Below are 144,179 nucleotides of genomic sequence, written 5' to 3'. Positions count from 1 at the left end.
TGATATGTAAGTATCATTTCATTAATTCCATTTTATGCCATTTTATCCATCATCCTATGAATAAAAAAACTAATTCACAGACTAAATAATATACAAATGTTCATATCGTCAAGACAAAAAAAAAGTTAATTTATTTCTTAAATCATGTGTATAATTCAAATAATATGTTTTGACAAACCAAAAGGAAAAGCACACAAATGAACTTTTAAAAGTAGACTTTGTTATTTTTAAATAATATACATAGCGTGAGTGAGAATCGAACTGAGCATTATGCCAGGACAGCAGAGTCTTGGTTTTATTCTGTCGTGAAAGCTTCACAGCTTCCGTCCCTGCACTAAATAGCCTAATAACATGTCTGGCTTGTTGGATTAAGGCTTTAAAGGAAACACAAAGAACTGAGGTGAATAACAGGTAGAGTCAAGGGCTACTGTGAACAGGCTGGTGAGGGAAGTCCTCTTGCTGAAAAGATGCAACTGAACACAAAATCTTAGGAATGAGGTGCTGGTTGCTCAGGCCCTGGGGAGAGGGAAACTTAGGGACTGAGAAAATACCACTGCAAAGGCACTGGGAATGGAAAGAAGTTTGTGTCCATGAAAGATGGAAAACAGTCCCTTGTAACTGAAGCAGACTAAAAAGGAGAGAGTTTAGAGATATAGAATAGAATGGGACATGACCAAGAATCTAGAATTTATTCTGGGACCAATGAGAAATACTAAAATTAAAAAGCAAACTGCTGTGATCAGATACACAGGTTTTATTGAGAGAATTACTATTTTGAAGGCTAGGAAAGTTAATGACTGGAGAAGGGTAAATAAGTGGCCCCAGTTAGGAAGGTGTTGATGTAATAGAGGTGAGAGACTCCAGTTAAGGGAGGATGCTGGCAGTAGAGATGAAGAGAGTTTGTGTCACTGCACCTAGGAGATGAGATTGACAAGGGCAGTCGAGTGACTGCTAAGAAGTGGGAATGCAAAATTATGGATGATTCCCAGGTTCCAAGTGGACTCTGCTGTTCTTTACTGAGATAGGAAAAATTAAATTGGAGGAGTGATGTAGTGAGGAAACAAAACGCAATTTTGGACAAATAGATTTTGAAAGATAGTTTAGGCATTCATATGGAAATGTCAGAACAAAGTTGGATGTGTGAGCTGAGCTGAGAAGAAGGTTCTGTCCTGGGTCTGTATTTTGAGAAAGAATTGTCATTACATAAGATAATAATACTTCAATCTATAGAAAATGATGGCATCACTTAGGAAAAAAAAAGAAATCTAGAAATAAAAGAGGACAAAATACTAATTCTGGTATGTAGACCACAGATAGGTTAAAAAAAGGACTAAATGTTTAAATCACAGCATATAGAGTTGACTTAACAACAGTCAAAATGCACAGAAAAGAGAAAAATATGGCAAGCACTTGACATTAAATAAAAATTTGTAATTATTACCTCATTTAATTCTTCCCAATCCTCTTTCTGCAATGTATTGTATGACTCAACAGATAATAATAGCTATAAACTACATTTATATAGTTCTTCCTGCTTAAAAATGTATTTCTGGACACTGTGCAATTGATGCATTCGGAAATTAAGAAAAGTAATACCAAAAGCTGATCATAAATGCAATGGATATGTTCTTCATATTTGATAGCTCTAGTGAAAAAGAATTTGCAAAATGAAATGGTTATTTCATTAAGATGGATTCCTAGAAGTGTCTCCATAATGGGATATGTCTTTGGATGCAGGTAGGCCCATTTTGGGATATCAGAATAACAGATCCCCAATAGGGTGGCTTCTAGGTGGAAAAAAAAAAAAAGAATAAAGGAGAAAAATATGACAAATAGTACTCTTGAATGCAATAACATTTATGAGTTTATGAAGTGAATTATGTAGGCCAGACAATGATGTATACACTTATTCACTTGACATATATTAGTAAATAAAAAGAACAAGGTCTATTCTTTCTGGGATTGACATTTTAGAAGGTCCTAAAAAGTATCCCTAATATAAAAGTTCATTATGTACCATGAAAACATGAAATAAAAGGTAGAATGAGAGGCAAGAGAGATGTGAAATACTGAGAGTGGCAGAGGGCTAAGGTGCAGAGTTAAGTCGCGTGGTTGGAGTGGGCTTCATTAAAATTACAAGATTCGAGCAGAGAATGGAAAGATGTCTCTAGTTAGCAAAGAAAAGACTTGTCAGAAGGTTGTTCAATGTCATGAGAATGGCTCATGCAAATAGGCAAGTGTCCCAAGGTATAAGAAGGCACGCAGCAAGTTTAATATGAACAGGAAGCCATTGTTGATTTAGGTGGAGCAGAGTGAGAAAAAAGGGAAACTGACTAAGTTTTATAGGGAGATTTACCCGGAGCCTCTTAAATAAGGTGTGAGATGGTCTGACCTAAATTTTAAAAGGATAATTTTAGCTATTGTGTTGAATATAGACTACAGAGGAGCAAGGGGAAAAATGTTTTAAAGGCTACTACTAGTATTTGAGCTCTCTTCAAAGAATTACACAGAGATCTTATGTTCTAGATAGGTTCTTTGAGAACAGACATGGTTTGACCTGTGTCTTCAATTTTTGTTCCCTTCTACCACATACTTACATAAAATCTATCTGTACTTCCCTCTTCTCATTTTCGGAATCACTATTTCAGATTTTCTCCTCTCACCTCCAAGAGCTCTTTGTTTTTGTCTCAGTCCATCTTTTTCACTATTTTATTTAGTTATCAAAATAAATGTAAAGATATTTTCCACTTGATTACACAGTTGCACATACCCATCTGTAAATATACTTGTATAATCTTTTTGGTTTTCTGTAATTTTAGGATTAATGATGCTTTAAGCTATTTCTTAGCTGTGCTACAGATCTCATACTCTCTCTTATATTCAAAGACATCACTGTAGCAATTCTCCCTTTCTTATCTGACACTTATCCTGCTTCCCTTATTCCATTATAAGGACACTTGATTACATAAGCCCCACAATATCTCCCCATCTCTAGAGCATTAAATGAATTAAATCTGAAAGGTCTTTCAACATATAAGGTAATGTATTCACAGACTGCTCAGAATACGACATTTTGGATACACCGTTTTTCTGCCTACCACAATATACTAAGCCATCTCATTGAAGGAAGAATGGATATAGGGTATAGTTTTTAAATGCTGCCACCTCTACCTGCTGTCTACAGCACCAGTGGAGTGCCTGATGGACAGGAATTTAATAAATTAAATATTGATATTTATTCATCCTTTCATTCATATTCAACTGTGACCAAATTCAGCTGTGACATTTCAGTGCTATGACAAAAATACCTGACAAAAGCAAATTAGACTAATTCTCTAAGAAGTTGGTAGCATGCAGCCTTTTACCAAGAGTGTTAGAGAGTTAATATTCTAGATAGGACAGAGGTAAAGGACCATCCTGGCCGAGTTCCAGCTGTGCTTTTTATTCTGTTCTCAAATAAAGCCCAATGTCACTAATTTTTCCAAAAAGAGCAAATTGGAAGAGGAAAAATATATTTTGACTCATAGTTTCAGAGATTCAGTTCATGATCAACTGGCTTCGTTTGTGGGTCTGAGATGAAGTAGAACAGCTCAGTAGAAGGGTAATGGTAGAGGAAAATTGCTCAATTCATGGTACTCAGGAAGCAGCGAGAGTGTAAGGAGCTAGAGACAAAATACATAATCTTCAAGGCAATGTCCCCCACAGGGATCTATTTCCTCCAGTCATGTCCTCCCGCCTACAGTTACCACCCAGTAATACATTGGGATTATTAATCCATCAAATGGATTAACCCACCTGTTAGCTGATAGCTCATAATCTAATTCTTTCATCTCCTCCATTAACACAGGAGCTTATAGGGGCCACCTCATATCCAAACCACAACAATTCATTTCAGAGTATTTTTACATGGTTATTCAAGTGATTTAAATTTTAAAATTTATAGAAAGTATAGACTTTCAAAGGAAATTACTCTTATTATGATAATAAAATACATCATGGTTGATTAGAAGGCTCTTGGGGAAATAAACTCCCCCACTGTAATGAATGAAAAGCAAATATTCAGAGAAATAAATGGCATGCCTATGATGACACAAGTGATCAGAGACTGAATAGAAATGAGAACCAGGAGAACTTATTTAAAAGAACTTTCAAGAAAGTTGCATGATCCTTATTGTTCAATATAATATAATGATGAAATTAACTGCATTTCAAACAATAGGTTTAACCTTGTTAAAAAATTAAAAGATTACTTTATGTCAAATGTTTTCTATTTAAGAAGTTTATTTCAAATAATTATTCAGAAAGAGAAAATTAATGATCTTATTTTTTAATTGGTATTGTGCTTCTGGCTTTGCATGCTCAAATGAGGCACAGCACAAAGATAAACAATTTGGGCTACACAGAATTGACTTGTGATGTTTTTAGATGGCAAAACACTTTTAAGTCCCATTTCATTCATGTTTATGATCTCTGAATGTGTTTGATGTTCTATTTTTATTTTTGATAAACCTATCCATTTAAATTGAGAAAGATGCAACAGTCATATAATTTAGGTTTTTGTAGTTATTGGATTTGTTCCTCTTCTATATGAAGGCATGACTCAAAGAACTCTGTGATGGCAAAAGAACTTAGCACAGAAAGACAACCAGTTATTCTGTCACTTCATAATGGCAGCTTTTTATCCTCTGACCCAAGGTCAATTGCATTGTCTTTGCTGAAAGATAGAGAACTATTGCTAAGACAGATTTTACTGGGCAGCAATTCTGAATCTATTTCCTCTGATGAAATGTCAATAGCATTCTAGGACAAAATGTAGTTTTTCTAGAAACAAAGGTGAAATTGGTTTGAAAATGTACTTCACAAATCAATCCCCTTCAATATAAAACATTTGAGAAAGAAAAATTAACAAGTAATCCAATATGCTGTTATGCTTCCATCTTTTTATTTTAATTCATCAAACATATTACATTTTCTCCAGAAAAGCAATTTAGAGTAGCATTGATGTTCTTCTAATGGTTTGAAAGTCATAAAATTTATAGTAAAAAGTCAGTCCCTATGAACCTGGAAATCCTTGAAAACTAACAAGAGATACGATCCTTTGAAAGAACAGACTCAAAAAACAGTGCAAGTTACCTAGTATGATGAAAACAAACCAGAATGTGAAAGGGGCTTATTATGTATTCAAAATAGTATGCCACTACAGATGAAATTTTAGGATTATAGTCAAAATGGATATTTATCATATATAGGATATCAAATTCTATCTTCCAAAAATTTTAACAATATTGTTGAATTTTATAAGTACATTTATGTTCACTTTTTAAAAATATTTCTTAATAATAGATGATAAAGCAAAACTGAAGATATAAATCTTAATTTCTTCCAAAAGTATTAACCTCCTTATATACTTTTTATAACTAGAATTTATAACTAGTCAGTTTCCTGAAAACTGTGTGCATTGTAGATAGCTTTATGCTCTAAGATATAAAACAACAGGTTCTTATATGAATAGCGGTACTTAAATGCATATGTGAAAGGGTCTTCAAATGAAAATATGGTGGTGACAGAAGGAAAGGAAGGAAATAAAGAAAAGTGAGAAAAAGAAAAATTCAAAACAAGCCTAGGTCATCCCTGGCAGGAAGAGAGGTGCCAGGCACCATGAAGAGTTCAGGTGATCTCTATCCATTGGCCATAGAAGTGGGAAAGTCACTTGGAGATGGGCAGATAATCATCAGGTTCTCTCTCGTGGACACACAGAGTCACCATGATAACCTACTGAAATAATAGGAGGTTTTGGAGGATCATTTCAAGTTCTAACAGCTGGTAAGGATGATGATGGGTTTTCTGAGCCCTGAGATTGGAGAGGGACAGAGCCTTTTGGCATGCCCAGATATTACTTTCTGTGAAAATGCCTAGAAATGACAGGTTCTGATTCCAGGACCAGATGTGAGTTAAATGATGAGAACCAAAGTGTTGACCTTTTGGACTGGAACAGAAGAGTCCTAGTGTCTGTCCCACCTGCAGAACCACTTGGATCCCCAGTAAATTCAATACAGACATACAGTAGGAGGAGGATGCTCTCTAGTTTGAGGTTGAAGAGAAGGCATCACAATCATACACAAAGTTCACCCGACCCTTACTCGAAGGAAGAACAATCTTCAAGGTCATCACCAGAGAGAATGACAATATCATTAGAAGAATTTGTTTCTCCAAAATGGGATAGGACAATGAAAATCTACCCAGGGTTTTTGCTTCAGTATAACACAGCTACTTCAGACTCTTGTGAATGAACAGGCTAATATAACTCATCTACATGTGTCTCTAGAAAGTCTTTTTCTCTTTCATCCTTTCTACCAGGATCAGCTGAGTTCTGTAGTGCAACATATGACTCTGGTTTCATGCTATCTTTGAGAAGCTGTTTCTACATATCTGTTTTGAAAATAAGAACTGTATGGACCTTTTTCAGAATCCGAAACCATCACAAGTCTCATGTGGCTGATTCTAGTAACTCTCACTGCCTGGAAACTTCCATGTCCACTCTAGGTAAATGATTTCCTCCCGTTCTTCTACTCCAGTCAACTGAATCACTAATTATACTTCATCCCACCAGGTAGTGTTTTATGTTAGTCTCTAGTCTTAATATTTGTCTCTGTGAAGTGAGAGTCAAAGTTACACAACTGTCCAGGGAGCTGAAGTCATATGAGACTTTTTCATAAATATCTGTGACATTATCAAAGCTAATGTCTAGGAAGACCAAATAAATGTTGGCAATTCAACCCTCAAATTCCAAATCTGAAAGGGATAAAATTGATTCATCAGCATGAATCAAGCAGTTGTTGGATGTGAGTTTCTGCCATAGTTTTAGTGACTATTTTTTGGTATCCTGAGTAGAAATTCTCATCCACCACATTTATCTAAATAATTCAGGTTGAGGAAGAGACACTGGCCTGAGTAAAAAGAAATATAGCAAGAACTCAGCAACTCTCATCATTCCAGTGGCAATGTGTTATTTTTTTCTCCTTCAGGGAGTAGCCCACCATCTCTCTGGAAGTACCCAGATTTGTCTCAACTCATCCAACCCAAGGGAACAAAGCATTGTGATGTCAAAATTTATGCCCATCTCATAATGAGAAACCCATTTACAGGACTTAGAAAGAACTCTAACTATTCTTGGGTACTACTGGGGTTCCTGTCACTTTTATTCCTAGTGATCCAATAACATGGAACAAAGTATCTATTTTCTGTCCCCATTTGTTAGGCTTCATTGATCTAGGGGGCTTTGTTGTAAAAGAAAAGAATCTACCACTAGGGAATATAAATGTTTCTTTTGAAATACAAGTTGAAACTCCCACCTGCCTCATACCAATGAATTAACAGGCAAAGAAGGGAGTCACTTACTTGATGAGGAAATTGACCCTGACTAGCAAGAAGTTTGTTGCTACTATACAACAGAAAAACAAAAAGCGACTATATCTGGAAAATAGGAGATACTGCAGGATGTGACTTATAATAAAGCTATTCTAAAAGCTCATTGGAATATTGAACATAACCTGTCAAAAAACCTCTGGTGTGATCTTGAGCCTATACTTCGCTAATTCGCACTTAATATTATAGAACTGATTTTTATCCCCACAGTCAAGAGGACATTTAAATTTCTAAATAATCAATACTCCATTTACTGTCTTCCACTAATACTTCTAATTGGTTGAGGAGAAGTGTTTAGGGCATTTGGAATTTTCTTACAGTAATTGGGAGTATATCTGATTATGACATTCTATAGAATAATTTGAATTTATTATTGATAATATTTTGATGATAGTGCACACCAATCTTCTTGATACCTGGCTATCACAATGAGAAGAGTATGACATATATAACATGATATCTTATAAAGAAAGTAGGCTGAAAAAACTGATTAAACACTCTAATGCCTATACTCCATTATGTGGGTCATTAAAAGCTACACGTTTGTGATTTATGAAATAATGAGATGAGCACAAGCTGAAAAAAGACCAAAGAATATTGGTGAAGTTTCATACACTGCTAAAAATAAAGCAAAAGAGGCAGAGTTGAGCTGTCCTTTATATACACAAGGACAAAATCACTGAGGTAGCTTTTACTTTCATTACAGTGAAATGTCCACACACAGAGAGATGAGTAATGATGACACGTGTCCCAGCCATTCCTGGGACCCTGCTAACTCAGTTCATTAAGTGTATTCAACTAATGAAGCAGAGGTCACAAGATCAATCCCCCTGTGGTCTTTATATTTTCCTAACTGCCAGCACATGAAATCATTTTGAGAATTCAGACTGGAAATATATAGTCACTCAATCTAGTTAGGCATCTTAATTAGGTCAGTCCCCTGCCATCAGAAACTAGCATCCCGTTGAAAGCATTTTGCACAAAAGCTTTTTTACAAACGGTTTGTTTCATAAGCTACCATTCAAATAACTACATTCTTCTAATTTATATTTCAGTATGCTAATCTGAATACAAAATTTTTTCATTAACAGAAATGATAAGGTCACATGATCTCATAATTGAAGCACCAGATTCATTCCTCTTTCTTTCTCTCTCTTTTATTTTTTTTTTTTTTTTTGCCTTTTGGTTAAATTTCCATTTGTCCTCCAGACAATGAAAAATGAGGTAAGTTAAATGATACTTAGGATCTCAAAGTAGGCAGAATACTTTCCCAATTATTAATATTTCTACCTGTGTTTTCACAGAAATCTTAAGGATTTGTATGTGCTTAAAAACTATATATGATAACTAGATAGCTATATTTTGGTTGCTAGCTAGGTAACAATGTTCATGTATTTTAAAAATTGTGGATATATGTTAATAAGTAACTACTTCACATAATGGATACAAGGTTATTAATCATATTCTGAACATTCAAACTTATATATCTTAAAAATTTTCTGTTTTAAAAGTATTGCGATGCTGATAATTACAATCGCACATTAAGCTAATTTCACTAAAATGATTCAACATAAATTGGTTTGGTTCCTAAGTATTTATTGATGAAAATGCCCTTATCTCTGGAAAATAATTGCAAGTTGAATGTAAAAGTACAAATTGTATTTGTGCTATGTAGATTAATAATGCATGAGTGATAATCATGTAATTTTGATTATAATAATTATAATTTGCATTATTTCCTCACTAAGGGCATATTAAAAATAAATCAATTATAAATTTTTATTTATGCTGTACAACTTTAGAAATATTAAATTTTCTGTAATATTATTTCACATCTATTTCATATGTACACACACACATATATTTGCATATTTACATCCCATTAGATTTAATAATAAAAAATTCAATCCTAAAATATATAAAATGTTGATATACATAGTGTGTTAATTTATAGTCAAACCTCGCCAAGTGGTGTAGGTTTTACATACTGTATACAGTATTTCAGTAATGGCACAATAGTGTAGGGATTGACGCCATGTAATAATAATATGTAATAAAGGACAAAGCAAGAAGGACTTAAGTCCAAGGATTATGGAACAAGTTTGCTTGGGTTTGGTTCCTTATTCTGTTACTTATGAGATGCATAATGCCTAAGTTTTGTTGTGATATTTAAATGAATCATTATGAAAAAAGCTATAGCAGTGTCGGCCACTTGGTGGCGCTATGCGTGCTTTTTGTACGTATTTGCTTCTCATGATTATCACCATTCTGCATCTTCGTGTTAAAAAACGTGGCTGCCACTCTTGATGAAGAGTTTGAACTGGACAGCTTTTTAAAGTTATTGGCTCTAACTGCATATATAAAATTAAAGAAGTTTGTATGGTGAAAATTTGCTTTTAAAAATTATTCCAGTACGTTACTGGTCTTGACTAAGAAGTTAAATTAGTCCAAGAAGTCCAGATTTTTGCCAGAAAGTGATTCATTTCTGTAAAAAGGATCTTAAAAAGGGATGCTAAAATAAGAAAATAGCAGGGGTTATTCATGGAGATTTGAAGAAAGTGATCATATTTTGGGAACAGAGCTTTTAATAAATATAAGCAGTCCTAACTCATGACCTACTATGAAAAGAGCTAGGCTAAAAAATGTTTCTGATCAGAGGAGAATCTACCTGTGATATTTTCTAAGATGAAATTTTTCTCAGGCATTACTTGTTAAAAACTCAAAAAACACTATAACCAGAAGGAACAGAATGTAGTAGAGTGATGTTGATGAAGTAAGTGAGAAAAAGGACCTCTGAGACAAATGTGAGGTGTTTTAGTTCTCAAACACTCACATACCTGTTTACATACATACTTCACTTATAGAACACACAAATACATATATGTGTATTTGATGATAAATATAGAAGGCACATATATGTTCTTATTTAATAACAAAACAATACCTATTTAACCACACATATAGTTTAATATGTAAAAAGATATGTATTCATATTTTTTGAAGGAATAGTGAGAACAATTTGGTTATGATAAACTTTAAATTCTAAAGTCAAAATTAAACTTAATTTTTAAGATTTAAAATTGAAAAAAGAAACTTTCCATTTTACAGAAGAGGATTGTTTACTGTTTGCTTGTAGAAGAAGAGAAGGGAAAGGAACAGAATGTTTTTAACACTGATATCTTAACGCAGACAGTAAATTTAAAATGGTCCAAAGTAGCCCTAGAAGTTTTCAAGCATACATTTATGCATAACACAATGATCTACTTATTTTTTGTAGTAACTTCTTGGAGAGAATTTGTTATCCAGCACAACTCTACAAAACTGTCCATTTTTGTGCTGAAATCGCACTCTTAAATTCATCTGCTTTCATTTTCATAATCATTACAATGAGTGAAAGTATGGGATAATTTGGCAACTAGAAGGTGATTCTAGAAGGATAAATCTAATGCTACTGGATTTCCTTCAAAATTTTGCAAAGAGTCAAGACATTACCGTTATTTTCTCTTCTATACACTAAGCAATATTAAACTGGCCAATTGGTTTGTTTTTTGTTTCTGCTGCCCTTATGAACTTGGTTTTGTTTTCAGAGCTGTTTGTTTAGTTCAATAGATAATTGTGGATATTTAGTTTTAAAAACACTATTAGAACTTGAACATCTTAGTATATTTTATGGCCAGTTTTATTTCTCCTTTTAGTCCTAAAATCATCTACAGATTTTCCCCAAATAGATTTTAGATCTACCACATGTGGCTACATTTCTATGTGCTATTTACGTCATTTGCAAATGACTTTTCTCTTTATATTGTCAATGCATGGGGTGCAAACTCATTACCAGTGCAAACGGAAGCTATAACTGCACAATGAAGTCTCTTATAGAACTTTAAGTCAAATTATATAAATGCTAGATCCATGACCACCTTCTCTTACTTTTTACACTCAGGAAAAATGGTCAACAATTCTGTCAGACAGATAGATGGATGAAAGCTAGATTAACCTCCACAAGATTTTCCTGAGCAACATATATTCTGTAAAATACTAATTTTGCATTTTAAAAATTTGAATATACGTTTCTCTTTCTTTAGACAAATATATAAGGCAGAAGTCCCTAATGGTTTAATCCTGCTCATTTTCAAAACCATAAATGTGAGAGATAACTAAGTATTATTTAGTATTCTATGAATCAACTTAGGTTCCAACATTAAGTTATAGCTTTCAAAAGGACAAGAGACTTTGAAAAAAAATAAATAAATAAAAACTTGAGCCAGTCAAGCAGAAGACAACATGGTTATTAGAAAACAAAAAGGTGGAAGAAACAAATATTTTCACTAAATACAATAAATGCAAAGGTTTAAAATAATTGGTTAAAAGTGAAGAATAAATCCATATTTTGATTTAAAATAGCTTGTCATTATGTAATTTCTGTAGACACATTTAAAAATAAAAGGCAGAAATCTTGGTAATGAAATTAGGAACAAAATCAGTTCAAATAATGAAAAGAATAAAATATAAATGTTTTAATGTGATCATTATTTGAGTAGAACATACATTCAGAAAAATATGAAAATCAAAAGTAAGCAATTTTATACATTTTCACATGTTAAAGCAAGGGACCTTTCATGGTAACTAGTAGACAGTCTATTTCTCCAAGTTTACCATTATTTTAATTTCCATTGTCATAGATCAGTTTTATAGATGGAATCAAATAGCACGTACATTTGTGTCTGTACTTATTGCTTCGATTTTTGTTTGTAATATTTACTCAAGTTCTTTCATGTAATTTTCACTTATTTATTCTCATAGTTCTCTCTCTCCCTCATATTCCACTATTTCATTGCTGTAAATTATCACAAAACATTGAGACCTAACCAACAAACATTTATCCTCTCATGGTTTCTGAGGGTCAGGGATCCAGGCAGAATTCAGGTGAGTGACTAGGGCTCAGGCCTCCTTTAGGCTATAATCCAGGGTGGTCATCATTTCAAAACTTTAAAGATGGACTTAAATATATGTATGCGTGTATATTTATATATATATATATATACATACACATATATATACATATATACACGTATATAAAATGTATATGTATATATTATTTATATATATTTTAGTTATTGATGAATCCTTAATTTATCTATTTATATGTGGTTCTGAGAAGTGAACCCAGTGCCTCACACATGCTAGGCAAGCACTCTACCACTGAGCTACAACTGCAGCCCCTAAAGAGGGACTTCTGATTTCATCACATCTCACATGTCCATGGATAGCCAGAGACACTGGTTACTTACCTTGTGGGGCTCTTCAGAGAGCAACTCACATTAGTGCTGGTTTCCCTTAGAGCAAGAGAGGAAATGAGAGAAAACACTCAAGACAAAACCACAATCTCTTTATTACTTAATCTCAGAAGTAAAATCCTATCACTTTTAAATATTCTAGGAATTAGAAATGAGTCATGAGATCCAGTCCACTGAAAGGGAGGTTACTACGCAGGATGTAAATACAAGGAGTCAAGAATCTTCTAGGCCATGGCAGATGCTGACTTCCACATCCGATGGATGAATATATCACTGCATCATGTAATCCTTCTGAAGGAAATGCAACACTGCACTGTTTGGTTTTTCGGTTATTATAAAAGGAACTCCAAAGGATATTATCACACATGCTTTGGGGAAATATGTACATATTTCTTAGAATTCATACCCCTAATGGAATGACTGTTTTTTATAGTATTTATTTATCTGGTTTCTACAGACTCTTTGTTATCAAAAGTGGCTCCAAAACTTAAATTCCAATCAGGAGTGAGTGAAATGTTAATAATTTTATTACATTATAGGATCTCATCTGTTTTCTTTCTATTATGCATCACTACAAATTTATATAATCGATATATTAAAGATATTTCCCTTTGTTATAACTTATATTTTATTTTATTTATTTTTAATGATTTTAGGAGATTAGAACTAAAATTTATTTTGTGCAAATTATGTGTATAAGTGTATATATATATATATATATATATATATATATATACATATATATATAATTTTTTTTTTCCAGTTGGCCCAGTGACATCTAGGATAAGAAATAACCTTCCTCTCCAGGTTGCATTACAGTGCAAGGATTATAAAAGATATTACTGTTAAATTCTTTTCCATTCTATTTAACTACTTTTCTATCCTATTCTAAAATCATATTGTTTTAGTTATTATAATTTCTAGATAATTATTCCTATCGAAAAATACACATACACTCTGGGTTTTTCTTTTTTAGAGATGTTACAGATTATTAATCTTCCCAGTGTTTACTGCTTTTATATTTCTTTTGGCTATTAAAAAATAAAATTAGCTTATCAATTAACCTCAAATGTCATTCTTTAATCAGTTATCCTCGTAATTCCCTCAGTAGTTCTAAAGTTGCCTTTTATTTTTGTGACTCTTTGTTATAGTTTTTCATTTTGGTGACTTTTAACCTTTTCATTTCTCAGTCTTCCTGATTCAAGTTATTGCATTTTTCTCACTTTGCTGGCACACTTTACTATAGATCACTGTTATTATGGAATTGATCATTTTTCACTTCTGTACCATTTTGTCATGTTATTGATACCAGTCTTGAAGATCAGGAACCCTGTTCCCTGGTGTTGAAGATTAAATACCCAAGAAATGCCAAGGCAAGCACACAAATCAAGTTTTATTTAGGAAAGTGATAGCGACACATTTCTCCGAAGAGAAGAGGCCCCGGAACTGGGTGTGGCAGGAGGGAGTGTGTCTTGCCCTTTTATAGACCCCAGAACCCTTCTTTTATTATTACCTTCTCTTCCTTCTTTGTGCATGTGCCTAAGAGCAGGAACAAAGAGTTTAACTGTTAGCAAGCCAGATTGCACAGAAGCAAGATAACAGAGTTTAACAATCCGTTGTCCTCTCTGTTTGATAATCCCTGATGACTGGTCATCATCCTCTCTGAACCCCCATCATGCATTACCTACCCTGACTGCCTGACCTTCACTCCCTGCCTCAGTTTGTGGAGGTATGTGGCATATCCTGTCCACTCAGGCCTGGTGGAGGTGCAGGCACATTGTTTTTTCTGCAAAGAAAGAATGTGGGGGATCAATATGATGGGCTCATTTATAATTATTCTCTTAACTTTGTACTTCCACAAACCTCATCTATCTGTCCACATGTGTTATATGTAAGAGAGAAAAAAGTCATGAATGGTCACTTTCCATCTTTAAGTCAAAAGAAAAGAAATACTCACAAGCTAACCTGATGTTATCAGCAAGGCTTGGCATTGCTAGAAGCTGGTCTGGCTGACAGCTAAATTTTGGTGGCCTCTTGTTGACCACAGGAATTTAACAAAACATCAACATCATATACTCTGACCACAATGGGACAAGGGAAATACAGAACTACTTCCTAATCATGTCTAAAGCCAGATCAACCGTGCTCATGCCACAAAATACCAAACTGTCCCATTCTCCCTTTCTCATATGAGTGAGTGTTAATCCTTTGCCCATTATAATCAGTACTTGGCTTGGTTTTCCTTCCTTCTAAAGATATTAAAATTCTCATTCATAGAATTACACTTACTACTGCCAATATCCAACCCAAGATCTTTCAGTATGCTAAACCATCCCCACAATCACCAACCTACCACAAGCCCACGTCCGGTAAGAACTCTTTTCTAAAACTCACCTACTGAAGTATTCCACAGTATCTCATGGTGTGTGTTTTCCTTCAATGCCACAGAAAACTTAAGTTTTTAACTAGAGGTGTATTCCTGGCCACCTTTGTGTACACTGTAATGTTAGTCAATATAAAAGTCATTTATAAACACCAGTTCCATGTTGGATTCTTTCACAAATGTAAGAGAAATGTTTATCAGAATTCATTAGCTTTCTAATTGACAATTTACTTGTAATTTTCTAGATTAATAATACAACTTAGGCTCTTCATATTTTATACACTTAATATTTGCATAAATATTTTGATTTTTCAGATATTTAATTGAATCAACTTTTAATGAGAAAATATTTTTCTGAACAATAGTGATACTAAAAGCATTAATACATTGAGTAAATAAAGGAACAAATATTTTGTCTGGTGTTGCTTACTTAATAAGTCTACTTATCTCTAACATGTTCACATTTCTAATCAGATGCAATATTCACCTTCAAGTATCTGCCAATTCATGTCCCTGGAATGCATTATTTTATAACAAACTCAGAAAATGTAAGCATTAAGTGACAAATAAAATGCAATATCTCCATAAAGCTGCTTTATAGGCATTACCTAATATATGCATGTTCTCATATTAATTCACTTTATTTTCTCTGCACAAACAGTTTTCATGGGATTTATGTGCATTATACTATTTATGAAGTTTAATGTGATTCAACATAATAAAGTCATTTGCATTTCAACAGGGTCCTTTGGAAGGTTTTGTGCCAAGAAACTCACATTGCTATGTAAATCATTTGCTTCTTAGTCATCTCTGGACGGGAAATTTCATGACCTGGACTTATTGCTTGATGGCACTTAACTCTTGCAGACACTTCACATTTAAAAAATAAAAAGCTGACTGTCTTTAGGATAGATAAGATCTCTCACTTTGCTGAATTATCATATACTTTTATTGACACTCTTTTATCACATAATGAACACAAAATTGAGTCCTCCTTTTGTTTTTATAACCAGTAAATTATTGTCCTAGTTTCTGCCTAATTTTGCCTCATAGGTAAAAATCCCAGAGAAGGTTATTATAATATAAATTCACTCTTATTTCTTGTTTACTTTTGTATTGGGTATAAACTACGTCAGTTGAATTTCAATTTACAAAACCACTATTTTTTTCTTCCTTATTTATCCTCTCTAAAAATTCTGATATTATAGACAATCCTCCTCCTTATTACAAACTCTCTTCTGATTCCTGTGACCAAGCTTTTGCCTTCCTCTTTTCTTTGGAGGTGATTTCCTTAATTCTACTCCGTGGGAAAATTTCCTTTTATTTTCTTGCTAATGGTAACTGGGGGAAATCCTAAAATCAACCCTCTAGCTTCACTTTATTTTAGTTGACTTTAAAAATCACAAATTTTGAGCATCATTCATGAATGTTAGTAGTTGCCCATTAACTTGACTATGATGTCTCTGACCAACGCCACTGATAGGTTAAAACTGTTCTGAGAAAGTTGCCTTTTTGTTCTTTTCCCCTGTTCTATAGCTTAATGAATAACTGTAAGGTTGGCTGCTCCTAAGGAAAAAACATTTCTGATCAGTAATTTTTCTGTATAGTTGGAGAACCCAGAAGATCAGGTGACCTTCAAATAACAGCGGCATGTTTGTCAGAAAGCAAGTGACTACAGAATTTATGACCACCCCTTTACCTTGCCCAAGACACCCCTCAAACCTCTACATTAACCTTGTACTAGTGACCTCTAGGAAGGCAAGATTTTTTTTTGTTTTTGTTTTTGTTTTTGTTTTTTTTAGGATGAAATACCCAATCTTCCAATTTGCCATCTTGTTGCCAATAAAGCTCCTTCTCTTGCTGTCACTGTCTCTAGTTATTCTAGTTATTTGTTTCATCAGATAGCAACTGGACCTTTTTTACTTAACAACAGAAGTCTCCAATATCTTCTCATCCTTCTTCACATCTCTTCATGTGATCCCCTAAGTGAAATTTACTATTTTGTCACTTTAAAGTCATCTCTATTTTAAGGAGAGTGAATGGGCAAGGTACATACCGAACTTTTAATAGTTAACTAAGAGCAAAACCATATTTTGATGAGCCCTGAATACTTCACTGCACATTTCTGGAAATTTTACAAAGATATTAAATTTTCTCATTGACTATTCAATCTAAGTGCATTATAAACTTTAGTTATCTAACATCCCCCAGTAAACTCTTGAATTCTTCCTGAAATATGCTCTTTTCCAGTGTTCTCCAGCTCTATAGAACTTTAAAGATTCTCCTATCTTCACTTACCACGTTTATTATGGCAAGTTCCAAAGAATTTGCATCAAAACTATATCACACATATGGCTTCAATCAAATCTCCTTGACTACAATCCCGGTAAAACCATCAATGTATGTTTAAGGTTGACTGCTATAACAAATTCCTAACAAACTCATCCTTTGCTCCTCCACAGACTATAGAGGATATTTTTTTCATCTAGGCTCAGGATTCATGTGTCTCTTTCCTCTTTCTAAAATACATTCTGGAATTTCAAGTTGTGCAATTTTAGTAAGCTTAATGCTAAATTCATTTAAAGAGGAAAGTACATTTGTCTTAATAAAAGCTAAGTATATCACATCCCACAAGAGTGATTTCTTACATAGGTGAATGAGCCGTAATTATCTTCCAAAGCTTCATCTCCAGATACTATCTCTTAGGAATGAAGCCTTTTGAGTGTAGTGAGAAATAAATGTACAATTTCTAATACTTTTGCTCTCTGATGAAGTGGCATGGGAATGACACAACACATAACAGATGAATAATTCCATAGCAATGTGGCCTGCTACTAGGAAAGATGCCATTATAGACTACAAACATTCAAACATTTCTGGAAGGTATAAAATGGATGACATTGATTGATGAGAAAACATAATAAAATTGAGGGAATTAGAACTCAGTATAGTAACTCAGTAACATTGAAAAACGTATGTTTTAAGAAGCACAGAATTTCCAATTATCAGAGGCGGGAAGATTTGTAGTTCAGGATCAATTAGTAGGAATTAGAGAAATGATTAGCAATGCCAATATAGAATAAGTATCTATCCCAAGCTATCAAGTTAAATGACTGCAGCATTTTCTCTAAAATAAAATCCATTTAGATGAAAGAGCTGTTTTATAAACAAAGCTATAGAGACATTATGTTGAAGGGAGATTACACTCTAGGCATTTTATCATGAGAGAAACAAGTAGAACAATACCACATAAGAATGAAATTCCATAATGGACAGAGATCTTGTGTACCTGCCAAACAACTTCTCTACAGATGCAGAATAGATAGCTTAGCTGTGAATTACCATGACCAGGAAGTTTTTAATCATTATCTACATTGTCTATGGACAGTGGTTATATATTTGAGAAAGAAATTAATTCATTTCAAAATTATTAAACAATATTGGATACATTTTGTAAGTGTAAAGATGCAGTTGAAATCCATCTATTATTTGATAATTGCTGAGGTGTTAGGCATCAAACTGAAATGAAATATTCAAAACAAACGGGATCCAATATTAAGGAAATAGTGTTTAAAATGAAAGGGAAGATATGAATAGAGGAATGAAAATCTGATTTCACAAACATATTTTGGGATACAAACTATATCCCATGAGAAGACCACAGTATATTATATTAGATTAAGAAATAGGAAACAAGTATTTTTAGCAATTAAAAACAGGATTGCTAAAACATACAAATAAATCAACCACGATGATATGCTGAAGATTAGTTTGGTGATACTCAAAAAAAGTGAATTAAGTTTCTTCCACACATGCAAAAGTGAACTACCTGTACTTATTTCAACTCCTAGCCTGGAATTTATTCTATGAAGCCATACATTTTCATTTTGTATAGATAAAGAAATCCCTAATTCTGTTTCAGATTTTTTTTAAACTTATGGTTATTTCTAAATGATTTGTTCTCTAAATTCATTAGGAACTAGCCCTGAAACATAACCATTGAATTGTACTAAATATCAGAAATGATTCTTTCAGCAAAGGGTTTAGAGCCGGTTGAATGGCATCTAGCGATAGGTTTGGTTGGCAGGTTAAGAACATCATCATTAGCGACTCAGAATCCTGCCACGCCTTCTGTTGTCTTTAGTGTGCTGGCTCTTCATCCACCTGTTCATTGCTTTTGACCAAGACGATGGCTGCTATATAGCCCTTTATGTCTTTTCATGTGTACATAGGGTAACATCCGCAGAGAGAAATATTCTTTGTTTAAAAATAATTTTTTGAGTTCTTAATCCTATCTGATGCAAAACCCAGAATACATTTTGTGACCACATTTCATCCACTTCACATAGCCAGAAGTGTCTCCATTATTAAAAAGTAGTCTTTAATACAGATGGCATATAATCCTGTTCATATGAATCATTTTTCGGTATACAAATACTCACAGAAATTTTATGTTTAAAAATTGTTTTTATACATTATAATTATATACAATAGTGGTTTTATTTTGACATAATCTTACATGCTTGGAATATAATTTGCTTATTTCTGTCCCCAATTATTTCTCTTTTCTTGCTCCTCCCTCCTTTTATTCCCTTTCTCTACTCTATTGATCTTGCATTTATTTTGTATTTATTTATTTTTTGTGATTGATGCCTTACAGATATGCATAAAGGTGCAAATCACTCTAGTATATTCATATATGTGCAAAATATAATTTTGTCAATTCCATTCTGCATTTCCTTCTTTTTCTTGACTCTTACTTTCTCCCCACCAATTCCCTTCTTCTACTCCACCAGTCAGCCCTTTATTTTCATAGGATCTATCCCTATACCAGTTTTCCCTTACTCTGCTCTAGCTTCTACATATGAGAGAAAATGTTCAATCCTTGACTTTGTGAATCTAACTTGTTTCACTTAGCATGATGTTCTTCAGTTTTATCCATTTACCAGCAAATGACATAATTTCATTCTTCTTTATAGCTCAGTAAAACTCGTTCGTGCATACATATTATGTTTCCTTTGTCCATTAATCTCTTGACAGGTAGTTGGCTGGTTTCATAACTTGGCCATTGTGAATTGTACTGCTATAAACATTGATGTGCCTGTATTACAATAGTATGCTGATTTTAAATCTTTTGGATAAATACCAAGGGATGGGACACCAGGATCATATGATGGTTCCATTCCTAGCCTTTTCAAGAATCTCCATACTGCTTTCCAAAGTAAATATACTAGTTTGTAGTCCTATCAACAATGTATAAGTGTACTTCCCCCATATCTTCACCAGCATTTATTATTATTTGTATTCTTGATGACTGCCATTCTAGCTAGAGTGAGAAGTAATCTCTATGGAATTGTGATTTGCATATCCCTCATTGTCAGAGATAAAGAGTCATGAACTAGATCTAACATTAAACAGCAGGGTAAGCTATATCATTCACTTACTGATAACCACATCCATATGAATAGTGGAGGATAGGAATTATATAAACTAAATACTTCTAACAGATAATGAATTTATAGTTCCTTAAACAAAAAGAAAATTATGTAGAATGGCAAGAGAAAGTTTGAGATATTTAGAAAGTGAACATAGGGGAAGCAGGAGCTAGGTAGCAGGTAGAGGTAATGGCAATAAAGAATGAGGTGTAGAAATTAACTTAAAGTAATACAATAGATAAAGAGAGGAAAAGGAAACAGCAGATTTTGGTTACTAGATGTTAAAGAAAGTGAAGAAGGAATAACAAGAGGAACAACACCACAGGTAAGACAAAGAAATTAAAAAAAAAAAAACTAAAACCCAATGAAAATGATTCCTGTTCATAGTCAATAAAAGGCTCAATACCAAATGGGCAAAGAATATAAAGCAAAATATAAAGCAAATCAAGTGAAAGAAAAATTTATATTTAACACACATCACAATTTTATTTTATATAATTATGTATATACATACATTATATATACATTAAAATATTTATATATTATATATATATTCTCACACTTAGTTCAGTGTGAACACACATGCACACACACACACAGAAACACACAACATGGAAAAAGTTTAAAAAAACCGAATGGAAGAAAATAAGAAAGGGATTCTTAATGAAAAATGAAGGACTTTTTCCCAATGAGGTGGTTGAAACTATTGGCAAAGATGAATACTTTTGTTCATGCTCTTGTTCCATTCTGAGTTTCTTTTTGGTCTATGTACCCCTTGAATCAAGGGTCGGGGTGTGTTAAATTTGACCTCTTTGTGTTTCTCACCAAGATGCCAACAAGTGTGGCCTGGAACTGAAGCTGCCTGTAGTAGCCCTGAGCTTCCCATCTCAGATTATAAGGTAGGATAGACTGTGGAGCAGTGATGATTGGAGTTATCTCTGGACTGACTACATCAATCGGCTCTGGACAGGACTGATATGGGGCTCTTAATGGGAAGTTTCTGAAGCTGGAGTATAGTTCTGGTTGAACTTTGGAACTTTGTGGAAAGGTGTCTGTGATTAGATCCATATCTCTTGCTGCTGGGCAGGTGCTGGAACTCTGAGTCTTAGGGGCCTCCCCCAAATTTCACATTTAGAGTATGGTATCTAACCCTCCATAAGTCTCATATATTCCACTACCATGTATATGCATTTCCCAAGATCATATCTGGAGTGCAGCTGCACCTCTCTGACAAGTTTCTGGTCTCTTCCCAGCTACCCAGAAGGGCCACCACAGCAATAAAGAGCTTGAGTCTCTCTCCTCTCAGTATCCCCAGAATGGAACACCCTGGTCATTATCCTCTGTTTCTGTTTTAGTCACACTGGTCTACGCACATGTTGGACCTCATGACAGGCAACTTTAGGGATAGACTGGCAACAGCCTTTAAGAATTCCCGGTCTCCTGACTTGGCAAGATGATATACAACACTTGCATATGGTTTCTGACAAGACTGAGAGATTCTGACCACTTTTCAATCATCAACTTGCCCCACTGTCTCTGGGTTAGTTAAGATTAGACTAACTCTATTCCACAGGCTCTCCCAAGTCAAATTTATTCAAGGTGCTTTTCTCTCTTTCTGTCTGCCTGTTTTAGTCAGCTTTTTCATCGCTATGATGAAAGAACCTGACCAGAACAACTGTAGAGGAGCAAGAGTTTATTTGGGGGCTCACGGATTCAGAGGTCTCAGTCCATGGAGAGCAAACTCCATTCTTCCGGGCTTAAGGTGAGACTGAACATCATGGTGTAAGAGTGTGGTGGACAGAAGCAGCTCACGTGATTATCAGAAAACAGAGAGACTCCACTTGCCAGATATAAATATATACACCCCCAATGCCCCATATCCTCCAGCCACACATACTCCCTGCCTTCAATTATCACTTAATTAACCCCATCAAGTGATTAGTTAACTGATTGGGTTTAGGTTCTCACAACCCAATGCTTTCTCCTCTGAATACTTTCTCATTGTCTCATGCATGAGATTTTGAGGGACACCTCACATCCATACCACAACACTGTGTTACCCATTCAAAAAGGAGGGTATGGGGCCTTGGGGGTGTATATATTTATATCTGGCAAGTGGAGTCTCTCTGTTTTCTGATAATCACGTGAGCTGCTTCTGTCCACCACACTCTTACACCATGATGTTCAGTCTCACCTTAAGCCCGGAAGAATGGAGTTTGCTCTCCATGGACTGAGACCTCTGAATCCGTGAGCCCCCAAATAAACTCTTGCTCCTCTACAGTTGTTCTGGTCAGGTTCTTTCATCATAGCGATGAAAAAGCTGACTAAAACAGGCAGACAGAAAGAGAGAAAAGCACCTTGAATAAATTTGACTTGGGAGAGCCTGTGGAATAGAGTTAGTCTAATCTTAACTAACCCAGAGACAGTGGGGCAAGTTGATGATTGAAAAGTGGTCAGAATCTCTCAGTCTTGTCAGAAACCATATGCAAGTGTTGTATATCATCTTGCCAAGTCAGGAGACCGGGAATTCTTAAAGGCTGTTGCCAGTCTATCCCTAAAGTTGCCTAAAACTAACCTGGAGTGTCTCTGACATTTCTTATTTTATGCTCAAAGCTTCTGAATTTTTGTGTCTCTATGATTAGTTTGTATCCAATGTTGAATTTCAGTGGATTCCCTCAGTTGTGCCCCCTCCCTGAGAAGTAATACACCTGCTGTTTAAATCTCAAGCTGAGGAGCAACTGAAGAAACACCCTTTCTTTAATCTGTCACCTTCCCTCCCTGAACATTTCTCTTTTTTTTTAAATAAGTTTATTTGTTTATTTTTTTTAATGTGGTGCTGAGGATTGAACCCAGTGCCTCACATTTGCTAGGCAAGTGCTCTACCACTGAGTCACAACACCAGTCCCTGAATATTTCTCATTAAGGACACAAAGTAAGAATTGTGACACTTAAATTTCTTTCCATTAAGAAATTGTGAGAGTTCCTGCTGTGACTGGTCTCCCTGACGCGTCTGATTGTCCTCCGCCCGGAGGGCTGGGAGCGGGCGGTCAGCCGGCCCTACCTATCCTGGTCTGACCTTGTTGGGGAGTGTCCCCTTCCCTTGTCACTTGTTGAGAAGAGCAAGGGGGCTTAAGACCCTGACATCTGGTGCCCAACATGGGGCCCCTCAAGGCTGATCCGCAGCCAAAACAAAGAGGCAGCTTCGAAACCAAAAGTACCGGCAGATCGGGTCAAGCGAGTTCCAAGGTAAGGGCATCCCTGAAAAGATGGGGCAAACACACACCACACATGGTGACCCTGCACTCTCAGCTCTTAGACTCATGCTGAAGAGTAGCTGCCTTGAGTGGTCTGATACACAGGTGGAAAAAGCCTGGGACACCTTTACATGGGTGGCCCCTTGGCTTCCCGCCGCTAATCTTTTTGACTGGTCCACATGGGATCGTGTAGAACAACTTGTTAGGAAGAGGGAAATCAGTTTAGGGGAGAGTCCCCCATTAGGAGTCTGCCCTACATTATCTGCCCTTAAGGCCTGCTTCTCTCCAGGACCACCCAAATGGGACTCCAAGTTTCTCCCCAAAGAGTCGCTGTCTAAAGAACCGCCAACTCCTCCCATTGCATCTCCTTCCAGAAACTTGCCACATAGTAAACAACCTTGGGAGACCTTTAATGAGGAACCCAATCCATCTCCATCCACTCCTCCCAAGGTTGAGGAACCACGAGGGCAACCAGCCTCTACACATAGAGAGGGCCCACTACCGCCCCAGGGAGGCTCATTGCTGCCATTTTGTATTCTAGGGCCACATCAGACTCCAATGAAAGCCCTCACCCTCCTCCTTCTGGATGGCGGGAAATCTTCCCAGTGACCATTTTATGATACTGGGCAAGAACTCACAGACTCTAACCTCCCCACTCCCTGTATGACCTTCCTGGTAAATGTTAAAATGTTAGTTTGGGAAGGAATAACTTCAGATCACAAATTGGCCTGTGCAGGGATGAAAAATCGCTCCATGGGAAGGTGGATTGTGGCTACCAAAGATATTGGCACACAGCTTCCGCAAGCGAGCGGGCAGATGGAAAGGGATTCCTTATCTTCAAGTCTCTTCTTTCTTGCGCTTCTCTGCTCTTCCTGCAAACTCCTTCTCCCCCTCTTAATTCCTCCTCCTCCTCCAACTTTGCCCCACCCAGCCCACCTAGTCCTCCTGCCATGAGGTCCCACATACACCAGTGTGGAGGGAGTAACCAGCCCAACCATCAGTGGCATGTCCTAGTAAGGAGTATGATATAGTAGCCCCATTCCCCACAAGTATTGGGAGATAATTGATTACTAACCAGGAATAAGGGTTAAAATGCCCTAGGCATCAAGTTTCTGCTAGAACATTTTAGTCCCTTTCAGATCCTGATCTCAGTCAAGGTATACATTGAAATGTAAATGGAGGAAGCTAGAAGACTCAGTAGGAGACCGGTCTCAAATGCAAGAAAAAAAAAAAAAAAGAGAGCAAAAAGAGTCTTACCTGAACTCCAGCAAAAGTGAATTTTATGGTACTTTACTAAAGTACTTAACAGCCATATCATTTTTCCAGGACTCTTGTTTTTTTTTAATTCTACATTTTTTTTTGAACTCATAACTTTTTTGATCAGTTCTATTTTTTTTATTTAACTAGAGTTTTTGAACATCTGTTACATTGCAATGGAGATTCACCTATAAAGTTTCAAGGTCTTTGATTTTGTGTTATGTGTATGTCATGCTGTCTGATGTCATGTTTTGTCTGTGTCAAAACTAAGCGCTCCTAAAATTAAAATTTAGAAATGGATCCAAATACTTTTAATTCACGTGATTTAAAAAGGTTCAATTTATATTGGATAAAATAATAGAAGTAAAATGTCTTGAAAATAACTCGCAAGTCTCTAGGTGGTCAAACTAATAAAATGTTGATGTTAATAAAATATCTAACATCAATTTTTCTAGGACTTTCCTTTAACAAGAAAAAGATGGCAAATACTGTTTAGGACACTTGTCTGATATTTTGTTTTTTATAAAATAAGTGAATTAGAGTTGACATGCATGGTATTACTCAAATGTGTAGAGAAAATTGTTTTGTGTCATCACTAAACTAAAAACAAGGTTACTAAGAGTTATGTCGTAACAGGTACAATTCTATACACAAAGGGTTCTAAAAGTTTCAACTGTGTTTCAATTAGAGTACTATAAATAACAGAATATTTAATCTTGTTAAAATAGAGTAATTTATCTAAATTCAGAAATTTCATAAGAGTTGTTTCAGAATGTGAACAAAAAGGGGTCAACAGGAAAGAGAAAATAAAAGGTTCTGGGTATGGAAATATATTTAGTAAAAGGGAAAAGGAAATGTTTCTTGATAAGAAAGTGCTTGTGTGATGAAATACATGAAGGTCTAAGTAAGTGCTAAGAAAGTCTATGTAAGTAAAGGGCAAATTTCAACAAGTTTGCATATAACTAAGTAGGTTGTATGTATGTGAAACAGTTAAAGCTATTTAAGGTTTTTCCTAAGGTGAAATACTAATGTTCTAATATAAACCAAAGTTTAATCTATATGGTAAAATGACATGGTAAAATAACAAGGATTTCTTAGAAACACTAATTTACTCTTAACTTTGTGTCTATTAAGTTTTATTCTTTAGAACAATTAGTCTTAAAAATTGGGGTATACAATTATGGTTAAACAACTGTTAGAGTATTGCACTATGTTACAGAGTCTAAATTTTTCTTTAAAAAACTAAATTTGGTAAGATAAAAATGTCAAGGTAATTGTGAAATGGTCACTCTTTGTATATTAAATGTGTTCATATTTTCCAGGTATACAAGTTTTTAAAGCAGGGAATTTAACAAGCTGCTATTCTCCAGATTAAACTTGTCTGTAATGGTAATTTTAAACTTATAAAGGGTAAATTTTATTGGGGATTTATTTCTATCATTTAATGTCCTATTATAGGACCTGTTATCAATAGGGTATATATAAAATTTGTTACTTTTTACACTGAGAAAATTTTAAGTGTAAATATATTTCTAAAGGTTAGAGCCTGATTTGTTTAAAGGTTAATATTGTGAAACATAAAAACATTTTGCCACACAAAAGGAAAGTTAAAAGCTCTCTCAGCCTTTCTTTAATTCATGTTTTAGATATATTAAATTGTGTTAACTAATGTTCATGTAGACTCAGGGGTCTACATGTAAACTGCTTAAAATGACATTTAAGAAAGAGTGTAATGCGCAATAGCAAAAATGGGACAACAGTGATTAAGTTTAGGGTCTCTGACCTCATGACTATGGACAGTGGTCTTCCTTGAGAGCTACACAGAGCTCCTAACATTGCACTTTGCAGCTCTACCATCTTAGATCTACAGGCTCAACTTGATTCCTTGGCTGCTGTAGTCCTGCAAAATCATCATGGTTTGGATCTTCTAATGGTGAAGGAAGGAGGGCATTGCCTGTTCCTTGGTGAAGAGTGCTGTTTCTACTCCAACCACTCTGGCATTGTACAAGATAAAATCAAAAACCTACAGGAAGATTGGAACATCGTAGGAGCGAACTGCACTCGATTTCCTCTGGACTGGGTTACATGGGTGGCTCCCCTACCTCCTCCCGCTTATAGGACTGCTAATCACCATTATCCTTGTGTTCACCTTTGGGTCTTGCATAATCAATAAGCTTATCCATTTACTGAAAAGCCAGGCTAAGTCTGTACAGCTCATGGTGGTCCGACAGCATTATACCGCCATTCATGATGATGATTGGGAGCCCTATGGGATCATGGATCACTCATATCAAGACACTGGAATCTAAGTGTCTCTCCTTAAGCCCTGCTCCTCCTGAGGGGCCCACCTGAAGTGCTAAGGTGGTAATCAATGACGGGTAAGATCCTCAGATCCTCAGAGGAGGACAACCTAAGATAGGCACACCTTCGAGTAAGGCGGACCCCCAAACTGCTAGGGTGATGGTCCATGACAGGTAAGACCCTCCCAGGGGCAACCTAAGACAGACACACCCTTAATATAAAACAAAAAAAGGGTGATATGTTGGGACTAATGACATGTAAACTAACTCAGGCTGACACCTTACTTCCTGGTGGGTGAGCAGGATCAGGGCCTCAAAGGCAGTTTCAAGGATTGGTGACGATGAATTGGACCACCATCAGGGATTGGTTAAGAACACATCCGCCAACGTGATCAGCTCGTGCTTGCCATATAGTCCTATGGAACTCTCACCTGCATGAACCTCCCATGCCTTGCTGACCTTTAAGCTGAATGGTTCCCGCCTAGCCCCCACCCTACATAAAAGCTGTGTGACTTCCTCAATAAACGAGTTCCTGCTGTGACTGGTATAAAAAAAAATTGTGAAAAATTTGGAAGATTAAAACTAAAATAAATCTCTATAGTGACCTATTCCTCTTTTATTTTGTATCTGGATATGGTCTGTGATGTGGTAGAGATTTCATGTGTCACCCCTTGTTTCAAATTTTTGGGCTTGTGATCAAGTTTGTCACATATTTGTTAAATATTCTAAAGCATTTCTTAATGTATATAGTTTTGGTTTACAACTCCTTCTTGATTGTGAAATCTTTGAAAGCAAGTGATGTTTTATTTATTTGAGTTCCCTCAACAAAGACTTTTATGTCTGGTATTAAAGGCATTCATACTTCAAAACATTAAAAGAAAAAGTATGTACTGTTCATGTTTTACATGTTTCAGCTAGACTTCCTACACTGCCATTATTTTAACTCCCTAATGGAAATTCATCTTAAGATGGAAATATTAAAGCTTTAAGATTCTAAAAATCTTGGCTTTCTAGGAAGAAAGGATATTTACATTTTCAATTAACTCTCTATAAAAAATAGATCCTGGCTTACATTTTTTTTGTTGTTGTTTAGAAGAGACGTACTTTTAAACAGAATGATATTATTTATGTTTTTTCTTTTGCTCAGAGATACTGTATCTTATGGATGAATTCTCCTAACTAAAATTGAGAGTTTTTTTAATAGTATTTACAAATTTTAATAATTTAACTGGTTCATTTGTAAATTATACCCATCAAAAATGAAAAGCAAATTCACACTTACTAGTGCTAAAAAGGGTTAATTTCTGAAAGGTTTAGAGAATATTATATGAAGAATAAAGACATATATCAATGAAAATGTATTACATTTTCAATCATACATTTATTTCAAAATGCCTATACACATATTACACATGCATATGAAGAAAAAAATTATAATGAGCTGTTTCATTTTAGTTTAAAATCTCAGTCTATTTTCTTTAACTCTATAACAAACGTGGACACAGCCTAATTGATTTGGTTTCTTTATGTTTTTATGTATCACATTTGATTTTTATCTCAATCATTTGGGATTGCTGTAATACACAAAAAGAATTGCTTAGTTGACAGCTAAGGAATAGATTCAAAGGAAAATTATATGCATAAATGTAACTGTAAATGGAAGAAAATCAGTACTCAAAAACAGAATCTGTCAAAAATTTTTCTGTTACAATTCTAATCAAGTTCAGCCCCTCAAATATTCCTTTTAAAGTGTACTTTGCTATCATAAAACACTCACATGAAATATGAGGTAGAATTCCAAGTATAGTTCATGACATTTTTTATTCATGATAATCCTATCATTTCTTTATGCTATTCCAAATGTCATTACCATAATCTCTTAAATATTTTTGCTTTTAGCTTCCTATAATATCTTGGTATACCAAGTGAAGAACATTTCAAACAAAAGGACATTTTCCACTTTATGATTAGAGGAGAAATTGAGTTTCAAATTGATTCTCCTGATGTATTCATATATTTTTGTAGGTTTGAATTATATAAAGTATTAAACTTTCCTCTCTTTTAAAAATATATTTTGAATGGCAGTATTTTTAACCTATCTCAACATGAATTCTCTTCTAAACTAGCTGACATTATTATTTCTGCATTTCAAGCTTTGATTTATCACTCTTTTATTTGCTAAAAGGGTTTTATATGCTTTGATCTGGTTTTGCCTATTAAATGGAGAACTTAGTCTTTTAATTTACCATTTTTCACTTGATTCCTCCACTTCATTATTATTCCACTTTCTGTCATCTCTTTATCTCTCAATAAGCTGTATTTCCTCTCTTATGTTTTCAGGAGGACAGAGGAGCATACATTTTTTGTGTCAATAAAATTTTTGTGTCTGAAAAAATTAATTCTTAAGGGGTAATTTCTATTATCATTAAATTAGTTAGCAACTGGCCTTGAATAATTGGTCATTTCAGTTTTAAGAACATACCAGAGAAACATAATTTATTCTGTTCCTTTTATATTTGAAAGACTTTTCCTAATTTATTCTGTTCCTTTTTTTAGAAGATTTTTTTACTGAGTCAGCTAAATTAGTATGTAATAGAGTTGAAAAGTTTTTCCTAGCTATATGAGAGATAGGAAATACACAAACAAAATGAGGGTAATATAAGTAGAAATATATTTATACAGTCTATGTTAAGCTATATACCACTAATATGTAATATATAAAATAGTAACATTTGAAAAAGATTAATATATTTCAATACTAAGATAGTTTGATGGAATATTTATAGGTCCATATCAGTATAGTTGGGCCCTATACCTCCCAATATATTTATAAAATAGATATAGTTTTACTATTATTTTGTTTTTACCAAATCTATGCTTATTTATAAGTTACACAGAACAGTAGATAATTTTATTGGGGTAATCACCTGATATGCCAATTTAATAAATACAGATGTGAGAAATAGAAAAACATCAAACTTTATTATTAAAAACTTTCTTTGGTAAATATCAATAATATGACGAATCTTAGCAAGACTATTAAAGGGCTATTTAAGTATTGCACAAATTAGCCTATTCACAATTAAAAATAATTGTATATACTGAGTGGTTTTAATTCATTTGTGCACACATACATACAACAATATATTTAAAATATCAGGTAAACAATGATTTTGAAGAAAAATAAAATTTGATGAAATTGACTCAATAAGTAACAAAAATTTTCAATTATTCAAAATTGTATCACAGGAATTAAAAGATACTTAAATTTACATCTCTTTTAAAAGTCATTGGTTCCCTCTATTATATGTATAGTTTTACCATATACTCAGTGATAGGACACTTCCCCAACCTTTATGTAACACTGTATAATTATGAAGACAAAAAAAAAAAGATAAGACATGATTGTCACCTTTGATTCTGCCTATGAATAGAAGTGGAAAGGTCTACATAAAGAATCAGAAAATCATATCCCACTGAGTACTTAGTTTCTTACAGCTCTTCATTTTTCATCTCCACATATTATTTTCAGTACATGACAAAATCATTGATTAAATTTCAAAGTCTTTCCTACATAAAGACTTAGAAACCTAAAAATAGAAGAAATACTTCATAGAAATTTATTGTTAGAAATAAAATAAATTCAAAGATGCATTATGGAAATAAAAATTTCTATTAATGTCAAAAACATGAACCACTACTGTTCACCATGCTTGCTAAGTTTGGCTATTCATCTTAGACTAGGCTTTAAGTGGAAAATAGAAAATGCAAATAAATAAATAAAAGACCTAAAATCTAAAAAAAGCAAAACATAATAGAATTTTAAAACAAGATAACATAATATAGCTTGAACATACAAGAAAACAAGTTTCAAAATATGACATATTAACAGCATTCGGTACTTTACATTCCTATCAACGTAAGAAGTCCATTTTCTGTATAATATTACTTAAATTTGAAGATTTCAGATGAAAGAGAGCAAATCACACCTCACAAGAAAGTTGCCTTATGGAGAGTCATCAGAAAATCTTACAATCTCTTAAACTTGAATTTCATTTTAGGATTTTTTAGAAAATGAAGCAACTTATTCTCAAAAAGAGAAAAGAACAAGAAAATATTCATGGAATGAAAAATTACAGAAATGAATGTGGTAAAATATGGAATCCCACTTCCACTGAAACTGATTCTGCTCCCATTAAGTAACTGGTAAATATTCTCCAGCATGAATGGATTAAACTATAAATTCCAAAAATATATGTAAAAAATGACAAAATAACAAATCTCAGAGAAATTGTAGCTCATAAATTTTACATCAAAATCTCTTTAATTTAAAGAAAAAGAGCAATAGGATAAATTTGAAATGCTGGTTGCTGTCCTCCAACCCCAGTGTGTTTGCTAGGTAGGTGGGTAGAGAGATGCAAAGAATGACAGACATTCTCCTACTTGCTTCCTCGCTTTTTATTTCTCTCAAAACAAATATTGGGGAGGAAAACAGGGTTATATCAGTGCATATTGTCATGTTTCAATTCATATTTGATCATTTAATATTTTTGCACCAAATTATTATCATGGTAGCGAGAAAGTGTTTTTATGAAAGTATTACTAGTAGTAATGAGAGTTAAATACAAATATTAAAAAGTTTTTGGCTTAAGGTAGCAGAAAACTTGCATTTTGTTTCTTTATTCAAGCAGATCAAAAGCACTTTGCTAAAATATTCTTACCTTTTAGGCATGGTAGACAAAAAGTGTTTTATAGTTCTTTACTTTTATGTGTTTGATCTCTAAATATTCTGCTTCATTTTCTAAATTTTCCCTGAATCAGGATCTAGAGAGAACCAGATGTTCTTTCTGCCTTATTGGTGATTTAATATTTTTTTTTTCTTTTACCATAACTATATGCTCAGATCACATGGGTGATTGCTAAAAAAAAAAATTAGATATTGACCCAGACTGCCAGATTATTTTATTTCAGCTTTGCTGGTGCTCTTGGGGGAAGGTGGCACCTAAGTGGACAGCCAACAGCCCCTAGTCGAGAACTCAGAGTTTACTTTCTACTGTTGGTGGAGGAAGAAGAGGCAATCTGGACCTATTGGAACTGGGATTTGGTCTTATCAGTTCTGTGTTTACCAGAGGTGTTGAGTGATAGATGAGTCATTCTGTGGCATTCACTGGTGCTGTTCCTGCCACTGGGTATAGGTGGTGGTAGATGGGTCCCCTGGTTAGGTCTCTATTGACCTTATTCCTAGTTGCTTGTCCAGAGGCAGACTCCTGTGTGTGTGTGTGTGTGTGTGTGTGTGTGTGTGTGTGTGTGTTTCCAATGCTCAGATGCTGGTTGGCAGGTCTGAGTGGCAGATCTGTCTAGTGTCCAGATTGGGGTTGCAGGGAATAAAAGTAAACATCAAAAAATTTAGGCTTTGGGCTTTGGTCAGGGCATGGTCGAGAGACAGTCCTGCCAGAAGCAAATCAGTCTCCAGGGGTGATACTTTCTTTTAAATATTACAGTGGGCAGTAGTAAAGCTAGACTATTAACAGTCATAGGCAATAATATTTGTCATTGTTTCATAAAAATAGGAATATATTAAATATAAATTTCTGACCAGTACTAATTTTTTTAACTAGTTCCTTAATAAAAATTCTCATGAAATGCACAGTTCTTATTCTTCCGTCTTTTGGCTGCTTAAAGACAAATTAACTAAAACTATATTGTATATCACACTAAGAGGAAAGTTTATTGCATTGAGCTCCTTCGTTAAAAGAATAAAACAGCAACAAATAAATAACCTAACATTACATCTCAAAGCTCTAGAAAAAGAACAAAGCAACACCAAAAGCAGAAGATAGGAAACAATTAAAATGAAAAAAAGAAAGAATTCAAAAAACTGACAAAACAAAAAGTTGACTCTTTGGAAACATAAATAAAACTGATAAACCACTAGCCATGCTAATGAAGAGAGAGAGAGAGAGAACTCAAATTACTAAAATACATGATAAAAAAAGGAAATATCAGAGTGAATACTAATAAAATACAGAAGAAAATTAGAAACTATTTTGAATATTTATACTCCAATAAAATAAAAAATCTTACAGACATCGATGAATTTATAGAGACATATGACCAATCCAAACTGAATCAAGAAGTACATAATTTATACAAATAAATTTTAAGCAATGAAATAGAAGATGCAATCAAAAACATACCAATCAAGAAAAGCCCAGAACCAGACAGATTTTTAGCCAAATTCTACATGAAATTTAAAGAAGAATTAACACCAACACTCCTCAAAGTATTGTATGAAATAGAAAAGGAGGGGACCCTTCAAACTCATTCTATGAGGCTAATATCACCCTGATACAAAAACCAAAGACACATCCAAGAAAGAAAACTTCAGAACAATATCCCTGATGAACATAGATGCAAATTTCTTAATAAAATCCTGTGAAATCACATACTAAAACTTATTAAAAAGATAGTGCTCCATGATCAAGTTGAGTTCATCCCAGAGATGCAAGGTTGGTTCAACATATGGAAGTCAATAAATGTAATTCATCATATCAATAGACTTAAAGACAAGAATCATATGATCATCTAAATACATGCAGAAAAAGCATTTGACAAAATACTGCACCCCTTCATGTTCAAAACACTAGAAAAATTTGTCTTAGTAGGAACATATGTCAACATTTTAAAAGCTATAACATGCTAAATCTAAGCCCAACACCATTCTAAATGGAGGAAAATTGAAAGCATTTCCTCAAAACTTCAGTCCTCTATCACTATTCCTATTCAACACCATCCTTGAAACTCTAACAGGAGAAATTAGACAGGAGAATGAAATTAAAGGGATACAAATAGGAAAATAAGCACTCAAACTATCACTATTTGCTGATATGATTGTATATGTAGAAGATCTAAAAAATTCCACCAGAATACTTCTACAACTGATAAATGAATTCAGCGAAGTAGCAGGATATAAAATCAACACCCATAAATCAAATGCTTTCCTACATATCAGTGATGAATCTACTGCAAGAGAAATTAGGAAAACTATCCCAGTTGCAATAGCCTCAAAAAATAATAAAATAAAATACTTGGGAATAAATCTAAGTAAAGAGGTGAAAGAACTCTACAATGAAAACTACAGACCAGTAAAGAAAAGAATTGGGGCTGGGGAGATAGCTCAGTTGGTAGAGTGCTTACCTTGCAAGCACAAGGCCCTGGGTTTGATCCCTAGCACCGCCAAAAAAAAAAAAAAAAAAAAAAAAGAATTGAAGAAGACTTTAGAAGATAGAAAGACTTCCTATGCTCCTGGATAGGCAGAATTAATATTGTCAAAAAGGCCATACTACCAGAAGCATTAGAAGATTTAATGCATTTCCTATGAAAATACCAATGACATTCTTAATAGAACTAGAAAAAGCAATCATAAAATTCATTTGGAAAAATAAGATACTGGAATAGCCAAAGCAGTCTTAGCAAGAAAAGTGAAGCAGGAGGCATCATAATACCAGACCTCAAACCATACTACTGAGCCATAATAACAAAAATGGCATGGTATTGGCACCAAAACAGACAAATAGACCAATGGTTCAGTATAGAAGACACAGAGAAAAATCTACATAAATTCAGTTATCTTATACTTGACAAATGCACCAAAAATATTCACTGGAGAAAAGAAAGCCTATTCAACAAATGGTACTGGGAGAATTGAAAATCCATCTGTAAGAAAATAAAATTAAATCCTTATCTCTCACCCTGGGCAAAACTCAACTCAAAGTGGATCAAAGACCTAGGCACTAGAAAAAAGACTCTACACTAATAGAAGAAAAAGTAGAGTCAAATCTTCACCAAGTTGGCCTTGGATCTGACTTCCTTAATAAGATTCCTAAAGCACAAGAAGTAAAATCAAGAATCAATAAATGGGATGGCATCAAACTGAAAGGCTGCTTCTCTGCAGAGGAAACAATCAATAACATAAAGAAAGAGCCTACGAAATGGGAGAAACATTTTATCACATGTATCTCAGAGTATTAATCTCCAGAATATGTAAACAAATAAAAAAAACTTACCACCACAAAAACCCAAATAACCCAATCAATAAATGGTCTAAGGAATGGAACAGACACTTCATAGAAAAAATATAATTGATCAACAATTATATGAAAATAATGTTCAACATCTCTAGCAATTAGAGAAATGCAAATCAAAATTATACTGAGATTCCATCTCACTCCAGTCAGAATGGCAATTACCAAGAATATAAGCAACAATAAATGTTGGTAAGGATGTGTGGAAAAAGGTCCACTCATACACTGCTGGTGGGACTGCAAATTGGTGCAACCATTATGGAAAACACTATGGAGATTCCTCAGAAAACTTGGAATGGAACAACAATTTGACCCAGCCAACCCACTCCTCAGTTATACCCAAAGAAATTAAAATCCGCATACTACAATGAAGCAGCCACTTCAATGTTTATAGCAGCTCAACTCAAAATTGCTGACTTGTGGAACCAACTTAGGTGTCCTTCAGTAGATGAATGGATAAAGAAAATGTGGTACATATACAAAATGGAATATTAATCAGCCTTAAAGAAGAAAGAAATTATGGCATTGACCAGTAAATGGATGGAACTGGTGAATATCATACTAAGTGAAATAAGCCAATCCCCAAAAGCCAAAGGCTAAATATTTTCTCTGATATGTTAATGCTAATTCATAATAAGGGGGAGGGGGCACAGCTAGGGAAGAATGGGAATTGCTTTAGATTAGGTAGATGGAAGTGAAGGGAGAAAAAGAGATATAGGGGAAGGAAGGATCTTAGAATAGATCAGGCATTATTACCCTATGTATATACATATGACTGCATGATCGAAATGATTCTATATCATGTACAACCAGAAGAATGAGAAATTATACTTCATATTTTAAAAAAAAAAACTATATTCTTGGACTTATAAAATATGGAAATGGAACATTTGCAAATAAAATCACAGAGAACCCAGTTGAGAGCAAAACTATTTTGGAGTAAGGAAATGATACTAGGTAGTAGAGTGAATACACTAAAATAGGTGAAAAGACCAGAAATACCCCCCTACAAGACATACACAGACACACATGTATACACAGAATATAAATATACAAACACATAAAGATCTACATACCTGTAGGTATGTAAATATAGTTACATAGCAAGTACTTTGACAGTCTGGAAGCAAAATAAGTCTTAAGGCTGCAGTTGTAGCTCAGTGGTAGAGCACTTGCCTAGCACTGGGTTCAATCCTCAGCACCACATAAAATAAGTGAATAAAAAAAAAAGGTTAAAAAAAGTCTATAATAACTTCAGATTTTAGTGGCATGTGGATGTATTAAGTTATGTGCATGCGTATACACACACACACACACACACACACACACACACACAAAGAGCCACCACTTGAGAAGACATTTAATAGTAATGTTTAGAGCAAGAAAGTATAGACAGTTTTGAAGAAGAGCTTGAAATATGTGGTTTTCTCCAATTACAGACCCCAAATTCCAGAGATCATATGGGGGCAATTCTGAGTATAGAGCTTCAGGGAAGGAAGTGTCTTAGTTTCAGGATAAGAGATGTGCAAATCCATTTGATGCAAAGGTTCCGAATAAAATGTGTTGTATGGTGAGAACAAAAATTCTTTAGTGATTGAAGAAGCAAGAATGTTGAGGGTATAATGATATATTTCCTGGTGACTTTTTAGAAAAAATCTGATGATTAGACTTATTCCTGAGATGGCCTTTCAGCAGATAATTGTGAAGGGAGAGTTTTGAGCAGAGGATGATTGAGAGACAGTCCTGCCAGAAGCAAATCAACTCCAGGGGTGAGACCTTCTTTTAAATATTGCAGTGGGCAGGATTAAAGCTAGACTATTAACAGTCATAGGCAGCAATTTTTGTCATTGTTTTATAAAAATAGGAATGTATTAAATAAAAAGTTCTGACCATCACTTATTTCTTTAACTAGTTTCTTAATGGAAATCCTCCCCGTTCTATGTAGTGATTAATCTCAGATTTAAATTACATTAATGTCCCTGCAATTAATTCAGTAGATTTGGTAATAATAAATATTCACTCTTTCATATGATATTTTACTTTTATTCGATTTCTTGGTACTGGAGATAGCTTTTTATATTTGCCACTTTAGGTTGTGCTTTTCTTTTTGAGGTGAAATCCTGGAAGTGGAATTATTGCACTTTCTGGGTCAAGGTTATCTTCAAGTTCATGTTAACACCTAACAACAGGTTGCTTTCTAAGTTGTATTGAATACTCTGTAGAAAATAGATGACTGCCAATACATCCCTCTTTCTAATCCCTACTGTTTATATATTAACATGCATTTTATTTTATTGTTTTCCCACTCAATTTTGATAAGTGAAAAGTTAATAACTACTTCACATTGACATTTTTGAATCCCATAAAGGTTGATACTCCCTGCATTTAATCAGTTACCTTCTAGATGTGCTCTTCTGTGAATTATGTTTTCTTTTTGGTACCTAAAATTGAGCCCAGGGGTGCTAAACCACTGAGCCACAACCCCAGCCCTTTTTATTTATTTATTTATTTTTTTATTTTGAGACAGGGTTTCCCTAAGTTGCTTAGGGTCTTGCCTAGTTGCTGTGGCTGGCTTTGAATTTGTGATCCTTCTGCCACAGCCTCCTGAGCGGCTGTGATTACAGACATGTGCTGCTATGCTTGGCTGTGAATTATGTTTTCAAGTAATTTGCATTTACAATATTTTGTTATAAAATTAGTTACCAATTTAAATGAGCATTTATTGATTCTAGATGAATAACATGCCATTTTTTTTATTAATATACTGTTATCATCCTCATAAGGGTATTTTCCAAGAAAGAAGCCATTTGCCAGATTTGATATTTCAGTCAGATTGTCAATTCAAGTACTTAACATGTGGCTATTGGTTATCATAGTGAGATCAGATGTAGAACATTTCCTGTACTCAGAGAATTCTAATGGATGACACTGGGCTATAAAATATGTATTTTTTGTGGTCTCTAATTGACTATATTATTATAAACTGGATTTTCTGGCTTGCTTATAAAACATTCTATTATCTGTATAATGTATGCATGATCTCCTAAATCTGATAAGTGCTACACTGTTTCATGTTTTTTTTTTTTTTGGTTTTGGTTTTGGTTTTTTGGTACCGGGGATTGAACTTAGGGGCACTCAACTACTAAGCCACATTTGCATTCAAATTTTTAACTCCTGGAATGGATGAAGTATGAAGAGTAGTCACATTTTAAAATTTCTTCTTCATATGGGAAAAACAATAAAATACTTCAGATAGAAAGGGACTATATATTAGTAGATGTTATGAGATATTCTATTATTTTCCATTGGTTTATTTATCTGTTCCTGAGTCAGTACTGAAATCTCCTTATTGAGAGATAAGAAACCTCTTCACTGTGGGTATACAATATGTTTTCAACATTTGACCTATTTGAAATAGGCCTGCTTTTATCGTCTATGCATTTAAAAATACTCTCAGAAAATATTCTTTCATAAAATTGCTAAACTCATTGTGTCAATCCCCAAAGGATAAGTAATTGGCATTTCATTTGGGATTACATTACCTTAACATATTTAACTTTGGGAATTGATTTGGCAGTTTTTTTATCCTGTAAGTCATTCATTTCTATAACAGTTCACAAAGGGAGAAAAATATCCTTATGCTAAAACACCTTTCAGATTTCTAACTCTGAAGTTTCCCCTTCGGTCCCCTTCACACTTTAAGAAGTGTGAAGTCCCATCACACTTCTTAAAGGTAACTTCTTATGAAGCAAACCCAGGGAAGAAGGCCGTGAGGTACAATCTCCATTTGAGAATCTTTGTATAAACCTGAGATGATCACATCCAAATAAATGTGGATGCTCAGAGAGGGTAGATGTTTGAAACCTATGTAGTTATGTCTAGTGTCACTCTGGATTTTCCAGAAAGGACTTAGAAACTGCCTAAAAAACCAGCTTTAGAAGGAGCCTCTTAAAAATGTTGAAGCACGCACACAGCTGGGTGTTCTGCCCAGGGCATGGAGGGTGGGACATAACTTCAGATAATTTGTCACAACAGAGAACATCAGGAGGAATATGTGACTGTTGAAGTTGGGGAAAACTAAATCATAAATTATGTCCATCATCCATTTAAGCTTTTGGAAGATAGAGTGTGATGGGCTGACAGATTTGGCTCCATAGAAATATTAGAGGCCAGGCTGTATGGGCAATGACTAAACAGACTCCATTTTGCTCTGAGACTCCATGTAATGTAGGAAATGAGCTTCCTCCATGGGAAAGCCCTGCCTCTGAATCCATCATCATTTACTTAGCGTGGCATGTTTAGCAATACAGAATGACAATTCTTATGTGATGAAAAATTGTTCTTTTGTGATTTCTATTTCTCCTAAACAATGCACCACATGAACGGTGACGTCAGCCACGATTGTGTGGATGTTAGTAACCATTCTTTAGTTTGTACCTAGGTAGGGTCATTTTGACCCACTTCTGCCTCTGCTGATGATTTCATGATGTTAGTCCGTAATTTCGAATTATAGCAACAGACACTTATGATCGATGTGAATTTTGGTATAAGAACACCTCCAACACTGTGGTCGGGGCTGCTCTCCCAATAGCCATTTTTGGGGCATTGTGTGAGACAGTCAGCCAACCAACTTGATAAAGACTCTCAAATTTGGACTTCTCAGTGGTCATCGGTCTCTTCTTAAATTGTGCCCCATTACAAGAGTACCCCAGAATCAAAAAACCACAGAGGACAGAGCTATGCATCATAAAAATCTGGAAGTCCTTTATAACACAGTCATAGGAAATTAGCACTATCATTTGAGAATAACAAGGTGGAAGGAAGGCAGGGAAATAGCACAGACTGACAGTTTTGAATTGGATAGGCATTGGATAGGAATAAAATAAGTTTCTTTCCCTTTGACAGATGGGTGGAGACTTAGGATAGTAATTCATTTAAAAATAAACGTTGTCTTTACCCATGCTGGTATAGTGCAAATAGTTATACTGATTGCATTGTCCTTGACATGTCAAATATAACACTAGTGAAAATTTACAAATAACAAAAAAAGAAAATTCCTGGTTGTTAGAAAAATTTTAAAGATCATGTGAATCAACATCAATTATATTGATTGTCTTGGTTGGTTCAAGAGATTCCAGACTTATGCCTCTTGTCTTAGAATACTTATTAATAGAAAAAATTTTAATATTAAAATATCCTGGATTGGTTGGATATCTATAAATAACTTGTATGAGAAAGTAAGGGAGCTATCTAAGAACAAGGATCACTAACAAAAGGTTCAGAAGGTAAAAGAAGTTTCTATAGGTTAACAAAGGAACAATTTGAGTATAAAGAAGAGTAACAGTGCAATTAATTGAAATGTTGAAATGCATAAATATTTTAGATTTATGTGTCTTTTATGGACTATTTTTTTCTTATGAATGAATGAATTTGGAATGTAATGTTTTTGCAATTCCCTAATAAAATGGACAACTAAATACTATGTATCTCTTGATTTAAAAAAGAATACTTTGGAAACACTCTTGCCTTGGGGGGTGGGGCTGGGTAGAGGACAGAGGGTTGGGGAAGCCCAAGAGCAAGCTGGAGGGAGTGAGCAACATTGTGATGTGAATATGGCCCCTAGAGTTTATGTTTTGGAAACATAATCCCCAACACAACAAGGTTAACAGGTGAGTTCTTTAAGAAGTGAACTGGTCATTGGTCTTATGAATGGATTAAGGCCATTAATCAGGGGAGTAAGTTTGTTCTTGCAGGATTCGTTCCTGATAAAGAGGGTGAGTTTGATTAAATTTCCTTTCTTCATCTCTTGTGTGTTCACTTGTCCTTCCAAATAGTTACAAGGCAGCATGAAGACCCTCACCAAATGCTGGTGTTATGCTTTAAAATTTACCAGCCTCCAGAAATGAGTCAAATACATTTCTGTTGTTTGCAATTCAGTCTGTCATATTCTGCAGAAAATGGATTAAAAGGAAAGGTCTAATCAGGTCTATGGGTAGAGTTGAAATTTTGAAGTAACATAATGACAAAGCTACTTATTTAACAATTCTACAAGGATGCAATCAGAAAATGTCTAGAGCATGGATAACTCTACACAGTGTTTTCATTGAACAAACTGATGGGTGTAAGTATAGTGGATATTAATAATATTAAGAAACTATGCTTTTATTTCAGGTTGTTAATAGTTTTTGGATATGTTTTTATGAATCTTCACTTTCATAGATAATTGCTAGAATGAATTAAATTCTAGTAGTCCTGTTCTATCCATAAAAGGTGCACTTCAAGACACACAATGGATGCCTGAAACCTCGATAGTACTTGAAGTCTAATATACTGTTTCTTCCTATTCATTCATACATATTATAAAGTTTAATTTATAAATTAGAGTGATTAAGAACAAAATGAATAAAATAAAACAATTATAATGCTATAATGTGAAAACACTTCACATTTATAAATTGCTTATACCTAGAATTTCCATTTATTATGTCTGGACCACAATTGACTACATGTAATTCAAACTGTGGAAAGAAACCATAGCTAAGAGGGACTACTGTTTATGATTTAAAAAAAAAAAAAAGAAAAACAAGAACATTGGGATGATAGGAAAAGCATTTGGAATGTAAGCACAGCACAAGCGATCAAGCATGACATCTGGAGAAAATACTAAGTTGTTGCATGAACACCAAATATATTTTCTCCTTTGCTTTTTTAACTCATTATGTCACAGTGTCCCATATATAAGACACCTAACCTAGGTGGGACATTGGAACATCCCATCTATGGGATACTGGGACACAATGGGATTTAAACTTTATTTTTTTTAAGCACAAGGGTATTTTTATTTTTTACATCCAGTTCTGTTTTCTTTTCATTTGGTTCTAGGATTTGAGGTTTGCAGAAGTAATTATTCTCATTAAATAAAAGTAATGGTTGACTGAATTGAAATTCATTGCTAAAGGCAGCAATTGATGTCAGAACTAATATTATGGTGTTTTTGTCATTAATTCTAAGATAAGAACTTCACTGACTTTCTTTGATATATGAATTGCAGAGGAGATTTTTAAAATGCAGATTGTGTTTCACAAAAGAAAATGAGGTGGATCTTTGATTAGATCACTGACTTTTATTAGGATATTTGTTTGATATTTATTTAAATATATACCAATAGATAAAAGGAGGAAGATTCACGTTTGCCATTTTAGAATAAAGAAAAATTGGCCTTGTTAGAACAGTATAGGTGTGAATAAATTTAAAAAATGTAAGAACATTATAGGCATGAATAAATCATTTATAGTTAAAATAAAACACAGAACTAGTGTTCCAAGTCTTAAACACTTTTATTTTGATGTCTGTTATGCTATTTGCTTCACTTCCAAGTAACAAAGATATCCCTAGGATATGTACTCAATGGATATTTGACTCCTATTTTTACAAATATTATGGTATGTCAGGAGCAGCGACTGAACTATAGGTTTCGAACTGTCCTGGGACAGAGGCCCATGCCCCTCTGGAGAACTTTTGGGGCAAAGGTGCCAAAGAGATAGTCCAGTTGCTATGGTGACGCCTTGTTCAATAGGGGGTTCTGTGCCAGTCACAGACCTGTTCAGTTCTTAACCTTGAGGTTCAGGAGCCAGCTGCTCAGGGATGGAAAGATATGGGTGCAAGCTGGTAGTTGTAATCCAGCTGCTCATACTCATGTCCTCAGCTCTGCTTGCTTTGAAGAAACTTTCCCACAAAAAACCTTTTAATGGTAAAACTTATGTAAAGGTGCTGAGCTTCCTCATGGCCAGTCTTCCTCCATCAGAGGTTGGCTGAACCACCGAGTTCTGGCTTTTTCTCTATTTGTGGGTCTTTCTTTTCTCCATATTCTTATTCACAGGTTCAGTTACAACTGAATAAATTGCGTACAGGTTGCGACAATGGTAGCTTCTCAAATTTCCTGTGACTTTATGTGTTGTACTTTGCATAAAATATCACTAAATAAGTACCAATTTTTCAGGAGGAGGATGAATATTAATATAGTGGTCTCTTCAATGTTTAATTTTATTCATCTTAGAGCAGTCAATATATCTAAACACAAACAATGATATAATTAGGTTGAATGTTTTCAACATAAGCACAGGATATGCGTGTGTGTGTTTATATATACGTACATACTACTATTACAATTAGCAAAAATGAGGTGATGATTATATAAATAAATAGATAATGAAGGAAATCATGCTAGGTAATGAAGAGGAAGATAATATGGAGAGCTTTTGCATTAAGCAAAAGTCTTTGGGTAGATATTTGAACCAGCTATAATTCCAAGTTACAGCTAAAATGAGTTAGATGCAACTTATTTTTAAAGCCCTTTCTTGTCAATAAAATAGAAATTGAAGTATAAGAGGTAAGATCCTACTTTTTCTTCTAACAAATATATATCATATTTAATATGAGTGTTGCCTTAATAGTAAGTATACATTCATCATAAATGTGGTCATTTTCTTAGATTATTTTTAAATTGGAAATCATATTATTGCCTATATTTCATTTTAAAAAATCAATTTAAATATATATTTAAAATATTTATGCTAGCAAAAAAAATTTTACACATCAGCCTTTCTAAACTTGTGTTCTTCATATGAACATGTTTATTTAAAACTAAATTATTTTTCACTTAATTTCATTGATAGGGAATAAAAGTGAAATTTCTTTAGTAAACATTGTTAAGATATTCAAAATTTCGGAATTTCTATTATCAGTTGGACCCATTGTGGTTAGTATTCAAAACTCTAAAATTCTTTTGGAGTTAATTCATTTTTTTACAAAATAGAATTATTTGCACTCTTCTTTTAGAATTTTTAAGTTTTTGATATTAACATTTTGAGTGTGAATGCACATATACATATGAATATATAATTTGCAATTTATTTATTTTTAAAATTTATTTTTAGTGTAAACAAATGGGGTACAACTTGTTTCTCTGTACATGAAGCAGAGGCATACCATTTGTTTAATCATACATTTAATGGTGTTTGATCCATTCTGTTATTTTCTCCCCCCCCACACCCCTCCTATCCCTCTTTTCCCTCTATACAGTCCCTCCTTCCTCCATTCTTGCCCCCCTCCCACCCCCATTATGTGTCATCAACCGCTTAGCAGCGAGATCATTCGTCCTTTGGTTTTTTGAGATTGGCTTATCTCACTTAGCATGATATTCTCCAATTTCATCCATTTGCCTGCAAATGCCATAATTTTATTCTTCTTTATGGATGAGTAATATTCCATTGTATATATATGCCACAGTTTCTTTATCCATTTATCAATTGAAGGACATCTAGGTTGGTTCCACAATCTGACTATGGTGAATTGAGCAGCTATGAACATTGTTGTGGCTCTATCTCTGTAGTATGCTGATTTTAAGTCCTTTGGGTATAGGCCAAGGAGTGGGATAACTGGGTCAAATGGTGGTTCCATTCCAGGCTTTCTGAGGACTCTCCACACTGCTTTCCAGAGTGGCTGCACTACTTTGCAACCCGACCAGCAATGTATGAGTGTACCTTTTTCCCCACAGCCTCTCCAACACCTATTGTTGCTTGTATTCTTGATAATCAATATTCTAATTGGGGTGAGATGGAATCTTAGTGTAGTTTTGATTTGCATTTCTCTTATTACTAAAGATGGTGAACATTTTTTCATATGTTAGTTGATTGCTTGTAGATCTTCTTCTGTGAAGTGTCTGTTCATTTCCTTAGTCCATTTGTTGATTGGATTATTTGTATTCTTGGTATAGAGTTTTTTGAGTTCTTTATATATTCTGGAAATTAGTTCTCTATCTGAAGTATGAGTGGCAAAGATTTTCTCCCACTCTGTAGGTTCCCTCTTCGCATTGCTGATAGTTTCCTTTGCTGAGAGAAAGCTATTTAGTTTGAATCTATCCCAGTTATTGATTCTTAGTTTTATTTCTTGTGCTATGGGAGTCCTGTTAAGGAAGTCTGATCCTAAGCCAACAAGTTGAAGATTTGGACCTACCTTTTTTTGTATAAGATGAAGGGTTTCTAGTCTGATTCTGAGGCCCTTGATCCATTTTGAGTTGAGTTTTGTGCAGGGTGAGAGATAGGGGTTTAGTTTCATTCTGCTGCATATGGTTTTCCAGTTTTCCCAGCACCATTTGTTCAAGAGGCTATCTTTTCTCCATCACATATTTTTGGCACCTTTGTCTAGTATGAGAAAATTGTATTTATTTGGGTTTGTGTCCATGTCTTCTATTCTGTACCATTGATCTACCTTTCTATTTTGGTACCAATACCATGCCCTTTTTTTTACTATTGCTTTGTAGAACAGTTGAAGTTCTGGTATTGTGATACTCCCTGCTTCACTCTTCCTGCTAAGGATTGCTTTTGCTATTCTGGTTTCTTATTCTTCCAGATGAATTTCAAGATTACTTGCTCTATTTCTGTAAGGTACATCATTGGGATTTTAATTGGAATTGCATTGAATCTGTATAGCACATTTGGTAGTATGGCCATTTTGACAATATTAATTCTTCCTATCCAAGAACATGTGAGATCTTTCCATCTTCTAAGGTCTTCCTCAATTTCTTTCTTCAATATTTTGTAGTTTTCATTGTAGAGATCTTTTACCTCTTTGGTTAGATTGATTCTCAAGTATTTTATTATTTTCTTTGAGGCTATTGCAAATGGAGTTGTTTTCCTCATTTTCCTTTCAGATGTTTCATCGCTTGCATATAAAAATGCTTTGGATTTATGCGTGTTGATTTTATACCTGCTATTTTGCTGAATTCATTGATGAGGTCTATAAGTTTTCTGGAGGAGTTTTTTTGAACCCTAAATATAGAATCATGTCATCAGCAAATAGTGACAGCTTAAGTTCCTCTTTTCCTATTTGTATCCCTTTAATTTTTTTAGTCTGCCCAATTGCTCTGGCTAGAGTTTTGAGGACAATGTTGAATAGAAGTGGTGAAAGAGGACATCCCTGTCTTGTTCCATTTTTAAAGGTAATGGTTTCAGTTTTTCTCCATTAAGAATGATGTTGGCCATGGGCTTAGCATAAATAGCCTTAACAATGTTCAGGTTTGTTCCTACTATCCCTATTTTTTCTAGTGTTTTGAGTATGAAGGGATGTTGTATTTTGTCAAACCTTTTCTGTGTCAATTGAAATAACCATATGATTCTTATCCTTAAGTCTATTGACATGATGGATTACATTTATTGATTTACGGATGTTAAACCATCCTTGCATTCCAGGGATGAACCCCACTTGATCGTGGTGCACAATTTTCTTAATATGTTTTTGGATATGGTTTGCCAGTATTTTGTTAAGGATCTTTGCATCTATATTCCTCAAGGATATTGGTCTAAAATTTTCTTTCCTTGATGTGTCTTTGCCTGGTTTGGGTATGAGGGTGATATTAGCTTCATAGAATGAGTTTGGTAGAGTGCCCTCCTTTTCTATTTCCTGGAATACTTTGAGAAGTATTGGAATGAGTTCTTCTTTGAAGGTCTTGTAGAACTTGGCTGAGAATCCCTCTGGTCCTGGGTTTTTCTTGGATGGTAGGTTTTTAATGGCTTCTTCTATTTCATTGCTTGATAGTGATCTGTTTAAATTGTGTATGTCCTCCTGGTTCAGTTTGGGGGAGCATATGTCTCTAGAAATTTGTCAATGTCTTCAGTAGTTTCTATTTTGTTGGAATACAGATTTTCAAAGTACCTTCTCCTTATGTTATGTATCTCAGTGGTGTCTGTTGTGAGACTTCCTTTTTCATCATGAATTTTGGTAATTTGAGTTTTCTCTCTTCTTCTCTTTGCTAGTGTGGCTAAGGGTTTGTCTATTTTGTTTACTTTTTCAAAGAACCAACTTTTTGTTTTGTCAATTTTTTGAATTGTTTCTTTTGTTTCAATTTCATTGATTTCAGTTCTGATTTTAATTATTTTCTGTCTTCTATTACTTCTGCTGTTATTCTGTTCTTCTTTTTCTAGGACTTTGAGCTGTAATGTTAGGTCATTTAGCTGTTGGCTTTTCATTCTTTTCTTGAATGCGCTCCATGCAATGAATTTTCCTCTTAGTACCACTTTCATAGTGTCCCGGATTTTGATATGTAGTATCATTATTCTCATTGACCTCCAATTATTTTTTTTGTCTCCTCCCTGATGTTTTCTGTTATCCATGATTCATTCAATAGCATATTGTTTAGTCTCCAGGTGTTGGAGTAATTTCTGTTTTCTATTTTGTCATTGATTTATACTCTCATTCCATTATGATTTGATAGAACACAAGGCAGTATCTTTATTTTTTTGCATTTCCTAAGGGCTGCTTTGTGGCATAACATATGGTCTATTTTCAAGAAGGTTCCATGTACTGCTGAGAAAAAAGTGAATCCACTTGTTGATGGATGGAATATTGGAATATTCTACATATGTCTATTAAGTCTAGGTTATTGATTGTGTTATTGAGTTCTATGGTTTCTTTGTTTGGTTTTTTTTTTTTTGGATCATCTATCCAGTGGTGACAGAATTAATGTGTTTTGGTCTATTTGATTGCTGGCATTGAGAAGGATTTGTTTGATGTACAGGGATGCACCATTGTTTGGGGCATAAATATTTACAATCATTATGTCTTCCTGATTTATGATTCCCTTAAGCAGTATGAAATGTCCTTCTTTATCCCTTCTGACTAACTTTGGCTTGAAGTCCACTTTATCTAATATAAGGATGGAAACCCCTGCTTTTTTACTGAGTCCATGTACATGGTAGGTTTTTTCCCATCCTTTCACCTTTAGTCTGTGGATGTCTTTTTCTGTGAGATGAGTCTCTTGCAGGCAGCATATTGTTGGGTCTTTCTTTTTAATCCATTCTGCCAGTCTATGTTTTTTGATTGATGAGTTTAGGCCATTAACATTCAGGGTTATTATTGAGATATGATTTGTATTCCCAGTCATTTGGGCTTATTTTTGGTTTTTAACTTGACTTGGTTTCTCCTTTGATTGGTTTTTCCTTTAAGGTAGTTCCTCCCTTTGCTGACCTACATTATTGTTTTTCATTTCCTCTTCATGGAATATTTTGTTGAGAACATTCTGTAGCGCAGGCTTTCTATTTGTAAATTCTTTTAACTTTTGTCTATCATGGAAGGATTTTATTTCATCTTCAAATCTGAAGGTTAGTTTTGCTGGGTATAGGATTCTTGGTTGGCAACCATGTTCTTTCAGAGCTTGAAATATGTTGTTCCAGTCCCTTCTAGCTTTTAGGGTCTGGGTTGAGAAGTCGGCTGCTATCTGTATTGGTCTCCCCCTATATGTAATCTGATGTTTTCTCTCACGGCCTTCAAAATCCTATCATTATTTTGAATGTTAGGAATTTTCATTATAATGTGCCTTGGTGTGGATCTGTTGTGATTTTGTGCGTTTGGTGTTCTGTAAGCCTCTTGTATTTGATTTTCTGTTTTATTCTTCAGTTTTGGGAAATTTTCTGATATTATTTTATTGAATAGGTTGTTCATTCCTTTGGTTGTATCTCTGTGCCTTCCTCAATCCCAATAATTCTTAAATTTGGTCTTTTCATGATGTCCCATAGTTCTTGGAGATTCTGTTCATGATTTCTTACAATCTTCTCTGTTTGGGCAACTTTATTTTCAAGATTGAATATTTTGTCTTCGTTGTCTGAGGTTCTGTCTTCCAAGTGGTCTAGTCTTTTGGTGATGCTTTCCATTGAGTTTTTTATTTGGTTTATTATTTCCTTGATATCAAGGATTTCCATTTGTTTGATTTTTTTTTTTGAGAATCTCTCTTTGTTGAAATGATTTTTTGTTTCCTGCAGTTGCTCTTTCAACTGCTTATTGGTATAATCATTCATTGCCTGTATTTGCTCTCTTATCTCATCCTTTGCTTCACGAATCATCTTAATCATGTATAATCTGAGGTCCTTTTCTGACATTTCTTCTACCATACTGTCATTGGATTCTATTAATGTAGAATCTAGATTTGTTTGGATCATTTTCTTCCCTTGTTTTTTCATGTTGTTCATGTATCTTCCCCTCTAGCAGTGCAAATCTGGGGTATTGCAGATTCCCCCCTATAGGCTTATAATGGCCCTATAGGGTTCCAAAACCTTTTCTTTAAGGAGAGATCAATATTAGCAGTGCCCAATTTAGACAGTATGCAATCCTAGACCAAATAGCCCCTATGAGAACATTAACAATATTGTCATAATAGACAGAATGAGTTCAATTATTATCTTCAGTATAGCAAACAGATTTGCAATAAGGTCTGCAGTTTCTAATAGAGGACAAAGAGGATGCAGAGGGATGTAGGATGTAACTTTTAATGGGATAAGAAAAGAATATACAGAAGTTCTAGATAATAGAAAGGGTGAGAGTATAGTCAAAAGAAATTGAATGCTGGCATGCAAAAAGGAAGAAAGAGACTCTGAGGGAACAGGTAAACAAAAGGAAAAGAGAACAAGAAAAGTAAAGAAATAAAAACTTAAAATTGTTCAATAAGGAATAAAAAGAAAATCTGCAGTATAACAGTCATATAGTATTCAAACCTCCCAGTCTTCAGTAGCCTGATGCATGAGAGGTACCTGACAATGAGTTTCAAGTCTCCAGTAGGCATCTCAGAATGGAATTGCCCCACCTAAAGATCAGAGCTACCACTTCCAGGATTATCCAAGATGGCCACTCTGGCTTCCAAATGTGTTGGCAAATGGGAAACTTCAGCTTGGGGTGTGGACGTGGTCAGCTGGAGGTCCTGCAGGCAGCGTGCAGTTGGTCAGGCAGGGTTCCTGGAGGTCCAGTGTGTTTGGTGTGGTTATGGGATCCTGGAGGCGGGGTGCTATCCGCCGGTCTGGGGGTCCTGGTGATAGGACGCAGTCAGTCGGACTTGGGGTCCTGGTGGCAGGGAACAGTCAGTCAATGTGAGAGCCCTGGAGGCAGGGAGTGATCGGTTGGGCTGAGGGATCCTGGAGATGGGGCTCAGTCAGTCCGGCCAGGGTTCCTACAGGGCCTGACTGTTGTCTCAAAATGGCAGCAGCCATGTGTAATCAAATCTGCAGGTACTGTCACAGTGAACTTCCAGGCAACAGCAGGCAGCTGGTGCTCCACTGGCAGACGGCGATCAGTTTGCTGACTGTTGTCGGAGGATTGGGAGGTGAACCCAGGGCAGTGGGTGATGGATAGGTGTAAAGCAGGTGATGGACAGGCAAGCGGCAGGCAAATGGTGGATGATAGGTGCCTGACAGTGAGCAATCTGCACTCAAAACAGGCGTCAATATGCTGGCAGACTGAAGGTGATCACAGGAGACAAATGGGGTAAACAGCAGGGGATCGATGAGCAGCAAAAACTGCCTCATCAAGAAACAGATATCCTCTGCTTAAAACCAGAGTTATGGAGCGACAAGGCATGCAGCCTCCCTCTTGTCCACCATCTTGCATCTCCAGGAGGGTCTACTCTCGCAATTTATTTTTTATGCAGTGTTTGACCATAGTTTATGCACATTTTTTTTTTTCAGTTGGTCCTTCATTCTAGCTTTAAAAAGGTCTTTATGTGGGATGTGGAGGATATCTCAATGGTATAGCACTTTCCTAGCATTAAAAAAAAAAAAAAAGGTGTTAAGTGTTTAGTGTGAGCTTGGCAAACATTTCCTCTCTGTGTGGTGTGGTTTGTTCTTTTACTCTGATGTGATGATTTTTAATATAATTTAAAAGAATGTATATGATCAAGTTTGTCACTATTTTCTCATTAAACATTTAAGAGTTTGAGTAATAGCACATACTCCCTCCTTATCTATGAGTGAGTCACCCAGGTTTTCATTTTTTACTTTTGAATCTTTATTCTTACGCTTAAATCTGATACACTTGAAATATATATCCTGATATTTGAGGAACAGATCCAATTTTAACTTTCTCCACATGACTCTATAATGACACTATAGCTATTCTAGAATCACTTACGTAAAGCATCATATGTTTTATGCTTCTTTGAGAATTTAGCATTATCATATATGAAATTCCACATTCAACTTATTTATTTATTTATTTATTTTTTTTGCAATTTCCAGAATGATTTCTTAGGTAGATATTGCTGTGCAAATGACTATAAAATGTCAATAAGTTATCCCATTCTGGTGCAATTTTGACTTGGCTTTTCCGGGAAGGCAATACTTTGTATAGCTATCAGAAGTAAGTGAGAAAAGTCTTCTATTTATTTTTCCACTGATCTCCACAGTATAGCTTCCATTTTTCAAAATAGCACTGGCTTTTTTTTTTTTCCCTAGGCTTTAAAAAGTCTTGCCTTAGCAGTTCAGTAATGCAAAGAAAGTGTCTTTGATCCCAAATATCGAGTCCTTGTTCTGGGATCACTTATGGTCACTAGGTAACCAGATGACATTCTAGGCAATGGAATAATCTACAAACTTATAATTTGGGCTAAGTTCTCAAACATTCAAAATTTATTCCTAACAAATATGCTAGATCATTTATGATCCAGAACACTCATCTGGAGGCCTGGAGGCAAGCCTAACCAGACCATGTCCAGTGGCCATCTTCAATTTGTCTCTCAGTCTACATGCTGAACTTGCCTATTACAATATAATTGACTCAAAGACAAGTAGAGACAACACCAAAGTTAGGCACATTGAAGGACAGTAAAATGTCATTTCTGTAAGAAATATTATCCCAAGTTTTCCTTCTGTGCATTAATTTTCCTGCCTGATCCCTAATTTTTTTCTAGAAAACATCAGTAGAGAACAAATTTATGAAATCAGAGAACTTGAGTCATTCTTTTCCTACTAATTACACAGAAAAATCTTAAATCCATAAGAGATCATGTCAGTGTCAGTTCCAATAATGTTTGTCACATTATAATTTTTTACCTATCATGTAAAGACTTCTGTTTAAAAAATATAGTAAAAGAAATAATGCCCATAGCTAAAATTAAGAATAAAATGAGCAGGGAGTCACATGTATGAATTCATCAATTCCTTTTCTCTAAAACCCTTCTTATATTGGTGCATATTAATTGTACATATTTATTGTGCATATTTGTAATGCTATTGTACACCAAAGTTGTATACTATTTCCTTTTCCCCTGAATCTTCATCAGCATTAATTGTTGTTTGTATGCTAGATGATTACTATTCTGACCAGAGTCAAATGGGACCTCAGTATAGGTTATTTTTGCATTATCAAGATGGCAAAAGATGTTCAACTTTTCTTTTATATAATTCCTGGTGAATCGTGTGTGTGTTTCTTAAATAATTTTCTTTTTAGTTCACTTATTTACCCCCTAATTAAATGGATGATTATTATTTTTTTGATGTTGGGTTTTTTGTGTTCTTTATGTATTCAGAATATTAATCCTCTGTTGGAAGCATAGCTGAAAAAGATTTTTTCCCCCATTCTGTAAGCTCTCTCAATGTTGTTGTTTCCTTTACTATTCAGAAGTTTTTTTAAAGAGTCATACCATCCCATTAATTGATTCTTGGTATTATTTCCTGAGCTATAGGCATCTTATTTAGAAAGCCATTTCCTGTGCCTGTATTTGGGAGCATTTACCATATGTTTACTCTAGTAATCGCAATGTTTCTGGTCCTACTTTTAGGTCTTTAGCACATTTTGAATTGACTTTTGTACAGGGTGAGAGATTGGGATCTAGTTCTATGGTTCTATGTGCAGATGTGCTGTTTACCTAGCACAATTTGTTTAGAAAGCTGTCTTTTCCCCAACATATATTTTTGGTTTGAAAAGAATAAGATTATTGTATCTGTGTGATTTTGTTTCTATTATATTACATTGGGGTGTGTGTGTGTGTGTTTGTGTGTGTGTGTGTGTGTGTGTGTGTGTGTGTGTGTGTCTTTCTGGATTATGCTATTTTTATTATTATGACTCAGTATTAAACTTGAAATTGAACACATTGATGTCTCCAGTATTTCTATTTTGCTCAGGATTGCTTTGATGTTCTGTTTTTTTGGTTACTCCATCCTAATTTTAGGATGGATTTTTCTAGTTCTGTGAGAAAACATGACTGGTCTTTTGATGAAGGTTGCACTGAATCTGTAATTCACCTTTGATATCATGGACATTTTAAGAATATTAAGTATGCCTCTCATGAACACAGAAGGGCTTACATTTTCTAGTGTCTTTTATTTCTTTTGTCAGAGTTCTGTAACTCCCCATGTAGAGGTCTATCACTTCCTTGGTTAAATTTATTTTTGAGTATTTTATTTTACTTGGTTTGAAGCTCTTGTGAGTAGAACTGCTTTCCTGATTTGTTTCTCAGTAGGTTTGTTATTGTTGTATAGAAAAGCTCTTGATTCTTTTCATATTGATTTTGTATTTTGCTACTTTGTTGAATGCTTTCAATCATATCTAGAAGTCATCTGATGGGATTTTCTAAGTATAGGACTATATTCACTGCAAACAGGGATAATTTATTTGACTTCTTTTCTAACTTGTATTCTTTTTATTTCCTTTCTTGCTTAATTGTTCTGGCTAAAATTTCAAGTACTATATTGAATAAGAGTAGCAAGAGTATAGACATTTTTGTCTTGATCTTGATTTTAGAGAAAATGCTTTTAGTAGTTTTCCAGTGTGGCATAGTATTTGGTTTGAGTGTGTAATATGTTACCCTTATGTTTAGGTAAGTTCCTTATTTGTAGTTTCTTCATGTTTTTATCATGTAGTGGTGTTGAATTTTGTCAAAGGCTTTTTCTGTGTCCATTGAGATGATCATATGATTTTTGTCCTTGATTATATTTATGTGATATATTATGTTTATTGATTTCAGAATGTTGGTTTATCCTTGTGTCTCTAGGGTGAAACCAACTTGATCATGGTATGTGATCTCTTTGATGTGCTGTTAAACTTGATTTGCAAATGTTGTATTTATAGATTTTTTTACATCTGTGTTTATCGAGAATATTGATCTGTAATTTTCTAACATTGAGTACCCCCCATCTGGTTTTAGAATCAGTGTAACACTGGCTTTGTAGAATGATTTTGGAAGCATTCCCTTCTTTTTCTAATGAAATAGAAATAAGAATAATTTGAGGAGCACTTCTGTTAGTTCTTCCTCAAAGATCTGGTAAAATTCAGTTTTGAGTCCACCTGCTCCTGGAAGTTTGTTTGTTTGTTTGTTTGTTTGTTTGTTTGTTTCTTTCTTTCTTTCTTTCTTTCTTTCTTTCTTTCTTTCTTTCTTTCTTTCTTTCTTTCCCTTCCTTCCTTCCTTCCTTCCTTCCTTCCTTCCTTCCTTCCTTCCTTCCTTTCTTTTCCTTTCTCTTCTATTACTGTTTCAATTCCACTGCTTATTTGGTCTGTTTAGATATTCTGTATGCATTTGGTTCAAATTTGGTAGATCATATGTGACTAGAAATTTATCAATTTCTTCTTAACTTTCTAATTTATTTAGATATAAATTTTCATAATATTCACTAATGAGTCTCTGGATTTCAGTCATACCTGTTGTAATACCATCTTTTTCTTCTCTAATTGTATTAACTTGGATCTTTATTTTAATTAGTTTTTCTATGGGTTTGTCAATTTCTTAATCTCTTTAAGCACCTGCTCTTCATTTAATTCTTTGTATTTTTAAATTGTCCTTTAAATTAATTTCAGCTCTAAAATTAGTTATTTCTTTCCTTCTACTGGCTTTGGGGATTTTTTGTTTTCTTAAGATATTGAGATGTAGCACTAGGTTATATATTTTAGATCTTTATGATTTTTTAAATATAGGCACTCATAACAATCATTTTCCTCTTAGAGCTGCATTCACTGTACCATAGTTTCTAATATATTTTAATTTTTATTTTATTCTAACATTTTTAACTTCTCCCCTGATTTCTTTGATGAGCCACTCAGCATTCCGAGTCTATTTTAAAATCTCTGTGAGGTGGCAGACTTTCTGTAGTTTTTCTTCCAGTTGCTTTAATTATTATCTGAGAAGATGCAAGGAGCCCCCTTTTTAAATTTGCTAAGTCTTTTTTTCATGGTCTAATATATAATCTATTATGAAGAAAGTTCCATGACCTGTTGAAAATAAAATATATTCAGTAGATGTTCAGTGAAATGTTATTTATATCTTTGTATTTGTATAAATATATTTATATGATCATGAGTGTTGTTAAACTGCAGAACTTTTGCTGATTTTCTGGTTGGACAACCTGTTAATAAGAATGGTGCATTAAAATCACTAAATATTATTGTATTGGAAACTATCTCTTCCTTTACTGAAGAGTTATGAATTTTTGGCAGCACCATATTTCTTGAGTTTTTTATTTGAGATTTGTACATCTACTGGAATAGATACCTTTTGTGCTTTTGAGTGAAATATTATGTCTTTATTTTATTTTATTTTTTGCCAAGGATGGGTGTCAAAGTACCCACTCAAGGTGTTCACAGTGCTGGCATTGATTCCTACTCCCTTTTTGAGAGGATATAATGACCATAAGCAACTCTAACCACTTGAGAGCAAACCACATAGCAATGAATCATAATTAGTTAATAAAGAGGTTTTGTATTGCTAAACTTGTCCAGAAGTTGAAAAGGTGAGTGATAGCCTATAATAAGCTCGAATATTGAGCTGTAATGTAAGATTACTTTAGAGGAAGGAAAATTGACATTAAACTATATAGGACAAGATAATAAAAGAGGAAGAAGCAGTGAAAAGGGGAGGAAGAAGAGAAAGGAGACAGAAGAAAAGCAAGGAGAGAATAAACATTTTAGATTATAGGAAAGAGAATGAAAACATTGGACAAACAAATCCAATTAACACACTAAAATATTATAAAGGAGTGAGGAGGGAAGGGAGAAGAAAAGAAATTAAGGAGAAAAAAGAATGGGGTAAAAAAAAGGGAAGGAATGATGATCAGGTGAATTACTCTAACTCATTACAAAGTTATGAAAATACATAAAATTGCATTGGTTTATGCAATGTCAAATAATGGGGTAAGCTATTAAATCAACACAGAAGACAATCCAACAAAATAAAAGAAGTTAGCATTAAAGAGTCTAAAATAACTCCTTGGATAAATTTCTTACAGGACCTTTTACTAGGTATTAGGAGGTGGAGTAAAGTTCCAATCTTCTACTCTATGACCTCTCATTGACTCCAGATCAGAAGGAGAGATCATATTAGCCATCTTCATGTTGATTAGAGAGCTGTATGTTTAGTCATTTCTGTATCTTGCTCAGCCTACTGCTTCAAAAGCTGCTCAGAACTCAGGTTAATGTTCCTATTCACAGTAGCCTCAACTTACCCACCTCTGATATGAACCCAGGAAGCTCCAGCCTTTCTGTGGCATTTCCTCCACCTAAAAAATCTCTTGGTCTGCCCTGAATGCTCCAAGAGTTGTGGTCAGGTGTCAGATTTTTCCCTGACTGTAAGGGTGGCATTGTGTTCCCCGTGGGAAACTACCTGTCCCCAGGGACCATCAATAGAGACCCTATCCTGTCATTCTCGAGGGAAGCAGAAGTGACCCTGAAAGTTCTGTGATGAATCCCAGTACTTGTACCTCATTTTAGATAGATGAAACTGTGCCAGACTTTCACAGATGCATGTGTGTGCCCATGTAGTTATAGACTACAAATTCAAAAGGACCTGCCATCAACCTGCTACAGTCCTGAGTTCCTAAACGGTCTCACTCCTGAGCCCAGGTTTATTTTCAGTCTGCATACCCACCAAAGAAGTGGAAAAAAATTTCTTTTAAATAGTTTAGAAAGTGTCTTTTGTGCTGCGGGAATATGTTATGGCTTGTGTTAATGCCAGAAGTGAAATGATGCAATTATGAGATCCATAACCTGACCAATGGATTTGATGGATTAATAATGTGAAAGGTCTACGGTGCTGGTTGGTAACCGGAGGAGGTGGGGTGTGGTTGGACAAGGTGGGTCACTGAGTCATGCCCTTGGGAATTGTATCTTGTCCCTCCTGGTCACTTCTGTCTGTATGTATGCATTATGGCAGTCGTGAGTTTAGTAGCTTTTGTTTACTATGCCTTCTGCCATGAGGTTCTGCCTTATTTTGGGCCCAGAGGAGTAGAGCAGCTGATTGTGGACTGAAACATTGAAACTTTGAGTCAAAGTAAACTTTTTCTCCTCTGAGTTGTTTTTGTCAGGCATTTTGGTCACAATGCCAAAAAACACAGGGGAACAAAAAAAGCAGGAATTTCTAATCTCCCATGAATATAGGCAAAAAGAAGTTCCTTTGAAGTTGATTCATTCCTAGCTCTCAGTGAATCTGCAGCTAAGTGCAGGGAGTCAAGGTATGCTCTTATCCCATCCTTTTACCTATAAAGTATTTAAGTCTGTTTTCAGTTCAGATTGCATACCTGCCCTGGTAGCAGAGTCTGCCTTTCTTGAAATCTTTATAATTCCTTTTTCCAGCTCTCCAGAGCAGAACTTCCCCTCCCAACTAAGCAACCATTTACCCTGTGCTGATGCTTTATTTCATATATTATACATATATCCAAAGTTAAGTTATTATATATTCCTAGTCAATAAAGTATTTTAAATTAAGTATATATCATATATTATATATATAAAATATGTGAAATAAAGTTAGAAAAAGAAGAAAAAATTGTATATATAAAAGAATATATATATATAATATATATATATATATATATATATATATATATATAACCCTAAAGAAAACAGCTATTTCTGGTTTTCACCTGTTTGCTGACTCTCTGAGTTGGATCCAGTGATTTCCCACTGCTTCCTGTTGCACAACTGCTGATATGATTCAATCTCAGGGTGTAGCCAGTATGTTCCAGATGCCACGAGTCTGGCATTTTCTGCTCTATCCCTCAAGACTCCTCTTGAGGTTGGCTCTAAATGGACATGTTTCTTAGCCAGGGACAGTGGGACATGATGTAGTCTCAGTTACTCAGGATGCTGAGGTAGGATGATGGATTCAGTTCTGTAATCCGAGACCAGTCTGAGCAATGTAAAAAAACTGCATCTCAAAAAATAAATGTATTAGTAAGAGTAATAGTAATAACAATAACAACAATAAATGTTTATTTTTGTTACCTCTGAAAGTCAGGCTGTGTCTACATAAGCTGATTAAATCAGGTCTCCACAGGCAGAAGTGGTAGAAAGCTTAAGGATAGCAAAAAGCCAAGCTTAAAGCGAAGATTCCAGGAGGCACCTAGTAATTTTGTGCACACGGTCTGTGTATTCAATGATAATATGGGAACACACTATATGGGAAAGGTAATATGGGAACATCCTAGCTGTCAGGATGATTGATGTTGGAGGTCTAACAATAAGTTGTGAGTGTGGCAGAGAGGTTGTATACTCATCACTGTCTGATTTCAGACAACAGAAAGAATGAAGGGAATGATATCAACATTATGTCGATTAATTCTTAATTCTGGTTAAGAATTAAGCAATCACTGCTCAGTCAGTATGGTTCTTGACAATCTTTGCTAAAAATTATTTTATAAATTAAAAGCCCAGACATGTATGTGAGCAGTTATACTATTATTTTTATTAGTATACAGCTAATAGTCTAAGAAGTTTCAAGATTATTTTTAAAGTCCTACTTCAGAATACAAGACTGTATACACAGAAGTATAACAAAAATAATTAATTCCTCTTTCCTTCTTTAGTCCAAAATTAAGCTATTATATCTTCCCAGTCAATATAGTATTTGGAATTAAAGTATTAAAATTTAATTTTCCATAATTAGTCTTCATTAAAATGAATTATTTAAGATTAATATGTAATGATTCAGATGATAATTTTCCTTTTTGATCTTTAGTAAATGATTTAATCCCTTGAAATAGTCTGAAAATTCTACATAGGAAATAATCTTCCTTGGGAAGGGAATGAGTTATGTCAATACCAAAGAGGTTTAGTAGAAGAAGTACATTTTGGTGGAATCCAGCATTATAAATGGAATATCAGTTATTTATGTCTGCTTAACAAATACATTGTACTCAAGGATTCCATAAACACCACCCACCTTGTTTCAGTCTTTATGTCTGAAAAAATATTAAGAAAAGTAATCAACACGGCTTGTCCTCAATTTCTTTCTTTCTTTCTTTCTTTCTTTCTTTCTTTCTTTTTTTTTTTTTTTTTGTTCATTTGTTTGTGTTTTTGTTTTGTTTTGTTTGATACCAGAGATTGAACTCAGGGGCACTCAGCTACTGAGCCACATACCCAGCCCTATTTTGTATTTGATTTAGAGACAGAGTCTCACTGAGTTGCTTAGAATCTCACTTTTGCTAAGGCTGATTTTGAACTTGAGATCCTCTGCCTCAGCCTCCCAAGCCGCTGGAATTACAAACCTGCACCATCGTGCCCGGCTCTTCTCAATTTCTACCAGGCTGTGGCAGGGCAGCATGATTTGTTTTCTTGGTGTTGAGAATGGTTAGGCAGAATGTAAAGGAAAAAATTCCCATAAAAATCTGTAATTACCTATTCCAAATAATGGCCTAGAAGAGTCTAAACTTCTGTGAATACATCTCAGAACAATGCCTTCTTCCAGAGTGCAGTCAACATATGCAAGAGGCGCTGCCAGTACTTCACCTTTTAAACTGTTCGTAGCTGCCTTTGGAATCTCACGCAACTTAATATTATTGTCAGTAAGAACAAGTCTTTTGTCAACATAAGTATTTTTAATGTTGCCCTGCATTAGACACACTTTAATGATTTTAAATCTGTAACTGAATGTATTAGATTTTCTTTTAAAGGTGCCTGCACAGGAAGAAGGCTAGTAAATATCCAATATTAACTGGGTGTTTTCTATTTTTCAGTTCTACATCATTGGTTTTGAATACATTTATAGACATCAATTAATAGTTCATGCCTATGAACTATTTTATACAAATCTGAACTGCTTCTAAAAGAAGAGTTTCCATGGAAGTACTTCTCTCATCATCCTAAAGATACCCACTATTCATTTACACTTGAAAAAAATATTGTTTTCCATTTTGAGGGAGTATCTCAGGTCGACTGTCCAAGAAGTTTACATTTTGTCAATTATTTTGTTACTATGATATTAAGAAAAGTCTAAACAGTCTTAATAATTGATTTACCAAATATAAATTAAGGCAGTGTCTCTCCAAAAAATAAAAAATAAATAAAATATATTAATTTCAAAATAATTTCTTCAATCTTTAAAAGAAGAAGTAATATGTGTATAGTTATATCATGTTTGACCTTAAATCTCAAATATGACAAAAATCCACAGTATGAATAGAAATTTAGAAATTGTCACTCTTGCTAATAGCAACTTCCTTTATTTTTTTTATTATTTTTTTATTATTATTGTATACAAATGGGATACATGTTTTTTCTCCATTTGTACATGGAGTCAAGGCATACCATTTGTGTAATCATACATTTACATAGGGCAATGATGTTTGATTCATTATTTTTTTCCCTTCCCCCCACCCCTCCCACCCCTCTTTTCCCTCTATACAGTCCTTCTTTCCTTCATTCTTACCACACTCCTTATCCCTAACCCTAAACCTAACTCTAACCCTAATGCTAACCCCTTCCACCCCCCATTATATGTCCTCATCCGCTTATCAGCGAGATCATTCGTCCTTTAGTTTTTTGAGATTGGCTTATCTCACTTAGCATTATATTCTCCAATTTCATCCATTTGCCTGCAAATGCCATAATTTTATCATTCTTCATTGTGGAGTAATATTCCATTGTATATATATGCCACAGTTTCTTTATCCATTCATCAACTGAAGGGCATCTAGGTTGGTTCCACAATCTGGCTATGGTGAATTGAGCAGCAATGAACATTGATGTGGCTGTATCTCTGTAGTATGCTGATTTTAAGTCTTTTGGGTATAGGTCAAGGAGTAGGATAGCTGGGTCAAATGGTGGTTCCATTCCAAGCTTTCTGAGGAATCTCCATACTGCTTTCCAGAGTGGCTGCACTAATTTGCAACCCCACCAGCAATGTATGAGTGTTCCTTTTTCACCACATCCTCGCCAACACCTATTGTTGTTTGTGTTCTTGATAATCGCCATTCTAATTGGGGTGAGATGAAATCTTAGTGTAGTTTTGATTTGCATTTCCCTTATTACTAGAGATGTTGAACATTTTTTCATATATCTGTTGATTGCTTGTACATATTCTTCTGTGAAGTGTCTGTGCAACTTCCTTTAAAAATGGGAATGGGCAGATGTTTGAAGAATCAATAAATCTTTAGCTAAGCTTTAAAGGTGATTTTTTTTTTTTCTAGTTAGTTGGGATACTTTCCTAAAATAGAGTTATAATATCCAAATTTAACCTGGGCAAAATAACATATAATCCTGAACATGCAAATATGTCTTTTGCTCCTACATAGAGAAAAACATATCAGAAAAAGGAAGTTTAAAAATCTTATGTTGGTCTTTATGTCTCAGATAGAGTTGCTCTGACATTTAACCCAGAGGTTACCTCTTAAAGACATTTGCCAGGTGAAGTTGAGTGGAATCTGACTTTGAGTAAATTATATTTGTTTCTTCTTCTATTAATATCAATATATACTTTATTTATTCTAGATTTTGATATAATACATTTATTACTTCTCCTTTCTAGCAATCAGATGATACTTACAACGTACTGTAGTAAAAAATTATCATTCTGATATATCAGACAGACTTGAATTCAGTTCACTACTCAAATTTGCCTCCTCTAGAGATTATTAAATTCTAGCCAAACAAGTTAAAAACTCAGTTTCTGAAATTTTAAAGCCAACCAGATGTTAAAACAACATCAATATAATAGGAAAAAAATTACAATTGCACCTTGTTAGTAAGTACATTACAGATAGTTAATGAGATAAAAAAGTAGTTCTATATTCATGAGAAAAGCATTGAATTAAATAAAACTTATTTTTAAATATGATATTGGGTAGAGAAATAGAAAAGTTTAAGGGATTAATTTTGTATGAAATACATCATAATAAAATATTCACTTATTTTTTATAGTTGTTCAGAAAGTATTTATAGTTCTCAAAAATTTCTGCATTTTAACAATGTAGAAAGCAGTGCCAATATATATTTTTGCAAATAATAGATTTTGATTCAAATTTCTTAATCATATATAAAGGTGATATTCTAAAACTCATGATCAGTGTATAAAATAAGATAAAGATAGAACTGTGTTTTTTCTCTATAATAGTGCCCATTTCATTTTATCAATTCTAAGTGGATTACACACAATAATTTACAGGTGCATGAACAGATAAAAATCCTTAGCAACCCACTTCTTGGTTTACTGTTAGTATAAACTCTTGGGCAATTAACCTGTCATTCATAACTTAAAATACTAGTAAGTAAACAAAACATGAGTGCCTCAAATTCCTTTTGGAGCACGGCAGCTTTAAAAAACAAGAACATCTGAAGGCTTCTTCCCAACATTATTTTGACTTATCTGTAAGAATTACACAAACAATTTTGAGTACTTCAAATACTTCAGAGGAATAGAGTGATAAACTTAAGTCAAAACAAATATTGCCTGCATGTGCAGCTATGTTTCTGGTCATATCAATAAACTAGTTTGTAGAATCCGTCCAAGAATCACTTGTCCATTTTGGTTTTCATTTCTGTAACTACAGGTAAATTCACTTTTCTTGAATTGTTTAAACATTTCCAGCTGTGAGGCAGGAAATATAATTTATGTGCTTTGTGATTCCCACAGTGAGAGTCTAGACATCTTTCACTGCTGTTCTGCCTTTAGGACTCTCCACTGACTCAAAAGCTCTCCCTACGTGGTGTTAGAACTAAAACCACTGAAACAACTATCCTGATGCTCAGGTAAATATCAGGGTTAGCCACCATTTGTGGAATGCTTATTTTTCATTAAAATTCAGAGGTGAAACTTTCTAAGTAGAATTACATCATCTCTGCCTGCCTCTATCTGTATGGACACATTGCTACTTGCAGACTCCTTGACCAAATGAAGACTGTCACCCTTGTAGCTTGCTAAGAATGGAAGATCTGTGGGTTCAATATAGTTTGCCAGAAAAACAAATAGGAAGTCAATTTGGTGAGAATATAACAAAGAAGAACCATATTTTTCCTAACTATACTCACCCAATTGTCTGATTCCTTTACATTTGTGATATCTCTTGTCAAAATGAAGGTTTCTATTCTTTAAAACATGCTTACTATACTATTTTTAAAAATGATTTTTTTGGCCTCTAATGTTACCTATATTGCCCGAAATATAAATTAATACTATAATGTCCCCTCCTGTCTGTGTCACTTTTCATATGTGAGAGCAAATTCATGCTTTGTAGGAGATGTCATCACAGCAAGCCTGGAATCCTCAAAATTTTGCTTCAGGTACATAGATAGAATGATTCTTAACAGAAGCTCATTTTTCGAAATAATGAACACAAACCAAATTGCACAAACATAATTCCCTGGAATTTTAATTAATCATGAGCCTTATAATCATGTGATTGAATTAATAAGAATTTTCAGAACTCTACCAGGGGTAAAAGGGCTCTGGCATTCTGAAGAAAATCAAATATAGTTCTAATATTTTTTTTGGGGGGTGGTACTGGGGATTGAACTTAGGGTCACTGACCCACATCTTCAGCCCTATTTTGTATTTTATTTAGAGACAGGGTCTCATTGAGTTGCTTAAGGACCTTGATTTTGCTGAGGCTGACTTTGAACTCGTGATCTTCCTGCCGTCTCTTGAGCAGCTGGATTATAGGCATGTGCTACCATGCCAGGCTAATTTTAATATTTTCAAGTATTCTGTTCCCTTTCTTCTTCTGATGCAAACTTTAGGATTAATAAACAAAATTGGATTATCTCCTTAAGAAAAATATCACCTAAGAAAAAACACTAGGTTGCAAAATAAAATACTCGCGGTGAAAAGAGATCTCTATAAGCTTAACTTCAGTGTAATTGACACAACATTTACTTCAACTTCAATACGGTTTCACAGATTAACATTGAACTTGACAGAATATTTTAATAGGAAATTGATATATTGGTCATATAGCAATACTTGGACTAGGTCACATGCTAACAGGAAAAGTCAACTTTCCATTTTCCTCAATATGATACTCAATAAACTTACTTGAATCTTCTGTTCTGCTTGATTGTTTCTTTGGAAATTCTAATGGCTATTGCAGTCATTCGTTATTGCTGAAAGCATCTTGTTCCTTAACATAAATAAAGATTGTTTTACAACTGAATGTAGTCACAGAGAGTAAGAGGACACACTCTGGAAAATATCTGAAATTGAAAAGCAGCTATAACAGTTCCTTAAAGTAATTTTGGGCAATTTTAATTCAACCTCTATGTGCCTAGTTTCTTTAACTCTACAATTTTAGTAATAACACCACCTATGGAGTTATTGCAAAAATTAAATAAATTAATATATGGAGACTGGTTGACACATAATATACACTCAATTAACATTAGCAAATCAGTATTATTCCCTGGAGAATTTAAGTTCCAGTAATAAGAAAGGCAGATGTTATATTCTCTTCAATATTCTCCACTTGGATCTTCCACTTACCATTTAATTCCTCCCCATACTGCTAGCTATACCTGTTTCCTCCAGGAGAAAAAGGAGAATGGTCAAACTTCACTTAAATGTTGATGGTACCTAGCATTAGTACCCTACGTAATAAAAATGCTGTTTTTTTTTTTTTTCTTGAGTTATTTCTTAATGTTTCAATTGATGTTATCAATATAGATATCTAGCTGACTTCTCCAAAGTTGAACTTCTGAGAAGGTTCTTGTGTTCTGTGATTTCAGCGATATAACCAACCTGCCTCTTTTAGCTCTTAAAAGATCATTTCAGCAGTCACTTGCATTTTTTGTGGGATTCGTTTCAAAAAAACTTGAAATATTTGGTGAGAATAAATTCTGGAAGTGCAGGCTGTACTTCTTCAGCACTTTATCTTTGCTCCGGTCATAGAGAACTTCAACCAAGCTCTCTAGACTTTTTCAATGGAATGCCCCCTTAAGCTTCAAAGAACAAACATTTTTCTTTTCTTTCTTTTTTTAACAGCTGAAGTAATCATATAGAATGAGCAGCCATGATAATGGAGAGCAACGCATATCCATCCATTGCTGGGAATATTGGTTCTTTCTCCAGGCCTACCCTGAGATTCCTGTGAAGAAATCACGTGGGAATTGAGGTGCATAGGCAGCATGGGATGGGGAACATATAGGAATTTTTTTCCACTGATCAAATGATGCTCATGGTTTGAACAGGCTGGAGGGAGATCATGAATAAAGATTAACATGAATATCATAAAAACAAGATTGTCTTGTGATCCAAAAGGTGTGTTTAACACAGCATCATTTCAATGTGTAAGCCCAAGAAACAAGAGTTGTCTCTCGAACTTAACTGAAATTCTGGATTTTTTTTTTTAAATCATGAGAAAACATAAGAAAATGTAAGTTGAAAACATTTTGAGACTTCAAGAAAAATTCTTCACCATGACATCACTTCAGAAAAAGGATGTATTTCTAAATTGCTAATACAGTTATCAAGTCTTATGGAATATGAAATAATTTCTCATTATGTGCATTATCCAAAAACAACAGGTATATACCTATAGTCAAAAGAGTTAAGTTGGTGACCTGTTATAGTGAAAGAGATATCCAACTATGAAAGTATGGAGGTTTCCAAAATGGTGTGGGGGTGGGGCAAAGATGGGGAAATGGGGTCCTCCCTTCTCTAGTGATCTGCAAAGCTTTTTATGCAGTAATCCTACATTCCATACATGCAGAGTAAAGGTGTATGTGTGTGTATGATTCTGTGGGGTTTCTAATATGCTCTATTGGTCGATTGATTATCTTTCTATCAATACATTACTGACTTATTTTTTTTGAAAATTTATTAAAATCTTGGAATCTGGCAACACAATTTTTCTTTGGTCTTCTTTGTAAGGGGGATTTCATAATTGTTTTAGGCTTAAATGACAAACCTTGAAACAATTTGTGAAGAAATAGCAATATTATGGTGGAGTATTTTTGGTCATGAGTTTTCTATGCCTCTATTATATTATCTCAGTTAACTTCTTACAATTAAGGTTTATAGTATATTGCTAAAGTTGTCCATGTACTTCGTTAAATTTTTTTCTAGGTATGTCTGTGCTGTAGTCATGAATTTGAACTTATGAGTTTAAAATGACATTTTTACATTCTTGGTAGTTTTGGAGGTAAAACTATACTTAAGAAAGTATAGATCCAAGGAACAATTTCTAAATAAACTCTCTTAATAATCTTAATGAATCCCTTACATAAGATTTAAAATATTTTCTTTAAAGAAAAATGTATCATTTGTAAATATTTTCCATTTTTTTTCCTTATTTCATGAACGTATGTCTCATCTTTTCTTGGAATTCTCTCAATTTTGCACAAAAAATGAAACTAAAAGGTACTTGTGTGAACATTTGCTTTAAATTCACTAACTTCATCTTGTTTTTAAAATGAAAATTTTTCTGGGGTATATGTCCCTTGCACATATTGAATATGTATCATTTTCTCAGAGTTATATTTAATTTGCTAAGATACCTTATTTGGACTGGCCCCTGAATTTTATCACATACTCTTTCTTTTTTTAAAAAATGTTTTTCATTGTTGATGAACACAATATCTTTATTTTATTTATTTTTATGTGTTGCTGAGAATTGAACTCAGTGCTAGGCAAGTGCTTTACCTCTTAGTCACAATAGCAGCCCCAATCAAATATTCTTTCTTGAACTATGAGTTGACTGTGTAATATGTGTGCATGTGTGCATATGTAATATGTATATGTACTATTTTCTAGTGTTATATTAATATTCTATTTTTATTTCAACCCTACTTAGTAATAAATTATCTCAGACATTCCCTATATGACATATATATGTTATATAAACATGTAATGCATATGTTTGTGTAGTATAATGAGGTGAAAAACTTTTGGACTTTCTCTCTTTGAAGAAAAAATGAAATTGGAGCAATTTTTCTTGAAATTTTGAAAAAAAAAAACCTATAATGCTATCCACACTGTTCTTTACATTTTGAATTGATTTTATATTTGTTTTCTTAACTTTCATAACAGAAATGTCAAATCATTTTAGTTATCTCAGGACTATTTAGCTAAGATATAACTTTTTCTCTATGCTATTTCATCTAAATTTCCAAATGCATTAGTTTTTTTTGGTTATGTTTAATGTTTATTTTTGGAAAATATATAGCTCATTTCCCTTTTATTTTTTCCTATTATTTAGCAGTGACTTATCTTTTTTTACCTTGATCAGTATCCTGTTTTCAATATTTATTATTATTTTCAAAGTATTAAAATTAGACCTAATTTGATTCATCAAGTTGTCTTTATTTTCATTATTTTCTTTGGTTTTCAACTTTTTCATATTCACCTCTCTTAAATTTAAAGTTTCTATATTTATTTTTTCCTAATATAAATAATATTTAATAAAAACATCTCACTATCTTATTGTTTCTAGTGAATTTTGATATTATGTATTCTTAAATCATTCTCTAATTTTAAATTTCCATCCTGTTTTATGTCTCAATTCATACATTATTTCAAAGAAAATAACTACATGTTCATATGTGAGTTGATAATTTACTTTTAAATACATGGAAGATGATTTTCATAATCTCTTTGTAGTTAGCAAATGTGGTTTACAACACTGATCCTTCAGTATTCAATAGTTTTATCTATAGAACAAGGTTAATTTTCTGTATCTTTATTGACTTCTGTGCTTTCCCAATCAATCATTAAGGGAAATTTAGTATAATACTTACTTTGACTATAGATTCATAAAATTCTTCATGTGATTTTTGACAGTGTTTTTATTGAGGCTATTTTATTAAGCATGTGGAAATCTGTTAAATCTGCCTGTGAGGTAAATATTTTATCATTACTTAGAATTTTTCTATGATAAAAATGCTGCTTTTCAGGTTTCAGCAATCATAGTTGGTCTTAGGTTAATCAAATTATCTATTCCTCTAAATGATGCTATGTGGTTCCAAGACAATTAATACTAAAGATAAATGAAAAATGAATGTATCTACCAAGATGCTTCTTCAGTTGTCATTCATCCATGATCAATACTTTCAAATATCACAAAAAACAAATAGGTAAAAACAATTTCTCTTCCAACTTACTCCATCCTCTTATTATGTATATTAGTAAGGGCACTGTCACTGATCAATTTACTCAAGATTTATATGTTTTATTATTTTTCATTTTCTACCTCTTGTCCTTCCTCCCTGAACTTCCATCTTGAGTATCTCCTTCCTTCCATAAGTGATTTCTCAATTCAAATTATGATTTGGTGGAATTCTTCATACCGAACTTTCTTTGGAACACATGAGCTACTTTCTTAATTCATGAGGTTTAAGTTGAAGATACAGAATGCCTTTACTTTTCCTTTATTCTTGAAGGATGATTTCACTGTATGTGGAATTCTAGGTTTGATTGTGGCCTTTCTGTTTGTTTGGTTTGCTCCAACACTGAATATTTTAATCCTGTCTCTACATCGTTGTGTGGTCTTTGTCAAATAAACTATTCTCGTTCAAATTTTTGTTTCTCTAGGGTTAGATTTCCCCACCCTCACAAACTACTTATTCCATATTTCTATCGGTGCTTGGATTTATTTGCTTTATTATGCCACCTTGAAGTTTTAAATCCTGTATAGGTAGCTCTGTCCACACTTAGGAGTTTATATTAGCTTTTAGGAATATTTCACCCCTATATTCATTTAAACAACAAAAAAAAAAACCTGAAATCTTTGATATGTCTCAAAGTTTAAACAGAGGCAGTCAGAAAATTCAATATTATCACATATATATGCAAATTGGACAGTTTTTAATCTATATAATGATGATCTGTTGGAACTCAAATTTAGGCTAAAGATCTATATGAAGGCATCTTAACACATTGACTGAGAGACATAACAGATTTTGTCAGTCACATTTTTAATTTTAAGAGTTTACTTTTTTTTTTTACTTGCTAATTTGCCTTGAGAATATTGTGAATATGTGGGTTAATGGAGTTGTCATTGTGTGATCAACTATAGCTCATACAATGTGAAATTCTTTTGATTGAAAAGGTAACTATTGTAGGGCAGCAAATTGCTTAGATAATGATATTTTAGAAGTTAGCAGTAATTTAGACATAAGATAGGAAATTATTATGTAACTATAAGAGGTCAAATACATGTCTTTAGAAGAAACTTATTGTACTAATAACACCAGATAACTTGGACTTAAAAATAAGCAATTTGTTTTAATGTCCAGCAGTCATGACATTTTCCCACTTGTAAAAATAAACCTTCTTTCAAGTCATTATGTTGTTCATTTTACACATTGTAGCGTGAATTCTGTGTCCTCATACTATGTTCTATGATTTGAATGAGTCTCTTCCAAACTTCAGGTGTTCCAGTGCAGTGCTATTAAAAGTTGGATCTGTTATCATTGATTAGGTCATGAAAGCTCCTCCCTGGTGAATGGAATTAGACCTTTGGAGAAGATAACTCAGGAGAAGTTTGGCTACCATGCACTTCTACCTTCTGCCATTTAAGGACAAAGTAAGAATAATGTTCTTACCAGACTAAATGCAGGAAACTTAGTCTTGGACTTCTTTATCTCTTGGATTGTGAGACATAAGAGATGAATTTATTTTCTTTATAAATAACCTAGTCTGTAGCGTTCTGTTAAAATAGTACCAAATGGACCAAGACAGTATGTTGTTTGTACTCCCAGTGAGTTTCATCAGTTATCAAAAAATTTGCAAAATAAAGTTGAAATTTTTCAAAGGGAAACAAATTCAGTGTGTGTATATTTGCAGTTTTATTCCAACTCTACAAAAGTTGTGAAAAAACATATTTAGACAAATAGATAATCCTGGTGTCAAGATTTTTCTATAACTTAATTCTTCAGTTGCATATTATAAGACTTAATCTGAAGTTAATTTTTATTTTATTTACTATAAAGAAAAACAATTTCCATAAATAATGAACACCTAATGATGAAATAATAGAGAAAATAATTTTGAGAATCATTCCATAAATAAGATTTCTATTTGGCCTGAAGAAACAACAGTGAGTTTATCTATCTACCCACATTCTGAGTTAATTATTGAGGGGTAAATTGATACATTGTTTATAGACTAGACACTGCATTATAAGCAAAGGATAAAACTAAATGAAAAGAAGCCCTAATCTCTATCTGCTCACTGATCAATCATTAGGCATAGGCAAGTCTTAAAGTACAGTTTGCAATAGACAATAGTGGTATATTGAGAGAAGTACAGATGAAGTAAAGAAAATATGTTTAAGCTCAATGTTGACTTCTTGAGGGTCCACCTCATATGTTCCCAACTTTGTTCCTGATGAACCTTGTCTGTTTAGTTCTGCAATTGTGACTTCATGCACAGGTTGTAGTGAATTTTCTACGTTTTCAGAATCCTGCCTGGAATTGGAAATGGTGTCATAGAAAAAGGAGCCCAGGTATTGCGTTCAAGTTACAGGTACAAGTTCAGATACAGTAAGACAGAGCACATAAACAACTCCTAAAATAGCCTTTTGCTTTGAAAGTTAACTATTTATCTCTATAAATAAGCTCAAAGTGCAGATTTTACTAAATGAACCTAATTAAATCAATTGACCCCTTATATTACACAGCTCAATTTTAACTGACACATTAACACTTTTTTTTTCTTCTGTACAATTTTACGAGTATATAACTTTTTCAATAAAAAATCATGTATTTAATATTACATTTAATATACACAGTGAATTTGTCAGTGTTTCTCTTTTACAGCCTATTTAGAATATCTAGATGATAACTTAAAATATGTCAGAATTCTATAAGTTAGAAACGACAGATTTACAGTGATTTGAACCAATATTTAAATATGAGTTCTGTGTCTGGTGCTATTTTTAATGCTAAATTGAAAATCAGATCTAATCAATTTTATATTTTGGGTCAGGTATAATATATATATATAAATAAGTTAAATAAAATATAATGAATAGGTGCTAAAGGGAAAACCAAGTGAATTTACCTTTTTGTACCTACATATTGTCTTTTAATAATATATTTAGAAAAACTGTTAACATAAATCTATTCAGATTTACATGTATACTCTTCAATTTTATACTCTTTATAGTTATTATGCATCTAGAAACAATAATGAACATTAAATATTTTAGGTAATAAATAATAAATTGCCATTGAATTTATTAATTATTTAATAATAGACTTTAAAATAAATAAGAAAACTAAAAATTTTAGATATAATTTTATTAGTAGTATTTGAATAAATAATTTCAAATTAAACAAAACCTTTTGTAAAATAAACTCAGTAATGAGGATTATCTTGAAAGGAAAAATTTTCAATATAGCAGCATTTTTCCAGGGGATATTAAAACTAAATGTATTCTTTTATTGCAATTGGCCTTAAGCAGAAGAGACTAAAAAGGGGCCATCAAGTCAGTGACCCTGGAATAACAGGCCTGTACTAGAACTAATTAAAACCATTTTCTTGTTCAAAAGACAATGGGACTTTGTATTTAAAATATAGCCTACAGGTCTGTGAACTTATTCTCTTGAATAAACATTTGGATATTTGCTGGGTCATATGATATATGCATGATTCACTTATAAAAAAGTATAGAAACTGTTTTCCAGATTAGTCATAATATTTTACATTTCCAGGAATTTCACAGGACAAAATGTTGGCTAAAATTAGAATTATCAGTCTTTTTCAGTTTAGCCATTCTGGTAAGTATGTACTAGTATCTCATTGTGGTTTTAAAATGTATTTTATTCATAAATGAAGATATTGAATATTTTACCTCATGAATTTTTTGTCTTTCTCTCCTTTGAAAATTATATGTTAAAATTTCCTACCATTGTTTATTTAATTGTGTTATTTTATTACTAATTTTCAAATCTTTGACTACTCCAAAGGAAAATTTTTTGCTCTGTATTTTCTTTTGAATTTGAGCATTTACATTTTTCCATGGCATGTCCTAACATCTGACGCCCAAACTTCAAATCCACAGAGCAGATAGTTAGAAAGTAAAAAGTCATGTAAAGTGCAAGAATTCAATAACAAGTAGGAACTCAGGAATGTGAGCTAGCGTTAGTGAATGTGGACAGAAATCATGTCAGTTCTTATAGCTTCTGATCTATATGACACACACATATTGCAGAATATGGAATGCTTCATCATGGAGATAAACACAAATATGTAGCCCAGGACTTGAAGAAACTGAAGGAGAATTCTAGTGAGGTTGGATAGTTGAAGGCATGGCCATTACTTAAAGCAAATGAGCTGATCCAGTAGGTAAACGACAACATAAAATGGGTGCTGCAAAAATATTTTTTGTTTCACTTGTGCATTCAAAATTACACAGGAAATTTCCACTGTGGTCTGCTCTAACCAGAAACTTAAGTGGAAGAGAATTCTGGGAAATGTAGCCCAGCCTTTTAAATGGACATAAAGCAAAGACACTACATTCCACTCTTTGGGAATTTGGTGACTCTATTTATCAATACTTAATCTCCCCAAAAGGAAAATAACAATATTGTGATTTCATCTATCATAATACAAATATCTCATACACAACCAAAAATATATACTAGTCTTCATTTTCCCCATAAAATGATACAAATCCCTTTTAGAATTTGGGTAAGTTTCTTTTTCCTAGTTGCCCCTGGCTCTCCTTTTTATATGAAAGTTGCATAAGTCTTTCATCTTCTGGGAGTTCTCAGTTTGTTGGGAATCCTCAAATACTTCATTCCTGTTCACAAGTAAGCCGGTCTTATCACCTGTTTTGACATTGAAATAAATTCCTGGGCGGGCAATCATGCTTGCCTTCAGTACAAGAATGAAACATTTCTTTTCCTCATGCCCATTGTGGAATTACAACACACTTCCCTTTTATACTACAGATAAATTACCCAGAATCAGGATCATCCTTATTTTACCTCTTTACTCAGTCATATCAAAAACCCTATGTGATCATGGCAGTCTCAACTCTGGGCCCTCAGATGCTCCCTTTGTAACTAAGATCTCTACTGCACTAAAGTCTAAAGCCATGTGGAGAGGAAGCAAATTTTGCTACTGGATCTCTGTTAAACTTTCCTATTCATATCTCTTGATTTTCAGACCCAAGAAATCAGGCAAGGGGAAAGATAATACCTTGTACTGAATGCTGATTTAAAGCATATATTGTGTATTGCCTAACACTGCCCCAATGCAGCAAAATGTTGTCACCTGACTGGCACTGTTGAACTTTCAATACTATCCCTGCAATTCTATTAAGCTAAATGCTTTGGGATGACCAATAACATGACAATCTCTATGAATTTTGTGTGTGAGCCCATTGTCACAACTTATTTTCTGTCAGATGAGTTATTTGATTTAAAGTGTTGCTGTGTGTAACACCATGATGATGGATACGACATCCGTAGTTCTTAAGAAGCATTGAATGTAGGAAAGACAAATAAATATGCAGTGTTCATTCCAAAGGAAAAATAAGTGCCTTCCCTTCCATGATATTAGGTATTTAATATAATTAACCTGCCTTCAGAAACCTGACTGATGTCACTGTAGAGTAGTGGAAAATCAGGGACTAAAGATTTTTTTTCTTTATTATAGCTGGCTGGCAGTATCTTTAACTGGATTACATATGCCAAAAGTAAGCCTATGTTGTTGACTTAATGCACAATCTCTTTCTTTGCACCAGATCCATTTTATTCATCAGTCTAATGAAGGAGGAAGTTAGATGGCCATAAGATTACTCATCAGTTTAATTGATTAAGATTCTTATCTCCTGCATTTATTTTCTTGAATATTTTCAAGGTAATATTATGATTGCCCACCACCCGTGGGGACACTCACAACGCCTACACTCTTCTTGATCACAGGAGCCAAAAGCAGTTTATTCCGCAAGTCTCACACTTATATAGAGAACATCAGCCTATCAGAGAGTAGACTACCAGGAAAGTCAGCCTATCAAGGAACAGTCTCCAGGCAGATACCAGGATCGCCTCATGTACAACAGCCAACCAGAGTTACTTCCTAAAACTTGTATATGAGTGCAGCTATGTCTGGCAAGCTGCCAGGCACCATCTTAGAGATCAGGCCACGGTGCGGCTCTGGGGCCCTCAGAGCCCGCCCCTGACATAATACACTTTTTATTCCCCCAACTTCTTTGGAGATGTCTTTGTGTATACCTGTTCCCCCATCTCAGTGTTACCATATTTTCAATCATGTTCATTTCAAATTCTTGAACATTCAATCAAATCATTAGCCATCAATGATGAATCAAAGCAGACCCAAATGTCCAGCAAAATCACCTCTCAGCTAAACTCAACCCTGAACTGAACTCTATATTTTGTTTTAAATTTTGCCATCAAGTGTTTTTAATTTAATATGAAAGTGTTTGTACAAGTTCTATTTGCCGTACCTAAATATTTTTTCCAGTAAAAATTACTCTTATCATGCTTCTCTTCTTTTTCTTGTTGTATTATTTTATAATTCTGTATTATGCTTTAAAAATATTTCTCAAGTTGTTGTCTTCAGTAATCTAGATTTGGGATGAGACCTGTTGTTCATGTTACCTCTGGCAAAATTTTCTTTCTGATATAGTATAGTGTATGCAAATTTTGAATATTGGTTCTGTTATGTCTTTGGTGTTTCAAGTCTCAGATTAAATCTATGCCTATGAGTTTCTTTCGAATGGGTTTATGTTCATATATGTTTATATTATCTTGTTTTTAAAACAATTTGTTCAAATTAAGATCCACGTGAACTCTGTACTATTTAATTTCTTGTCTTTTAAAAAGTTTTTAATATAAAATTTCAAAATGGCATAGTTGTCAAAAAAATCCAAATACACAGAACAATGGAACAGAATAGAGAACTCAGAAATAATTATATGCATTTATTTCAAACTGATTTTCAACAAAGGTGACAAAAATATACACTGGAGAAAGGACAGCTCTTTAATAAATAGTGTTGGGAAAACTTGATATTCACAGTCAGAGGATTAAAAATTGACTCCTAGTTCATACCTTACAAAAAATCAAGCTCAAATAGGTCAAAGACCTAAATATAAAACCTGAAACTATGAAAAAGCATTTATGAATCATAAATAGTTGCCCTAGTATCAGGGCTACCATTTATTAAAGTTAATATTTTTCTCTCTTTGAGTTACTCCCAAAGAAAAATCTGTTCTTTCCAGTCCTAAAGATAACATTTTTGCACTTACACAGTTATTTTTAATGATATCATGTTAACTCAAATATTTCAAAGCAACTAGTAAACATTTCCAAATATTTTCAAAGTGTATCTCATATACCGAAGGATTCTAATAATATATTTCTTCCATTCAACATTAGTATTTTTGGAAACCAGAGTAAATCTTTAACAGAGCCAATTAAGTTCTGATTACAAAAGAGTGTACAGTGCTTAGAGACTCTAAAATACTTAAGCATAATGAGGAAATTTGGTGTTGGTGGAGATATTCATTCATTTATCAATTATTCTATGAGCCACACTAATCATATGGATGTACTCATTCAAAGCATAATGAAAGGAATTTATAACATCAAATCCAGTGGCACTGTGATTTCACTCTATAGTGAGCAGGCTGTCATAATAGATATGCTATTCTGTTGCTATGGAAAGTTATAGTTCAAATTATTGCTGATTGTGTATCATAACTACTATTTTCAGTTAACCTACTTATATATGCAAACATAGAAAAAGACTTATTAAACCCACCAATGTGAGTGGTTAATAAATAGTGGTATATATTTTACTGTGATTAAGTGTAATTGGCATAAGGCTCAGTATTTTGATATTTTAAAATAAGAAGTCCTGGAAATTGCGTTATTCCACTGCTTGCATGATAATATAAAATGATGCACTTCTATCAGTCTAATAAAAGTGATTCCTGTCAAGTCTAAACCCCTTTAGCCTGCTCTGTTTCCATCACCTTACAGATCTTCCTGATTCCACTCTTGCTATCCTACACCTGTCTCTCAGCAGCAAGTTCTTTTCAAAATGTAAGAGTGATCATGTCCGTCAGCTCTGAATGCCATTCACTGACCTTTGATCACATCCCAGAATTGAAAATATCTGCTTTAAATAATTTTCAAGGTTCTGCATGATTGGAATTTCTTTCTGTCACATCTTTGCCTGCATTTCCTGCTATCGTTCTAGAACATTCTCAATTTCCTTGCTCTTCCTGACTCCTGATATATAATGGCTTAACCACTGAGTGCCTTGAGGTGCCTACTTACATGTCACTATATTTCAGAGGTCTTCTTTAATCAATTTATATAAAATAGCAGTTCACTTTGCATAATCTGTATCTCTTACCTTCTCTATTTTAAGATAAAACATTATCTGAATTTACCCTATCATTTATTTCATTCATTTTACCTGTCTCAATCCATGAATTGGGGTGAACAGGTATCTCCATATATAGAATTTCTTAATGACATTCACTGGGTTTTTGATAAAAGGATGAATGATGCTTAGATTTTATTTTAAATTTATTTTTAAAGAGTAATACTACTGTAATTTATATATATATATACATTAAAATGTTATACAGATTACTAATTACTAATTTCTTGCTTAAGAATATCTAAGTTTACACAATGCAGAAAACAGTATTTAAAAAGTCAATAATGCCTGGAGTCATGATGAATATAAAATGTCTTATAAATTCAAAGTGAAATATAAATTAATCTATCATGGTGAGGTTTATTTCAAGTTGCAGACCAAAAATTTAAAAACTACACTTTAATATTTTCAATTTAACCAAAGAATGCTTATAACATTTTATATTATATGAATTATATCTATAAAGTACAAAAGAAGAAGATTTTACTATTAAGTTATATTAAACATTGACAAACATGATTGTTTTTATGCTTTCCAGAAATTAGAAATATTCAAAGAATATGGTGCTTTCATTATATTGCATTTATGGCAATGTAGACCCGACTAAATTTAATATAAAGGTACCTCAGTAAATGTATTTACTTTAATGTGATTTTGCACTGTGTTTAATTATTTTATGCATTTGATAAATGCTTACTTTTTAACAATCTTTTAAGCATTGAAAATATAACTAGGATAAAAACTGCCAATGACTTAGCTCATATTACAATTTTATACTAGAAGTGAGAGTTGAAAAGAAAGCAACGAACTCCTCATGTCAAATGTCTTAAAAATGACTTAGGTGAAGAAATTGGACATACTAGATAACAGGTTAATTCAGAAGGATTAACATTCCTTGAAAAGAATACTTTTAGGTGAAAAATATTGTTTTGAGTGAAATGGGATGCTTTTAGAGATTTCTGAAACACAAGAAAAAAATTCAAAGAAAAGAGTCACAATTGGTGTTGAATATGGTGTAATCTGTTGGAGCTTAAAGACCATTTAAAAAGTCACGGGAGTCATTATAGGATCCTAGACTGATGTGGTATTGGTGCAGGTGCTGAGAAGTTGATCATTTCTGAATGTTTTACACTTGCTGATGATCTGAGTGTGGGCTGTGAGGGAGTTCCAGTGTCAAGCAGGATACCATGTTGCTAGGCCTGACTTAAAGAAAAAATTCTAAAACACGGAGATTGGCAGACTTACAAATAAACAGGTTGAAGAGTGACAAGGTAGTTAACAGAGCCAGGCTACCGGTTACTCAAACACCAATTTGATGTTATGGGGAAGACAGATGTGATTAAAGTCTATAATCAGTTAATTTAAAGGAAGTGGAAGTATCCTAGATTGTCTGGGTGAGCCTGACTCAGTCAATGTAGTGACCTTAACTGCAAAATTCAGGTTTCCCTGATTTTGATGAAATCCTACCTATGATAAGCAACTTCAGTTCATGCTCTGGAATTCCAAATTGCCCCTCCAACTTTTCCTGATTTAGAAATTACTCAGCCTACCTTGAGATTTGTGTAAGCCCATTCTTTGCAGTTAAAAATCTGTTCATATTAATCTTTTAATTTTGCTTCCCTGTTTTTATTTATATGTATTCAATTTTTTTTTTTTTTTGTAATGATTGAACCCAGGGGTGCTCAACCACTGAGCCACATTTCCAGCCCTTTTTCATACTTTATTTAGACACAGGGTCTCACTGAGTTGCTTAGGGCATTACTAAGTTGGTGAGGCTGGCTTTGAATTCACAATCCTCCTGCCTCAGCCTCTCCAGCCGCTGGTATTACAGGCATTACTGGCTCCCTGGTATTAAATTTTTCTGGGTATAAATATAAATCTCACAAAGGGAGCTGTTATTTAGTTATATATCTGATACTAAATACCAAGGGATATGAGTGTGCTGAAAAATTGGATTTATTTCTCTTTGTGGTAGGCCAAAATGTCCCCCTAAAATATATTCATATCAAATTCCTGGAACCCAGGAATGTTACCTTATTTGGAAAAAGGTCTTTGCAGATGTAATTAAGTAAAGGTTCTTGAGATGAAAAGATAATCATCATGGATTGTTCTTATGATCTATGTTTGTGGTTCTCCAAAAATTCATGTGTTGAAACCTGTTCCAAAGGTGATAGTATCAAGCTGAGGCCTTTGAAAGGTGTTTAGATCATAGGTCAGATATTTTATTAATGGAATTGGTAACTTTATATACAAGACCACGGGAAGCTGGTTTTCTCTTTTTACTATGTGAAAAGTTGGCAATACAAAACCCAGAAGAGGACCCTCCCAAGAATCTAATCATACTGGCACCCTGATATTGAACTTTTCAACTTTCAGAACTGCACATTATAAGATACCCAGTTTATGGTACTTTGTTGTAGTAGCCTGAATGAATTGATATAATTATGGAGCTGGTCCCCAAATTCAATGACTTAAGTGTCGTTAGAAGAGACACAGAGAACAGACCCATCAGGTGGTGATGTAATCACAGAAGTAAGGAGTTGGAGTCATGTAACCACAAAGTCACAGGCCAAACGAGGAAGACAGCTGCCAAATGATCAGAGACAAGTAATGAATTCTCTCTCCTGGGGTCTGCAGATGGAGGTCAACCCTCTCTAAGCCTTCATCTCAGAACTATGGGATAAGAAACTGTTTTAAAACACCTAGGTTGAAGTAATTTGCTAAAACACTCCTAGGAAAGCAATACAATAATATTTAAAGCATTAACAACTAATAAAAGAAATTAAATGATGAGTATAGGTAGAAATTAGTTATAAAGAGTGATTGATAGAACACTCCAAAAGCAAGAAATTGGGAAAATAAAGTAAATATAATAAAGATAACAGAGAGGGTAAGAGGTAAGAGGGGACACAAAGAGGGGACCATTTCAGCAGCCAGTAAAAAGACATGTCCAGAAGGTAAATGTAGTCAATGCCATCAAATTCAGCTAGGTGGAGAGAGATGAACATGTGGATCGAAATTTTTATTTCACCAACAGTCTGTAAAATAAATAGTCTATCTTTTGTGTCAGTAGAAGGCTGATTTTAGGGTCCATCAGAGAGTAACAGAAGTGAAATAAACACATTGAGTAAAGATATTTCTTTCACGACACTTTTGCTTTAAGGGGCAAAGAGAAAGATCATGGTGGGTAGGCAGAAGAGCAAAGTCAAGGCTTTGTGTGTGTAATGAGAGACTTTGCACGGTCCTGTGTCACAGGGGTTACAGAAGTTATAAACTAAGTAACAGCAGCAAACACAATGAAAATATACCCTATATTACTAGAATTGATTTATTGAGATCCTAGGGAGAGGCGCTGCCCTATGCGAATGGGATTACCAGCAAGGAGACATTAAAAACAAGGTCTCTGGAACTTCTCTGACTCACTATGTCATAAATCAGTCCTTCTTTCTGAAAAGAGTAAATGCATTTGCTACTTTAATTTTATAATTTGACAAGCTGAGAGTTATTTTGTCTCCATTATATCTTTCCAGTTTTACTTATCAAAGAAAGAAGAAAAATAGGCAGTTTTCAGATTAGCTATGGATTATTGACTCATAAGTGAGGTTGAAACAAAGGTGTCCAGTATTGTTTGCTTTGTCTCATGGAAAGTTTTCTAAGGTTTCTAAATCACAATTCTTACTTGTGATTTGGTAATTGATCTGGCTAGACATCTTTTTTCTTTTTCTATCTTGTGTTCCAGTTGATTTCAGCATGTTCATAGATTGCTGACTGATTTTTTTGGACTAAGCTTAATTAATTTTTTAATATATGAAAAGAGTAATGAGGTAAATTTTACAGCACCGAAACAGACTGGTAACACATCTTTCTTTGTTCTTTTAGTCTTTATTTTTTAATTTAAAAAAAATTTTTTTTAGTTGTAGGTGGACACACAATACCTTTATTTTATTTATTTATCTTTATGTGGTGCTGAGGATCAAACCCAGTGTCTCACATGTGCTTGACAAGCACTCTATCACTGAGCAACAACCCCAGCTCCCCTTTTAGTCTTTATTTAATATAATCTTAAATATCTTTAATGTTTTACCCTAACTGGTTTTTGTGCTGTTGGGATGTAATTTTAAGAAGTTTTCATCTCCCTCCCTCCCTCCCTTCTCTGTTTCTCCCTTTCCTTTTTCCTTTTTCTCTCTCCTTTTCTCCCTGTTCCCATTTCTCCTTCTGATCTAATTTATTTATACATTATCTTCGTTCTTTGGGACAAAGAAAATATGCAAAAACATTTTTTCATGTTACCATATTCTTTGAAAGAATCATAGAGTGTTTTCCAAATGAGAGTTTTATTAATTTCTTCCTTTATATACTTTTTGAAAAGGGTAATGATTGAAAATGTCAATATCCAATTATCTATTTTCTCACCCTATGAAACACTGAGAAAATGTTTTTACTTTTTTACAGTAAAAAAAATAATGCAAGTTATATATGTTTCATACAGAAAGTATCAATAGACTCCTAAAAATAGTATGCACCTCTTTTCTTTCCTTGTTTTCACATCAGTTACCCCTGGTGATGATGTGGTAAGAATCTATCAGGTCAAAGTCATAGAACTCTAGTGACATTTTATCAATAATGACAAAGAAAACCTTGACATGTAGCCAATACCTGGAGAGTGTTTTGGCTTAAATCTGAACTATTTGAGTATTTCCTGGAATAGATTCGATGTGTTACAATGGTTTTACATTGGGCCAAAGGCTAGATAACCATCATGTGAACAGTAATAGCTTCTTAATTGATAGACATTTCAACTATCTTCTGTGTGAGAAAAGGTGAAACTGGGATAGGAAATAAGAACAAAGAACATGAACCATACCTGATATTAAGGGGGAAGTGGCTTCTCTGATTGTTAGGTAATCGAACACATCGATTGTGTGGCCCCTGTGGGAATGCAAAAATGAGAAGCTCTCTTTGTATTTGGAAGCACACTGGTTTTTACTACACTGGAAAAGAAAAACAGAAGACAGGAAATATTTTAATAAGACCCCTGACTTTTGTACCCTTTCATCTAAGTGGGAATTTTACTTCAAGGAAGTGGATTTTTTTCTGAAGTTTATTTCCTTATTCAAATTCCCAGTGATATGAATATACTGAACCCACATCTTGACAAGATCATTTCAGAACAGAGGAGTATTGGACAAAGAAGATATTTTGGGCTGTCATGTTATACTCATATATTCCAATATGTGAAATCTTTGTCTATTGACATTTAATTGACATTTAATTGGCATTAGATTAACCCGTAACACAGGACGGGTGATATTCTGAGTGAGAAAGAACTGAGGATAGATAAGAGAACAAATCTACAGAGAAAAAAATGAAGCACATACTCACAAAACAACGCAGGAGATAGAGAAACCTTTGCCCTAGTGAAAACAGCAATAGCAAAAATACAAGACACACATAGTATACTTTTCTTTTGTCAAAGTTTCTAACTTTATTTTTACTGTAGCCTAATTCCTTCACCCTTTATTGAATCATAATCAATACCTTTTACTAAATAATTTCTCAGGAAAAATTATTGAATGGGTTTTTTATATTTTTAATCCATTGAATCTCTAGAAGAAGTTTATAAAGGTGGCTGTTTTTTCTTGTGAAAACAGATAGATGGAACACTTTGCATATGATTGCATAATTAGGCAGGTGCATAACTAGAATTGAATTCTGTCTGAGATTAGAACTCCAGGGTTCTTGAGGGCTATACTTTATATCTGAGGGTGGATATATATATATAAAGTCTGTCTTCATTATGGATATTCCTATTTTATTTTTCATTTTCCTAACATTTTGTGCCTTGGAAAGATTTCCAGTTTTTTTATTATACCTCTCTTAGGAGGCATTATATATATCAAGCATATATATCAAGAAATAAATCAAGATTTCTGCAGAAAGTCACATAACCTTTCTCTTTCAATTTGAAGGCTTTGTCTTCCCAGAATAAAAGAGAATTTTCTAGGGTAGTGTTTTAGTCAGATTTTTCATTGTTGTGATCAAAAGATCTGACAAGAGCAATTTTAGGAAGAAAAGTTTATTTGGTGCTCACAGTTTCTGAGGCCTTCGTCCATAGATGACCAACTGCACTACTATGCCCCAAGTGAGGCAGAATCACGGCAGAAGGGTGTAGCAGAGGAAAACAGTTCAGTTCAGAGGAAAACAGTTCAGGAAACAGGAAGCAGAAAGAGACTAAGTTTGGCTCACCAGGGACAAAATATACACCCCAAGGGCATGTTGCCAGAAGCAATCTACCTTCTCCAGTCACACCCTACCTGCCTGCAGTTACCACCCAGCTAATCCATTCAAGTGGATTAATGAACAGATTAGGTTAAGGCTTTCATAACCCAATCAGTTTACCTCTAAACTTTCTTGCATTGTCTCTCACACAAGCTTTTGGGGGACACCTCATATCTAAACCATAACAGACTGTCAGTCATGAACCAATCATCATTGCATAATATCCTTTTGAAATACATCAGTGAGCTATAAGTTGTCTTTGAGTTTACCTAACTATTAATCTTGAAATCCACAACACAAATAAATATCTACACATGCAACAAGACAGATTAACAGTCCCTAATTTCCATATATTCCCTACATTATTCTGATGATTTTTTTTGTTTTCCAAGGGATTGAACCTAAGGATTTACACATGCTAGGCAAGAACTGTACCACAAATCGACACCCCTAGCCACATCCTATTGATTTTTGAAAGAAAGTTCATCCACAGAGATGATGCAATGGATTCCACTTTACTTTCCTCATAGGGATGGAGGATCAGTCTTAGAGATTCAAATAATTTTTTATTCAAATCATATGTTTGCACTACACAAAGTTTATAAATACTTTTAGTTTTGGCTATATCCACTTTATGTTATATAAACTCCTTTATTAGTTTTGAAAAAGTCACCGTAATTTCTCATAAGACTTTACAAAAACCAAAGGAAGCAGACAAAACACATATCAGATATTTCCACATTAGTTGAATTTTTGTTTACAGGTTATATTTTGGGTAAGCCAACTAACAGTTAAAGGACTGTGCATATAATGTTCTCTGTTGCTTCTTTAAGTAGTTTCCTAAAGAAAAATCTCCTTTGATGAAGAGAAATTTATTCTAGTCATAAATGTATGAAAGTAACATAAATGTTTTATTGCAAGGAGATTGTCTAAATATAACATTTCAATACTTTAGAATTAATTTCATTTCAATTAACTATATAGATTTATCTAATAAAATCAACCTCGTATGTGGCTAAACAAAATTCTAAGTATTGGGTGCATGCATTTCTGTTATCCTATTTTCTATGTTTGAAATAATTACAAAAAAAATAAAAATTTTTGAAGAAGCAGACAATGTAAATATATATATTATGATTGAAATATATGTATATACACATATACGTAAGGACAAATGTTATTGTAAGGAATCTAAGTAAAGGGTTGTAAAAGTTTTTAAATACTTTTAGGGATTAGAAAGAACAGGCAGAGTGGTCATACATTTTTTAATAGATTGCAAAATAGTAAATATGAGTCATACATATGCTAAATCACCTTGAATATTGCTAAATATGTTACGAAGAAAAAATACTAAGAAACAAAGTCATTTAATTAACACAAAATTTTATAATATGAAAGGAAATAAAATTTTTAAAAATCATAAACTTCCTAGGAATAAAATCAGAAAGTTACAACAGGCCATAATCAGAACACCATTGGGTAAAAGAGTTACTGAGTTAGTGTGCATATTTTCAACATTGACCACATGCATTTAAATTTCTAAATAGACCTACCCTTATAATCCATTCAGAAATACATTTCTTGCTGTTTTCACATCCCATAGATACTATTTTATATTGAAAGTGGTCCTTAGAATACTATGAATAATTGAAAAGAAAAGATAAGGCATACAATAAAAAAGAAAAGCAGGCCAGTATTCAGATATATTTTTTTACAGTGCTGAATAAAAAACACCAGAATGCACTTGTGATATTACATTTGTATTAATATCTTTGAGAAAGGGTTTTTCCACTTTTTATAACCTTGAAACCATTTCTTCAAACACAGTTTTATCCAGAAGCACAAACAAATAAAAAATATACAATCAAGACAATAGGGATCAAAAGACACATTGGGGGAAAGTACTGTAGAAGATCCAACTGATTCACATACACACAGACACAAACACCATGGATAGTAGCAAGAGACCTAGTTTGCTTATCACTGCCATTACACTGGTTCAAATGTTTTATATTTAATTATGATGCATCTCAGTGCTTATAAACTAAGGCCAAATGAACATTTAATGCAGTCTTATCACAGTAATAATAGAAAATATGGAAATGAAATATTTTGCAGATAGGGAATATATGCTAAGTGTTACAGATCAAATACTCTTGTCCTTGCCAAAATTTATCTTTTCAAATCTAACTTTAATGTGATGGTATTTGAAGGTAAGGTCTTTGGGAGGGAATTAGGTCTTGGGAGTGTAGCTCTTGTGAATGGTGTTAATGCCCATATGGGAAAAGAATAATACAAACTTAGTTTGTAACTCAGAAGAGGTTCCTTACCAAAACAGGACCAGGTTGGCACTCTCACCTCAGAATTCCCATCTAAAGCATTATGGACAACACATTTTTGTTGATTATAAGCCACTCAATGTATAGTACTTTATTATAGGGGCTAAAGCTGATAAGACACCACAGTGTATAATACATGCAGAAAATTAGCTTTCAGGTGAAAATATCAAATATCAGACATAAGGCATTAACCACATGATTCTCTACTCCTCCAAAAAGGTCGTATTTTAAGAATTGTTTTAAAATACTGTGTAATGCTTAGTCATAAATGTGTGCTGAGCAGCATTGGCATACATTTTTGTCAATAAGCTCATATATAATTTTGAAGAATACTGCCAATGTCTAATGTGATCTCCTAACTGGACTTACTGTCTTCAAACACTTTTAAACTCCAAATTCAGGTAAAAAATTTTAAGATGTATTTTGTATGTGTGTCACTTGTCTCAAGATTAAATCTAGTGCCTAAAAGAACATATACCAATGCACTGTTTCTCTATCCAAAGGAAAAAGGAGGTTGCTATTTATTAAGGGAATGTATTATTTAAAGTTAATTAGATACTGAATTTATAAACACAGCTACTTCCTGCAGCATTCCCATGTAATTTTTCTAGTAACTTTTATAAAAATATTTTTAGAAGCTGTGAGCATGAGACAATATTTAAAAATCACACATACCATAAAGAAAAATCTATCTTGCACAAGGAAAACGTCAACAGCAGCAAAATCTTTTTTCCAAATAATTTAACTTTTGCAAATATTTTTCACCATTGGAAACAATATAATAATGCTCAAATGAGCAATATTATTTTAAATAGCTTTTATTTTTTAAAAGTTAATATGTGCATTATCATCAAACGAACAATCTTTTTATATTCTTACATTCAAAAGTAATATATACATTTCTCCAAGAACTTTTAATTTGTAAGTTCTAGAAAAGGCATTGCAACTGCAAATTACTTCAACAAAGACCTTATCAAAGAACACAAAGAAACCCAATTATATTTCTAGAAGCACTGACTATTTACCTAAATTACAGTCATCAGGAAAACTAGCTGCAACTACGCTCCTTAGATTTTGGCTGCAGGCAACTTAAATCTTAGAACTACTTTTGGGAAAAGGATCTAGGAAAATGAAATGAGATAACTAATTATTGAATTAAACTTATTGTGGCTTGGGGAAAAATGTCATTTGGTAAGAGGGCATCTCCCACTAAAAGGCTGTATTAGCTATGTTTTAAAGAGGTCATATTCATAAATCTTCTATGTATGTTCTTATTTTATTTAATAAAGTTGCTTGTTTACTTCACTATGTTGCCCTGTGCTTATTGAGACCTAGCTAATGTATCATCTTCCATCTACAATCCCAGTGCAAAACCCCAGCTTAAGACTTTCCAAGGATCTGCAAAATTTGCTGTATATCAAGGTTACTGGTAAATGTAAAAATTGAACCAAACACCCAGGGTTCAACTCACAGCGTATGATTTGGCATCTCTCCAAGGAAGCCTAGGAAAACTATTTTAAAGGTGGTAAACAAAACTACAACAAAACCAAAACCATTTCAAGTGATTATGACAGTACAGTGATCAATCCCCAAAGTCTGTCTTGGTTTTCTCAGGGATGCCTTTTACCTTCTACAAAACCAATATGAACAGTAATGTGTTTAAAAAATCAGGTAGCAAAAAAGAGTTAATTAATAAATTTATAATTTTCTACACCCTCATTTCTACACCTGAGTTCTCTCTCCTCAAAAAAGTGACCTTAACTCTGTAGCTCTATCTTCTGTCATTTTCTGGTGGGTGCTTCTACCAACAAAATAAGGTGTCTACATTAGTTTTTCTTTTCACTCTTCTTTAAAAATAATTTTTATAAGTTCTCCTATGATTGACAAGAGTAAAGTTCACTCAGAAATATAAATTTTATTACTCTAAATAAAAATATTATTAATTTAGTCTTTTATGCCATAACACTAATTCAATAGTAAAATAGTTAAATTTGGGTCTGTATTAGAAACATGTATGCAGCTTTAGATCTCTTTCATCTATCTTTTCTATGTTTATTTACTGCTAAAGGGATTTGAAAAGCTATGCTCATTTCCATTGTTTTATTTGTTTTTGAGGTCATGACTTTCTGAACAGAGGCTGCAAGCTTTGCAAGTGAGTCTTAGCAAATGCACCTGGTGGACCTTCCCAAAGGACGTATCCTTTCCAAAGCACCATAGATATGATTGTGTACATGATTCATTAACAAAGTTGGATGAAGTAGAATAGGCCCAATATTTTATAGGTACCATGTATCCCATTTATCTGTGTTAACTGGCTGAATCTTTTGTGCCTGGATAGTACATAATTAACATGTCACTATAAAACTGTGCACTATTTGGAAGAATAAATTCACATTCCATTAAATAAGGATCATCACCACTTTAATGGCCTGCATGTTGCATTTTAATAGCCATATAAGTAACCAGAAAATTAAATAGGTCTTTTATCTAATATGTATTTTCACATTTGAGTGTACTCCTGGCATAAGATAACTGAGATTGCTGCAACTGATCAGGTTCCATTAATGTGAGATTGCTTGTGAAGTAGTACATTTTCTAATATCTCGTGTGGAAATGTTATGCAAATTATTTGTAAATGTGAAATCCTCAAGAGCAAAGCTACATTAACTGTTCCTATTGCGAAGGTATGCTCAATAATTTACAACACATCAATGGCTGAATTGGAAATAAATTGTTTCTCTAGAGTTCCAAAATGCAGTAGAAATGTAAACAGCACCATCTTCTGGATTATGTGAATTTATAATTGCTTCATAAGCTGTTCTGCTTAGGTTTTCTTATGCAGATGCCTAACAAATATTAAACATCACATGTACACACTGTTTATTTTCTTACCTTTGCTGTTAATTTTAAACTTGACAGTTTGATATAGATTCCAATTCAACAGTGTATGGATAAAATATAAGCATTTTTATATATATTTGACTATTGAATTTTAATCCAGATATAAATACTTCAGAGCATAATAAATAAGAATATATTTCTGACCTTGATTAACTCTATCTTTCCATTGCCAACTTATGATGGAATTGATGTGGGGGGAAAAATAACTCATAACTTGAACATTTCCTTGAGAAGGAAAAAGAGAAAATAGATACACATATGTACACTTGATGTTCTTTTCCGATCTCTAGTTTTAGGATAAGAATTATTTAAATAAATAATTACCAAAGATACTAAAAGGTTAAAGAAAATTATTTCAACATTTCCTTATCTCACTGATAATTAGCCTTAATTTTAAAAATATTCAGAAAGAAAATCCCCTGTTTCAACTGAAATATAACCCTAATGGTTTAATTTTATTATTTGACAAGACAAGGAATACATTTGAGAGAGTTCTCTTTCCGGTCAGAGAGAATGTGAAAAGCTGGGGACATTAGGAGAGAAAACCAAGGTGTAAGGATCAGAAAGCTCCCAAACATCAGCACATTTGAAGGAGATATTTTAATTGTAATCACTGCCATTCACACACTTTCTGGCTTTCTTCTCTCTGGTGTGGCTGGTCCCTCTATTTTTTCAAGTCACTAGTCCCCTCCTCTCGGTTTATGTTCCCCTCAGTCTAGACAGACCCGGTTTGTAAGTGTTATCTGCTCAGGGTTCTCAATGAGATGTGAATCCCTACAGATGGATTACGCTATCTGGATTAAAAGCAAACCTTAGAACAACCTAACCTCTGGGCACAGTGTTACATTCTGTAATCACAGCAACTCTGGAGGCCGAGGCAGGAGGAAGACAAGTCTGAGGTTAGACTCAGCAAATCAGCAAGACCCTGCCTCAAAATAAAATTAATAAATAAATGGGGCTGGGATGTAGCTCAGTGGTCCAGCACCTATAGATTTCAATGTCTGTGTCAAAAATAAATAAGTAAATAAACAAATAAGAAAGAAAAAGAATAAAATATCAATTTAACCTCTGACTTCTGTTTTGATAGTGCTGAACAGTGCAGGCCAGTTATTGAATAATCATGCAAAGGATCCCACAAGACCCTATATACCCCTAAATATTGTTTTTCAATCCCCCTTCCACCTTCCTTCAATATTCAATTCCTTTCCTGTTTGCATCTGTGTTTAAATCAAAAGACAGTTCATTAGATATAAAGTCCTTTACATTTTCATTTCCCTTTCACTTTCAGCAATAAATTTGTTCTAAAGGAATTTTAAAATACCAGATATAAATTCTCTCATTCTATTGATATATCAATTACAGATTACCTTCACCTGTTACTTCAACAGTTATTTCATTTCTTTCTCTTCTCAGGATGGACAGTTGCCTCCAAACATCTTGGCAAAACTCTTTATTCTATTATGGGTTGGATCCTATCACTCCTCTACAAATGTGCTCTTTTCTTACTCAGAATCTCTCTTTTGTACTCTCTCTCTCCTCTTTCTCCCACATGCATGTACTTTCAAATAATGGGTATGCTAACATTTTCAATCTCTTTCACAAGAACGAATTAACTACAGTATATTTGCCACACATCTTTCAAATTATCTGTAAAGTCAAGTTTCTTGGAAAAAATATTCTAAACCAGAGCTATGGCCCATGTCTGTAATCCAAGCTACTCAGAAGACAGAGGCAGGAGAATCACCAATTAGAGGCCACTCTAGGGGTTCTGTTCACAATTCAGTTGTACTAGGGGAGTGGGATGGGTTGTCAAGAAACAAAGGAAAGTATCCAGAGAAGGCCTGCAAGGCTTCTTTGTAAATGCCTACGGAGAAGGTTCAGTGGTGCCAAGCTGGACAAATAACACCACCGTCCTCAAAGTAGTTTATGAAGTAATACCTCTTTCTCTCTGGACATTATCCAAAAATTAGCACCTCTGTCCCTTGTTGAGTGGTAGTAGGCTGGATGAGTGGCATTTATTCTCTCCAAAGTACCCTCAATTCTGCACAAGCTACAGCAGGAAAAGGGGTTTTATAGACCAGGCTACAGAAGCACTGACATCACTAGCTTAGATTGTTTTGTCCTGCTATCTGATCAGAATCCCAAGACACTGGTTTGCATGCCAGAGAGCAGCTTTCTGCAGAGAACATTAATTTGCCTCAACTCCCAGCATATGTGAGAGGGAGCCAAGGTCTTTTGAAATCATATTTACCTGAGTATTGAGGTCCAGACTCACTCCATGGGTGCTTCGATTTTGTTAGGTTCTTGGAAACACAGATGGGCATTTAAAGGACATAGAATCTTACCGGCCTCATTTTTCCCAAGGACGACACAGTGAGCAACTTAGCATGACCTCTCTCAAAATAAAATTGAAAAAAACTGAGCTGAGGATGTAGCTCAGTGTTAAAGCAACCTTGGGTTCAATCCCCACTACTGGAAAAAAAAAAAAAAAAAAAAAAAAAAGAGAGAGAGAGAGAGAGAAAGAGAAGAGGAGAGAGAGAAAAGAGAAAAGAAGAAAAATCTAAACTTGTCATTAATTTCTCCCTATTCTGAGATCTGCTAGTAAAGACTTAACAACTTACTCTTCAAATGTAAGACCCATGTGTCAGTTGATATTTTTATTGCTATTTACAAGTAAAACAAAGTAATAATGTGAAAATAATAATTGGAAAATTCACTTATTTTTCAATCACAAAAGTAATCTTTTGCATGAAAATGTTTGGATATTGAAATAATATTTTTCTGTTATTTATAATGTATTATCTTAATGAATACATTAATGAATGTTACTAGCATTTTCTCATACACACTGTTAAATCTGGGTATTCAACAAAACCATAAGTCAAGTTTTGAAAGTTCCAATTCCCACTTCTTGCTGTTTCATATTTACATGTATTAAAAATGTTCACTGTTGTAATTTGGATATTGTTTGTCCCCACCAAAATTCATGTTGAGTCTTGGATGACAACATGTTTGTATTGAGAGGCAGTGAGACTTATAAAAGGTCATTAGATCTTTAGGAGTGATTAATGATTTTCTTGTGGGAGTGAGATACCATTTTAGTGGGAATTAGTAAGTTCTCAAGAATGTGGATTTTTTTGAGGCAGGGTTTGTGTAAAGCAAGTCTGGCACCTCTCTTCCCTCTCTCCTTGTGAACTCTCTTCTATTTGTGCCTGCTATCCTTCCACCATGACACTTTAACATAAAACATGAAGAAGCTAACATCATGTTCCATACCACCAAAATAAACCTGAGACCTCCATCACCATCAGTTTAAACTACTGATTTAATGTCACTGCATGCAAAGTGGGAAAGAGATATTCAGTATCAGTATATATATATATATATATATATATATATATATATACATATATATATTTACATATCAGTATATATATATATGTATATATATATACATATATATATATTTACATATCAGTATATATATATATATTTATATATATATATACTTACATATATATATATCTTTATTGCCACATAGATATTCTAGGAGTAAATAATTTATAAGTACAGATAATAAGAAAATACAGTAAAACAAGTAAGAAATTAAGAATTTTGCATATTTATTATATTTTCTTGTTAATTTCATATGAATTAATTATTAATAATAATTGCTTTAACAATCAGCTCTCAAAATTTCTGAAAATGTAACTATTGGATCCAGGAAGCTAGTACAAATTAGATCCAAACCATCTTGTCATTATCCCAATAGTTCTGTCTCTCCATTGTCCTCAACTGTGGGAACTTCAAGGAGACCACAATAAATACTAAATTTCTCTCCCTAAATGATGTTTGAACAAATTGAGAGAGAAAAATCTATTAACAGGGGCTCCAGATCACCCACTTGATGAGAATAACTAAATTGAAAAATCTTATTTCAGGTCTGTTAGCTAAAGTTGAAGCACTAGCATCAGGCCAAGTTACCACTGTTATGAGACAAATTTTACTCCAAAATATGTCAACATTTTAACTATCATTACTGATTAAAATGACATTATTTTGAAATAGAATCTTTATGAATTAAAATAAAAACAGTAGTGCAAGCCCTAATCCAATATAATGGATATATTTAAAAAAAAGGATATTCGAACACAGAGACAAATAAGTACAGAGGAAAGGCTGTGAAGACACAAGAAGAAGATGATTTACAAACCATGAATTCCAAAAGCTACCAAAAGCTGTAGAAAAAATTATGGAAAAATATTCACCTTTGAACTCCTCAAAAAAACAAGTTCTACTGACATACTGATTTCAAATTCTTACATGAGGAACCACAAGACAACCAATTTTTCAAGACAACCATTCAGTTTGTGGCACAATATTACAGCAGTGCTCCCAAATTTATACCACTACTCAGTCATGTTATCATTTAATTGGGGGTAGGACTCCTTCTGAAGAGGGAGTCCCAGTAAAAGAAATTGCAGAAAGATTACAGGAGGAACTCTACTTTCTTGGTGTAGATTCATTTTCAAAGTGAAAAGGGACATAGGTGAGTTAAGTATGCTCAGTTATTCATTTAAAATGTATTAATTAAACCATGCACTATAACAGCCCATGGCAAAGTCATCAAAGAAGTCAAAGAACAGCAAGAATTATAGTTATAAAATAAAAATCACCATGTAAACACTGAGACCCACCTAACATTTAAAAATCCATGGAAAGTGCTTTTACTTTTATAAAAATTGCAGTGGTAAAACTTTGACCTGATATTGCTTGACTAACTTTGTGTATTTAAAAATATTCCCTCTAATAATTTACTTCCAGACATGCCCTGGGCCACATCTATGCCCTCTCCTCTCACTGTGTGCTTGGTCTCTTATGTGGCATCTCTCTCTAGCTCTCCTGTTACCTGTGCTGATCACTTCATTTATCTAGCCAAAATATGCTCTTGGATTATCTTATTTGTTCTCTTGCATTCTGCTAGTAAGCAAAGCAAAGATAACTATTACATTAATATCTAAATTCTAAATTGTTTTGAAAAGAGCACAACCAACTTTGCTGCTGTCATGTGAAACTTCCCCTTTCTATCTGCAACAGATACCATGAATCTATTTTCAAAATTGAATTATGATATTTTCCCCTCATTATTTTCCTTTTCCTCCCTAAGTATGTTCCCTAACTCATTTTTTGGTTTCACCATCTGTATAATTGGAACCCAGATCTGAGGATCTTCCTCTTCCTCTTTCCCCTACTTCAACCATCAAGTTATAAATTACCAAAAGAAATGAAGAACTCCCCAAATAGTGTCTTCATTGGCATTAATCTGCCATACTGCTCTCTTTCAACACTTCAACATGGAAGAAATGAGCTTTCTAGAACAAAATTTTCATGAAGTGACCTTCCTGCATCATTTATGGCTCTTAATGGACTTCCAAGGAAAGTCTAAATTTAAGAGAATCTCCTTCAAAAATTCTTACTGCTTGAGTATCATTTTGTCATACATAAACAAAAAAATCATGTAAAAAAACATGTAAACAAAAAAATCACTGTTGGAAGGTCAGCATTGCATCATTCTCGTCACATGTCCAGTGTGGGTGAGGGAAAGGGTTCCTGTTGGAGGGATGGGCTGGCTGTAAATCAATCACTAAGGAACTTATTTAACAGAAAAAAAATCACAGGAGGCAATTATCTCTTTTGAATCAGGGGGCTTGAAAGATTGAGCCATGCTAAGATCTGGCTCTAACAAAGATGGAAGAGCCCACTTTTCCTTCATTTACAGTCCTACAGGTGAAAGAGGTGCTGGGAGGAGCTTTTTTCATGAGAAACAGGATGGGGGAGAGTTAAGGAAACCATTTGGCTGTAGTGGGTCTTGTGACACAACTAGGACACAAATTCTGGTGGTGAGCCACTCTGCATGGAAACCACATACTTCAGGCCATCTGAAATAATCTCTCAAAGATAACCAGTTCCTGAAAGCCAGACTTCTGTGACTGATGGGTTGCCAAGCCTGGTTTTATTTGCTGGTGACAGATGGCTTCCTACACATCAGTATTATAAAATACTAGAAAAAGATTCACATATGTGAAGAAAGGGTTTATACTGGATCATGGTTTCAGATCCATTGTCCTAGGGCCTGTGGTGGCATAGTACATCATGGTAGGAGTGCAGGCAGTGCAACTATTCACCACAAGGTGGCCAGAAAGCAAAAAAGGGAGGTTTAGGAGGGAACAGGTTTGAATTCCCTTCAAAGTCACGTCCCCAAAGACCTAATTTCTCTCCTCTAGTCCCAACCTCCCAATGGTTCAAACACTTCCCAATAGTGCCACAGGCTATAAACTAAGCCTCCAACACATGGCCTTCAGGTGACATTCAAAATCCAATCAAAGTGTAGTGTGTTTGTGTCTGAGTTTCTGTGTATACACACACATGTACATATAAACACACACATATATACATACATGTGTATGTGTTTATGTGTGTATCTATTCATATATTTTTGCATTTTTACACAGTTATTTATATGCAGTTACTATAATGTATTTTATATTTCTGTGGACCTGAACATAGGCTATCTATAGTGCCTATATTCCCAAACTTTTCTTTGTGATTCTTTGTTAATAAGTGGTAGTAGATATCACTATACCATTCTGCAAATAATTGAGAGATAAATTCATTGAGCATATTTTACTTTTTTTTACCAAAGAGGACATTCATGTAAAATATTATATTTTTAACTTTTTCTCATTAGTATATCAGTTTTTTCTCACATTTAATAACACCTTCCATTCATAAGTTTTCAATTGATATATTGTGCTTATATTCCTTTTATTTTATTTTTTACAACTTGCTAAAAGACATGGGGATGAAGTAGCATTACCTCTGTTTTGTTACAATTAAGTTTAACTCTTTTCTAAGAATAAGAATTTGTGATTTCTGGGAATACATATCATATCTTAAGACTTCCTTTTGTTTTATTTGTGGACATTTTGGACAGAAGCCATTTAGTTTCAATACAATAAGTAAAAGTTTTTAAATTGATGATGCATTTACTATAAAAGCAAAGGAATGGTTAATAAGAAACGTAATTTCTACTTTTGAAAAGGGTAAACTGTATTTGAAATATGTGAATTTTCCATTTGAAATATGAGAATTTCTTAAATGTTTGTGTGTGCATGCATATGTGTGTGTGTATATATATTTATGTATGCATATATGTATATGTATATATAGTGGTGTCACTCTGGTTATTAGTGCATTGTAGTGGAGGGATATCTTTCGTTGTCATATAGAGTGATACATGTGTTAATCATTTATAGATTTTTAACTTTCACTTTTTCAGGAAAAATTTTACTCTCAGGTATGCATTTGGGAAAACTTTAAAAACAAGCTTATTTCATATGGAATATGTCGAAAATATAGGTAATGAAATTCCTACTTTTGTATTATCTTTCTCACATGATTTTTATATGTAGAAAAAAGATAAATAAACTGTGTTCAGAATTTAATAAGTGTCCATTTTACATTACTGGGGCCATTACTAAAACAAATGAAATCAATTAATAATTAATACATAAATTTTTATATTTAGAACTTTTGAAATCCAGGTGGTCTTTACAGACTTTCCTCAAAAAAGAGCATACTGAACAGTTGATTTCCAGAATTTTTATAAAACACCTTTTATAGAATACTTACTTCACTGTTTTGTTTTTTCCAGTTACTATCTCATATGAAGAAAATCAATTTTAATGATAAGCAGGATATAATTAAGTTGAAAACACAGTAGCTATCTATAACAGTTTCTGTTACAAAAACAAATGTTTTTTTCTTTATAAATGCTGGTCTCTTATCTACTAGAAAATAGAGTACACCTAAATGATAATATTTGTTTATTATTACTCTACCAACTCATCACAGGGGCTTCTTGATAAACAGAATAATTATGCTAAAGATACTGATTTTATGTATTGAACACATTTCCTTTTCTTAATATTGGGTTTGTCTCAGAGATTGGAATCATGATAGTTTATATTCATTTCTACCTGTAGATAGCAGCAAAATACTATTAACTGAGGCCAATTATCCTTTGTCATCAGGATTCTTATTGTGAAACACATACTAAGATATGTGATTCATATATTCCTGAGAATACTGTTACTTGGTGTTAACTAGAAGTTTGTGCAAATGAACCAATAACTCAATGGATCTTCAATTGAGGTTCCCAGAGGAACAAGATCAATTTCAACTGGAAACTTCATAGACTTCAAATTCTCAAAGCTCACCTTAGCACTAGTGAGGAAGGGGACACAAATAGTGTTTGAACAAGACCTTCAAGTGATTCTAAGGCAAATTAAAACTTGAGGCCTGTTGTGTTGAGACAGGACTATGCAACAGATCCTTCTGTGATGCTGAAATTGCCTTGCAGTTATATGTTCTTTGCAGTAGCAAGTGGCCACATATTTCCACTGAGTGGTTGAAATGTGCCTACTACAGCTGAGGGAGAGAATTTTTTTGTCCATTAACTTTAATTTATTGAAAGCTAAAGAGCCACATGTGGCCAATGGTCATTACTCGGGGCAGTGAAGGACTAAGAATATATACAACTTCATAGGATTAGAAATGCAGAGCTTATATTCTAAAAGAAATAACTTGAAATAGCTTTCCACCACTATTGGAATGTTTGAAGTTATAATTTGCTGTACAAAAAAATCTGTTAGGATTTTGAACTACATAAAATGACTGTGATAATTGAGTCAATTATGTGGACCAATTTAATGATGTTAATTAAGTATTCTTTATATTTTACCAAAGAGGAAAAATTGCTATCTTTGGATGTGGATCTTAATTTACACCATAAACAAAAATCAACTAAAACTGCATTAAAAACTTACATGTAAGTCCTGAAACAGTAAAATTTTAGAAAAAATAGGAGACTTAAATTTTCATAACCTTACCTTGAAAGTGATTTCTTGACTATGATATCAAAAAATAAACAAAAAAAGGGGGAAAAACAGAGACAAATGGGACTATATCAAACTACAAAGCTTCTTACAACAAGTAAAACACTTTCCAGAATTGAAGAAACTGTTTACAGAATTGGAAAAAAATATTTGCAAATCACATATCCAAAATATGTAAGAAGCTCCCACCATTCAATAACAAAGACAGCAAGAACAAAAAATAAATGAGACAAACCCCATTAATAAATGGGTAAAGAACTTAGAAAAACACTTCTTTGAAAGCAGACATACAAAAGTTCAATAGCTATATGAAAAATTGTTCAATGCCACTAATTATGAGGGCATTGCAAATCATAACCACAAAGAGATGTTAACTTAAAAAAGTTCAGATGACTATTATCAGAAAGATAAAAGAGAACTAGTGTTGAGGATTTTGAGAAATTTGAACCAGAACCATTGTGAACTATTAGAGGAAAGGTAGATTAGTGCAATCCACTGTGGAAATGAGTATAGAGATGACTCAAAAAACCGTTAAATACAGTAAGTCATGGTGGTGCACACTTGTAATCACAGTGATTCTGGAGGCTGAGGCAGAAGGATCTCAAGATTGAGGACAACATCAGGAACTTAGTGAGACCTTAGTTTAGACCTTGTCTAAAGATAAAAAATAAACAGGGCTGCGGATGTAGCTCAGTGGTGGAGCACACCTGGATTCAATCTCAGTATGTAAAACAACAACAACAAAAAAGACAACTTCAACATTGAACTAGCTTAAGATCTAATAATTCCTATCCAGAAAACATTTAAAATTATATTCTTGAAGAAGTCTCTACATTCCCATTTTAAGTGTATCATTATTCAAAACAGTTGAGACATGTAAACATTATTTTATTTAATTATTATTTATGGATGAATGGACAAAAAAGTAAATGCATACATGCAATGAAATATTATTGTTTGCTTTTTAAAAATAAATTATGCTATACAGGACAGCATGGATGATTCTGAAAGATATTTGGCTAAATGAAATAGGCCAGTTATAGAAAGACAAATTCTGCATCATTCCATTTATGTGAATTATATGAAATAGTTAAACTTATAAAAACAGAGATTAGAATGGTGCTTTCTAGGGGCTCAGAGGTGGAAAAAAGGGGGATTTTCTCATCAGTAGGCATACCATTTCAGGTATATAAGATCTATAAATTCTAGTTAAAAATAGTTATGGTAAAAATGTTTTAATATACACTTAAAAGTTTTTCAAGAGTGTAGCTCTCACATTAAGTGTTCTTACCAAAACAAGATATAAAATGAGAGGTTAGAGAGGGGAACAGTCAAGATAGTTGTAGTGTCAGAGAAATTCTCTTGCAAGTTTGAAGAAGCAAACTACTTTACCACAGAAAGAGTGACATGGCAGGGTTTGGAAATTGGCCTCTATGAGTTTGGGGCCTCAATCCTATCATTTCAAGAAAATCAATCCTACTATCAACCAGTGAGTTTGGAAGAGAGCCACAAGATTCAAATTAGACTTCAATCCCAGTTAGTTTAAATTCAGCCTTGTAAGACCCTGAGCATAGAAACTATTAATCCATTACAAGACTCTTGATCAATAGAATTATGAGAAGATAAATTTATATTGATTAAGTTTGTGGTAACTTGTTACAGCTTAATAAAAACCTAGTATAGTGGGTGAACGTTCTTTTTTTGTAATTATTTTTATTTTTTTTTATTTTTTTTCTCTTTAGTTATAGATGACAGAAGAATGCATTTTGACACATCATACATAAATGGTATATAATTTCTCTTTTTTCTGGTTGTACATGAAGTAAATTCACACTGGTCATATAGTCATACATGCACATAGTGTGATGATGTCTGAATCATTCTGCTGTTCTTCCTAACCCCATACTCCCTCCCCTTCATTCCCCTCTGTCTAAACCCAAGTACCTTTATTCTTCCCTATCCTCACCCACTATAAGTTAGCATCTGCATATAAGGGAAAATATTCCCCCTTTGGTTTTTTGTGATTGGCTTACTTTGCTTAGCATGATATTCTCCAGCTCCATTCATTTAACAGCAAATGTCATAATTTCATTCTTATTTAAGACTGAGTAATATTCCATTGTGTATATATACCACTTTTTAAAAATCCAATCATCTGTTAAGGGGCACCTAGGTTGATTCCATAGTTTAGTTATTGTGAGTTGAGCTTCTATAAACATTGATGCAGTTGCATTACTATAGTATGCTGATTTTTAAGTTCTTTGAGTATAAACTGAAGAGTGGGTTGGCTAGGTGGAATGTTTTCTAATGAATCTCCATACTGCTTTCCAGAGTGGTTGTACCACTTCGCAGTTCCTATTAGCAATGTATGAGTGTTCCTTTCCCCCAGCATCTTCACCAACATTTATTGTTGCTTGTATTCTTGATAATTGCCATTCTGACTTGGGTGACATGAAATCTTAGAGTTGTTTTGATTTGCATTTTCTAATTGCTAAAGATGTTGAACATTTTTTCATATGTTTGTCAATGGATTGTTTTCTGCCCATGTCCTGCTTGGAGAGACAGTGGGTAACCATTAGAAGTGTAGGCCAGCCGGAAGTAAAAGCTGGAAAAGTAGTATTAAAAAATAAGGACAGGGCTGGGGAGATAGCTCAGCTCGTAGAGTGCTTGCTTCAAGGCCCTGAGTTCGATCCCCAGTAACACACACAAAAAATAAATAAACAAGGACAAAAGGCAAGAATTATACATATATATAAATATATATACTCAAATTGGGGGCATGACAGAGCAATTAGAAGAAAGAGATTAAAGGGATATGAATAGGAAAAGCAGAACTCAAAATATTACTATTTGCAGATGACATGATTCTATATTTAGAAGATGCAAAAAATTCCACCAGAAAACTTCTAGAACTAATAAACAAATTTAGTAAAGTAGGAGGATATAAAATCAACACCCATAAATCAAACATGTTCCTCTACATCAGTGATGAATCTACTGAAAGAGAAATTAGGAAAATTACCCCATTCACAATAGCCTCAAAAAAAAAAAATACTTAGAAATTAACCTAACTAAAGGGGTGAAAGACCTCTATAATTAAAACTACAGGACACTCAAGAAAGAAAGTAAAGAAGACCTTAGGAAATGGAAAGGTCTCCTATGTCTTAGATAGGCAGAATTAATACTGTCAAAATGGCCATACTACCAAAAGTGTTATATAGATTTAACACAATTCTTATTAAAAACCCAATGACATTCTTCATAGAACTAGAAAAAGCAATCATGAAATTCATTTGGAAAAATAGGAGACCCAGAATAGCCAAAGCAATCCTTAACAAGAAGAGTGACGCAGGAGGCATCACAATGCCAGAACTTAAACTATACTACAGAGCAATAGCAACAAAAATGGCATGGCCCTGAGTGTACTTTCTGTTGTAAAGTTATTTGTATAAGTGAGAGAAGCATAGGGCACACTGGTCCCTTCTTTAATGAGGTCCTCAAAATAAAGCATAAAAATAGTTTCAGTCTTCTAAAAGTGGCTGTCTTAACAGTCTTACCCAAAGCAGTCATGGAGCTTCAAGAGGAAGTTATGGCTTTTTTCACAACACATTTGCCTCCAGAACCCAGGTGTCATGAAAACCACTGCTAAATCAAAGGCAAAATGGGAAAGAAAAAGACTCATATCAACATCGTTGTTATCAGATCCGTAGATTTGGGCAGTCTACCCGTACTGGACATCTGATCTACAAATGTGTTGGGCTTGATAAAAGAATCGCTGAAAAATTTGAGAAGGAAGCTGCTGAGATGGGAAAGGGCTCCTTCAAGTATGCCTGGGTCTTGGGTTAACTGAAAGCTGAGCACGAGTATGGCATCACCATTGACATCTCCCTGTGGAAATTTGAGACCAGCAAGTATTTGTGACTATCATTGATGCCACAGAACACAGAGACTTTATGAAAAACATGATTAGAGGACATCTCAAGCTGACTGTGCTGTCCGAATTGTTGCTGCTGGTGTTGGTGAATTTGAAGCTGGTATCTCCAAGAATGGGCAGACCTGTGAGCACGCCCCTCTGGCTTACACACTGGGTGTGAAACATCTAATTGTTGGTATTAACAAAATGGATTTTGTTGAGTCACCTTATAGTCAGAAGAGATACAAGGAAATATTAATGAAGCCAGCACCTACATTAAGAAAATTGATGATAACCCTGACACAGTAGCATTTGTGCCAATTTCTGGTTGGAATGGTGATAACACATTATAACCAAGTGCTAATATGTCTTGGTTCAATAGATAGAAAGTCACCTGTAAAGATGGCAGTGCCAGTGGAACCACACTGCTTGAAGCTTTAGATTGCGTCCTGCCACCAACTTGTCCAAGTGACAAACCTTTGTGTCTGCCCCTCCAGGATGTGTACAAAATTGGTGGGACTGGTACTGTCCTGTGTGTCAAGTGGAGTCTGGTGTTGCCAAGCCTGGCATGGTGGTCACCTTTGCTCCAAAGTCACAACTGAATTAAAGTCTGTTGAAATGCACCATGAAGCTCTGAGTGAAGTTCTTCCTGGAGACAACATGGGCTTCAATGTCAAGCAGGTGTCTGTCAAAAAAGATGTGTGTCATGACAATGTTGCTGGTGACAGCAAAAATGACCCACAAATGGAAGCAGCTGATTTCACTGCCTAGGTGATTATCCTGAACCATCCAGGCCAAATCAGTTTTGGCTATGACCCTGTACTAGATTGGCACACAGCTCACATTACTTGCAAGTTTGCTGACCTGAAAGAAAAGATTGATCACTGTTCTGGTAAGAAGCTGGAAGAAGGTTTTAAATTCTTAAAATCTGCTTATGCTGCCAATCATTGATATGGTTCCAGGAAAACCCATGTGTGTTGAGAACTTCTCTGACTCTCCTCCTCTGGATAGTTTTGCTGTTTGTGATATGAGGCAGACAGTTGCTGTGGGTGTCATCAAAGCAGTGGACAAGAAGGCTGCTAGAGCTGGCAAGGTCACTAGGTCAACCCAGAAATCTCATAAGGCTAAATGAACATTACCTCTAACACATGCCACCCCAGTCTTAATCAGTGGTGGAAGAACGATCTCAGAACTGTTTTTTTCTATTGGCCATTTAAGATTAATAGTAAAAGACTGGTTAATGATAAAAATGCATCCTAAAACCTTGAGAAGGAAAGGGGAATGTTTTGTGGACCATTTGTGTTTTGTGTGTGGCAGTTTTAAGTTATTAATTTTTAAAATCAGTACTTCTTAATGGAAACATCTTGACCAAAAATCTGTCACAGAATTTTGAGACCCATTAAAGCAAAAGTTTATTGAGGAAAAAAAAGAGGAAGTTATGTGAATAATACTAGACAAGATATGATAGAGATTTCTCTTTTAGAAAAGTTGATATCATGCTTCTCTACTATCTCAGAAAAATCTTATCTCACCAGAGTGGGAGTTATTTTTACTAGAAATTTCTATCGGAGACTACTGATATTAAAAAAAAAAAAATAGGTTCGTCTTTTCAGATTCTCCATCAAAAGATATCAAGATTCAAATATCTTTGATGATCAATAAATTATTATTCAAATTTTTCAGAAGAGTACTCAATAATCTTTAATAATGGACATTTCTGATTCCAGCCGACTCTATTCCTTGGGGCTCCAGGAGAGGCAGAACATTATGGCGGGAAAGTGTGGTGGAAGGAAGTGATTCACAGGTTGATTAGGAAACTGAGAGAGACTCCACTCACTAGATCCAAAATACATACTCCAAAGGCATGCCCCTAGTGCTCACTTCCTCCAGGTATATCCTACCTGCCTTTAGGGAATTTAAGGAACCAATTGGGTTAAGTATTTCAGAACCCAGTGATCTCAATTCTGAATATTATTGCATTTTCTCACACCTAATATCTTAACCTCAGCATTTAGGAAATAGTTGTAGAACAACTTCCATGTTTTGAATAGCTTTTATGGGCTAAATCTTTTGTTGAGTAAATGAATTTGTATATTATTGTTCATTGAAACCAACGAGTGATACTCATTATTGTTAAAATTCCTGTTGAGTTTCCTGTACTATGTTGAATAAAAGTGGTCTTAAAGAACATCTTTACCTTGTTCCAGATTGTAGAGGGAATGCTTTCAATTTTTCTCCATTTAGAAGGATGTTGGCCTTGAGTTTAGCATAGATAACTTTTATAATGTTGATGTATTTTCCTACTATCCCAAGCTGTTCTAGTGTTTTGAACATAAAAGGCTGCTGTATTTTGTCAAATTCTTTTTCTGCATCTATTGACATGATCATATGATTCTAATTTTTAAGTTTATTGATATGATGAATTATGTTTATTGATTTCCACATGTTGAACCAACCTTGAATCTCTGGATGAACCCCATTTGATTGTTGTGTATTATCGTATGCAAATTGTTAGAATTTTATTGAGAATTTTTGCATCTATGTTAATAAGGGATATTGGTCTGAAGCTTTCTTTCCTTGATGTTTCTTTGTCTGGTTTTGGTATCAGGGTGATATTAGCCTCATAGAATGAGTTTGAAAGCGTTCTTCCCTTTCTATTTCATGGAATAATTTAAGGAATGTTGGTGTTATTTCTTCTTTGAAGTTCCTGTAGAACTTGGCTGAGAAACCATCTGGTCCTGGTCTTTTCTTGGTTCGTAGTCTTTTGATGGTGTCTTCTATTTCATTGTTTGAAATTGATATGTTTAAATTTTGTATGTCTTCTTGATTCAGTTTGAGTAGGTCATAGGGCTCTAGAAATTTGTTGAGGTCTGTAAGATTTTCTAATTTATAAATTTCAAAATAGTTCTAATTATCTTTTGTATTTCAATTGTGTCCATTGTGTTATTTCCTTTTTCATCATAAATTTTAGTAATTTGAGTTTTCTCTCTTTCTCTTCATTAGTATGACTAAGGGTTTATCAATTTTATTAATTTTTTTCAAAGAACCAACCTTTTATTTTGTCAAATGTAATTATTTCTTTTGTTTCAATTTCTTTGATTTCAGCTCTGATTTTAATTATTTCCTGTCTTCTATTGTTTTTGGTGTTGATTTGTTCTTTTTCCTAAGGTTTTGAGATTCAATGTTAGGTCATTTATTAGTTGAGTTTCTATTCTTTTAATGAATGGGCTCAATGCAGCGAACTTTCCTCTTAGTACTGTCTTCATAGTGTTCCAGAGATTTTGATATTTACCTCTAAGAATTTTTTAATTTCATCCCTGGTTTATTCTGCTATCCATTCATCATTCAATGGCATATCATTAAGTCTTCAAGTGTTGGAGTAGCTTCCATTTTTTTTATTTAAGTAGTATGAGATAAATCAGACAATGTTTTGTTGATTTCTAATTTCATTCCACTATGATAAGATAAAATGCAGAATGAAGGGTAGTATATCTATTTTTTATATTTGCTAAGAATTGTTGCATAAGTTACAATCTAATTTAAAGAAGGTTCCATGTGCTGTTCAGAAGAATGTGTATTTACTCATTGATTGATGAAATAGTCTACATATGCTTTTAAGTTCAATACTTTATAGTTTCTTTGTTTAGTTTTTGTTTGGAAGACTTTTTCAGTAATGAGAGAGGTGTGTTAAATTCACCCAGTGTTATTTTGTTGTGGGCTATTTGATTATTGAAATCGAGAAGCGTTTGTTTGATGTACATAGATGCTCCATTGTTTGAGATATACATATTTACAATTGCTATGTCTTATTGATATATAATTCTCTTAAGCAGTATGAGATGAATCAGGTATTATTACCCTATCTTATTACACAACTGGTGTGATTCTACATCATGTAAATCAGAAAAATGAGAAGTCATACTCCATTTATGTATGATGTGTTAAAATGCATTCTCCTATCATGTATAACTAATAAGATCAATTTTAAAAAGAAAAAAAGAAAAAAAAGTTGTGTTGAAATTGTATTGGAATACAAAAGACATTTTGAATTGGAGAACAAAACATTATTGTAGATGCTGACATTAAAGAAACTGGTAAAAACTTGCAATGATTAGAAATAAAATGAAGAGTAAGATTTATCCTTGGAGAAAGGTATACATTCAAATCAAATTAACAAATTGAGCAGTATCAAAAAATTTTGGAAAATATCTTCTAAGAAATTTTTAAAAATCTCCAAGAAATGTAGAGTGATGTCCAGGTAAGTTAGCCAACTAGAACCCTAACCAGTAATTTTGTGAAAACTAATGCAGAAAAACATTACTATATCAAGGACTGAGAGGTGAGGATCTGCTGTTGGTATAAACTTGGAAAACAGACCATTAAAACTGTATACATTTTTCAAAAAGTAAATGTCACTGTCCATTTTTATGACAATTATGTTACCAGGGTCTGTAAGCAATGTCCCTATTAAGATCCAATTTAGTTCCAAAAACTAGGGTAGTGAGGAAAAGTGATGAGGCTGACATTCTGTTTTCATCAAAGTGAAACAAAGAAGAGAATGTAGTTATAAAATTTACAGAAAAAGTGGACAAAATATTCTTATTTTAAAAAGAAATGTTCTTGAACTAAAAGGAGAAAATAAAAGTGCACAAGGAAAATATGCATCGAACGAGCATAAACCATAACAATAAAAAATAAAGAACATTAAAACAATTGTTTTTCTACCAACTGCCAATGACAATACAGAAACTTATATGAAACCAAAAGAAAAGATAAAAAGATGCTGCTATTAAATTGAAAAAAAAAAAAAAAAAACTTGTGAAGGGAAGAAGAGGAGAGGAAGGATGAAGAGAACAGAAAGGAGAAGTAGGTGAAAGTTTAAAAAAAATCATGGGCTAGAGAAAATAAAATTCTTATGAGGTAAAAGTTACATCAAAAATATCAGAATTTGTATAAACGTACTTGAAGACTTGTTACGACAATACAATATGTATTCTAACAGAATCTATTACTCTTCTGTGTCAACTTGACCAGGCCACAGGGCGACCAGGTATTGAGTCTAACATTATTCTGGGTGTTTCTGCCAGGGTGTTGTTTTATACCAACATTTTAATCCATAGAGATAAGGGGACAGATATTCATAATGTAACTGATTCTCATAAAATTATTTGAAGACCAGAATAAAAAAAGAAAATACAGGCCTTTTCCCAGGTAAGAGGGAATTCTCCAACAGAGCTTTTGTATCTCATCTGTAACCATGACACTGCTAGGTCTGTGTCTAAGAATCTTCTGACCAGAATTACAATTTTGTTCTCCTGAGTCATTTTTTTTTGAAGTTGAAGATGGACATAATAACTTCAATTTTATTTATTTTTTTATGTGGTGCTGAGGATCAAACCTAGTGCCTCACACATGCTAGGTATGTGCTCTATTACTGGGTCACAACCTCAGTTCTCTCCAGAGTTTTGCACAAACCAGTCCACTATGTAGATTAGAAGTTGTTAGTCTCCATAATGATGGGAGTCATTCCTTATTATGTATATTTTTAGTAATCAAATGGAAAAAAGAAATCTTAGGCTAGCCCTGGTTTGGAATGTAGAGAGAAAATAGACATATGATTCGCATTCCTATAAAAGCTTTACTATATTATTGAAAAAAAAAATGCAATACGTAGCTCCATCCACTGAACAAGAGAAAACAGAAGGCTAAAATCCTAGAAAGGAGACTGCATTCAAAACAGTACTCTGAGTGAGCCCTTTTCAAGGTGTAGAACAGAAAGTGGAACTTAATCACAAAGCAGTTGTATTGCTGGATGTTACGGTTTGGATGTGAGGTGTCCCCCAAAAGCTCATGTGTGAAGCAATGCAAGAACATTCAGAAGTGAAATCATAGGGTTATGAGAGCCTTAGCCTAATCCTTGAATTAATCCCCTGATATCAGTTAGCCCAGTGGTAACTTGAAGATAGATAGGGTATGGCTGGAAGAGGTGGATCACTGAAGGGTGTGTCTTTGGGATATATACTTAGTGAACTCACCTTAGTCATTCTTTTCTCTCTGAACATCCTGTGAGCCACTTTCCTTGGCCACACTCTTCCACCATGAGCCCTGAAGAAATGGAACCTTGTGTCTATGGACTGAGAAATCTGAAACCATGAGTCCCCAAATAAATCTTTCCTCCTATAAAATTGATTATGTCAGGTCTTTCAGACACAGCAGGGAAAAAGCTGACTAAAACACTGGGTAAACAAATTGAAATCAAATTGGCGTTCTGGAGATACCTAGAATTTAAAGGCGAGTTAACCACAAGAAGTGTCAGTTAGAAGATCCAGAAAATGTCTTTCTTTACCTGTGTCCCTGTATTAAGTTATGCATTTAAAGGGCAACATTCTACAAGGTCTGGCAAAGAACAATGTTAATAGTTTCAGAGTAATTAGAGATTACAAGAGTTAAACAGTTTAATGAAGCCAATGAAGATCTGATCGTATAACATGAGGTGACTTTGGTGTAGAGCACAAGTTTTTCAAGCACACATGGAACGTTCACCAAGATGGACCATAGTTTGGGACATGGAATAATGCCACAAAGCTCAAAGAATTTTAATCACCCCAAGTATGTCCTCTGATCAAATTGAAATTAAATTAGTAATATCAGCAAGGAATTTTGTCTAGAAAACACTGATAGAGTCGAAACTGAGTAATACATGTGTACGCATTGTGTGTGTGTGCATAAAGGATTTGAAAACACTGAGATCTATTCACAACAAAAAACATAAAATTTCGGTGATTTATCTGAATCAGTGCTTAATCTGATAATATAAATCGAAGTGACTTTTTGTCATTGGACCAAAAAAACCTGACAAAATCTCCTTAGAGGAGGAAAAGTTTATTTTGACAAATGATTGCAGAGGTTTAGTTGACTCCACAGTTCGGGACCAGAGAAGAGGCAGACCAGCATGGAAATGTGTGGGGAAAGTAGCTCTGGAAATGGCAACCAGGAAGCAGAGAGCTCCCCATGTACAAAATGCATGCTCCTCAAAGCATGCTTCCAGGAACTTCTCTATTCCACCCTACCGGTCCTTTGTTACCACCCAGCTAATCCGTATCAGTGGGTTAGATTACAGCTCTCATAGTCTAATTATTTCACTTCTGAACATTCTTATTTTGCCTCACACATGATCATTTGGAGTATAATGATATCTAAATTATAGTAGTGCTTAAGGAATTGCTATAGATTTAAATATTTATGTTAGTAAAGATGAAAATTTTAAATCAATAGACCAAGTTTTCATCATCAAAAGCAAACGAAGAGAATTCAACCTGAATAGGCTAGTGTATGGAACGCATAAACATAAGAGATGAAATCAATGAAACAAGAAAAGAAAAGCATGAGAAATGACAATTAAATTTAAAGCAACTTATTTAATAGATTAATCAAGCTTAAGAAATCCTAGCTAGATTGAAATCAAAGTACCACTAGGGATTCCGATTTCACTTAAGGTATGATGTCTTCCAATTTCACTAGCTGTTGGCAGAATTGCCAATACAACAAGCAAAAAGGATTACCAACACTACAGGTCTCACAGACATTAAAACATCAATAATGAGATATAATGCTACATCAAATAATGTTTACAGCTTAAAAGAAATGAGACAAATGCCATGAATGAAATAAATTATCAAGTTAGCCTGAGAAGAAATAGAAAGTCTGAAGTGCCATGCATCTATGAAAGAAAATGATCTATTAAGGAAAAAACCCTTTTGCATTTGAAGGAAATTTTGGATCTAGATATCTTTTCAATTGATTTCTTTCTCATATTTAAAAAATAAGGTCAGCATTTATAAAACAATTCCAATAACATAAGCAGAATGAATATTCACCAAATCATTAAAGGCCAGTAAAAATTGACTCATAGTACTTAAACTAAGAAAATGTAGAAAATTGGACAAATATTTGATGCTCCTGATTTAGAAGATCCAATAATTTTAAGATGTATAATCTTCTCAAATTGACCTAAACACTAAAAAAAAAAAAAAAAAAAAAAAAAAAATCCCATATCAAATTCACATTTGGTAAGTGCCAGGAAGTCATATTAAATGGCAAGATTGTACATTACATGAAAAAAAATAATTTCAGCTAAGGAGGTGTAGACATCAATTAATACATATTTGTATTATTTCAGAGTACAACAAAACTATGGAAAATAAGGCTGTTTTACAAAATGAGGTATAAAAATTGAGCACGCCAACTGGGAGACTATGGAAGGAAGATTTTGGAGGAATCAAGGAGTCTATGAATTAAAGGCAGTGAGCCTGTGCTTTCAACTCTGCTGCTATCACATACTGTTAAAAGCTGTAAATCAAAGGGTTATTATAGAACATTTAGAATTTGTGCAGCATAGAGTAACATATGTAGTAAGTAGAGTTAGAATTAAATCCAAGAATGAGGGCTTCAAAGTTGAATGAATTTTTGTAGTGTCAGAGGAGTGATCAAGATGATACTTTTAAAGATTCCGAAATTTGAATACAGATGTTAGTGTTCTATTGAAACTCGTGCTGAATTCAGATCTTGCTTTAGCTTGTTTCCCCCTAAAATGAAAAGCAGAAAATGAGACAAGGAACAAGGTCATTTGCATTCTTCCTGTCCATACCCTGTTAAATAAATATTTTCAACATATTTTTCTTATCTATAAACAAGTTTCTCATAATTTATCTGAATAAGTTTATCCAGAATTCTCCAGAAAAACAACCCAGGATTCACTTAGAAAGTTTTTTGTATGGTATTATTTGTATTACTCTATTCAATCTCACCAAAACAATTATAAATTACCAACATATGTTTTGAATTTTGATGACTTAAGTTTGAGAATAAGCCTTTATTTACTTCATCTTTCACTTTGTATAATTAAAGACTAAGAATTAACTTACTTTGGAAAAGATAATGCAAGTAAAATAACAAATTTCTCTATCAAGACACATTTTGTCTTCCACAGTTCAATGCTTGCCTATTGGAAGAAAAACCGAATGTCCTTACCTCTTTCAGTACGGCATTAATACCTGTTGTGAAAAACCTTTACGAGTGCTAATTGTTCCAGCAAGCAGTGAAAGGAGAACAGCAGGCCCAGAGATTGCATATGACTATCCACAATAAAATGAAGTTCTATGCTTCATGGGCCTCTAAGCATGCAGCTAACCCTCCAGCTTACAAAAGGTACAGAGTGCCACTAAAAGGCATCAAGATTTCCTAAAGACAATTATAAAGGCATATAACATCTGTTCCCAATCGTGGGCAACAGGAGAGAAAATGTGCGCCACATGATATGTTACATACAACAAAGACGTCCAGCTGTGGGAAGAAAAGCATGTGAAAAGGCAATGGCCAGGAAAGAACAGTGCAGAGCAAGCATTGTATAATGACAGTGACCCATGGCAATCTCTTTGAGTAGCTCTGTGGTGCCAAGATCAGTTTGTTCCCCTTCAAAAAGAGCCACCTGTGACATCCTCGATTATTGGCACTATTCATAAAAGGCTATTGTTTTCAGGGTAATTTGGATGTAACATTGCAAATAACAAACTTCTAAAAAAGCCACACAGGAAAAAGCCCTTTCTCAGTCCTTTGTTTCAATAGTCCAGGATCAAAAAGCCTTTATCTCCACAGAGAAATCCATGTCCCTCCTAATGTCTTGGCATAATTCAACCTTGAAACATAATGGTACCCTTATGAATACCTGTGTTGAAAACAATGACTAAGGACACTTACACAGCCTTTGATGCATCCGAGCCTATGTCTCCTCTTTCAGTTCCATTCTCCCTGGCTGCAGTCGCACCGCCTGCTTACTGTTGCACCCACATAATGTTGAAGCCAGAATTGAGGGAGGGCAGTTAGGGTAGAATAAGGAATCTGGTCAAATCGAGGAATGGAGGCCAACAGAGTCTGGGAAGTTGGAGACCATGCCTGGGAGATTGAAATGTCAGTGTTTCCAGAGCCCTTTTGGTCACTAAGGTTACCTGCCGAACTGCCCCTCCCAGGAAGCTGCCATCAGGGAGTTGCTAATTAATACCCTCCCTCCGGCCCCTACCTACCTGAATCCTCCCTGTGACCCTTCCGCTGCCATCTGCTTCTCACCTTCTTTGCTATGTCTCCTGCATCTCCTGGGCCTAGTCACGTGTAGGCAGGAAGGAGAGAGATAAGGGGGAGAGAACTAGGATTCTAGAACATCAGCCATCACCCCCTTCTCCCTCCTGGGAGAAGTCTGTATTCTTACCTTTAAATAAAAGCTGCTTAATATGCTTGCCTTAGTGTGCTTTTCGAATGTGCAAACTTCAACATTTGAGGCAGCAGAACTCGTCACCGGTAAAAGGCGGTATCAATGTGAACCACCAACTGGGCACATATGTACAATGTTACTATCCACTAGGATGCCCTCCACCCCACACTGCACAAGGTGTGCTTTGTCCCCATCTCCACATCTTTACTGACACACTGCCATAACAGTAAGACCCTCCAGGGAAGACCAATTTACAGAGTAACCCTTGAATATCCCTCTTATTTCTGATTCATTTTCACACAGTAATAACTATCATCTAATATAATGTTTTCTTCGTTTTAAAATTTGTATATTTACTGTCTTTTCCTGAAAATATAAGTATTATAAAGTATGAAAATTGGGGATTCTTGGTTCAGTGCTGTATTCTCAATATCTACAATAATGTATGGCATATGATAAAAATTCAAAACTATTTTCAAATGATTGGGTTGCATTATGATTTTCCTGGATCTGCATATGTGAGTTGTGTAGTAAGGATTAAGTCAGTGGGCGACTGTACTCAAATCCTGTGTGCTCCAAAGAAAGAGCTGGTACTTGAATCCTTCAAGGGAGATAACCTTTGAACCCTTAAAATATCCTGCCTGGTAAGAGTATGATCCCATAAGCAAGACTCTGGGTCACATAGTGTACCTGGGAGTTTGGGCCATTCTACATCAGTGTGACTTTTGGCTGGATCCAAGTCACTTAAGGCTTAGATGAGTTACGAAGGATCTCCATTCCCACAAGTCTGACCATTTGAAAACCCTATTAAGGCAGCACTTCCTGTATGACATCATGAATCCTCCTTGGGAGAGTTATGCAGTCCGTTTGGAGGCTCCCATCTGGCTTCTGCACTATGAAACTTCTTCCTTTGCTGATTTTAATTGGTATTCTTTCACTGAAATAAATTGTCACTGAGTGTATAATAACTTTTCTGAATTCTTTGGTTCCTCTTAGCAAGTGACCAAACCTAAGGGGGGAATTTGGTACTTCTGAGAAAATAATTAAATCCATATTTGAATAAAAATTAACTAATCACTTAGGTAACCAATGTAATCTTAAAACTGATTTTAAAACTCAAAAGATCGAGGTTCATTTTTGAAAATTTATACATTAGGTTCTATTATGATTCACTGATTTTTGGATAGATAAGTATTACAGTCATTACTAAAATTATTGTATTGGTACAATAATTTATTAATCATATTTATGTACCTAAAATTATCTGAGTACAATACAAATACGTTTCTACATACATTCAAAATTGACCTAATCTTCTCCATGATAAATATTGCATAGTGCCTGTTCTTATCTACTTTAAGTAACTTTCACAGCCAAATTATAAACAAGAATATAATGTAAAATTTATATCAACTTTGCAGATATAAATAGATAAATGATTTAGGATATTTATTTAATAATTTGGTGTATATACACAAATATAATTTTTTCTAATATTATTTTATTTATTTTTTATCCTATCACTTAAGCAAATAGTATAATGATCATATACTATAAATGCCAGACAAAACAAAAAGTTCTGCTTAACTTCAATCTGCCAGTTTTCCTAGAGGATGAAAGTCCTAGAGGTTAGAGAGCTGTTAGACCTTTCATATGTCTGAAAACTTTCTTAATAATATTTATTTTCAAATAATTTTAGGGCTTCTTAGCTTTTCATTCCCCCAAAAAAGCATACCGAAGTACTTATGATCATTAAATAATACTATTTATTTTTATGACATTGTAGATATACTTTATTTCCTAGGACACTGCAGATTTAAGAGATCATGCAAATTTAGTAAGTTAAAAATCATCCTAATATCTTTTGATTCACACTACAATTTCTAGAATGAGTATTAACATAAAATCATCACTAAAATATAATTTATATTCATGGCAATAGGAATAATCATGTTAATATTTTGAGGACATGTAAATTGAGAAAAGAAGTGTGGATTTTAAGTATAATATTACTAAACATTCACTGAAATGTTGCTAATTCTATGAGTATTATTATATCCCATGCTGGTATATTTATTACTATAGATTTTTCAAAGATGCATAAATGTCTGCATTTTCATTGTTTATCTGGAAATATCTGGATGCATATTTTTCTAGGTTGAGAAATTTACAATTGCATGATCATATATTTTAATACATTTCAAATATGGATTAATTATCAAAAATTATGTGTTGATAATTTTTTGTGGGAGTTCTTTTCAAAACATTTTTAGTCCATTGAAAATGAATGTTTAATGTAGATATGGTTTGCTCTGAGAACAATTATGAATGGATTTATTTGTTATGAAAAGCAATTATAATTTGAGTTCATATAATTTGAACATGCTTTTAAAATAAAATACACTTCACATTTCTTTATTTTGATTGAGTAAAGAACAATACATTACTATTAAATCAAAATTAGTAGTGATGCATTTCTGTAATACCAAAACGCAGGAAAAGCAATCAACTTTATTTTAGGAAAATACTCCTCATGTAAATATAAATTTCCTCTTGTAATCACCTATAGAAGTACTTAGAATTTAATTAGAGCAAGAAATAAAATTTCTTACAACAGCCTTCCAGGAGTAAGTATGTTGAGTTCTGGGCTGTGAATATCACCACATGTGAAACAAGATACAAACACAACCTCTAGCACCCATCCACATACAGTTTTAAATTCCTCCTCATTGTCTTCAGTATCACCTGATAGATTCAGACCTCCATTTAAAGATTAAATAAAAACTAACACAAAAGTTCTCTTAATTTCCCACCCTCAAATTTACAAATTCCTGTGCACTTGCACACTTTTTTATTTCTCTCCTGGATTTCAGTACAGATAATTTACCTTCTCCAGTTTAATAAAAGTTCTTTTTGCTCATAAGGAACAGTGCTTTATTAATTTTCCCTTTTTTCTTCAATAACTTCCCCAACTTCTCTTCTGAATGCTATCTGGTATATATGTATAAATGCCTATCCAAAATGCATAAAAGAGATGAAGGAATAAACAGGTTCTTATATAACCATACAATACTATTATTATAATTTCAAGGTGTCCTCTTTTTCCCTGTCCCCTCTCCACAGTTTCCATATATGAGGAAAAATAGTGATACTTCTCTCTCTGAGACTGGCTTATTTTTCTCAAAATTTTGGTCTCCTCTTCCACCCATTTTTCTGCAAATCACATAATTTTGTTCTTCATTACAGTTAAATAAAATTCTATTGTGTACACATACCACATTTTCTTTATCCATTCATCTGTTGATGGAGACCTAAGCCGATTCTTATAATGAAGCTCTTGTGAGTTGTGCTGTGATAAACATGGGGTATGCATGTTTTCTAAAATATGCTGACTTTAATTCTTTTGGATAAATACCAAGGGGTTGGGTCTTATCTATTTTTAGCTTCTTGAGGAACCTCCATACTGATTTCCATAGTCGTTGCACTAATTTACATTTCTACTAGCAGCCTATAAGTGTTCAATGGGTTCAATGCTCAGCACCACATATAAATAAATGAATAAAAAATAAAGGTCTATCAATATCTAAAAAAGGTTAAAAAGAAAAGAAAACTCTTATCACAAAAAAGGAGACTGAAAATCAAATATCAGACCAACAATCCCAGTGGACCTTTGTCCCAAATCATTGTGTGCACCTCAGGACAATTTGTCTCTCCTAAAATCATTTACTCCCCTTTAAATGGCCTCTCCTTGCAATTTCCTGTCCCCTATGAAAAGAGCATTTAAGCCTCAACCTGGTCCTTCTTTGAGTTTCATATTTTGTATACTTTTGTGTAGGTTTGTATTAATAAATCTGGGTGTTTTTCCTCCAACTAATCTACTGTTGGTTTATTTCATCAGAATCAGTTATCAAATATTAAGAGGGAAAGTCTTGGTTTACTTACAATGTCAAAGTGCCCAACACCTTCGAACTAGAAGAAAACAAAGATTTTATGCAGTAATTGTCAGAAGAGATATTTTCTCTTTGCCCTTGCTCTGAATAATGAAATATATACCACTTTTTTGGTTGTATTTTGCAAGCTTAGAGACTCAGGAATAGATAATGACAAAGCCTAGAGATTCAAGCAGGAATTGTAATTAGTATTCTAAAAGAACTATGCCTGTATTCCGCCCAACCTCACAAACTATTAAGCTAAATTTGTCGATATATCGACTCTGGTTGAAACTAGCTAGAGTTTTCTATTACTTGAAACTAAAGCCTTTGGATATAGAGCCAGATGGAAAGATGTTATCAGGATGATCTTTTGCTATTGTTGTTGCTTTATTTTTTAATGGATTAAAAGAAGCAATATTACCTGATAGAGGATTTAATTTTGAAAAAAGGACATAAATTTAGTATATGCTTGCTGATTTAAAGCAATTTTGAAACCACAGATAGATTTGTCAATTATGCCATTGATCAGGCGCTCCAATGAGAGGACTAGAAGATATTGATTCCATAAATAAGTGAAGGTCTTTTCTTTCCATGGAAGAAATTACAGAATAAGTACAAAGAATACTTTTGACTGAACAATGTAGAACTAGAGCAATTTGCAGACAGGAAGAAGATAACGAGACTGAAAACAAGAGTACTTAAGAGTCATGAAAGAAGCTGAGGGAAAAGCTAGGTAGAGTGATGTCGCAAGAAAAATGAAAGAAAAGGAACAAAGTATTTAAAGAAGAAAAACCGTACACTATTGCTAAATTCCATTGATAGGTCAAGTAAAATGATAATTAAACCATTTGATTTAGAGAGATACATGTCCTTGATTGCCCTACTCAGAGTTTTCTATATAAAGAAAACATGAAATTAGAAATCAGACTAAAGGTGTAGCAAAATTCAGAGTAAAATGACATAGAGACCGTGTAAGTTTGGGTGGTAAGGAGAATATAATGTCAATTTTATAAATATATTGTACATTGAGAAGTTCTGTGTTTTTTATATTATATATACATGTATAGTTTTATGTTTTTAATTAATACACATTAGGTGCAGTTTAAAGTTGATAAAAGAAAAAAATCGAAACAGAATTTCCGTATGCTCTTTTTCTGTCTCAAGTTTTTTTCTATTAGCATCTTGCATTATTATGATACATTTATAATAACTGACAAATACTGATGCATTATTTTAATTAAAATGCATACTTTACTTTGTGATGTGCAGTTCTATGTGATTAAACAAATGCATAACTTCAAGTTTCCATCATCATGATATTATACAAAATACTCTGCACTGTCCTAAAAATTATCCATATTCCCTTAATTCATCCCTTTCCTCTCCTTGGCTACCACTGGTCCTTTTATTGTCTCAATAAGTTTGCTTTCTCCAGAATCATATAGTTGGAATCATTCAGCATATCTTTTCAAATTGGCTCCTTTAACTTAGAAATATGTATTTGAAACTGATGGGAATGCAGGGAAAGGAACACTTATAGGCTGCTAGTAGAAATGTAAATTAGTGCAACGACTATGGAAATCAGTATGGAGGTTCCTCAAGAAGCTAAAAATAGATAAGACCCAACCTCTTGGTATTTATCCAAAAGAATTAAAGTCAGCATATTTTAGAAAACATGCATACCCCATGTTTATCACAGCACAACTCACAAGAGCTTCATTATAAGAATCAGCTTAGGTCTCCATCAACAGATGAATGGATAAAGAAAATGTGGTATGTGTACACAATAGAATTTTATTTAACTGTAATGAAGAACAAAATTATGTGATTTGCAGAAAAATGGGTGGAAGAGGAGACCAAAATTTTGAGAAAAATAAGCCAGTCTCAGAGAGAGAAGTATCACTATTTTTCCTCATATATGGAAACTGTGGGGAGGGGACAGGGAAAAAGAGGACACCTTGAAATTATAATAATAGTATTGTATGGTTATATAAGAACCTGTTTATTCCTTCATCTCTTTTATGCATTTTGGATAGGCATTTATATAAATATACCAGATAGCATTCAGAAGAGAAGTTGGTGAAGTTATTGAAGAAAAAAGGGAAAATTAATAAAGCACTGTTCCTTATGAGCAAAAAGAACTTTTATTAAACTGGAGAAGGTAAATTATCTGTACTGAAATCCAGGAGAGAAATAAAAAAGTGTGCAAGTGCACATAAATTTGTAAATTTGAGGGTGGGAAATTAAGAGACCTTTTGTGTTAGTTTTTATTTAATCTTTAAATGGAGGTCTGAATCTATCAGGTGATACTGAAGACAATGAAGAGGAATTTAAAACTGTATGTGGATGGGTGCTAGAGGTTGTGTTTGTATCTTGTTTCACATGTGGTGATATTCACAGCCCAGAACTCAACATACTTACTCTTGGAAGGCTGTTGTAATCGTTATAATATCTACCACTAACACCCAAATGTACAATGAAAAATAAAGAAGAGAATATGTGAAATGGACCTCAGTTAATGTACTGCCACTTGAAATCGTAACTGTAATGAGACATTAAAGCATATGAGGCAGGTTAATTGGTAGTGAGGGGGCTTGAAGATCTAGCAAATAATGAAACTAGATCAAGACTACAAAAAGAAAATTCTAAATAAACAAACTAATAATTAAGCTAGGTGTGGTGGTGCACTCCTACAATCCCAGCAATTTAGGAGGCTGAGGGCAGGAGAATTGGAAGTTCTAGGACAGCCTCAGACTTAGTGAGGCCCAAAGAAAATTAAGCGAGACCCTGTCTCAAAAAAATGAATAAAAAGATTAAAAAGGACTGTGGTGTAGCCAAATGAGAAGGTGCCCCTGAGTTCCAACCCCAGCACCACAAAACCCCAAAATGACAAATAAACATAAGAAAACAAAGCAAAAAACTAAGAATTAAGAATATGGTGATAAAGCAGGTCCATGATTGTATCACTTCTGATATTTAAAATTCCACTGTGCTAGTGGAATAAGGAGAACTACTTAGTAACAGTGAAATCCAATGTTTAGTATTGAGATTTATTCAAGAAGATTTGACAAAGTTCATAACCATGTGAAGGTAGGACAATGAAAGAAGTCAGAGACACAAGCACAAAGAAGATTTTTAAATATATATCATTGGGAATTTTTGCAAGAGTATTGTCATTTATATTTGCAGTCAATAATTATTTCTATTTTTAATCTTTGTTCTGATAACCTTGCAAAGTGAAGTATGATGAATGTAATCTTTCCAAGTTTTTTTGAATGAATTTGTGCAAAGCAGGAGTTTCTCCTTAAATATTTGAAGGAATACACACGCAAAGTCTACCTGAGACTTGAGTTTTCTTCCTGAGAAGATATGAATCTGTGAATTAATAAATTTATTAATAGACTGCTTTTCAGATATTCTATTTTCTTTTTTGTCAGTTACATAATAGTAAGTTGAGTTTTTAAGATAATTATATCATATCAAAACTGAAACTTTCTCTTAGTATTTTCTTACACTCTTCCTTTAAGATATATGATACTTTCTTTTTATTCCATGCATCTGAAGTACATTTTACTGATCACTTTTTAATATAATTAAATTTATTTCATTTTATTAATAAATTTGTTGATTTCTAAGAAAATTTCTTGTCCAGTGTTTCTATAATTCTCTTCTACTTTCTTTGAATTTATTTTTCTTTGCTTTTCTCTAGCTTTGTATATCAGTTTCTGTAGATACTCAACTAAATTATCACAGACTTGGTGGTTTAACAGATATTTATTCTTTCATAATTCTGGGGACAAGAAGTCTAGAATCAAGCTGTGGGCAAGACCAATCTTTCTCCAGAGACACTGAGGGGAAACAGCAGCCTTCACCTTTCTGCCTTCTGGTGGTTGCAGGCACTCCTAGGCAGTGGATGCCCATTTTCAAACATTGCCTCTTTTGTCACCTTGCCACCCCTTTTTCTATGGAATCTCTTCTGTGCATCTTTTACAAGAGGCAAAATCCTGTGTATCTCTTAACAGGGGTTCATCTAGGATGATCCACTCATCTCAAAATTCTTCATTTCATCTGTAAGCTCCTTTCTCTAAATGGGGTAGCAATTAACAGGTTCTGGGAAGTAGGATGCTTCCATATCTTTTGGAGGGCTACCACGTGATCCACAGCATATTGGTAATTAAAATTTTAGATCATTGAAAAAATGGATTTCACTAATACCCATAAGTTTTGATATTTTTACTTACATTAATATTTGATTCAAAATATATTTTGAATTTTAATTTCTTTTTAAAAATATGGCATATATGCCTGAGTATGGTAGTACATACCTATAATCCCAGCAGTTTGGGAGACTGAGTCAGGAGAAACGCCAGTTCAAAGCCAGCCTCCACAAAAGCAAGGCACTAAGCAACTCAGTGAGACCCTGTCTCTAAATAAAATACAAAATAAGACTGGGGATGTGACTAAGTGGTTGTGTGCCCCTGAGTTCAGTCCCTGGTACCAAAAAAAACCCAAACAAACAAAAAAGTCATATAGGATATTTCAAACTCAAACCAATGCTTTTTATTTTTTTTATCATTGATGTCCTTTGTTGCTTCCATTGTGATTATTAAATATTCTCAGTATGGTTGTGGTCTTTGAATTAAATTTATGCTTTGCTTATGGCCCAGAATTGTGTCAATATTACATGTTTTCATATTTATGCAAAAATAAATTCATTGTTGGAGTGTATACTTATATCTGACATTTACCAAGTTTATTAATCTTATGATAAAAAAATCACATATCTTGATATTTTTGTCTAACTTCTCTATAATTTATAAGGAGAATTTCATTAAAATGTCCAAATTTTGTTCCCTTTTATTTTCTTCGGCTTTAATCTTGATCAGTTGTTATTTTACATATTTTAGGGTCACATTCATAGTTCCATTCAAATGTAGGATTTTATAGTCTTTTTCAAATGAACTTTTTATGATAATTAAAATTTTCTTTTTTCATAAATAAATCTTCTCAATTACAATATCATTTTCAACTTAGTTTCTCTTACCTCATAATAGTATAGTGTCACTATCAACTTAGATGTTCACAAAAGCTTCAAAAGCAAATGACATGCAAACTATCAGATTAATATCTTTTTTTTTTTCAAATTCTTCAAAATCAAGTTTCTTGGGTAATTCAGAACTTCAGCATATTTATTTATTTATCTGTGACTCTGAAATTCAATGAGGCAGTCAAAAAAATTCCATTATGCCATCTTTTTCCCAGAGGTTCCTATCACTCAACTCCAGTCTGCTTCGGTTGTATTCTGATGCTCTCAAGCAATTTATTTGTACATCTTATCCAATGTTTATAATTATTTTCTGTGGGAAGTCTTAACTCCATGATGCATTTTTCTTTAATGTAATGGTTCACATGAAGATGACCCAGGATTAATAAAAGTGTGCTTTCATTGTAAATAGATTGTTTCATCTCTGTGATTATTACTCTGGTAATCACCTCCCCTCATCCATGGATAAGGGACATGATAGTAGGGTAACACATGATAGTAGGGTAACCCATGTTCATTCACATTAAGAAATGACCAGTAAGTGGTGCACTTATACATGGCAGCAAAATTTGGACCTATGGTCACAAGAATCTGTAGAGAAAACTGTCTTTTCTTTTGATCAAGCATAACATGATTCTATAATTAAGGAAACAGATGTAACTATACAGCCAGAAGTTCCTTCTATCTTCCATCTTTGCTTGTCTAGAAACAGAATGGTACAGTGATGTTCAGAGTATCAAATGTGATAGAGAGTTACAATGGTAAAAATTAAACACAAACCCTGGTCTTTTGTAAGGAAACAGATGTTACCTTTCTCCTTTGCAAAAGGTTATTTTATATCAAATTATTCTATAAATAATTTGCTAGGTGGCATTATTTCCATGAAGATGCTGTCATGGAAAATTATACTATTTAAATCAGGTATCTCCACAGTGAAACAATTGTTGTTACACATACTCACCATGACATCAATTGTTATGTAGTCTTTGAGTTCCATTTCTTTGAAGTTCTGCAACAGATTTTATTCTCTCTATGATTAGTTTTCACCATCCTAAATTCTTTATGTAGTTATGGAGTTTTTCACCCTAGTGTTGAAAGGCAATGCTAGCAAGTTAAGGTAGGTATCTGAACTTAAAATTTATTGCACATAACACTTTGACTTTCTACAACAGAAGTTTCAACATCAAAACCGATAATGCCAGTGTCAAAATTCAAGGAACAATGCCATCATTTTTATAAAGTTCTGTGGATTATCTTTGTCAATTGCTTTAACCACAGGTTCAATTGCAAGTAATATTATTAGGATTTCTATTTCTAGGCACTATGGAATTAGAAGTAAGAACATTTTTAAAAATTCCCTTTCAATGATTTTTATATTGTTTTTAAGTGAAATAATACCAGAGTTAGTAGTAACACCTAACTGGAAGCAGGTAATATAGTTGATTGAGTCTCCTGAATATTCAAGAAGGCTTCCAATGTCACAGATTTAGTATCTCCAAGGTACCTTGTGCAAGTATCTTTTCTGGGGGATTTGCTTTCTTTGAAAACTAAGTTGGAGATATTGATGTCTAAGTATTTTGCATTTAAATATTTTATTTGATAACTGGAAATAAACTTCCAACCCAATCAAGTACAATTTCACCAGGGAAGTGGTGGTGCACTGTGTATTTATATTATGCCTTTCTGTGCATCATTCAGAAAAAGATATTTTTCAGGAAAAGGGTATCTTGTAAATAGTTGTGACTAGAAAGATCAATGAAATTAATTATTAATAATACAATGAGAAAACTGAAGAAAAATGAGCTCTCATTTTTCTATGTCCTGTGACATTTGATTTTAGAAATTTAAAAAGGAATTGTCTGGAAAGCATATGACAACTGATGACTAGACATGAAAAAACCAGTCAATGCTTTCTTCTACTTGAAGAGTTTATTCAAATATCTATAAAATGAGTACTTTCTTCGTAAATGTTGAAAGTGAATCCCAGATTGCTAATATCCAATTAAGAAGGTTAAATTTAATTGCATACATTATAAATCTTATCTTTCTTCCTATTTTCCCCACTGACAAGAAGAATGTAATTATTTTTGAAACGTGATAATATGCTGTAAATGTTTGACCTTTCCACAGTTTAAGCAATAAAGTCCACTCCAGGGTGTTCTGGTGGAGCACAGTATTAATGCATACAAGCTACACTGATCTTTGATTAAATATGTTACCATATTATCAATAGAATATCACTTAGTGAGTTTTAAAGGCTCATTAAGTATCAAGTAGAGGGATTAATATTCAAGAAAATTTATTTTTTCAATGGTCATATTTTTCTATGTATATGAAAAATTATTAAAATATATTTTATTTAAAATACTCATATTAGTATATAACATAAAATTTCCCCAACAAAATACAATTTTATTTTCATACATATTTAGAATATTTAATGTTTCTGTTTCTGTAAATAACTATTCATAATTTTCTCTTAGACAAGTAGGCAACACGGAGTTTATACTAGCAAAATTTAAAAATTTTAAAAATTGTATATTGATAGCCTCAACACTGTTTACACTTGTGCTATGGAGATGGTTGGAAGACATAAATTACGTAAATTGTCTACTTCCAAAAATATTTAAACATCTTATATTTTCAAATTTTCAGGTCTAAGAAAATCTTCCCAAGTCCATGAAGTAATATTTTCCATTAGAGAGAAACGTCTTTTTCTTACTTTTCAGTTGCAAATTAGGTATGTTTCTTAACAAACCATTTACATTGCATTGACAAACCAAAGCAGCACTCATGTACTGTGAAGTATAAAATGTTACAAACATTTTTGTAAAATATGAGCTTATTTTATGAAAGATTTACATAAATTGTGTAATTCTCTCAACAACCCCAGAAGGTAGAGTGACTGCTTATGAATTCCTGAAAAAAGATAAGTAAACAGAGCCTTATTTAACAGAATAGAATTTAATTTCTCATTCATGTGCATTCTAGGTGAGGAATTCCTGATTAGGATTCAATTCCACTCATTCATTCAGGTAAGTGGGCTGATAACTGTTCTTACTTCAACACAATATTGCTGTAGGAACCGTATTAATTCAGCATATGGGTAAGAATGAGAGACTCACACAGGTGAACTTATGATCAGCCAGTATCTGTTGCGCATCCTAGCTCTGTCATAAGATGGTGCCTCAGAGACAGGGAGATGACTTAAAGGAGCATTGAGAAATAGTCCATCTGTGCTGCCAGTCTCTGCCAATTTGCTCTTCTGTTCACAAAGTATCAATCTCAGCATGCTCATTCTTTGTTGGATGAAGATTCAAGGTGTTTCCAATAAGTCTCTGCATACAATTTAAAAATTTTAATTTTCTGAGATTGTGCTATTAGGTGGAGCTGTAGTGCTAGAATATGTGAACCAAAAGTCAAGGAATTTGAATCTGTGCACTGTACAGAGGTGGAGCAGGATCAAGATGATTGCAATTGTCTTCCCTATTTTTAAAGTGATGCAAGTCATGCAAGAGCAAAGACCAAACCTTGTTAATGAAATTTTCGAAGTCTTTTTTTCCTGAGAAGTAGACAAAAATAACCAATTACTAATAATTTTCTTTGAAAGAATCCTCTAGTCTTTAGTTTTCTGCAGTCCCTAATTCAGTTTTCTGTGACTATCTTTGTCGATTCCTCTGAGAATACATTTAAATTGAGCATTAAGGTATAAGGTTTGTGGAATGCACATCTTTCTCGGTCTCTTTTGCATGTAACATTGAGTACTTGAGGGTTCCTGAAAAGGTTGTACAGTAATAAAAGTTTCTAGTTCCAGTTGGTGGGTTCTTTAGAATCAATTCCCTTGAAAGAAAAGGGTGATTCCTTCTTTTTTTTCCAGGCTGTTTCCATACTCTATACCCCACAAGATTCTAGTATAATTCATTTATCTGCTTTGGAATCCCACTCACTTCTTTCTCAAACAAATAACAGCTATCTGAAAGCAATCAGATGTATGTGGGAGGAAACACCTTTAATCATATTTTTGTTACAGGGATGAGTATCAATTAGCTGTTTGAATATATATCTCCTCTCAAGGTGAAAGAAGAGCCACGGTGGCACGTTACTTTCCAATAGATTTTATTGTCCCATTTATAGATGTGAAAACATAAAGCACTACTCAGTTCCATAAAAATGGCACAAAAGTGGAAAAAACTTTTATCACATTTCCCCAATCCTCTTTTTTTATTTGCTCCTTTTAGAAACACATGACCAATTTTTACCAAGAGATTTTCAGATGCAACCCCTCTATGAATCAGTGAAAAATCTTAATTTCTCATGCACAAAACCTCACTGAAAGAATCTCTAGAAAGGATGATGTTAACATTTCATCTCTATCAACTCACAAATCCAACTTTCTTCAACATGTAACAAATTTGCATTTCTGCAGGTGGCATTACATTTATATTTTAAGATGTTAAATCTAGGTATGTGTGTGTATGTGTGTGGGTGAGAGAGAGAGTGAAAGAGAAAGCATGGGAGGAGAGTCTGCATCATGATTTTTCTGTAGCCTTTGATATTAGAACTAATAATTACAAGTAATTATTTTTAGTGAGGTGATGTGATATATTCATTATGAGCTTTCCCTTAAAAACATTGCCTTTATACAAACATTATTATAGTTTCTGTACCCATGTTTGTCAAGTAGCAGATCCTCAGAAATATTTAAAATAAACATAAATACTTATCTCTGAAGATTCTGAACCAGCAGCAGTCAGGAAGAGAGCCTGCCTTTTTATTTTCTTAACATCTGAATGTTTTTTGTTTGTTTATTTTTTTTTTTTTATATTGCTGGTAGTTAAAAGAACCGGTGCTTCTTTTAATTGTCTTTGTAGGCAAAATAATGCTCCCTTAAAAAATCAAAGTGTTAATTCTCAGAACCTCTTAAAATGTTTACGTATATGTCAAAAAGAAGTTAATAGATGGGATTAAGATTAAGGTACTTGAAATATGGAGATTATACTGAATTATAAGGTGGGACTAACCTAATCATATGGATCCTCAAAATCCATACCACTGTGGTAGGAGGAACCTGGTAGGAATAAGGTCAGTAAGATTTATTTATTTATCAATCAGTGGCTTTGACGATGACAGGAAGGAGTCAGGTGCCAGAAAAAAGCAAAAGAAAAAATGTTTGTGGTTTCAAGGACTTTCAAAAGGCAAAGAAATGGTTTCTCCCATAGAGTATGCAGAAAGGAATGAACAGCTTTTAACAATAAGATCTGTGTTAGACTTCTCACCTATAGAACTGTAAGATAATAAATTTGCATTGTTTAAAACTCACAGCAACCAAGGCAGTAGTTATTTGTTACAGAAGAAATAACAATCTAATATGCTCTCTCTAATTTATATATTACTTTCTCTTAAGACATGATTTTCCCCTATTTTTAGTAGAATATTTTAGTTTGTATTTAAAAATTAAAAAAAGAAAGACACTCATATCATCATCCATCTTATTTTTAATATAACCACTGCATGTAACTTTAGTTTTTTTATATAACTGTGAAAAGTGAGTGGACTTTTTTATTGCCTCCCAATTGGCAGCTAGACTACAAAGCTGAGCATTTATCCAAAAGCAAGCCTCAGACTGCTGATACTGACACATTCTCCAAGGTTTATGAATGGATATTGAGATTCACAACTTATGTTGAGATCCATAACTCTCAACCTGTTCCTGTGTTCCAATTGTAGAAGCAGAAAGCTCAAGGGGAGCATGAGATAGAATCACTTGACTTGAGATGTTATTTTGTTGGAAAGTTGTGTGTAGTACATGGCTGCTTAAGAAGCACCACTAATTTAAGAAACACAGATTTGTCATAACAGAAGAAATGGACACCCATGATGTGTGTTTGACTGAATAATTAATCATCCAGTCTTGGGGCAAGAATTTGACAGGAAATTCTGAAGAGAATCTGACATGGGTCCACTTATGTCCCAAGGCTTTTGTGAAGGTAGAAGCTGATGTTGGCCTCTCACCCAGACATTCCTGAGGCAGAACACTGAGGTATTTTGCTTCAGTGTACCTGGGTAGAAATGCATACACAAGGAAGGAACTTTCGTATTTCTCATAGAACAACAAGAATGAGCTTGGTAGTTCAAGTAGAAGTAGGAATTAGGAGGCAATATGGCAGAAAACACCTTCTCCATAGTACATATTTTTAATGTGGGGCTTGGTGTAAAGAAATCTTATAATAAACATATCATAAAGTTATGCTCTAATGAAATATAAAAGATAAAATAAAAATGCATAGCAATATGCATTAGTTAAATGCAAACATAGAAAGCATACCTTACATCCAAAATATAGGCTATAGAAATTTCATTAAAATCAAGCAAATTTCAACATAAAATTTGAAAAAAAAGTGTCCACATCTCATGCATGCATAAGCAGAAAAATGTTAATTGCCTGAAGAGAATAGAAGGTCATATTCAAAACTAATAATTATGTAGACCTGACTGAATTAACTGATAATAAGAACTGGATAAACATGGACTTTTATTACTATGTGATGAACAGCTTAAAATTGATTTTATTTCACAACAGCCACAGTTTTCAAAATGCCACATTAATACACAAGTGACCTTTCTTAGGAAACAACAAAAAAAAAATCTGTGGTCATAGAAATATTTTGCTAAATAGTTTCATGCTTGAATAACTTTTTTTCTATTTAATATTCATTACTTCAAACATTTAAATGGCAAAATACAAACTATCTAAAAACTAGCAGTCTTTTAAAACATGGGTTATTCCCTGAAGTCAATATATGACACTGGTAATTAAAATTAAATAAAACATACAAAGAAGATCAGAATTAATCTATTTATATTTGTCCAGATAGGAGATAATGACATTACAAGCTAAGAGCTTTTCAAATAACCTAATATGATTTGAATAAAATTGAAGTGGCTCTGAATATAAAAATAGGATGATTAATTTAAATCATGTTAGTATCTCAGTTGTTTAAGAAAATAAGCATATGCTGGAGTTATGTTTAGGGACTCATGTAGGAGTCTCTCTCTGCTGATCTTGGATGGGTTTGCTCAAATGGTCTAGGATGGTGAGCAAATGAGGTAACCTGACTGTGTGTTGCTCTTCCTCCCAATGACTAGTCGGTTCTCTTGAGAATTCAGTTCATAGTCACTGCAGAAAGAAAGACCACAAGTAGAAATATGCAAGTTCTTTCTTTAGGCTTGTATCATCTCTGGTCAATAACCCATCAGCCAACTCCAGTCACAAGAGCAGATCAAAGTCAGAGCAGAAGGGCACTGAAAAGTAACAAGGTAAATGCAGTTACAGGGAAGGTGAAAACCAGAGGTTTAATTATCCATATTCAGGATTCAGCTGCAATTATCTATGCCTCTCATGCATTGAAGAATATTTTTATCCCAATTCTAGAAACCTCAGTTATTTACTCATCTCTCCATCAGATTATAGTTCAGGAATGCACACTCTATAACTTCTGATGTGGGTTCTCTGGATTTGGAAATCTCTGAACTAATAGGACTAGTTTTTGCCATCAAAATTCTACAGTGCTACTCATGTTTGAAACAGAAGAATAGGAGGCATGTAGCAATATTTTCCCATAGAAATGTTCTAATACTTCTAGGTTATTATGGCCAGGCCTCTTGTTCTGGGCATAGAATGTGTGCCCTGGTTTAGTCTTGGTTTTGCTCCATGCTACTGCTTCGGTGCTTCACTGTGCCCCATGACTATTAGCTCTGCTATATGAAACAGCCATATTTTTCTCTCATGCTCTTTGACCACTTGTGAAAATCATATTAACAAACATGGCCTTTGAGCAAACTTTTAGCCTACTTCAAAACAGCAGAAAGCTGGGAGAGAGGGCAAAGAATATGTTACTGTGTAAAGTATCTCAGAACTGTTTGGTCAAGGTTGGTACCTGTAGCCTGTAAATGCAACCTCATTACTCATGTGAATATCCTCATCATTTTATGCTATACCTTGTAGTAAAACTTACACCCATAATTATTTTTTTGAGATTTTCATGGACTTCATGTTGGCTTCTTTGATCATGGCAGACGGATGGGCCTCACACCACAAAAAGGTCTGCATCCCTTCACTTCCATTGGTTCAAATGAGAGCATCTACTGCCTATGGAAAAGTCTTAACAAAAGGACCCATGTACATAACTTAGATTTACTTATTACCATGAAATCTTTTATTACTTAGAAAACCTTTTATGGTTACAAAAAGCTGGAATGGACAGAGTGAAAAAGGTTTTTAATTTTTAACCTAGCAGTCTGGATTCCTCTGTACTGTCTCTAAATTGTGATTGAAAACTACTATTAGCTTTCTTGGTTCATAAAATCATGCCTATTTATAAAAAAATCAAAGGTCATAAATTTTATCTTTCATTTCTCTAAAAATAACTTTATTGAGATTTAATTTAAATTCCATAAAATATACAACTCATGATCTTTAGTAAATTTACCAACTTATGAAACACTGTAATTTAATTTTAGAATATTTGTATCACTCCAGGAAAATCCCTAATACCTACTTACAGTTAATTCCATTTCCACTCACAGTTCAAGTGAATATTTTCTGTCTCTATAACTTTGTCATTTTGGGGCACTTATATAAATGGAATTATAAAATGTGTGATTTTGAAATATGATTTATTTCACTGAAGCATGAAGTTTTTGAGGTTCATTTATATTATAGCAGTGAATAACTTTCTGAACACATATAAACATACACTTTCTATCCCCTCTCCTTTTTATGAATTTTCACTTTCTACATTTTATACAATTTTTACTCACTTTTCCACAAATTTTAAGAGAGTTTAAAACATCTTGTGATATTGTCAGAGATATTTTCTACTCTGCTTATTATCTTTTAATTTTGTTATAATTTTTGTTTTATTTTAGACTTCCTTGTTGCCAAATTTATACTTTTTTTATTGCATCTGGATTTTGCAATAGTTGCAAAGCTTTTCCTTACACCCAAGTAATATATAGATCCCTTGACAGATAATTAATTGATATTTTTTCCATTTTTTTCCATTGTAATTGCTTTGTTTAATATTTCTATGTTGACTTTTCTAAATATATGCAAAGATGATCAAGTATTATTTTTACTAGCATTCATTCATTTTTCCTTATATTATTGTGGATCAAACAAGTTAAACATTAAGAACAATGTCTAAGCCAATAAAATTGCATATAAGATATGTATATATACATATATATGTATTTAAATATATATTACTCAAAAGATAGAGGCTGTGCTTACTGGTATGGAGGAAGGGTTGTGAGCAAAGAAATGCAGGCAGCCATTAGACACTGGGATGACTGGAAAGGAACTGATTCTCTCTTGGAAACTTTAGAACAAATTCAATCTTTTCAACAACTTTTTAAACCTTTTTGTAAAAAACAAACAATTTTTGTGTTAAAGGAGGTCAATTCTGCAAACATATTTTCTTAAGAAATTCTTCAATTTTTTATGTTAAAATTTTATTTATTTAGATTTCTACAAATAATTATTTCATATTTTCATTATTCCTTTGGTTTGTTGAAAGCTCACTTCAAACTTTTTGATACTTAACCAACACAGATAAAAGTTTCCTTGTTGATAGTTATTTAAACCTTTTCAACAACCACTGTATTTACTGACTGAATTGAACAGGTTAACCTACCTTTTCCATATGATGCAGCTAACACACTCTGTATGATATTAACATCCTCAACATTCTCAATGTTGTTTTTAAAATAAATTTTAGATACTGTATATGAACAGTAATAAAAAAGTCATTTGAAGGCTGGTAATTGCCTCAGATATTGGAAATGAAGAAAATTCATTTGAAAACAATATTAATACCATATTAATTAAAATAAAGTGACAAAGGGAGACCATATGGATGTTAAAAATCTGACGTCCAAGTGTGTGTCAGATAAATAAAAAATTCTAAGTGGTACACGATATAGGTTGGGGTCTGAGGGAGCGCTCCATCGCAATTGAGGCTTCACTGTGCTAAGGCCCAGTTGGGGAGCACAGAGGCCTCTACAGTGAGCCAATGCTTCCATCTCTAGACTTTCTGGTCTGCATTTTCCATTCCTTTTAGGCAGTGTTCTTGTGGAAGCCTGGATGGCATTTCCTTAGAGTCCACTGCCTCAAACTAGTTATCCAAGCATCAGGGAAAGGACACACGGGGCCTGCCTGATGCTCTTTCTGATGGTGCTGTTTGCCTTTTGTGGGGTATGTGTGTCTGTGGGGAGATGGGCAGTGCTGCATTCCTAATGCAAATGAAGAACATAAGCAGTACAGTTCTCTAGTGTATAATTAAAAATGGAAAGTGCGTTATCTAAAGACCAACCTATTTATCTATTGCTGGGTGATTTCAAATAATTTATGATCTCAAAAACATCTTGAACCTGTCATTACAGGTCAAGAGTTAACTCCTAATTTTATATAAAAATATGTAACAGTTGCTTTACAGTGAGACGATATAGAATGAATGATTAAACTAATTCTATTATTCATAGAACAAGGAAAATGTGTGGTTGAGTGAGAAAAAATTTGAAAATGGCCTTAATGATAGAGAAGTGGCAAGCGTATCTTTTTCCATTATATTCCCAACTTCAAGTAAATTCATGATCAAACTCGATGATTTATTAAAAACAAAAGCAATCATACATATTTCATTACAGGTCATTGTGTTTATGACCAAAAAAGGAAAATTATAAACTATTTTAATGTATCTAGAGACCAAAATCTTTGAAACCTAGGAAATGTACAAAGGAACTCTTGAACTAGGAGATGAAGCAAGATCTAAATCTCCAAGTGTGAAAAAATATATTAATTCCTGTGCAGGAGATTGTAATAACTGTGAACAGAAATGTCACTGAGAAAAATAAATTATCAAATAGAATTGTAGAATATCAGGAAGCCATTTCCATGCCATGGAATTGATCTATGTGGAAACAGAAGACCCACAACCTATTTCGTTTGAGGTCACCTTGAGAATTTATAATGTTTCCAGTCAATTATTGCCATTAGACCAATCCTGTCTTTATGTCTCTTGAACATTATGTGTGAGCAAAAATACCTTGTTAACATAGTCAATAGCCACTGCATTTCATATCTCAAGTTCGTCCTGCTTTTGTAAAATAATCAATACCATATGGTTCTCTAATCATATCTTGTCCTTTTTGTCTTTGGAGCAGTTTTGTAAAGTGCACTTCGCATCATCATGAATTTCTAGCTAATCCCTATTATCCTATTCATTTGCCAGAACAGAACTTTTGTTTAATAGAGTTTGCTGCTTCATTACCCACTTGGTTGTATAGTTGCCCTTCATTGCTTTATAAGATTTAAAGATTCTTTTGATGGCAGGACAGAACACAATAACACTCAGATGAAAGGAGACTTCTTTGTTACAATTTCAAAGGAAAAGGCTCCCAGGTAGGGCCACACAGTGGGCTGCACTTTATAAAGCAAGTTGGGGTCATAGGGAGGAATTTGACTATGGCCAACAGGGAGAAGGCAGCTAGGTTTTCTGCAATCCTTATGTATTGACTAATTTGAGTGACATTGGCAGGCCCTACAACCTTAGGTTTCACCTAGATTCCTGAAACCTGGTCTTGGGTTCCATAAGGTCAAAAGTTTCTAACCGACTGGCATATAATTTCTGCTCATTGAGATGATAAATTCTAGATATCTGCTCAACAACAATGTACCTTTATTGATAATTTCTTGTACACTAATAATTTAGAATTCATGCTAAATCCTCTTACAATAAAATTTAAAACAAAGATGATTTATTAGTTAGAATTTATTTAAGAAACAAAATTGTAAAGTGCTCTAGACTTTTTTTTCAAGTAGAAAAAAGAAAATATTTAATTCAGAGAATTAGATGTTTTTGTCTGTCCTGGAAATTTGGATTTGCATATGTCAGTGAAACTGATATTGGCCTCAAAAATTCAAGATTTCTTGAATATAAGAAAGTCATTTGCAATGCCATCACTTGTCTAAATTCTCAAGGGAAGTGATTCTAAGGAACTCAGTTGGAAGTTGCTGTACGCATTGTCACAAGAGGGGGTCCAAGAAAACCTAAGAAATGGGGACCACATCATACCTTGAAGCCACCCAGGTTTGTGACATTCATCACAGAAAGAATTATAGCATGAGTCAGTAAGCAGACATAGGTAAAATTTTATTTAAGGACAGTAAAGGAATTCATATAGGTGGGTGACCCTTGCTTCCCAGAAAAAAGAAATTGAGTGATACACCCAGTTTTGAGATTTCTGATTACATATGTATAATACAGTATTCATAATATATAAAATAATAAATAATATAATATATAATATGATATATATACCTATTTGGGGGGTCTTGAGATTCTAAGCAGATGGGCCATTCTTAGTTTGTGTTCACAGAGAAAAGGGAGATAAAATCACATGACAATCAAGTTCCAAGGTGACCACACTAGCATGGAAACTAAGTCTCCCTATATGTAGACGTCAGAATGTTCCTTTTTAGTCAAATAATCTAACCATTTACCTATCCTTGATGGGGTGCATTGTGTAAGTTCTTCAGGTGGGTGATGTTTTAAATTAGTGTGTCTAATCCCTTAGAAGCATAAATTGATTGTGTTAGTTTTACCCAAAGAAGGAAGCTTGACATAACTTGTCATGATTTTAAGATCTTCACCTACTTAGAGTCTCTCCCAAAAGGCCCACTTTAGTTTACCATTCTCCGTCTCATACCTGCCAAATAGATGTGCACCTTGTGTCAACTACATGGTAAGATTTCCTTTTCTTCTCAATTCTGAATCTCTCTTCATTACCTCTCATTGGCTCTCTATAAGCCAGATATTTACTTCAAAGTGATTTTAGAAAATGGAATTCTTAACTGTTCACTGGAATGCAAAGGTTATATGTGAGAAAGTAGATGAAGCACAGATGAAAACAGAATGCCCTGTGGAGGTGGACTAAAGTGTTAGGAGAAAAATAATTTTCAGCACAATTTTGGAAAAATTGGTCCATACATAATTCGTAGTCAGTTAAAAACGCATTTGAAATTGTACAGATTTGTAACCCTCCCTTTGAAGACAGATGCTTACATTCCTAACTCCTTTTTTATATGCTAGACATGAAAATTCTTCCAGTTACCTGATGTCAAATCTGGAAATTACTCATTTGTATCTTTGCTTTTATTTGATTAGAAACCATACAATGCCTAGGTGCAAAGATGTGCAAACAGACACAAACACAGACACAGAAAGGCAGGGCCCTTCACCTTTTGGATTGCTGTGCATGTGGGGGTTTGTGTTTGTTTACTTCCATTGCACCCACATTATCATCGAGGCCCTTCCAAAGCAAAAGCTCTTCAGTTACCTAGATTATTGCAATAAATGAAAAACTGCAACTTTTCCCCCCGACTGTATAAGTCTAGTCAGAATCATTGCCTTATGGTAATCTTCTGTTCCCTACAAAAGCAAGTTTGACTCCTTGTCTGAATCTCACATGTTACCTCTGTAATCTAATTCCATACTTTTTACAAAACTTATTTTTGGTATTAATCTGTAGGTGAAATATCTGCTAAAATAGGTTCATCCCCTTGATATTTCTTAAATGTAAGATAAAATATGTGTCTGCATGTCAGTTCCACATACCTGGTATTTGTGTATTCTATATTCAGTGTGTGACAATAACTTAGAAATTTGAAGAACATTCAGTAGGTTTTATTCAGTGTCTACTTTCACTATTTGTTATTTTCTGTTTTTCTTTTATTTTAAATATACAAAAGTATCTTATCTGATAATAAACAATATTCTTTGTATATTCTTGCTTGTTAGTTCGTAGTTGCCATGAGATTGTAGGTATAGTAGTTCCTCTGTATTTTGTGGTGTGGGTATCAGTACCAGTACGTGCTATAGATGTGGTGGCACGTGTCTGTAGTGGTTCAGGAGGCTGAGGCAGGAGGATCATGAGTTCAAAGCCAGTCTCAGTAAAAGTAAGATACTAAGCAACTCAGTGAGATGCTGTCTCTGGACTGGGGATGTGGCTCAGTGGTCAAGTGCCCCTGTGTTCAATTCCTGGTACCCACTCCTCCAAAATCAAAGAATGCTCAAATCTTTTATATAAAATTGTATAGTATTTACATATAACCTATGAACATCCTCCAAGGTATCATCTCTGGATTACATATGAATATAAAACACATATGCATTATTTCATTTATTTGGATTCAGTGTAGTAATTAGAACATAGAAAACTCAATTTTTGCTTTTTAGGAATTTTTGTGCTTTTTTTCAATGTTTTCAATATAGGAATGAATTGATCTGTGGAGGTGGAACCTATTAATATGGTAGACTGACTATACATTGAGTTTAAGGGCCACCTGTGTGTCACTTCAACCTCCAAAATGTCTTATGTAATGATGAATTTTAGATGGCATTGGAAAATGTTTATTATTTTGAAGCTAGACAGAAATTCTTAGTAAAAGACAAATACTTATGTGTATACCTTTCATAATTTATAAAGTGTCAGAAATTCTAAGCACACGACTAGTCACTGAGTTTATATTTATGGAAAATTTGAAAATGACTGAAAATGGGGAGATTACTTATTAATAGCTCTGCATTATATTTTGTTGTATAAATATTCTCCCCTTGACTTTCAACAGAATATTGCTCTATTGAAAAAATAGCACAATAGGAACATAATTCAGATGATATCAGATAATTGAACCTGTAGCCACAGAGAACTCAAAGCAAATTTGAGAGCTATAACACAGATTCCATAAGTAGTAAGATACAGATTATTTATTAACATAAAGAAACTAGTACAGTAATTGAAAAACAATATTACTAATGAGGTTAAATGTCTGAATTTAGTGACTGCAAAAGACCTCACTTTTGGTGAAAAGAAAATATGTGTTTTACTAAACCAGGCAAGAAAACATGAAATTCTTGACAGATAAAAACAGCAGAATCACTTATGGGTATTTTAGAAAACATCTATTGTTGAAATTTATACTTTAGAGCCAAATTTTACAGATTTCCATAGAGAGCATATTATTTACAATATTCATTAGAGGGACTTCTAATTTAGAGTTACAAGTCTATTTGAAATGGTGAACTTAAGTTTAGTGGTACAAACTATACTTTAAGATATTAGGTATATGGAGAATTTTGTGATAATCATTTCTCTTTATTACTTTTATAATGTCTTTGATTATTTAACCTGTGACCTAAATTTATACAAAAATACTGATGAAATGGAGTATTAGGAGAGAAAAGAGCCAGGAGTGATGGCGCACACCTGTAATCCCAGGGACTCAGGAGGCTAAGGCATGAGGATCACGAGTTCAAAGCCAGTCTCAGCAAAAGTAGACACTATGCAACTCAGTGAGACCCTGTCTCTAAATAAAATACAAAATAGGGCTGGAATGTGACTCAGTGGTTGAGTACCCCTGAGTTCAATCCCTAGTACCCAAATAAAAAATAAAATAAAATAGAATAAAATTACATTAAATTAAATATATCATCTTTAAAAAATTGAGATAATAGAGTCTCAACTTACACAAAAATGTTATACACACACACACACACATATAATAGTGCTGGGTAAAAGACTGAGAGTGCCTATTAAAATACAAGAAAAAATTCTATAATATTATTTTATTATCTTTAAAAAATGTTTTGAAGCACATTTAAAAAGAATTAAAGATAACAAAATATTCAAATTTCATTAAACATATCACTAACTTGAATATATAATCTCATATGATATATTTGCATTCATGTTTAATCTGTTACAAAGAAAAATTATGATTCATTCAGAATTTTTGAGATTTGAAAGCCTAAAATTTTTCCTTTGGTTGCCAAGTTGTTTATTTGAAAGTGCCAATATCTTCCATAGTTACCTTGATTTTGGTCCAATTTTAGGCTGTGTAATATTGATCTATTTAGCTTTGGTTAACAATGGTGATGACCTGGTATTATGCTGGTTGATTAGAAAATTTACTGAATGTTTTATGTCTTAATTAATCGAGTATACAGATTACTTCCTTCAAATTATCTCATCGTAAAATTTTAAATATACTGTCTAATCTTGTTATATTAGAGTGAAACTGAGAGCAAGAGAAGCAGAAGTAAAATAGAAACTATGAAAATACTTCCTCAAAAATCAATGGCAGTGGCTGGGTACTGGCTAGGTGGTAGAGTGCTTGCCTAGACTTTGTGAGGCACTGGTTTCTACACCAAGTACCAGGTAAATAAATGAATAAATAAAATAAAGGTATTGGGTTCATCTATAACTAAAAAAATTTTTTTTTTAAATCAAAGGGCAGTAAAATGTTGTCAGTGTGACATGAACTTTCAGATCATAGTGCTATGGTCATAAATCATTTCTATGAACTCAGCAGCATCAAATTTACATCTGAATCAATAACTCATCAAATTCACTTCTCTGTCTGTACATGAGTTACGTAATCTTATTTCTAGGATGAAAATTCATCCCTTTCATTTTGTTCCTGACCCAAGCATTATTTATTCTTTTTAATCTAGCATTTTCACGTGTTTGGAATATGAGGGAGTGATGAATGTTTGTGGATATACTGAAAGAGTTTCCTGATGATATATTTTAGTCATTAATACTGTGATGGTTTGATTTTTGTTGTGTTCATTTGCTTGTTTGATTATGTGCTTGAATGGGCAAGGGATTTAAGAGAGTAGACACTGGAGCAAAATTGAGAGTCAGTTCTGATAATCAAAATGTAATCTGAAACTTCTGCCATGTGTCTTCTGTGATGGACAGGATAGGGTGAGGTTAGGGGAGCCATCCTCTTAGGGGGAAAATTCCAGAAGGAGACAGGAACCACTCCCACACATAGCCACGTACTTCCCAGCAGTTCCTAGAAGCCAGGCCTCTGTGTCACATGGTTCAACCTAGTCTGATTCTGTCAAATAAGGATGGCTTTCCACACCATCACATACCTTATTCATATATTTAATAGTATTATGGATAAAAATTCTTAGTGATAGCAAGGTCAAAGTTTCCATTCTTTTATGTTTATTTCCACCTACTTTTGGTTTAAGCAAATGGTCTAAACAAAATTATAATCAACACTTTAATTATATAATTCAAACAGCATAGATATATTATCTATATTAAAATTTAAGTAAATCTACTATCGATTTTTAAAGAAAGGCTTTTAAAATATTTTTCTGAATTAATTGACATATAAACAGAACTTATTTAATCTTGAATACTTTCAAAAATCAAGACAAAACATAATACTCATTATTGGTTCTCAAATTGCTCTGTGTAGCTCATTAAGGAAGTTTAAAGTTATACCTTTCCAGGTTTTCTATTTTAAGATATGTAAGTAATTTTAATCTTTTGTAATTTTACATAAGTCACCATAAACATTTGTAGGATAGTATAAAATCAGGTTTCAAAGAGTTGGGTTATTTTGTTTGTTATTTTTGTACCAGGGATTTAACCCAGTGATGCTTACCAGTAACTCCTTTTTATTTTGAGACAGTGTCTTGCCAAGTTGCTTAGGGCCTTGTGAAGTTGTTGAAACTGGCTTTGAACTTGAGATCCTCCTGCCTCAGCCTTTGGAGCCACTGGGATTTCAGATGTGTGCCACTAGTACCAGTTCTTCTCCTCAATTTCTATCAGGCTGTGACAGGTTTTTGTTATCTTCAAACTTGCAAATGAAACTTGTTACTAAATTGGTCAAACTAACAGTAAAGTCAGCAATAAAAATCAAAATAAAATTAATTGCATAAGTCCTGGTAATGTTCATAATTGAAATTTTGCGATCATGTTTTATGAATGACTATTGTTTTCTCCTTTATTTGAAGGTGAATTTAAATTTGATGAAAACTTTAGTGCCTATTTCAACACAGATAAAACTCTTTTATACTTTCCTTAGCACCACATAGACAGAAATGGAAACAATCCTATCTCAACTCTCCACGTTCAAGTTCTAACCTATAACACAGTTGAGACTGAAAATTTTCATACAAATTTTCTAACAAGATTGACATACTAGTTGACATTTTTTTCTATCTCAGGGTAACACATATTTTTAAAAATTTTTTCTCAACACTTTTCAAACTTGTGTTGATAAATTGTTAGTATGTGTTTTTTCCCCTGATGTCATTTGCTGGCCTTGCTGCTTTTTTTGGAAGTAATTTATGATAATATATGAATGATTTCCATGTATAATAAAAATACAGAGAAGAGTACAAAAATTATATGGAAAATATCTACTTGAAGCCATATAACATAATATATAATTTGTTAATTTCATTGTTAGGATAGAGTAATTAAATAAAATCCAAATAAAGACAATGTTCATATACAGAGGAAGAACAAATCCAGATGTAACGATATGATATATTTAGTTTAAAATATTTCATTCATCCTTGCATCATTATGAAATGAATATACTTGTTTTATTATTTATTTCAATTAAATCACCATACATTTTCTCTTCTAAAAGACAGAAAATTGTTAATGTAAGACCCATTAAGCCACCGTGTTTACATGCCTTTAGAAAAGTCTCATATTATGACATATTTCAGAAAACTGGGTTTATCAGATGAAGTCCATATTTTAAGTGCTTTAACAATATTTTAAAGACATGATTTTAGCTGCAAGAGTACAAAACAAATAACAGTAGCAAAATGTATGGATGATTATAAGTAGAATGTTTAAATTAAAATGTGTCCCCTAAGTTCAAAATCGGTGAATGATATGATTGTTAACTAATACACGGGAATTTAACCTTACTCTAGAGTATATTGCAATTAGTGTTTATAACTCTATTTCATGTGATGGTCTGTAGATTTTCTTAGAGCAAAAACTAATTCACATTGACTAAATAAATGTTTTCAAATTAAATTCAAAATTATTAATTACAATTGGCCAGAGTAAGCTGAAATTGAAAGTAATTCTTTAGTATATGTCTTCAATCACAGATATTTAATTGATAAAAAATGTTCAATTATTAATTAAAAAAATATTTACAACAAAAGATCGCTGAGTTAAATTTGTGTGTTAGATTCAATGCTTGAGATTTAAATGGTAAAAATGTTGTGCACTTATTTTTCTAGATGTAAAGATCAACATACAATTTTGATATTCATATTTCAATAAATAGAAATAGCTAAATATATGTAATCATGAGTTACATATATGTTAATTATGTTAACTACTTGAGAAAATACTAAGATTTAATTATACTCGAAAGCATTGATTTATAAATCTTAAAACATACAAGATTCTTAAGAATGTGAAAGTGGATTAAATTGAATTGGTGAGTATAGTAGGAAGGGGAGAAAAGTTTAGAGTCAAAAGTCAAAACATAAGAAATAGCATCTATAAGGATAGGTGCTTATGAGAACAATGCTATTAAGAATAGCATTGTCCACTAAGTTAATGGAATTAAAAGTCAAATTGTGTATGACTCATTAAGAATAATCTATGTAGACTTAAATTAAGAAGGCAGTTGTAGTGCAGTGGAATTCCACCACAATAAGGGGAAACAAAGATAACAGGACTGGTTTTCTCTTTCAGGATATTTGTTTGAGAACATGGGGAAGTGGAAATATAAAGTATAATAGCTGGAATGTAGTGGAGCAGTACATGTGGTCAGTGAAGGATAAATCTTCCTAATAGTAAAGGTACTTTAATATATTTAATATTGATTGGAGGAGTATACTTTAAGAGAGCAATGGGGATATGTAACAGAAAAAGCATTCAATATAGCAAGGAGGGATGTCTTTCACTAACTTTACTACCAATAACACTCCATCTAAACATATTGCTTTGGGCAAGTGTTTATCCTATTTTCACTTAGTCCTCAGTATTTATATATTTGAAAAATAAGCAAGGCTTGTGGAAAAAAATATTATGCCCATTGTTGAAAATATTAGCAAAGTTATAAAAGGAAATGAAATTATTTAAGAAATGTATTAGCTATGCCATTACAAGGAAATGACTATTTTACTGTGACTAATAGACATTAAAACAAAGTACATGTTTAGGTGTACTAGGAATACATAGATAATATTTGAAAATAATTTTAATATTTTGTGATATAGTTCCATTTTTCCATTTGACTTTTATTATAGCTTTATATTAAAATCGTTTTTAAATGCAAAAATAATCCATTTGGTTTTGCATTCTTTACACTTATCACAGTGTTTTGCATGGACTATTTTCTATCTGGAAATGTTCTAAAGCTTTTACAAGCCTTTTATTCTGTGATTCAAAAAGCTACTTTATCCTCAGTTTAAGTCAAGCCTGAAAGGATTCAAATTTATTTGCAAATGAAAAACTCTTAGGGTTAGAATGAGCTAGAAACACTTGCAATTAAAGTATATGTGAATATGAATGAAAATTGTTATACTAGAAACGATTTGTGAATTTTAACTTATTTTGAATTTTATCCTGATGTTTGGAATGATACGATTGTTAACTGAAAATATGTGCATTTCTTTGAAAGTAGATTTTTCTCTTGACAGTTCATATAGATGACTTTGAATTGGTAATAATCAGAAATGGTATTTTTTTTTGTGGGGTTGGGTACCAGAGATTGAACTCACGGGCACTCAACCACTGAGTCACATCCCCAGCCCTATTTTGTATTTTATTTAGAGACAAGGTCTCACTGAGTTGCTTAGTGCCTTGCTTTTGCTGAGGCTGGCTTTGAACTTGTGATCCTCCTGCCTCAGCCTCCCGAACCACTGGGATTATAGGCCTGAGTCACAACACCTGGTCTATCAGAACTGTTCGTTGATGTTGTACTTATCTGCTCAAAATAATTATCATTATTTTACAGTATCAATACAGCCTCATTCTGTTTTCTTCTTTTCTTTGAATTTGTGATTTCAGTATTATAGTGTCTCCTATCACTTCTTGGTTCTTTGCAAAAATCCTTCCCTTCAAATTTTGTACCACTGACTGACTATCATTCTTGTAGTACTTTTAATAAGCAATGCTAAATTATTAAATATATGTCCTACATATTTGTGTTCTTCACAAAAATGCTATAAGTTAATTCAGTAGATATTCTTTACTTATCTGTGTAACACACACTGACAAATTTATGATATGTTTAGAATTTATATAGTAAGTTTATGACTAATTTCCTAATATTCTACATATAGTTCCTTATTGGGCCTTATATCCAAGTTTATTTTTTTGTTATCTATAATTTACCAAAGTTTCTCATTTAAAAAAAATAAACAATCTTTTCTTTTTCCTGAGGCAAAAGAAAAAAAGAACTGAGTAAAAAGGATGATTGATAACAATGCTGTATTTGCATAAAGAGTTGTGGATACTTACAGTGAAGAATTTCATTTTGGCTTACGGTACATGGGTCAGATTTTAGAGGAAGACATATATATCCGCAAAGATACACACATATATGTATATGCATATGCCTGTGTATGTATTTATATACACATGTATATTTATATCATTGCTTCATATGACTTTTTACTTTCTAGCAAGTTCCTAATGATTCACAATGTGATGAAATGGCAATTAGATACAGACATGGACACACAGAACAAAACAGTAAAAGAAAATTGACTATAATTTCTATGGCATCATGTGTACGAGCAATAATTTGGGCCATGGTATAGTAGAAAAGAGACAATAAATCTGACAATATGTAAATTATGTTGATATCAGGCAACAGCTGGTTGTAGCCATATGTCTAGGTAGTCAGAATATCAGTCAGTTCACATCAGTGCCATTACCTTGAAAAGGTAAACACATCAGGTATTACCACTTTCAGGAAAAATATCAGTAGTCTGCCAATTATTAAAGGAAAAAACGACTCAGTGTGGATTCTATAATTTATCTGCAACAATAGAAGTTTCAGCATCCTAGCTGCTGTGCCGGGTAACTGTGGTGTCTGAAAATGTCACCCGACAATGGCACAGATGGATAGAGGAATGTGGTCAATTCCATAAGCAGTCATAAGAAACAATTTTCAGAGCGTAAGGTAGTATCCTCTATTTCAAAATAACTTTAAAGAGGCTGAAACTTTTGAAAAGTGAGCATAGAACTTCAGAAGGCTGTGACTTTTGCAAGGATCTCTTTTGTATCTTTAAGCTATTGAGGTCTGAGAAATAAAGAATCATTTTAGTTCTGTTCTGGAGGCATTAAATTCAAAGCTACAATTTATGATACACTTTCTAGAGTGTGGGAGATAGGGAGGTCAGGTGAACACATTGCCTGCTTCTCTGATGAGAAAGACAAACAAATTGTTTTGATATGATGTTACATGTAGTGTAATAGAAAAGTCTAAACAAGTTTAATCTTTTGTGAATATAATACATAGATGAGTTTTCAAGGATGAGTAAATGTTAGAAAAGCAAAGAAGTTTACCTCTTTGAAGAGTAAAAATGGTAAGAGCTAACAGGTATTTAGCAATTACTTGGGTTTAATATTCTTCTAAGCACTGTATATGGATCATTCATTTAATCCTCAAAATAACTCTGTGTAATGGTTCTATTGTTACACCATATTTACAAATAGGAAACTATGGTTTAAAATCATCAATTAACTTGCACAACTTACAACACCGATGACAAAACAAATGAATTGGGAAACCAAACTAGGCCCCTGGATATTTTCCTAGACAATTATAATGACCTGTGTAAATTTATTTTGCACTTTTTAAAATGATTTCAGTGAGTCATTTAATTATTTTAAGTAGGTGGAAGATAGATGCTTAAAATCTGATGGCTTTGTGCTGGGAAACTTTGCATTAGTTTATAACTATTGGCTGGAACACAATTTAGATATAATTGTATGTGAATTATGTCATCATATTTTACAGCACATGTGGCAATGGATGAAAGATGGATGGATTTGAAGTACAGAAATTAAAATTTCCAGGAGTTGATGTTTGATTAGGTGTAGAAAGTAAGTAAGGATGAAGAATAACTCTGTTGAACATTTATATGGATGTGCTCAATGCACAGTTCAATTATGACACACAGAGAGAAAAGGAACTGGGTGAGTTATGCTTTGATTTCCTTTAATTCAATTAAACACAAACTACTGAGCAAGTAGTATATTATAGTTAAGGCACAAAAGATGAAAGAAAAAAACTAAAAGGGAAGCATTCTTCCTCTCACAGACCTAAATATATGAATGGTCATCAGAATATTGGTTAAACATGGATTATGTTAATGTAGGAGATCAAAAGAGGAAATGAATGAAGTGAATAAATGAGATGAATTAGGATGATTAAAAGGTTCAAAGGAAAATTGAAAAATTACAATGTTTTAAATGCAATGGCAGTATAAGAGGAGAGGGCTCAATGATCCCCTGTACTGAACAATGTTTATTTGCTGCACGCTTTTTGACATGTGTACTTACCTTTTAGTGAAAGTAGATATAACTAAAAAAAGAATTTATTTAATCATTTCTATTTTCATCTCTTTGTCGTCATGTCTACTAATCCATATGTTACTTTAAGTCCCTCACTAAGTGCAAGACAATTTATTGTGCAAGAATGTAATTAGTTAAAACTTGTCAAGAACCTAAGATAGGCACTATTGTTTAGACACTATCCAAATGACTTTACCAACATCACTTCTTTTATATTTTTGTTCGTTAATGTATGTTTTTATTTGTGATGCTGATGGTAGAGCCCAGGAGCTCCTACATTCTGGGAGAGTGCTCGGTCACTGAGTTTCATC

The 144,179-nt window shown here is 33.6% G+C and overlaps 1 pseudogene; it reads left to right on the top strand.

Moving 5' to 3' along the window:
• Window positions 1-23,693: 23,693 nt before the first annotated feature.
• LOC124986994 (elongation factor 1-alpha 1-like) lies at window positions 23,694-102,324 on the top strand (annotated as a pseudogene).
• The last annotated feature ends 41,855 nt before the right edge of the window (window positions 102,325-144,179 follow it).

This window comes from Sciurus carolinensis, chromosome 6, assembly GCF_902686445.1.
Source record: "Sciurus carolinensis chromosome 6, mSciCar1.2, whole genome shotgun sequence".
Classification (NCBI taxonomy): Eukaryota; Metazoa; Chordata; class Mammalia; order Rodentia; family Sciuridae; genus Sciurus; species Sciurus carolinensis.
Note: the sequence above shows the minus strand (reverse complement) of the source record. Positions and strands in the feature narration are given on the sequence as shown.